The following is a 143,697-nucleotide window of genomic DNA, read 5'->3' as shown; positions in this document are numbered from 1 at the left end:
TAAACTCTGTGGTACAGTGAACTCTCACACCACCTCAGTCCACAAACTGGTGGCAGGTTACAAACCAGCTGACACAAAGGCCTACAGGGTTGCTATCAGAGGCAGGCAATGGCAAACCACCTCCGTTAGCCTCTTGCATTGAAAACCCCGCCAGGGGTCGGCCATGATAGAGCAACAAGATTTTGTCTGCATAAAAGCTCCTAAAAGCCTCATAATATCTTAATTCCTAATTTGGTGATCTCCCTGACATAGGGAGACCAATGACTGAACTACTTGAAATAATTTTGCTGGACACTATGGAGGCAGCATAGAACTCCTTCTTTGCTGCCTTCACAGCCACCTGATAGGCTTTCATAAACACTATAAGGTGATCTTGCCTCTTCGTCCTGACACTTTAATCTCAGTAACATCTCTTTCTGAGTCTCAGTGCTCCAAACATGTGGACCGATGAAACATAGTGTGAGCAGTCCACCTAGCTCTCTGCTGTTTTAATATCTGCTTATGATTGGGAAAAATCATAAAGCCTTAACTGATGAGCTTCATGCCACAACAGCAAGCTGCCCAGCTGGGCAAAATGTTGGAGACTGGAATGCACATGCCATGTGAATGGAATGCCAAGTGATTAGGTGCCATTGACTCCTGCCCACTCAGCCTTGCGATATGTAGTCTCTTTGACAAGAAAGGCGCTTGAGGACAACTCCTCTTAGACTTTCCAAACTCCTTTCTCCCATTGATTACAACCCTGGCTAAATTCTATCCATTGATTACGACTCTGGCTAAAATCCTATCAATCAATCAAGGGTCATCAATCAGCTCTGATAAGTTTAAGCTCTTCCTGGAAAATTTTAATCAAAACTCTAAATCCATCAGTTTCTTTGTCAGGCACAGGGAACAGGCAAGTCAACTCTTTTGTCACACCCTGGCATGCCAATCAAAGCTACTCAAGCCTTTTGTCCATCCCAGGAGACAACCATTAAGGTCTTTGTATTTCAGCACTTGGGTCACTCTCCAGCCTCAATTTTCATTTTGCCCTATAAATACCTGGGCTTTGCCCCAGCCAAATGGGCATGCTTACTTGGATCCAAGCACTGTGCCTTCACAATTCCTCTGAGCCTCCTGGCAAGGAACGGTGGTCATCCGAGCTTCCTTCCTCCACGGACTTCTCTACTCCTCCGATCAGCTAAATCCTACAAACTATTCCCCATTCTCATCCTGCTTTTCCTAGGACTCTTGTATGCTTGTGGAATACATTTATTTGCCCTGTGCTGTATGTAACAACAACAACAACAACATTCAATTTTTATACCACCCTTCAGGACAACTTAATGCCAACTCAGAGCAGTTTACAAAGTATGTTGTTATTAGAAACATAGCCCGTTGTGGGGGGGAAATACAACAGGCTCTAGAAAGGGGAGAGCGGGCAGGAAGGCATTCCATGCTCCTCCGGTCACTGATCCTGGCCAATGAAGGAAGGGGGTGGACATTGCCACCTGCTCCACTCCTGATCTCAGCAGACTAACTGCAAGTGGATGGTAAGAAAATCACAGTACCCAAGTACAAATTTCAATGCTCTGATGTTATATAATGAATGTCATTTCGTATGAACGTATAGCTACAAGTAAAGAAACAGTAATATACATAAATCAATAGCAGACAAGCTTCTCCTTAAAGTCTTATAAGTCAACAGGTGTGGTTCTCCACTTATGTAAATACTAGCAACAAAGCCTGTTGTGGGGAAAAATACAATGGGCTGTAGAAAGGGAAGGGCAGATAGGCAGGCATTGCTTCCTCCTCCATCATAGATCCTGGCCAGTGAAGGAGGGAGTGGGCATTCCCAACTGCTCCACGTGTGATCTTGGCCATGTGAAGTGGGGGGTGGGCTTTGCCACATGCTCTGCTCCTAATAACAGCTGTGTTAAGGCAGGGGTGGGCATTGCCACCTGTTCCACTCCTAATACCTGCAAATTTTTATCAGTTTCCAAATATATAAAGTGCAAAGTGCTCAGTGAACATTACATACAAGATACAATTATATAATATAATACAGTTCCAATACATTCAATCAATTAGTCAATGACCATAAATATTTCATGTTAATTCCAGACAGTCCAGCTGGTACAGACTTCAATTAATAAACTGTTTTTTTCATTTTCAGAGTGTAGATCATCCTCCAAATGGAAGGGAACTGCGAGTCGTCTTCCAAAAGCAGCCTACGGGTCTTATGCCAGCTGATTGTCAATTCCCGTTTCACAAAAAAAGCTTCCTCATGGGCATGATGTTATAGCTACAATAAAGACATATTTTTAATATTCTCTAGTCTACACTAATCTCTGGAACATTAGCCAAGTATAATTTCCATACTCACTGGTCTCACAATACTCAGTCACTCCAACGAGTTGATGCAGTCCGACGGAACAATGCCGTACCACCTGCTAATGATCACTAACTCATATACCCAGTCGTGTTAAAGGTACAGTATCCCAATGTGCAATATACAATATACAGTTGTAGGGACATACCCACATAACATACAGGATAACAAATTAATAGCGGACTAATACCACAAAAATTTACAAAAAACAGGAAAAATCCATCTCATAATTCAAACCATCGGGGGTTCTGCTCTTCAATTAAAAAAAACATTCTGTTTCAAGCTGTAACAACCTACATGTACAATCTAAATGGGGTTTGGGTTCCCTTCATGTCTCTTGCCCTATGTCGTTGTTCCAAGAACTGAGCCACCAGTGGGGCCTCTGTTACCCCATTCCTGATACGTGAAAGGTTGTTCCTGTATCCTGATCTTTAAGGATCGCGTAGTACTACCAATATAGACCAGAGGACATCTACATTGAATAATATATACAACATTGGCCATCTTACAGGTGGAAAATCTACAGGGATATTTCTTTTGTCCAATTGCAGGGTTAGATATCTCATTAATTTTAACCATTAATTCACATACATTACAATTGCCACGTGCATAATGCCCCTGTGGCGATTCACTTGAAGGGGTATAGCTTTTGAACTCGGACCTCACCAACATATCCTTAAGGTTCCTGGCTCTACGATATCCTATTGCTGGTGGTTCCCTACAGCCAGGAATCCCTTCAACAAGGTGAAACAGCACGTAGAGATCTTCTTACTAAGAAGACATGCAAGCCTGATACTAGGATCAAAGGGGCACTTGATTTTACAGGATTTGCCCTTGCGATTAGTCAAATTATATGCAAACATTGGTACCCCTCGAAGGTGGGGGTTGGGCATTACAACCTGCTCTGCTCTGAATAACAGCTAGGTAAAGGCATTGGATGGGCATTGCCACCTACTCTGCTCCTAATACCAGCTGGGTTAAGGCGGAGTGGGCGTTGCCTCCTGCTCCACTCCTAATAATAGCTGGGTTAAGGTGGGGTGGGCATTGCCCTATCCTCTGCTTTTTTGGCTCCCACTCACTATATTTACATAAGAGGAGAACCACAACTGTTGGACTTATAAGACTTTAAGGAGTGGCTTGCCTGCTATTAATTTTTGTATATTAAACGCAGTATATTACTGTGTTTGCAGATGAGGATCCTCAGCCTCCCAGAGCGACACACAGTACCTAAAGAGAAAACTCAATTAATTAAGTTATGGTGCCACCAGGGGACATACATATGGTCACTGTGCTGCAGATTGCCACTGGCCAACCCTCTGGATAACTGGCTCCAGGTATCCCATAGCTGCAGCTGTAGAGGCGGCCCCAATTCCAAAGAAATGGGTGCTGAATTTGACGCCTACCAGACCCAATGCACTTAGTGGCCTGTCTGGGGTGGGCCTCTCCCGCCCCGGACTGGACCCTACCCCCCACCCCGACGGACTCCCCGGAGGCCCATCGCCGGCCTCCTGGCCCCCGCCAAACACCCCCACTTACCCAGGGGCCCGTGGCAACGGGCCCGGAGACGTCCACAGCCCGAGGCTCCCCCGGCGCGCCGCCGGGCCCGCCGCCGCCGCTGGAGCGGCCGGGCCTACCGCCACCGGAGCAGCTGGAGCAGCTGGGCCAGCCGCCACCGCCGGAGTGGCGGGGCCTGCCGCCGCCGCCGGAACGGCCGGGCCTGCCGCCGCCGCCGCCGGAGCAGCGAGGCCCGCCGCCGCCGCCGCCGCCGGAACGGCCAGGCCTGCTGCCGCCACCACCGGAGCAGCGAGGCCAGCCGCCGCCGCCGCGGCTTGTGGCGATGGGGCGGCCGGGGCCAGGCCACCTGCCCGACGCGACGGCAGCAGCAGGGCGGAGAGGTGGGAGCAGCATGCGGGGAAGGGCAGTGCGGCCGCCGTGGCGGCCGCCCTGAGCAGCATCCCCGGGACGGGCGCGGCCGAACACCGGCAGGGGGAGGGCCCAGCTGGAGCAGGTGAGGGGAGGGACGCCCAGCAAGCTGTCCCAGCTCTGGGTTGGCTGGATGGCTCCTGGGAGGGCTCCCCGGTCTGAAGGGACACCGGGGATTGGTGAGGGGCAGGGGAGGGGAGAAGCAGGCACAGAGGAGACAGCATGGGCTGAGGGGGTGATGGAGGGGCGTTTGGCCCAAGCAGGTGGAAACAGCCAGGTGTCCGTTCCAGGGACGGTTGATCCTGGGGAGGGGATTGGTGGAGAGCCAGGGGGCAGAGCCAGGAGGAACTATAAGAGGGAAGCTCCCGATGACGCCAGGGAGGAGAAGGCTGGTTGGAAGGTTGGTCAGAGAGAGGGGGCAAGAGACTTCCAAAGCAGCAGATAGGAGGCAGACCCTGGTGCCTGAACCACTGCCCCTATCCAGTCTGAGGCAGAGGGAGCACCTTCAACCTCCCCCTGGTGGTAGCCCGGAGGACGGCAGGATGAGGGGAAGGCGTGGCCGGCGGGGCGGGGCCTCACATGGCCATTCAATTATGGGGTAATTATCCCCTCATCCCTCAAATCTATTCCACTTTCCCCACTGCTATTCCTAGGAATCTTGTTTGCTTACGCATTGCTTCTTGTGCATTTGTGAGTTTTTTCCTTTAAATAAAAATATTCTTTAATTCAAAAACATTATCCTCATCAGTTTCCTTGGTGAGGGGACCCCATAAATATTTATGGATTATCCCGCTTCTTACCCTCTCATATAGCTGTTAATTCCCCTCCTCTTACTTGCAAGGAGTCTCATTCTTGTAACAAAACTTCTAGGAATTTCCCAGTACGGTTGGCAACCCTAGGACCACTGGATTTTCCCTAATGGCTCTTCTCACTCTGCCATGAGGCTCCCTTCATGACTTCGGGCCAGTCACCCTCAACCTAGCCTGCCTCATAGTATTGTTGTGGTGATAAAACAGAGAATGGAGAGGCATGTATGTTTCCCTCTGCTACTTGGAAGGCGAACAGTCTAAAATTGTACTGGAGAGTCCAGAGAAAGGATAATATTCTAAGATCAAAAGCACTCATCTTATACAGATCTTTTTTAAAAAAAAAATATTTTATTACCACAAATGACAAGCAAAGGTTCACATTGAGAGAGAAAAACATATAAACAAAAATAAACAAACAAGAACATAGAGGGAGACATACCATTTAAACATTTTACAGAATTTTTTTCCTTATTACTTGATAACTCATCCATAATACCCATATCTTAACTAAACATAAAACTTTGACTTTACTGCGAAGATATCTGCCTTTTTTCCATTTGCTTCAGCCTATGATTTGTTGCCAACCGTATAACTCTAATTTTCAAATCCACAGATCATTAGTTCTGACTTCTCTTTTATATACGGAAAGTCCATGGACTTTCATCTTACATAGATCATAGAATTGGATCCTTTTTGAAAACTATTTCTATTGGGGTAGATGAGGCCCCATTTACTGTACATGTCCCACAAATCTCACTGTCTGTTTAAGTATTCTTTGGAATCAAATTAGAACATAAGAACATAAGAGAAGCCCTGTTGGATCAGGCCAATGGCCCATCCAGTCCAACACTCTGTGTCACACAGTGGCCAAAAATCCAGGTGTTCTCAGGAGGTCTGCCAGTGGGGAAGGGACACTAGAAGCCCTCCCACTGATTGCCCCCCCCCAAACACCAAGAATGCAGAACATCACTGCCCTAGAAAGAGAGTTCCATCTGTACCTTGTGGCTAATAGCCACTGATGAACCTCTGCCCCATATGTTTATCCAATCCCCTCTTGAAGCTGTCTGTGCTTGAAGCTGCCACCACCTCCTGTGGCAGTGAATTCCATATGTTAATCTCCCTTTGGGTGAAGAAGTATATCCTTTTATCCCTTCTAACCTGAATGCTCAGCAATTTCATTGAGTGCCCATGAGTTCTTGTATTGTGAGAAAGGGAGAAAAATACTTCTTTCTCTACCTTCTCGATCTCATGCATAATCTTTAAACCTCTATGATGACACCCCTCCGTCGTCGTTTCTCCAAGCTAAAGAGCCCCAAGTGCTTTAACCTTTTTTCATAGGGGAAGTGGGAAGTGTTCCATCCCTTGAATCATTCTAGTTGCCCTTTTCTGCACTTTTTCCAGTGCTATAATGTCTTTTTTGAGGTGTGGTGAACAGAATTGTACTCAGTATTCCAAATGAGGCCGTACCATTGATTTGTTTTCAATTCCCTTCCTAATATTCCCCAGCATAGTGTTGGCCTTTTTTATTGCTGTTGCACACTGTATTGACATTTTCAGAGTGTTATCTACCAGGACTCCAAGATCTCTCTCTTGGTCAGTCTCCACCAGTTTGGACCCCAACATTGTGTATTTACATTTGGGATTTTTGGCCCCAATGTGCATTACTTTGCACTTGGCCACGTTGAACCTCATTTGCCACATTGATGCCCACTCGCCCAGCCTCAACAGATCCCTTTGGAAGGCTTCACATTCCTCCCTGGTTCTCATCACCCTGAACAATTTGGCGTCATCTGCAAACTTAGCCACTTCACAGCTTACTCCCATCTCCAAATCATTAATGAACAAGTTAAAAAGCACTGGACCCCATACTGAGTCCTGCGGTACCCCACTGCTTACCACCCTCCACTGTTAATATTGTCCATTTATACTCACTCTCTTTTTCCTATTCATTAGCCAGTTTTTGATCCACAAGAGGACTTGTCTTTTTACCCCATGACTGTTGAACTTACTTAGCAGCCTTTGGTGAGGAACTTTATCAAATGCTTTCTGAAAGTCCAGGTAGACAACATTTCTTGGTTCCCCCTTGTCCACATGTTTGTTCATTCCCTCAAAGAACTTTAACAGGTTAATGAGACAAGATCTTCCCTTACAGAACCCATGCTAAGCCTTCCTCAATAGCTTTTGTTCATCAATGTGCCTACTAATTCTTTCTTTAATAATAGCTTTCACCAACATACCCGGTATTGACATTACACTGAGAGGCCTGTAATTTCCTGGATCTCCTCTGGAACCCTTTTTAAAGATGAGGGTGACATTAGCTAGCTTCCAGTTCTCAGGAATGGAGGCAGATGTTAATAAAATGTTACATATCTTTGTCAGGAGATCGACAAGTTCACATTTGAGTTCTTTCAGAACTCTTGGATGTATGCCATATGGGCCTGGTGATTTGTTAGTTTTAAATTGTCTATCAGTCATAGGACCTCCTCTGTCATCACCTCAATCTGACTAAGGTCTTTCAACACTCCTCGCAAAATCAGCGGTTCTGGAGTGGTTCTGGATGTTTTTGAGCCCTTTGCTTTTTGTTTCTATTTTTGGTGCTGCTGGGAAAGAGCAGCTGAGACTCCACATTCTTTGCTTTCTGCATTTTTGTGAAGAAGACATGATTCTCAATCAGGAACTTTTTATTAGTAATATACACAACAGTTATGTTGGTTGTGTTATTTATATTTGCTTCTCATTCTTTCATTCTCCTTTCTCAAAGCCTTGGGAATAAAGAATAAGATGGTTTCTGATATGCCTCCATTCTGAAAACTCCATTTTCTGCACACTTATACGCCTATGGTTGTTTTCACTGTATCTTTTACAATTTGAGCTTAATGAGATGGTAACATTGATTTTATGTTCCTGTTTTTCAACATTAATCTCAATGGGCCAGTAACTGGTTTTCTTTAAGCAGGAGGCCTCTGCTATTGCAAGACTTTGTCCCAGTGGTGGAAATGTGACTGCAAGCAGAAAGACTGACACTCAAATGGCAAAGAGGTAGATACAATAAATACCAAGAAGGTGTATATAGCAACAGAAAATAATATGGAATACATACACATTATGCATCTAGCTAAAGCAAATAATATGGAATACATGTGCTGTAAAATAAGCAAATAAGGCAGGAATTGGCAGTATGTTTCTCAACTGGTCCTCACTAGAGGGTACTCTGGGGAGTGGAGAGATAAATCACAGACCATTATGCAGTAAGAATATATTTAGACAAGTGCATGTTGGTCATTCTCAAGACTTCTAAATATTAAAATTTCATTTCCCTCCCTAAGAATGTCCTACTCATCTGCCACATGAGGAAGATTGGGAAGATCAGACCTGCATGGGATTCAGGGCCTCTCAGACTCATGTGGACTATGACAAGTAGAGGACAAGTCATAGAACAGCCCTTTGGAGGCCTCAAGAGACAGCAAGACAGCATCCATGAGGCAGGCAAACCCTAAAGAAAGAAGGATAATTTCCCATTCCTCCACCCTCCTGTTGATTATCCTCAGTGCCAATACCGTGGTGGCATCACAGTCATTAGAAGTTTGGGCAGAGATATGGACTTAATTCCCCTCATATACTGTGTAGTTTCCCATCCAGGTGAAAAATCCCCATATCTGTAAGTAGACATGGGCACGAACCAAAAAAAAATTAACAAACCAGCAGTCTGTGGTTCGGTGCCGCCACCGAACCCAAACTAATGAACCATAACAAACTTTTCCTACTGACGAACTAGTTCCAGGTTTGTGGTTCGTTGGCATCAGAATGGCCCCCCATTGCACTTAGGGAGCCCATATTTACAGGGCGTGTTTAGCAGGCTCTCCTCCAGCCAGCAGCCAAGTTTGGTTAAGATTGCAATAGGGATCTTGGAGTTATATCCTCTCCAATCCGAGGCCCCCAGGAAACTCCCATTTGATACAGTTAGAACCACCAGTTGACATTAGCCCAGTGTACAAGGGGTTGGCTGTCAGAACTGCGTATCAGGGTTTGCAGGGATGAGATTGCCCATGGCTACAGAACACCCTCTTTCCCCCTCCTTCTCCCTTGGTGTCTTCTCCAATGTAACCAATTGTAACCAATTTGCAGCTCTATGGTTGGAAGGAAGACCTGATGATCAAGGTAAGCTGGGCTTCAATTCAGGTTTCCAGGGTGACAGAAGGAGTGCAGACAGAGTTCAGGCATTCCCCCAGCTCCGTTTCCAAGGGAATTGATTGATGGTGCCTGACTGTCTGGCTTCATGAACCATGGGTGAATGCAATGAACCAGGCTTCCAACGAATGCTGGTTCATTGGTCATGGACCCTCACGAACCGCTGATTCATGAACAGAAAATCAGGCAGTTCATGGGTTTTTTTGGTTTGTAATGCGGTTCGTGGCCATGTTTACCTATAACATCTTTCCATATCCCCCTCAAAATATGTCAGCCAAAACACTGGTAAAACCTTGGTTTGAATAGCCCAGACAAGCCTGATCTCGGAAGCTAACTAGGTAAGCGTTGTTTAGTAACTGGATGGGAAATTTTGAAGGAAGGTCAGAGTTTCAGAGGAAAGCAAAGCCAAACCACATTTGTGAGTCTTTCCATGAAAACCCCAGCAGGGGTGGCCATTAGCGATAAGATGGCACTTTCCACCTCATGACCATAGAAGACACATTCATAATTGAAGACAAGTGAGATTTCTCTTCCTGCCAGTGTTTGATTCACAGAGTTAGGGCTTCATTCAATGCAATGATGCTGTATCAGTAAAGATTTTCCCCCTCATCATTAGTAAGGAGAGGCATGAAAGGAAAGGAGTTGAATGAAATATTTTGAAAAACATATCTGAAGAGTATTGGTTCACTTATTTATTTTTTCTTCCCAGCTGCTCTCTGGTGTTCAGTTGCGATCTGAATAAAATAATGAAGCATTTGGGGAAGAAGATACAAGCCAATAAGCCTCCACTAGAGGCCAAGATGGAGAAGACCTCCACGGCCACCATGTCTTTCCCTTTGGTGCTCAGATAGGTGGGGACAAAGGAGAGCCAAACACTGCAGAAGACCAGCATGCTGAAGGTGATCAGCTTGGCTTCATTGAAAGAATCCGGCAATGTCCGGGCTAGGAAGGCCACCATGAAACTGATGGTGGCCAGAAGACCCATGTAGCCCAGTACAATGTAGAACATGATGTCTGAGCCTTCATTACACTGTATAATGATATGACCCATTTGGGAATGCATGTCAGACTCTGGGAAGGGGGGTGAAGTTGCCAACCACAGTGCACAGATGCCAGTTTGAATTAAAGAACAGGGAATGATGACTGACATGGCCAGTCTCTTCCCCACCCATTTCCTCATCCTGTTCCCTGGCTTGGTGGCCATGAAGGCAACCACCACAGTGACAGTTTTGGCCAATATGCAAGACACGGCAATGGTGAAGATGATGCTGAACAGTGTCTGTCGGAGGAGGCAGGTCACTGTCCCAGGCTGGCCGATGAATAGGAAGGAGCACGGAAAGCCAAGCAGCAGAGAGGAGAGCAGGACACAGGTGATGCTTTGATTGTTGGCTTTGACAAGAGGTGTGTTCCAGTGTACACCAAAGATCACCATCACTATAACTGTGGCCACAAAACACAAAACAGCAACAGAAGCCAAGCCTGCTCCCATGAGGTCCTCATAGGATAAGTAGGTTATCGATTTCGGAACGCACTGATCCCTTTTCTGGTTTGGATATTCATCTTCTGGGCATTTCTCACATTGGTCTGCATCTGAAATTCATAATTGTTACAATCATTTCCAAATGTACTGTTTTCCGTTGTGCCAGTTGAACGATGCTGCTGAGAAGGGTTGTTAAGAGAAATTCTCTTCATTCCTCCTTACTCAGTTTCTCCCTGCAATCCTCCATTGTCACGAAGGAAGGGAATGGAGAAGTCGTTCAGAATGTGCAGAAGTCGAATTGCGACCGAGACTCGGGGGGAGGAAGAAGACCTAATCTTGATTGTAATCTGTATTTTATAAGGTCTACCAATCTAACAGAATTTTACAAAGTTTTAATTTTAAACAATGGCAGAATGAAGGGAATGCATTATTTGTAGATGTAGTGTTTATGTTGTTATGTGTTGTTTCTTTCCCTTTTCCCGGTTCCCACTTTTCCCCCATTGTAGTATTAGTAACTAAAAAATAAATTTAAAAAAACAAAAAAAACAAAAAACAGAATGTGCAGAAGTCCTTCAAGAGAATAGTGGAACTTGCAGTAAAAAAAATGAAGGGAATCATACTGACCTACAGCAGATTACCTCCCAAATAAAACTTTGCTAATTACAATGGAAGCAAACGTTGACTTAACAAAGGCCAATGCGAACAGATAGGAATAATATGATTTTGTGAGGGTGGTGGGTTAGCACTATGATCATTGGTGAGGAGGCCGGCTTGGGGTCGGGGATCCCAGTGATCCGGGGATGCGGGAGGTATGGTGGTGGGAGCAGATTATGGAAGGGAAGGGCATTGAGACATGGTAGGGCTCGGTGCCCTTCCAATCTGCATCCCATCCCAAGATATACCTGTTGTGGGGCTAGGATATTAAACCACTCTCCGACACTGGCGCTGTGCAATGCCAGGTCCATAAATAATAAGACCAAAACGCTGCAAGATTATCTTGCAGCATTGAATGTGGACCTGGCTTGCGTGACTGAGACATGGGTGAGGGAGGGCGAGACGGTCGCTTTGAAAGAACTAGCCCCCCCAGGTTATACGGTCCTCCACCAGTCCTGGACAAGTGGTCGGGGGGGAGGCGTGGCTTTGCTCATTCGGGAGTCTTTCTCCTTCAGACCACTCCCCACCCCAAAAATTACTGGCATTGATTGTGTGGGCCTAGCGTTGGACGCCGAGGAGAGGTTAGCAATATGCGTGGTGTACCGACCGTCTACTGCACCTGCATCTTCCCTGTCTGGTCTCTTGGAGGCGGTGGCCAGCTGGGCCTTGGAATTCCCGAAACTTTTGGTTCTTGGGGATTTCAACATCCATGCTGACGACAATGCCTCCATGCAGGCCATTGACCTGGTATCCTCCATGGCGGCCCTAGGACTCTCCCAGTTTGTTTCGGCTCCCACGCATCAAGCAGGTCACACGCTGGATTTGATTTTGGGGGCAGGGATGATGGTGGTCCTGGAAGCCTATGATGCAGTGCCATGGTCAGATCACTTTGTTCTGAAGGCTCGTCTGAGCATGCCACTCCTTTCCCGGGTGGGCGGTGAGCGGATTTACGCTCGCCCGTGGAGGCTTATGGATCCAATTGGTTTCCAGGCGGCTCTGCGGGATCCGATGCCCCCTGGCAGTACGTTAGATGAGCTGGTGGATGATTGGCATGGCCGTCTTTCTGAAGCCATCAACGCTATTGCCCCCTGCCGTCCTCTCCGAGCCCGCAAACGGGTAGCTCCTTGGTTTACCGAGGAGCTTTGCCAGATGAAGCAGTCTCTGAGACGACTAGAGCGAGTGTGGAGGCGGGGGTGCGACGAAGAGGCAAGAACATCTTATAGGACATTTATGAAAGCCTATGAGGTGGCAGTGAAAGCAGCAAAGAGGGATTTCTTTGCTGCTTCCATTGCGTCTGCTAGCTCACGCCCGGCTCAATTATTTCGAACAGTTCGGTCCTTGGTCTCCCTCTCTCAGGGAGACCACCAAATTCTTAATTCAACTATTGGCTGTGAGGCTTTTGCGAGCTATTTTGCGGGTAAAATCTTGTCCCTTCACCTTGGCCTGCCACCCACTGTTGATACAGAAAGGAAACTGGAGACCCCTTGGCCGTCTTCTGGGTCCCTATTAGACCATTTCAGGCTGCTCTCTCAGGATGATATTGACAGGATCCTGCAGGGGATGAGGCCAACCACCTGTCCTCTGGACACCTGCCCATCCTGGCTGGTGAAGGCCAGCTCAGAGGAGCTACGGGACCATTTGGAGGCCATTGTTAACATCTCCCTGAGCTCTGGTGTTTTTCCAGGAGTATTAAAGGAGGCGGTAGTGCGGCCCCTCCTGAAAAAAACATCTTTGGACCCCACCAACCCGTCCAGTTACCACCCAGTGTCGAACCTCCCATTCCTGGGCAAGGTGATTGAGCGGGCGGTGGCGGTACAACTGCAGGAATTCCTGAATGATGCTCTAGTCCTGGACCCATTCCAGTCTGGCTTTTGTCCTGGCCATGGGACAGAGACAGCCTTGGTTGCCCTCACAGACAACCTTCGCAGGCATCTGGATCGAGGCGGGTCAGCGCTGCTTGTGTTACTTGATCTCACAGCAGCATTTGACACGGTTGACTATGATTTGTTGGCCAGCTGCCTTGCCGACGTGGGGATTAGGGGGACAGCCTTACAGTGGCTGGTCTCCTTTCTCCAGGGTCGGGGACAGAGGGTGGCGCTCGGGGGAGATCTATCGCCCCATCACCCTTTGATGTGCGGGGTTCCCCAAGGGGCGATACTCTCCCCGATGTTATTTAACATCTATATGCGCCCCCTCGCCCAGTTGGTGCAGAGGTTTGGGCTGGGTTGTCATCAATACGCGGATGACACCCAACTTTTTCTGTTGATGGACGGCCGGCCAGACACGGCCCCAGACAATCTGGCCAGAGCTTTGGAGGCTGTGACGACATGGTTGAAACAGAGCAGGCTGAAATTGAACCCAGTGAAGATGGAGGTCCTGCAGCTGGGATGGGGGCTGCCAGATGTTGGGATCCAGCTCCCTGCCCTGGATGGGACACCACTGGCAACTTTGCCAGTGGTAAAGAGTCTGGGTGTGCTCCTGGATGCCTCCCTATCGATGGAGGCCCAGGTCACGGCGGTTGCCAAGTCTGCATTTTTCCATCTTCATCAGATCAGGCAACTTGCCCCCTACCTGATGCCCCAGGACCTGGCTACAGTGATCCATGCAACGGTCACCTCCAGGCTAGATTACTGTAACTCACTCTACGCTGGGCTACCCCTGGGCCTGATCCGGAAACTACAACTCGTCCAGAATGTGGCGGCATGGGTCCTGACTGGTATACCTTACCAGTCACACATCACACCTGTCCTGCGCCAGCTGCACTGGCTTCCGGTTGAATTCCGAATCAGGTTCAAAGTGTTGGTTCTTACCTTTAAAGCTCTGAGTGGGTTGGGACCGGCATATCTTTGGGACCCGCCTCTCCCTGTACGTTCCCCGGAGATCGCTTCGATCAGCGAATAAATATTTACTTGTGGTCCCCGACCCTAAGGAAGCCCGCCTCGCTTCAACCAGGGCCAGGGCCTTTTCAGTCCTGGCCCCAGCCTGGTGGAACGCTCTGTCAATGGAAACCTGGGCCCAGCAGGACATATTATCTTTCCGCCGGGCCTGTAAGACAGAGCTGTTCCGCCAGGCGTTTGGTGATTGAAGGGGGTAGTGCCATGTCGGCCTCCCACCTTTGGGGTGGGGAAGGTTCTCCCCACCACTGCACCTTGTTAATTTGTTTTATTATTTGTATATTGATTTTAGTTTTTGTTTTTATCGATTTTAACTGTTCATCGCCCAGAGCCCCTGGGGATGGGCGGTATATAAATTGAAATAAATAAATAAATAAATAAATAATAGAGAAATGGCTTTAGTATTCTTTTCAGATAGCAATAGTAGATAAATGGCTCTAGTAAAAGATGATAAGAAGAATCTATGACTATAATTAAGGAACTGAATTTTGCCAAATGAAATTCCCCTCCCAGTAACAACCCTGCTGCTTAGTTTATGTAAGGAAACCTTGTTTAATATCAGTGATGAATACTTTGTCAATAGTGGACCCTAAGTTGTAAAAGTGCATTAGTATAACAGAATTAGCAAAGCCCGTATTGGGAATTGCCATTGTGATGTTTCTTCAGACTCCTTTGGACCTAACAGCTTAGACTGCAGCCACTTTGGATGGAACTGGTATTCTTCCTAATGCTTTCGCACACATGTCACTATTTCTAGCCTTCACTCTAATGCATATGTTTAGTATTAATTTTGTCTTCCATGTGCATTGTGATTAGAGAGATCCCCTTGTTACATTTAGTTTGGTTTCTAGACTCTCTGAGGATTTTGATTACAGCAACGTGATTCATGTGAAAAAAAACCCCTGTAAGTATAATGGTGGGTGCTCATTTTCTTTGTTTCTCGGTGCATTTTCTCGCCAAAACAAACAGCCTTTCCTCGCTTTCCTCCACCACAGTTGGACACCTGGTGCTTCATAAGAGCCCATAAGAGCCCAGGAGACATCACCCGTGTGCCTTCTGGAAGCAACAGATCAGAAACAGCCACCTCCATCACAGGAGAACCCTCGGTTTGAAAACTCCAAACATTTTATGATTGGCAGCAGTTCCCATGGCAACCATTTTGGCCAGGGCAGTCATTTTATCATGGTACCCACAACCCATCCTCAAAATCCCAAGAGTTCCCATGGGCTGAACTAAGTTAAAGAACGCTGTCCTAATGGAGGATACTGTTTATATATCAGCAAATGGGTTGGGAAAGTTGAAAATTCACATAAGGGCCGTTTCCACATGTTGTTAAAGCAACGGGCTACTTACTCAATGCTGGCCGGGTTTTTTACAGATTCCAGATGCCTCTGATTTCAAAGCGGAAGCAGGCTGTTTTTCTTTTGTCTGATCAGCCTGCTTCTGCTTTGAAATTGGAGGCATCTGGATTCTGTAAAAAAACCCCACGCCAGCGTTGAGTAAATAGCCCGTTGCTTTAACAACATGTGGAAACGGCCCAGGTTGAAACAGTCCATGAGGCTCTCACTGAAAATCCATTTTTCAGAAGGCGGAGGTTGGCAAATCCATTAGTATGTTTATTGCACAGACAAATCCTAGTAACTGGAGTAGCACCAAATTGGAAACATCTGGAGCTTTTTTCTTGCATCTTGATATTCTCTTACTTACCCACCTGGACGGCAACTTTCCCTTCCGGGCACTGAGCACAATCGTAGCAACAAACTTGCTTCCCCTCTTGAACAATCCTGCTGTGTCCGGTGGGGCAGCTCTCGACACACATACTGTGTGGGACACTCTGAGAAAAAAGCAAAAGGAAGGTGTCGGTGATGGAAATATGATCCTTGTCCCTTACAGCTATGATTCTTGATTCCAACCTTTTTGCCAGAACAGAACAGAAATTATATTCTCCCCTCGTGTATATACACAAAATCAAACCATTGATAAGAGAAAGAAAAGCAGCTAGGTAAACAGAGGGACAAGGAAAATCTCTCCTTCCCTCAACAAATACCCTCATTGTGCATCTTAGACATCCTCTGAATTTCCACTCTCTGGCACTTACACATCTATTTACCGTGGCAGTCTGTGTTCTGATTATTAAAAGCCAAGGCAAATTTCCATTCTTCACATTATGAGTTAGAAATATTTTTATTCCTGCATCAGAATTCCTGTTCTGAAGAAATATCAGTTTGGAATCTTTTCCATATTGAGAGACAAACACTGCCTGTAAGCAAGAAAACTAACACATCAGGGAGAAAGTTGTTGTGTAACCTGCTTCTTACTGTCCTGGATTTTCATTTCTAGAGATTTTTTATGCACAGGAATATTTGAAACTGTGTCTTTCTGTCTGTAGTGGTACAGAGCAATTTCTCTCACCTCATTCTCATCTCTTCTTGGTAGCTTGTAGAACTCAGGACAAAAAAACCCCAGAAGAATAATATGGTCTCTGTATTCTTGTATCCAATGGATACGTTATGGGACATACTATAGAATTTTGCAAATGGAGATCTGCCAACAGAAACAGAACCATTCGCAGTGCCCATCCCACGTTACTTTTTTTAATGCGGTATTGAAAAGGCTGGATGCATTTGTAAGGAGTGAAATCAAAGATGGCATATACAGTTCTAACATGCCTTATTTCTTGTAATCTTAGAGTGATACTTGCATTCACTCTGCATTGTAGGGAGCAAGATGTTTTTTCCTCAAGGATACTAGATGTCACTACGTGTAAGCTCTTTCCAAGTGTTCCTGCTAATCATGTAACCATGTAATGGTTGATAAAGGTATAAAGTAAGAAATTCAATTAATGTAAACTCACAACGTATACCTTAGACCATTTTTGTTGTGGTTTTGGATCTGAGGTTCAGGATGGATCCCCCAACACTGCTTGCTAGTTTGGGGATAGGATGTTACTGCTTTATAATTCAATTCTGCGTGTAATTTTTCAGGCTTCAGACTTTGGGGGGGAGTTTCAATAGGGAGCCATGTATTCACACCTGGGGAAAGCTATTTTTAAAGATAACTCCACCAAACTCTTAGGAAACACTGTTATCCCGCTAATCAAATAATCACCTAAGTTGAAATCACTGTTAGAATGAAGGGATTCACTTTCCAAACTCCCCAAATAGCTGGGTTTCTGTGCAAAACACTTCTCTCCACTGACTCAGCTGGCAGGAAACTAGCAAGCAAAGCAATAGCCAAGCAGCACAGAAGTGCACCGAACTGCAAATTAACTTTCTGCTGGAAAGTTTGCTTCTGTCATCCTTCCTTGTTGAGGTCTGTTTGAGAGTTCTCTTTGATACCTCTGTGCCGATTTCTCTGAATGGAGGGACTAAATGTGTCCAGTCGCCTGTGAAATCATCACAGAAAAACAAGGTGCTTTGAACTTCCGGAATGGCATGGCGTCATTATGGCAGCTGAGTTTACGAGCTCAGTGCTGTGATCTTCCTGACTCCCTGGGACTCGAGGATTCGGGCCCCCAAGACCCCACCACAAAGAGGGGGGCAGGCTGGAGCAAGGTGGAGGAGCTCACGGGGACTGGCAACCCCCAGTGGAGCCCCCACACTAGCTCGAAGGCAAGGATCAAGAAAGAAGCCCATATGGCTCATTAGCTACGAACTCTCGTGATTCTGAAACAAGCGAAAACAAAGCAGAAATTCCTGACAAGATAGAAGTAAAGACAACTGAAAGACTGAAAAAAGAGTGACAGTACCTGACATCTCTCCAAGTAAGAGAATTGTTTATAGCTTTATGAGGGCTAACCAGCTTGATGAGGGGGGTTAATTATCTCCTGGAGAGGCAGTCGCTTTGAACTAGGAAACTGACACCTAAGAGTTATTGCAAGGAGAGGTTTCCAGGGACAGAGAGCTGGCTAGCTAAAAACCTCAGAATTACAAACAGCAAGTGCAAAGGAGCTTTTTACCAGTTTTAAGAGATCTTTGATTGAACAGTTGTAAGTGAGCAGACAAAATGGCATTTTCTGATGAGATATTTTTAACGCTGCAACAAATTTCTAAGCGGATGGATGATTTATTAAGAAAAGCAGATGAGACACTGGGATTGAAAACAGACAAGGGCATTGTGTTAGACCCAGAGACAGAAGAAAACTTTGATGGGACAGACTCATTTGAAAGAAAATCGGAGTGGAGTGGTGAAAAATACTATCAACAAAATGGAGGGGGAAACCAGCCCTTTTCTGTGAAAGTACGAAAAGCGGAGGAGAAGGGGGAGGAGTGTGGAAAGGAAGCTGTGAGGAAGAGTCTTATTGCACTGCCTCTATACGAAGTAAAGAGCATACAACACATCTCAATCAAGAAATACATTACAAAGATGAAGAAAGACAAACAGGGACATTACAAGGTATTCACTCACACCTTGCAGGAATGGCTAGAAGGCAAAAAGAGTCGTCTATGGCTGATCATTGGAAAGAAAGAGCTGCAATACTACTCTAGAGGGAGAAAGAAGATGAAATTTAAATTATGGCCCTGGGGCTTTGACAACAAAAGGATAGTATATGGGATATATTGTGATTTTTATATGTCCATGTTCTAAATCTTATGTAAACTCTGGAATCTGGAAAGAAACCAGGCTTCATATGCCCTTTTTTGCTTTATGAAGTTTAATATAGACCTAATACAATTCTCTATGCTTTTTCTAACATATTAGACACTGTTTATGCATTAGAAGATGAAATTTAAAGTATGACTCTGGGGCTTTGACAGATAAGGATGGTATATGGGATATATGGGGATTTTTATATGTCCATGCTCTAAATCCTATCTAAACTGCTTTAACATAAAACTTAGAGAACCTGGAAAGAAACCAGGTGCTACATGCCCCCTTTTACTTTAAGAAGTTTAATATAGATCTAATACAATTCTCTAGGCTTTTATAATATATCAGATACTGTATATGTGTTGTTATTGGACTAGAGGAACCTTGGTAAATGGGTCATTGGAGTCTTCTATTCTTATTCTCTATTTTCAGTATTAGATTCCTTTCTTTTCCTTTAAATAATAGTATTACCAGAAAGAAAGAGCTTTAATATTAATCTAGAGGGAGAGAGAAGAGGAAAGAAAATGAAATTAAAATTATGGCCCGTTCATTACTGGATTTCTCTTCACTCTTTTAAATAAAAGTATAAGAAAGATGCTGAGATAATTTATCATCTAGGATCAACAAGGGAAACATTAGGGAGGTAGAGGGAACTTTATAAATTTGTTAATCTTTAAAAATCTAAACTATTGATTAAGCTAAGCCTGCCTGTACACTTTCTTTTGCCTTTGTATCATGAACATACAAGTACCAATTTTAAGAAGGCCTGGGTTCTGATATATGAAAGAAGGAGGGTAGGGTGTTACAAAAATCTTTTTTGCATACTTCTCTCCTTTAAGAAAATAATTAGTTAATGATATACTCAAATAATAGGATTAACAATAGAATATAACTTGGCAATTTGCCTCTCTTTTCTCTTTTTCTCTTCTTTTTTCGTTTTGTCTCTGGAATGACTAAGGGTTTAGTGCCCCAGGCTTAAGAATTAAAGGACTGAAGTGTGTTTTAAGAAGATGCTCACTTAGAATATAAATAAGTGTAAGAAAGGAGAAAAGGAATTGAATAGGTGGGTAAAGGAGCAAGGAACTTAAAAAAGCACTTGGAGAGATCTAAATGGATTGTGTATTATACAAAGGGAAGGAAAAAAAAGGAGGGATACTCGGTTATTCAGTTTCTTCTTTTTTGTCCTTTTTTAAAAATGGATTGATGTCTGTATTGCAATATTTTTGGAATTTTGGTTGTATAATGACTATCTTGTATACGAATCTGACACTGAAAAGTTTTCTAATTTATTTTCTACAAAAAATAAAAAATTATGTACAAAAAAAAGAAAAGAAAAACAAGGTGCTTTGAGGAAATATCTATGGTTTGGATTTACAAGGATCCAGGAGGTAACAAAAAGCTTCTCCTCTTTTTTTAAAAAATGTATCATGCATTTTAAAAAATATTATCCATACCTGCTGAAATTTGTGATTCCATATCAGCAAACTTCTGTTAATACTGAACTCTTCTCCTGCAGTTGCCTGTGATTCCATTCGACCAACCTGGATTTTGAGGAAAGATTGATTGGGGAATGTGACCAAGTTCACAATAGCATAGCCAGCTGCCAGGTCTCCATTTTTGTCAAAAAAGATTTCATCCCCAGCAGAATTGTTAAAACGAATATTTCTCAATAATAAACAAAGCTAGATTGGAGAAGAAGCAGGTTACGTATTTTAAAAACAGAATGGGAAATAAAAGAATATACCTTTTTGTATTTGTTAATGTGAAATCACTTGTTCTGCAATACAGATTTACAATTTTATTAATATGAATCAGCCTGATTTTTTTATTGGATCAAAATGCTAAAAATGAAGTCCTTTTTGAGAAAAATCAAATACTACTACTTAAGGTTGTACTGAATTTCCAAAAGAAACTCTCTCATAGATCTGACATCATAATTATGAATCAGAATCCCTGATTTGACTCCCTGAACATGAGATTCCACCATGTGTGAGCAATAGGTATGAGTTCCTGCACACAAAACTGTTCATAATGGATGAACTGTGACAAAAAGAACAGTGACTGACCTGCCATGGCTGAGCATAGAGAAGACCTCCTTCCCTCATCACTCTCTGCTGAGTTCTCGATGAATACATGGCATGGAGAGCATGTGCCACAGCATAGACAGCATTGTAGATGCCATAGCTGTGACCGGACATTCCCGTTTCAAACACAGTTCCAGGAATGCTCTCGAGTTTCTCCTCTCCAGTACAGTTTTTGTTCTGGGGCCCATAAGCATTATACTGTGGTAGTGAACAGAGAAATACATGCATCCAGAACTGCTGGATGAAATAAATCTTAGATTGGTATGGATTTAGGGTCTCAATGAAGTCCTGAAATCCTGGTACTTCATTCGTGTGCAGTGCAAAGGACAAACTGCCATTGAGGGATTTTGGTGTGAATTTACTCCTAAAGAAAATAGATGTGACATCCCATTGAGCTGTTGTGATCCAAACCCTCTCTATTGGCAACCGCAGACAAATTTCATAATCTTGTATAATTATGCGTAAACCTTCCATAGACTGATCATTCCCATAGACAAGAATGACGTTGAGTTTGTTAAACCAGATTTTGAGAGCTATCCTCCCCAAGATTTTACCAAGATAGATGTTTTCTATGTAACTTCTTGATGTTGGAATAATTTCTTTCAAAGCAATGCAAATATTACTCTGGTACAACCTTGGTATCATGTTTTGAAGGAACGCTTCTCCACTGTCATCATCTGATGTGAGGAGGCCAATCCAGTTCCATCCAAAATGCTTCAGTAGATGAACAATCCCAACACATTGAGGCGTTTCACTTGGAACCATCCGGAATAAATAAGGGAACTGAGTTTTATCGTTCATTGTAGGGTCAAAGGAACCATAACTGACCTAAGATGACAGAACATGAATTCATGACAGCGGACAAAAATTTTCATTTATTTTTGAAAATAGTATGGGGAGAGGTCGCATCATGACATTTTCTTAGCAGACTTTTTACGGGGTGGTTTGCCATTGCCTTCCCCAGTCATCTACACTTTACCTCCAGAAAACTGGATACTCATTTTACTGACCTCGGAAGGATGGAAGGCTCAGTCAACCTTGAGCCAGCTACCTGAACCCGGCTTCCGCCAGGATCGAACTCAGGTCGTGAGCAGAGCTTGGACTGCAGTACTGTAGCTTACCACTCTGTGCCATGGGACGAACTAAGATCTTTTAATGATCTTTATTCTCTAAACACACTAATAATGCTATCAAGGCAGGGAAGTGGAGACACTGAATTGTTTATGGCTTGTTCAGGGTTGGAGCAAAGAATGAACCTGGATAATATGGACCTAGTGAAAGAATTCATGTGTTGACTGCAGGACGACTGAACGTAGAGATCAAGAGAGACAGGTTACTGGAGAGCATTTCTGTAGCTATGTCAATATTTCTTTAACTCTATAAACACACATACCTGTGGAATCTTGTATGTAGTTAAAATGTTGGCCATCTGTATGGAGTTTGGGGAGGTGAAGCCACCAATGATGGCCATTAGTTTTTTCTTCCTGTCACAGTCATAATTTACATGACTCTTTCGTCCTCTGAAGAGCAGACTCCTAATGCCTTGAGTGCTTCGCAGTAAGTTGAAAGAATTGTCATAGATGTCTGATCCCAAAGTTGTGTTGGGTAAGAGTTTGGAATTCTTGATTTCATTAAAGGCAAAAACAAAGGCTAGGATATGCTGATAGTGTTTAGTCATTAACCTGCAACAAGAGTTTAGTATAGTCTCTCAGGCCTGTATCATGAGAAATATTTGTGGCTTTTCCACTAAAATACTGGTTATGGAAAGAGCACTCACAGGTTCAGCTCCTGCTAGAGCTGCCCCAAGAAGGAGAATTTGAACTGGCTCTACTCTCTCCTAGTCAGGAATTCAACGATTGATGGGAAACTCCATCTACAGAATATTTGCCTTTTAGCAGTTGAGATACTACTTTAATCTCTGTAACATCTCTTTCTCGACGTCAGCGACTAAGTAATGATAGGGATGTGGCTGGATCAATATAAATAAGAAATATATTGATGGCCATTGGAGAAGAACAAAATGTGAGCTCAGGAGGAGAGAAAAGGAGCAGAGGATTCCTCATAGGTCAGGCACAGGAAGGACCCCACCTGATGTGAATTCCCTGGCCCAATCGAGGCATAAGCCTCACAGCAGCACCTCTCCCAAACGGAGGCTGACTGTCAGGTGATGGGTTAGAAAGACCCTCTAAGGGTTCTGCCGCTTTGTTTCTGCACACAGGATTCTGGCACCAGGATTTAGCAGAATCACTGCCCTACAGACACAATACCGGTACACTGAAAATTGGGGCAAGTTGCATTTTATACTCCTCTCAGATTTGTGATGTGCTGAGAAATTTCAGTTTCTCCAGTGGGTGATTGTTGTTTCTCAAACTGAATTTTGTGGCCAAAAAAATCCTTTGATGGGGAGGGGTTGAAAATACTTAATTTGAAATTCTTCCCATAAGCTTGAGCATTCTCCTTTAGTTTATCATGTTACAGTGCAGCAAATCAATCAATCAATCAGATTTATTTACAGTTAATAACCAGTACAGACTTGTAAAAAACATAAATGGGTATCATACACAAAATGCACCACTTTGTAAAAATAATTATATAAATATATAATTACGTAAAAACTTGGCAATATAAATACAAAAGTGTGGGCTTTCAGGGTTAGAAATAAAAGCAGATGTTACTCCTTTGCACATTTCCTGCGGATTCTACAAGCTGCGGCTAAAAATCTGGCACTAGCCAACGTGATCTGGGGACCAGCAACTAACAGGAGCTTATTAGTTAGTTCTGTGTCAGGGAGGCTCAAAAGCTTCTTCAATGCAGGTTGGATATGTTTTATAGGTATTTCGTGGTAGAACTTACAAGCAAGCATGATGTGCTCAATTGTTTCTACTTTCCCTGCCTTACATGGGCAAATTCGCTTTCTCCTTTAGTTTACCATGTTACAGTGCAGTAAATAATCTAGAATTCTGCTGAATTAGTGCTGGTTCACACTTATACCTAGTATCTATAATAATGAAGGCATCCATCCATTTGTCAGTGCGTCTATTTCTCTGTGGAGCACAAAAGTAATCAAAAAACAAAGTTCAGGTGTTCAAAACTGTCATCTGGCTTCAGGATGTCTCTGAGAGTTGCTGTGTCAAACACAAAAGGAAGCATAATATCATGGAGCAGAAATCCCCAAGCCCTTCCACCGGCATTTTCAATTGAAGCCCTGGTTTACTCTGGTAGGTATAACTCATCTGAAAATAAAGGAAGAACTTCAAAACTATTCCCTAACTTCACAATGATGATGGAAGTTGCAACACCAAAAACACAAGGAATAGAAACGTTGCAACCCTCTAACAGAAGCCCCACAATGGTATTTGCAAGGGAAGTAGAAGTTGACTTCAGCAAGCATAACATCTGCAAGTATAGCCAGGAGCCTCTAAATTGGCCATTGGCATCAGGATGGTTAGGGGAATTCTAGTGCCACATGGGGAAGGAATCAAATTTCACAGCCCAAATGATATCGTCAGAACTGGCCTCCCCCACACACCAATGGAAGCAAAAGTTCTCTAAGGCAGGCAAAACTCTCACCCATCATGTCCAGTAGGTCTACATTTATTTTCAGAAGAATTATGCCTACCAGAGACGGATGGATGGGCATATGAATGGGCAGCCATATTGATTCATGGGTGGATGGTTCCTTATTCATGGATTCTGTGTACAGACTCCACTGAAAAATAAGGAAAATCATCTGAGACAATATGGAAGTTCTAATTTTGATGTTAGACTTATGATTTTCGTTTCACACTTGGAAATCATCATTCGATGATGCAATTAGCAAGTGCTGGACATGAAGTAGCCCTTTGCAGTCAGAGTCTGTTGCGCTCTGCATTCTCATGTCTCAGTTGCATGAGAAAGGTTTTAAAACTTCATGCAGACTTTTAAAACAATATAGAACTACGTACCATCCTCTTAGGCCATACTTTGGTGATTCTGTAAAGCTGAGTAAAAACATTTCAAGGAGTGAAGTGGATACACATTCTCCAATGATAATTTCCTCTCCAAAGCTCTGCAAATGATGTGGAACTCCTGGCTGACCACTGCTCATGGATTCTGAACTGTTGCTGAAAGTATCAGGCAGCAATGGCAGGAAAAATAACAGCAGCAACATACATCTGAATGCCAGCCAAATATTGATCCACTTCCAGCTGTGGACTTTAATTTTCTCACATACATCTGCTAGCATGTTTGAGAAAAGAACCAGCCAATTATCTGCCTTGCATCTTCTACTCTTCCCTTGTCGATTTTACTTCTCCACTTTTACCCTTGTATTTATAGATACTTCTGTATTGTAAACACGAGATATACACTTTTGTATGCAATGTCTGCTGTTTTTATATATATGGTTTCAGCCCTAAAGATATAAAATCCTCACCTGTATCATGGGCAGGAAAAAACAATATGAAGTTAAGAATCAAAAGTTTTATTCACACAAAGGAAGAGAAAAAATGCAATTGTTTTTTAAAGCAGCAAAGAGGAGAAATTGAAAAGGACATTTCATAGATGGCCTATCGAACCCGTCTGCCCCAAACTGGCAAACAACTAGCAATGCATATATATGAAGTTTTTGCACCCGTGTCTTTTCCAATTGTGGTAGAAAGGATAAAGTAGGAAACCTACGTATGAGAGATCCACCCTGATGCAAATTTATCTCCCCGATCTCTGAGTTACAGGTTGCTTTTATAGAATGAATGCAGTATAGCCCAAGTTCTTGAGCTGAATTTGCCCATTGATATTCAAAGTAATCATTATACATTAGCTGTGGATTTTTTTAAAAAAATAGTTTAATTATAATGTTTTTGTTAATTACAGGGCAAATAACTTTTCCCCCCAAGGCCTCCAGGTTTCACCATGCCATTGTGTATCTTGTTTTTATTAAAAATTGTGAATGACGTTTGTGAGGCTGCAACATGGCCAGTGCTTTCTTTCAGGCCTCTGATGTGGCTCCATTGCTTTCACTATAACTATGGCCATAAAAAAATAAAACTGTGATAGAAGCCAAGCCTTCTCCCATGAGGTTCTCAAAGGACAAGTAGGTTATGAATTTGGGAGCGCACTGATCCTTTTTCTGGTATGGATATTCACTTTCTGGGCATTTCTCACATTGGTGTGCATCTGAAATTTGTAATCGTTAAAATCCTATATCATTGAGTAAATGTGCTACAGGCAACTCACTTTATACCCTGATGCACCACCAGAGGGCGCTGTCACGGAAGGAAGACCAGGCAAGGCACCGTGTCCCTCTAGAAAACGTGCCATAGCAGGAAGGCGAGGCCGGGATCAGGAGGGGAACAAGTGGAAATGCCAGCCCCTCGCTTTCACCCAGCTGGTATTAGGAGTGGAAAAGGTGGCAATACTCACCCCCACCTTAACCCAGCTAATATTAGGAGGCAATAAGTAAATGTCCTTGTGCCGTGGTCGTAACAGTAAAGTCCACTGAAAGTGTCCCATGTGAAGACTCCATGCAAAAACCATCCAGTCTTCGGAACTGTTAAAGATTCCCACTTTCTTTTGCAGGTGAAGATGTATCTCTTCAGAACGCCTGCAGGGCGTTTACACTCCACCTGACAAACAGGGCCAGCAAGTGCTACCTGTTGTTTTGTCAGTGGACCTCCCCCGGTGCGGTTACAAATTCACCAATGAACACTGTTAATAAACGTGAACACGTCAAGCACAGTCATACAGTAATCAAATAAAGATGTTCTGAAGAGATACATCTTCACCTGCAAAAGGAAGTGGGATTATTTAACATTTCCAAAGACCGGACGGTTTTTGCCTGGAGTCTTCACACGGGACACTTTCAGTGGACTTTACTGTTACGACCACGCCACAAGGACATTTACTTATTGCCTACTATAGCGGTTTAAGGTTGCACTGGTTATGGTTTATTATTATTCATTCATCATTGCTGATTCATTGAGATTTTTGACTAGTTTCGGGACTATTTCCACTGAGTAAATTTGATTACATTATTGTTGACTCTGATATTCTATTGTATTTGTTGTTTTCCTTCACATGTGATTATCCACTGATTGTACTACACTCACCCCTCGTAATACCAGCTGGGTTAAGGCAGGGGTGGGCATTGCCACCTGCTCTGCTTCTAATACCAGCTGGGTAAGGATGGGAGCTTGCATTGCCCCCTGCTCCAATCCTGGTATCAGATGGCTGAAAGGGAGTGGGCATTGCCACCTGCCCAGTTCCTAATATCACCTGGTTAAGGTGAGGGGTGGGCACTGCCACCTGCTCTGCTCCTAATACTAGCTGGGTGAAGGCATTGGACAGGCATTGATACCTGCTTTGCTCCTAATACCAGCTGGGTTAAGGCGGGGGTAGGCATTGCCACCTGCTCCACTTGTAATATTAGCTGTGTTAAGGTAGGGGGTGGTTATTGCCACCTGTTCTGCTCCTAATACCTGCTGAGTGAAGACGGGGCGGGCATTGCCACCTGTTCTGATCCTAATATTAGCTATGTTAATGTGTGGTGTGGGAATTGTGAGAGGGCAGGCATTGCCACCTGTTCTGCTCCTAATACCAGCTGGGTCAAGGTGAGTGGTGGACATTATGATCTGGTCTGCCCCTAATATCAGCTAAGTTAAGGTATTAGATGGCCATTGCCACTTACTCCACTCCTAATATCAGCTGGGTTAAGGCAGGAGTGGGCATTCTCCACTTCTAATATTAGCTGGGTTAAGGCAGGGGGTGGGAATTGCCATGGGTGGGCATCACCACCTGCTCTGTTTCTAAAACGAGCTGGGTAAGGCTGGGGGTGGGCATTGCCAGCTACGCTGGTCCTGATCCCAGATGGCTGAAGGGGGGGTGGCATTACCACCTGCTCTGCTCCTAATATCAGCTGGGTTAAGGCATTGGACAGGCATTGCCACCTGCTCCACTCCTAATACCAGCTGGGTTAAGGCAGGGGTGGGCATTGCCACCTGTTCCTCTCATAATATTAGCTTGGTTAAGGTGGGGAATGGGCATTGCCACCTGCCCTGCTCCTAATACCAGCTGGGTAAGGCAGGGGGCAGGCATTGTTACCTACTCCACTCCTGATCCCAACTGGCTGAAGGGGGTGGGCATTGCCACCTGGTCTGCTCCTAATACCAGCTCAGTGAAGATGGTAGGCGAGCATTGCCACTTGCTCCGCTCCTGATCCCAGATGCTTGAAAGGGGGTGGGTATTGCTACCTGCCCCGCTCCTAATACTTGCTGTATTAAGGTGGGGGTGGGCATTCCCACCTGCTCCACTTCTAATATCAAGTAGGTTAAGGCATTGGATGGGCATTGCTACCTGCTCCATTCCTAATACCAGCTTGGTTAAAGCATTGGACAGGCATTGCCACCTGCTCCGCTCCTAATACCAGCTGGGTTAAGGCAGGGGTGGGCATTGCCACCTGCTCCACTCCTAATATTAGCTGGTTTAAGGTATGTGTGGGGGTAAGTATTGCCACCTGTTCTGCTCCTAATACCATCTGGGTGAAAGCAGGGGGCTGGTATTGCCACCTGTTCCCCTCCTGATCCCGGCCTGGCCTTCCTGCCACAGCACATTTTCTGGAGGGACATGGTGCCTCGCTGGGGCTTCCCTCTGCGGCAGTGCCCTCTGGTGGTGCACCAGGGTATAAAGTGAGTTGGTTGTTGTGGATTTTCCGGGCTGTATAGCCGTGGTCTTGGCATTGTAGTTCCTGACATTTCGCCAGCAGCTGTGGCTGGCATCTTCAGAGGTGTAGCACCAAAAGACAAAGAAATCTCAGTGTCACACCCTGGCCTCCCCTTTCTAGAGCTTGTTGTATTTTTTCTCACAACGGGCTTTGTTGCTAGTATGACATAAAAAAACTGCCAGGGCTGAAGTTACAATAGGGCTCATTAATCTCTTTTCAAATACAAACAATACAGAAATGGAACCCCATAAAAGAGAATATGAGGAATCTATGACTATATTTAAGGAACTGAATTTTGTCAAAAGAAATTCCCCTCTCCATAACAAGCATCCTACTGAGTTTATAAAAAGAAACCTAGTTTAATATCAGTAAAGAATACTTTGTCAATTCTGCCTACAGAGCTGTTAAACTGAGTTAGTATAACAGAAGTGTTTTCCGTATGGTCACTTTATGGCATATTCTGCTTCCCATGTTCTCTCGAGTTCTGCACCTGCAAGGCAGTCATGGGAAGAAGAAACAGTTTTTGTCTGCCTTTTCCTTCTTATTCCCTCTGTGTACATACTGCGATTTTTTTTTAAGGGACTGCCCAGTCACTGCTGGTGCATGTTCTGTCCCCAAAGAATCAAAAACTCCCATTCTTCGTCTCTTCCCCCTTCTTCCTTCCACCAGGAGATGATTGGTTGATCTGCTGGTAGCCATTCTCTCCCTCCTCAGCTTTCTGAACTCCTCTTCTGCCATTCTTTATCAGTAAAGCAAATTAAGGGTGGTAAGGCAGCTTCTCTGTTCGCTTCCTTCCTCCCCAATAGGCATACACTCTCTTATTCCCCCCCCAAGCCTGGGAATAAGTCCCAAGATTGCTGCTTATTCCTTGCTGCCCTTAAAAGCCAGGAAAGGGTTAAATGGCTGTTTCCCCCTTCCTCCCTTGCACACACTTTGGTTTTTTCCAGTCAGGAATAGGTTGTAAAGTTGTACTGTTGTAACTTTACTGCACTAAAGCTTTCCCCTCCGTTCCAGCATGTTTGAGGTATCTCCTAAAGCCAAAGAGGAAAAAACTAAGCATTTTGCACAGCCCTTTAGAAACCAAGCAGGAGGGAAGCTGCCAGGAGGGAATGAAGCAGCAATGTTTTAACCCTTTCCTGGCTTGGCTTTAAAAAAAATAAATGAGAGCAGAACAAGCATGAAAACTACGAGTTTCCCTCCAGAACTCTACCACCAATTGCCTCCCCAGTGGGGATGGGACAGCCCAATTAGCATATACAGAGATGGGAGGGGATGGGTTCCAACATTACAATGTTACTATGCCTGCTCAAAGTTTTTTTTTATATTGTGATGTAAATTTCAAACCCCCCAAAGCCCGAAACTATACCGAGGCTTCAAAGCTCGTCTAAAATGAAAAACAAAACGCCAAATCAAAACTGCTTTGGACACTGTGGAATGTGGGGGTGCCATGCCAAAGCCATTGTGATCATGGTGAATGCTCATAAATGGCAGTTTAAACCGTAAGTGCGAAAAGGGCCCCATAACATCTTCCAGTATCCCTGCCAAAATGCTTGGGGAAGAGGCTATGACAGCATTATTGAAGGTGAGTGAGATTTTCTTGCAGTTAGTGTTTGGTTCACAGTAACAGGACTCCTTGCCATTATAGGATGCTGCATCAATACAGATTTGCCCTCATTATTAATATGGAGATAGAAGAAAAAGAATGAATTGACTAAAAAAAAATTAAACAGATCTGAAGAGATATGACTGCCAGAAGAAAGACACAATCTCAAAATTGTTGCTGAAATGAATTAAACGGTTTATTGGAAGGCAGTATGCATAAAATAGTACAACAGCAAAATGAGTCAAATCAAATCCATAATACATGAATAAATGGCAAAAGGGGTGGCTATAATACCAAGCACATGTATATGGCTCCAGTAAATAATATGGATTACATACACATTATGTACACACACACATACACACACACACACATTATGTATATGCAAATGACATGGAATACACAGGCAGTAAATAAGAAATTCAGGCAGGAATGTGCAGAATCTTTCTCAACTAGTCTTCAATAGTGGACAAACTGGGAGCATGATGCAGTACGAATATATCTGGAAAACTTTGCCAGAAGATGAGAGCAAGCGTAGTGCATATAGGCCATTCTCAAAACTTCTAAATATGAAAATTATATTTGCCTCTGTACTACCCTCTTACACTCCTAGTATATAGCTAAGTCCCATCACAAGCAAAAGCTATTTCATAACTATCTATTCAAGAAGCCAGAAATATTGGGACGCCTTGTGGAACTCTCAGAGGAGAGAAGGACATAGGACAGCCCTTTGGAAGCCTCAAGTGACAGCAAGAAATCATCTTCAAGGCAGGCAGACCCCAAAGAGAGAAGGCTGCTTCCCCAGCTGTCCTTCCTCCCGGTCTTTCCTTCATTGACCATCCGCAGGGACAATACAAGGGTAGCACTGCACTCATTTGAAGTGGGGGCAGAGACGTTGACTTGATTCCCCTCATATGTGGTTTACCTTCATTCCCAGGGGCAACAGTCCCATTCCCATAGCATCTTAAAGTATCCTCTAAAAATAGGCAGCCCAAATGCTTGGGGAAGAGGGTATGACAGGAGAATCTGGAGATAGAGGAAAGAGAAGGAATTGACTCAATTTTTTTAAAAAAGAACTCAAGTGTTAAGTACCATTTATTTTTTCCTTACTAGCTGCTCTCTGGTGTTCAAGTGAGACCTGAAAATAATAATGTAGCATTTGGGGAAGAAGATACAAGCCAATAAACCTCCACTAGAGGCCAAGATGGAGAAGATCTCCACGGCCACCATGTTTTTCCCCTTGGTGCTCAGATAGGTGGGGACAAAGGAGATCCAAACGCTACAGAAGACCAGCATGCTGAAGGTGATCAGCTTGGCTTCATTGAAGGAATCAGGCAATGTCCGGGCTAGGAAGGCCACCATGAAACTGATGGTGGCCAGAAGACCCATGTAGCCCAGTACAATGTAGAACATGATGTCTGAGCCTTCATTACACTGTATAATGATATGACCCACTTGGGAGTGCATGTCAGACTCTAGGAAAGGGGGCGAAGTTGCCAACCACAATGTACAGATGCCAGTTTGAATTAAACAACAGGGAATGATGACTGACATGGCCAGTCTCTTTCCCACCCACTTCCTCATCCTGTTCTCTGGCTTGGTGGCCATGAAGGCAACCACCACAGTCACAGTTTTGGCCAATATGCAAGACACAGCAATGGTGAAGATGATGCCAAACAACGTTTGCCGGAGGAGGCAAGTCACCGTCCCAGGCTGGCCGAAGAACAAGAAGGAGCACAGAAAGCCGGACAGCAGAGAGGAGAGCAGGACACAGGTGATGCTTCGATTGTTGGCTTTGACAATGGGTGTGTTCCAGTGTGTGCTGAAGATCCCCATCACTATAATTGTGGCCACAAAACATGAAACAGCGATAGAAGCCAAGCCTGCTCCCATGGGGTCCTCGTAAGATAAGTAGGTTTTGAGTTTGGGAAGGCACTGGTCCCTTTTCTCATTTGGATATTCCTCTTCTGGGCATATCTCACATTGGTCTGCATCTGAAATTCATAATTGTTACAATCATTTATAAATGTGCTGCTGTCCATTTTAATCATTCCTAATTGTGCCAGTTGAACGATGCTTCTGAGAAACGTTGTTAAGAGAAATTCTCTTCATTCCTCTTTGCTCATTTTCTCCCTGGAATCCCCCAATGCAATGAAGGAAGGGAAAGGAGAGATCCTGACTGAGTTTATGTGCAGGTGGCGCCCTCTACTATTGCAATGGACATTCGGATTGTCTGTTGCAGGTAGAACTCAACTGATCATAAAGCTAGAAGCCTCAAAATCGGCCAAGTGCTTCAGGTTGGTCATGGGAGTCACAAAGCGATGGTTTAAAGTGATAGGGAGCATCCTGGCCCACATGATGCATAGTAACCCCAGCCTCTTTTGCTTCGGAAGCTATAGTTATCTACAGCATGGATTATTCACCCCAAACTGAGGATAGGAGCCTCAAAATTGGCCACAGTTCCCCCTCCCTGTGTTTTTTCTTTGGACGCAATCGTTGTCTGTTGCAGGCATAACTTGCTGGAAAATAAAGCAAGATGGTTAAAAATATGAGTCCAGCTTCAAGAGGATAGTGGGACTTGCAGTGGCAAAAATGAAGGGAACTCTGGTAGTTGCAATGGAAGAAAAGGTTTACTTACAAGCGGCCAGCATGACCTGCCAGCAGGGGACATGGAAAATATTCCTTCTCTACAATAAATTGTAGAGTTTATTGAAAGAGATGGACAATACAATATATAATGACATTTGGGACCCATTTTATAGCTGGATACAGAGGAAATCTGAAGAAACCCAGCTTTTAGTTAGGATGAAGACTTTTATGGACATTATTTAAAATGAATGGAAAAATTTGCAAATAAGTGGCTGATCTGCAGAACACATTGAAGAAATATATTAGATTGCATGGTGCAATGTATTATCGATATATAATATGAATTTCTTTTCCCCATCCCCTTTATTCTGTACCCCTTAACTTTTAGTAAAAAAATAAAAAAATATTTTTTTAAAAAATTCCTTCTCTGACAAAACAAAGGGAGTTTAACAGATTCCTGGACCGATCAGAGCCTGCCTAATGTAGTGGTTAGAATGTCGGATTAGGATCAAAGAGATCCAGTTTCCAAGAAAGCCAAGGAACATTGTTGCCTGACTGTGGGTGGGTCACACCCTTCGGCCTGACCTACCTCACAGGGTTGTTGTGTTGAGGAGACCACGGAGAACAATGTCAGCTATTTTGGATCTCCAGTAGTGAGAAATGCAGTTTATGATGATTGTTATAAATCCGTTTTGAACTACAGCTCACCAACAAAAATGATGGCTCTTGCCGTTGCTTCCTCCAGCTCTTTGGGCAGGAGGAAGAATGGCTTCTTCAGTATTCAAACTACTGTTAAATATGGCAAGTAAGTGGAGCTTCCAGGTTGGCGTGTGGAGCTCCCAGTACAACAGAAATCAACTGCCAGAACTGAAATTACAACAGGACGCATTGGTTTCTTTTCAAATAGAAATAATAGAGAAAGGGCTCCATCTATGACTATTTTTAAGGAAACAAATTTCACCAAAACAAATTCCCCTCTCCATAACAAGCCTGCCACTGAGTTTATGCAAGAAAACCCAGTTTAATATCAGTAATGAATATTTTGTCAACACCGCGTACAAAGATCATAAACAGTGTTAGAGTAACAGAATTAGTGGAGCCCATATTGGGAGTTGCTATTGTGATGCTTCTTCACACTCCCTTGGAGCTAATTGCTTAGATTGCTTCCACTTTGGATGGACCTGGGATGAATTCCAGTCCTTTTGCACTCATGTAACTTTTACTTGCCGTCACCCTCTGACACATATATTTCAGTCTTAATTGTGTCTTCCACGTGCTGATTAGAGAATCCCTCGTTATGTATAGTTGGGTCTCTAGTCTCATACTCACAGAGGATTGGGCCTGATTACAAAAATATAAATGTGTGAACAATGTGAAAATAACATCCTGGGTGCTCAGTTCTTCCTCAGTGTATCTTCATGCCAAAGCAAAGAGCACTTCTGGGCTTTCTTCTACTACAGTTAAGCACCACCTGGTGCTTCAGAAGAGCCCAGGAGACATCACCCTTGGGCCTGGAGGAAGCAATCATTCAGAAACAGCCACCTCAATCACAGCAGGACACTCGGTTTGAAAACTCCAAACATTTTATGATTGGCAGGAGTCCCCACGGAAGCCATGCTGGCCACAGCAGTAATTTTATCACGGTACCCACAACCTGTCCTCAAAATCCCAAGAGTTCCCATGGGCTTCGACTGTGTTAAGGAACGCTGTCCTAAGTGGACACATAGTTCATACATTAGAAAATGGGAGGGAAAAGATGAAAATCTACATCACATGGAAACAGGCTATGAGACTCTCCCTGAGTATCCATTTTCTAGAAAGTAGAGGTCGGCAAATCCATTAGTATGTTTATTGCATAGGAAAGTTCTAGTAACTAGAACAGCATCAAATTGGAAATATATGGAACTTTTCTCTTGCAACTTGATATCCTTTTACTTACCCATCTGGATTGCAACTTTCCCTTCCGGGCATTGAGCACAATCATAGCAACAAACTTGCTTCCCCTCTTGAACAATCCTGCTGTGTCCGGTGGGGCAGCTCTCAACACATGTGCTGTGTGGGACACTCTAAAGAGAAGCACAAGGAAGGGGTTGTTGATGGAAATGTGTTGCTTGTCCCTTCCAGCTATGATTCTTGATTCCAAACCCTTTGCCCAAGAACACAACAGAAATCACATTCTCTCCATTTGTATGCATACATATGTAGATACAAAGATCAAACAATTGATAAGAGAAAGAAAAGGAGCTGGGTAAACAGAGGGGGCAGGGTTATGCCCTTCATACGCATCTCTCCTTTCCTCCCCAAATATCCCTCATTGTGCATCTTACTCATCCTCGGAATCGCCACTGTCTGCCACTTATACCACTCTTTCCAATGGCAGTATGTATCCTGATTAATAAAAGCCAAGCCAAATTTCCATTCTCATTGTGAACTAGAAATGCTGTTATTCCTGCATCAGAATTCCTGTTCTGAGAAAATACTGTTTTGGAATCATTCCCATATTTCAAAACAATAGTTGCCTGCAAGCAAGAAAACATCACATCAAGGAGACAGTGGTTGTGGAACTTGTTTTAGTTTTTCATTTCTAGGCAATTTTCACTTAGGGGAACAATTGAAACTTGTACCCTCTGTCTGTGTAGGTACAGTGCAATCTCTCCCAACTCATCCCCATCTCGTCTTGATGGCTTGTAGAGTCCAGGACAAAAACTAAGCAGAACAATATAGTCTCGGGACTCTTGTATACAATGGATACATTGTGGGCCTACTATGGAATTTTGCAAATAAAAATCTTCCGATGGAAACAGAAACAATCTGTGGCCATTCCTCATGACTTTTTAATGCATTATGGGGGAAAGGGTATGCCATTGGGAGAAGGGAAATCGAAGACGGCGTATCCAGCTTTGACGTGTCTTATTTCCTAAAATCCTAGGGTGATACTTGCTCTGCATACACTGTGGATTGTAGGGAGCAAGATGGCACTTTTTCCTCGAGGATCCTAGATCTCACTACCTGATAGGGTCCTTCCAAGTGTTCCTGCTATCCATGAGACCATCTAATATTTAATAAAGGTATACGGCAATAAATCCAATAAATTTAAACTTACAACACTTAGGATGTTATTAAAGGTGTGCATCTAGAAAATGTTTGTTGTGGTTTTGAATCTGGGTTGAATCCCCCCCCCCCATCCTGGTGATTGTTAGGGAACACAATCATCCCACTAATCCAACAACCATGTAAGTTTCAATCACTTATAATGAAGGGAATCAGTTTCCAAACCCCTGAAGTAGCTGGGTTTCTGTGCAAATGCATTTCTCTCCAGTGACCCCTAAGTCTGGAAACTGGGGAGCTTCTCTCTCTCTCTCTCTCCCTCTCTCTCTCTCTCTCTCTCTCTCGTTTATGAAAATGTCCTTGACACTGTGAGAAAGGCAGACTATAAATAACATAAATAAATACTCCAAAACAGTTATTTTCATGTTTCTTCGAGCTCAGGATTTTTGTAATGCACATCCCTACTTATTATTATTAAGAGGGATATTGTCCATGGCATTTTGATTAAGATATAGTGAGTGTTAGACATTTACACTGTCCTCAAATATTATATCTCTATATGAGTATGCAGAAATCCAGGAGGGAATACAGGCAAGGGCAACAGGTAACATAAGAAACTGATCTCTCTCTCCTTAAGCCATGTAAAGAAAAGTCCATGGACCAAATGGGCCAATGATCATGTCAGACAAGAGTGCTTGCTGGTTTTGGGCTCCAAAAGAGAAGAATTGTCTACAAATGCAAACTATGGTTTGCATTTATAAGGACATATGTGGCAACAAAAAGCTTCTCCTGTTTTCTATAAAAGCACCGCGCATTTTAAAAAATATTATCCATACCTGCTGAAATTTGTGATTCCATCTCAGCAGACTTCTGTTAATTGTGAACTCTTCACCGACGGTTGCCTTAGATTTCATCCAACCAACTTGGATTTTTTTGAAAGACTGATTTGGGAATGTGACCAAGTTCACGATATCATAGCCAGCTGCCAGGTCCCCATTTTCATCAAAAAAGATTTCATCCCCAGCAGAATTGTTAAAATGAACATTTCTCAAAAATGAAAAAAGCTAGGTTGGAGGAGAAGCAGTTGACATATTAATAAAATCTAATGGAAAGTAAGTGAATATGTCTTTCTGGAATTTGTTGAGAACCTCTTCTCCTGAATTATAAAATATGAATTAGCCTGATTTTCTGACGTGATCAAGATGCTGAATTTATATAACGAATACCATTTCATTTAAGTGAGTTTTCTCATAGATCTGACATCCTAATCAAGAATCAAGATCCATGATTTGACTCAATAAACATGAAATTCCACCAGAATCATTACTCAAGGATTCATCTTTTGAAAAGGAGCATTTGGGATGCTCTGTCAGGCATGACGGAGCCATCTTGGATATATTCCTTCTAAATAAATCCAAGATACCCACTGCGGGTGAGCAGCAGTCCCTTTTCTCTCACACAACATTGTGTCTACCTTCCTTTCTGTATTGCACATGGAACAATTTTCTTACTTTGTCTGAATCTATAAAACAGCACTTGCACACAATGCAGTTCATTATGTTCATAATGACTATGACAAAAATAACTGGGACTAACCTGCCATGGCTGAGCATAGAGAAGACCTCCTTCCCCCATCACTCTCTGCTGAGTTCTCGATGAATACATGGCATGGAGAGCATGTGCCACAGCATAGACAGCATTGTAGATGCCATAGCTCTGACCAGACATTCCCATTTCAAACACAGTTCCAGGAATGCTCTCGAGTTTCTCCTCTCCAGTACAGTTTTTGTTTGGAGGTACATAAAGTTTATATTGTGGTAGTGAACAGAGAAATACATGCATCCAGAACTTCTGGATGAAATAAATCTTAGACTGGTGTGGATTTAGGGTCTCAATGAAGTCCTGAAATCCTGGCACTTTATTCGTGTGCAGTGCAAAGGACAAACTGCCATTGAACGATTTTGCTGGGAGTTTATTTCCAGCGTAAAGAGAGGTGACATCCCATTGAGATGTTATAATCCAAACTCGCTCTATTGGCAGTCCATAATTCATTTCATAATCTTGTAGAATTATTTCTAAACCGTCCATAGACTGATTGTCCCCATAGACGAGAATGACATTAAGTTTGCTATACCAGATTTTGAGACCTAACCTCCCCAAGATTTTACCGAGATACGTTCTTTCTGCATAAGTTGTCGCTACTGGAATAATTTCTTTCAAAGCAATGCAAATATTATTCCAGGACAACCTTGGTATCAAGTTTTGAAGGAACGATTCTCCACCATCATCATCTGATATGAAGAGGCCAATCCAATTCCATCCAAAATGCTTCAGGAGATGAACAATTCCAACACATTGAGGAGTTTCATTTGGAACCATCCGGAAGAGAAAACGAAATTGAGGTTGATTATTCCTTTTAGGGTCAAAGGAACCATAACTGACCTAGGACAAAACATCATGATATTATGAAAGCTGATTACTTTCCCTCCAAATTCATACAAATATAAATATATCCATTTCTGTATGAAAAGTTGTGTATTTTGTAATGATCCTTATTATCTAAAGGTTCTAATTATGTTATCAAAGCAGAGCAAAGAATAATCTTGATTTTCCATGGCTCCTTCAGGGCTACAGCAAAGCATGGCACTGGATAATATGAACCTAGGGAAAGATATTGTCATTTTATTCCAAAGTTAGGAGTTAATGACAGGATTCTGAATGGCCTTCTAACTTTAGAGGTGTGAGAGAGACAAACGATACAGTGGAGCAGGGCTATTTTTCAGCTGGAACACAGTGGAACGGAGTTCTGGCACCTCTTGAAAATGGTCACATGGCCGGTGGCCCCACCCCCTGATCTCCAGACAGAGGGGAATTTATATTGCCATCTGAGCCACTCCAGTGCAGGTGCAGAGGGGCGCCTGCAGAGGGGTGCAGAGGGCAATTTAAATAGTCATGTGACTATGTTCACGTAGGGTAATTTAAACTTTAAAAAACTCCTCCCTTGTTCCAGTTGACCCAAAGTGACATCATTGTGCAGTCCTGAGTTCCACTACTGAGTTCCACCACCTCTTTTCCCAGATAAAAAGATCTGCAGGGCAAGATTTCTGTTTCTATGTCTGTATTCTTTCATCTCTATAAATATACATACCTGTGGAATCTTGTATGTAGTTAAAATGTTGGCCATCTGGATGGAGTTTTGGGAGGTGAAGCCACCAATGACAGCCATTACTTTCTTCTTCTTGTCACAGTCATAATTGACATGATTCTTCCGCCCTCTGAAAAGGAGATTCCTAATGCCTTGAGAGCTTCGCAGTGAGTTGAAAGCATTGTCGTGGATGTCTGATCCCAGTGTGGTGTTGGGTAAGAGTTTGGAATCCTTCTTGATTTCATTAAAGGCAAAAGTAAATGCTAGGATATGCTGATAATGTTTAGTCATTAACCTGCAAAGAGAATTTTTTGTAGTCGCACACTCCTGTCTCATAATAAACATTTGTCCCCCCCCCTTAAAATACTAGCTATGGCAACAGCACATACAGGATATTGTTCAAATCTGGATAGAGCTACCATGCTTCCCCCCGACTCACAAAGGAGAATTTGAACTGGCGCTACTCTCTCCAACTCAGGAAGTCAATCATTCATGGAAAACTCTGTGTACAGAATATTTGCTTTTTAGCAGTTGTGATATTAATTTAATCTCTGTAACACCTCTTTCTGGGTCTCAGTGCTCTGAATACGAGGAATGGTTAATGATGGAGATGTGGATGGGTCAATATAAATAAGAAATGTATTGATGGCCTTTGCAGAAGAACAAGTTAGGAGTCTTGTATGGTGACCTCAGGAGGAGAGAGAGGACCAGAGGATTGCTTATCGGTCAGGCATACAAACGACTCCACCTGATGTGAATTCCCTGGCCAAATCAAGGCATAAGCCTCACAGCAGCAACTCTTCCAAATGGTGGCTGATTTTCAGGTGATGAGTGAGAAAGACCCTCTAAGGGATGTGCCGCTTTGTTTCTGCACACAGCTATCTGGCACCATGAATTTAGCAGAAGCACTGCCCAACAGACACTGACAGGTACAAATCCTGGTACCCTGAAAATTAGGGAAGGTTGCATTTTATACTCTACTCAGATTTGTGATGTACTGAGAAACTTCCATTTCTCCACTGGGTGATTGCTGTTTCCAAAATTGAATTTTATGGTGAAAATCAATCTTTGACAGGGGGTTGAAAATACTTTTTTAGAAATGCTTCAAATAAGACTGGGCATTCTCCTGTTGTTTACCATGCTACAGTGCAGTTAATAATCTAGAATTCTGCTGAATTAGTGTTGATTCACACTTATAACTACTACCTATTGTCAGGGGTCTGGGACACATCCCCCGGACTTGCCAGGAGGAGGGGCCGGGAGCCAGCTGGGAGACAGCCGCCCAGTCACCCCAGCAGGCACTCTCACCTGCACAGGGGGAAGGGAAAATAACACCCAAGCCTAAAAGGATTAGGAAGGGCAGGTGGAGGCCAGCTAGTCCCACCCTCCAGTGGGAGTCCAGGGGTCCAGGCAGGGAGAGGGAGGGCAAAGGCAGTAGGGAGAGGCAACCAGCAGCTGGGCAAACTGAAGCCTTACCAGCCAGGGAGGAGAAGCAGACTCTGCAGCCCAGCTTGAAAGCAATAACCTAGCCCAGGGGAGGCCAGGGGCAAAGCAATACTAGGTGGAGCTGCCTGAGGCAATCTGGAGGAGAAGATGGGCAGCCAGCCAAGGTGGCTCAGCTGGGTCTGCCTTCAGCCATCAGCCCAGCCAGAGAGGCTGAATAGCCAGCCAACGAGGCACAGGTGGCCCAGCCCAGTGCTTCCAGCCAAACAAGCACATGGGCAGCTGCCTAGGCCAGCTAGGGCCATGGTTAGAAGGCAGCAGGAGGGCATAGTTGGCAGGTGGTGCGTGGAAAGGCTGAGGGGGATAAAAGGGAAGCCCTCCCACAGGGTGGCATGGGTTGAGTAGGAGGGGTGGAATGGAGTTGGAGCAGAGCAAGAGTGTGAGAAGAGGTGAGGAGGAAGGTGGATGAAGGAGATCAAGGGGGAGTACTGGATCAGGTTGACCAGGCCAGTGAGTGGACTGAGAGGGAGTCTGGGTGAGGTATACTGCCCCTCCTTCCACAGAGCAGGGTCCTGCTGTCAGCATTATATTGTTTTAGACAATATTGCTGTAAGACTGCAGGCACTTAGTGGCCATGATCACTGACAGCTTCCTAACAGCTGATTGTGCTGTTTGGTTTGAGCTGGTCAGGTCTGGTTTCTCCCCTGCCTGGATGATGCAACACAGGAGGGGATAGATGACCCAGCATGACTTAGGAGGAGCTGAATGACTCAGCATGATTGCTAATTGGACAATTGTCAGTGCTGAAATGTATATAAGTGTATATGTTCTGTATAGTCTCTCTCTGCCTTAAAACTGACTGGATGGAGAAGCACTTTGTCTGATTGAACAAAGTATCGGATGACTGTGGACTGTATGCTCTGTAAATAAATGTAAATAGTTTTGCACTAGAGGATTCAGTTTCGTTTTCCCGGCCATGTCGGACGCTCCTCTCCGCAGGTCCGGGAAAAAGTGGCCGAGCAGCCTGACCGGGCGGTTGACCTGCGAGGGTTAACCCCCAGGACTCCCAGTTAGGGGGTCAGGGCCTGGAGCGCTGCGGGAAGAGCCCCCTGAAGTCGAGCCAGGGGGGTAAATAGCCCGTCTGCTCCTATGGAGGCCAGTGTCAGGTCCAGTGTATATTTAAACTGTACTGACTCCATTTTCTAATGTTTCTAGTGTCTAAGTGCTTTCCCCACAGGTGCACCAGTTCCCAGGCAGCTTTCCCACCGGAGGAGACTGTTTTGTCTAACACCGTTCCACCAGGCATTGGCCTTGACGGAGAGCAGCTTCCCAAGACTGAAAGATGTTGTTTTGAGAACTGTGGGGGGAGGTTGATGCAGATGGGAACTGTTACTCTGTACCTCATGCTTTGCCCTTCATTGGTAACAATGACTGTGTACCATCCTGAGTCTCCTATTCAGGACAGTGGACTATAATGGACCTTTTCTGCAGTAAAGTTTCCTTATTCAATCAATGGACTCTTGTTTGCTTTTGAAAGGGAACCTGTAGGAAGAGCCTTATCTAGCCACAAGCTGACATTTTGTTACCAATCATGCCTGAGTCGGGCCCAGCGGAATCCAAGGTAGTCCCGGACAGGGATCCTTTGTTTGATCCGTATGCGTCCCCCGACAGTCAAACAGCGCAACCCCAAGAATCTCAGGTGCCAGCCGGGGCCGGAGCTTCGACGTCTACACCACCTCTCATCGACCTCGGCAGTGAGGGGACAAGGCCGACGGCTGTCGCTCTCCCCTTGATCTCGCTACCCACCCCATCGGAGTGGGGAGCCAGACCCCGAGAAACGCGAGAGCGCCGGGCCGGAGGGCTACATCCAAGAGTTTCGATGGACGGACGCCGAAGCCTAGAGACTGTCCCTGAGCTGGATAGCAGTCAACCGTGGCTGTTTTGGAACAGGACGGCCGAACAGACGGACGGGAACACATCTCGCCGCGGCGCCCTGAGTTGGGATTATTCGGAACTTGCCCCATGGAAAGAGCCAACGGAAGTTCCTGAACAAAGTTGGGTGCAAATGCAAAGTCGCACCCATGCTGTAGATTCCGGCATCTCGGCAGTGACGGGCCTAGCCAAAGGAATTCTAGCAGCGAGATCGCGAGTCGATCAAGGAGATCCTCCGCCCTGGGGGCCGTTTTCCCCGGTGAGTACAACCGAGGGAGGTTCCGTGATGGGGCAACCGGGTCCTAGCCGAATGCAACAGTTGGAAGCTAGACTGATCGATATGGAGGAAAGTTTGGCTCACGCCATTCACCTAATCTCAGCGATGGGGGCAGGAGAGAGAATCTCACCTGAAGAAATGGCGGTACAAATCGCCACCCTCCAAAGTGTTATGTCCTATCCAGTGGAGGACGCCTCGCAGCAGCCGCTGCCTTCGGGAGAGGAGGAATCCTACCCTGGAGAACCGGGAGAATCGCCCGCGGAACTCCCTAGAATAGACGAAACTCAGCCGAGCGGGGATACTCCAGCTGAGGTACCTGGAGAGACTCCGACGGAACCCCCTAAATCGGACGGGGATCCATCTCCCGAGGAGACTCCAGCGGAGGAGCCTAGAGAAGGGGGAGAAGAGCCAACCCGTCCAACCGAGACGACGGTGAAACCCCCTCCCGCTTCTCCAACAACAGTTCGGCCGGATCAGACGGAAGAGCCTCCGGCCCCTTCTGGGGAGGAATTACCGCAACGACCGCTAGAAGTGGTTCCCATTCAGCAAACCCCGAGGGACGGTCTACCGGCGCCACAAGACCAGCCTTTGCGTCCCAGAGACACGACGCCGGGAGGGGCAAGCCCGCGCGGCCCACCACCCATCAGGCCTTCGCCGCTGCGGCCCCTCCCGCTTCGACCGCAACTAACCCCTTTGCAGCAACAGATACGTTTGCCACTTGAGCAGCCCGTAATTCCACCTCCGAACCAACCGGTGGGGCCTACACCACTACGACCCCACCAACCCGCCCCTCAGCGGCCGGTCATTACTCAGCCGCACCGGCCACCTCCACCTCAACCGCTACTGCCAGCACCTCCGGTATTGCCACCACCAGCCCGACCAAGATTGCAGCCGCCTGCCCGACCACGGCTGCAGCCACCGGCCCAGCCGAGGGCACCACCGCCAGCCCAGCCGAGGGCACCACCGCCAGCCCAGCCGAGACCGCCACCCCCGGCCCAGCCGGTGATGCCGCCGCCAGCGCAACCAGCGCCGCTACCACAACCGGGTCCCCCCGTACCTCAAGTGCCATTGATGCTTCCGATGGACTTCTACCCAGCACCGGCTCCGAGGCAAGACCTCCCGATGGGCTGGGTGAAACTGGAAGCTACTTTTGATGGGGATCCCTCCAAACTGGGATTTTTCCTAGTGCAAGTCGTGCAATTCTTCAACCGGTGGGGACACCTCTTCGGCAGCGAGGCCAGTCAAATTGAACATCTCGGCTCCCGCTTACAAGGCAAAGCAGCAGACTGGTATGTAGGACTATACAATATCGGGGCCCCGGAACTCAATACTCTCCAGGGGTTGGTGGATGCTATTCGAGCGCAATATGAAGACCCCTTAGAGGAAACCAGGGCCCGAACAGAGTTGCAAGCCATTAAACAGGGCAGCATGTCGGCGAGAGACTATATCACGAAATTCCGACAATTGGCTGCCAAATGCCCTAGGTGTGAGGAGTCCACCAAAATCATTCTGTTCAAGCAAGGGCTAAACCCGAGACTTCTGGACAGAGCCCTTATGCAGGACAATCCCCCTACGTTGTTAGGTTGGATCCAACTTGCATGCGAAGTTGAGAATCGCATTTTGGAAGTCCGTTTGGTTGAACAACAACAACAAACGGGACAAAGAAGACCCTTGACTTTACAGAAGGGAGGACGGGGAGCTGGGTATGCCACCCGTGGAGCGAGAGATGCTAGATGGCAACAAGGGCTGTGTTTGCAATGCGGACAAGCCGGTCACTTTGCAGCACAATGCCCCTACCGGCCTGTGCAAAGACCTCCGCTTCAACTACGGCGTCCAACCCTTGCTCCATTTCCTACTCTCCAACGCCCGATTCCCGCGCCACGCGCGAACAGAGGCCGCGGCGCTTCCCAAAGGCCCGCCTCAGAGAGAGGACTGGAAGCGGAAGAAGTTATGGAATACGACCCCGCTTCCCCAAACGCAGAAGTCAATCCAGAAAGCCCCCAGTCGGGAAACGAGATGGATCTGTCGTAAAAGGGCCCAAACGACAGATCCGCCCCAAGCCCGTCCCTGCACGGAACCGGCCACCTGGGTCCATCTTATTCATGCCAGTGACTTTACTTAACCAGGAGAGGAAGATGCACATCCGAGTGCAAGCCCTCATCGACTCGGGTTGCTCGAGAGACATTATCGCCCCAGCCCTAGTCAACGGACTAGTTCTACCAACTCGTGAATTGCAAAGCCCAGTGATTTTTGAACAAATGGATGGCACCAATATGAACCCTGTTACCACTGAAACCATCCCAATAATCACCGGCATGGGCCAACACTGGGAGAAAAGGTCTTTTGTCATCAGCGCCACTACCAAATACCCGTTAATTTTAGGCAGCAAGTGGCTATGTGATCACAATCCCTACATAAATTGGGCAGAAGGGTGCATCACCTTCACTCACTCCAACTGTAAAAACCATCGCTGGAACCAAAACTGGGGTAGTGATCCAACGCACACCGAGAAGGCTCTTCTCACCCAAGAAGAAATAAACCAAATTCCCGAACCGTACTGGCCCTTTCTGAATGCCTTCTCCGAGGAAGAAGCTGATACTCTACCCCCGCACCGACGAACTGACTGCGCGGTGGAAATTGTACCTGGAGCCTCATTGCCCAAAGGACGACTCTATCCCATGAGTCTCCATGAACGAGAGGAGCTCCGAAAATTCATCGACACCAATCTTCAAAGAGGGTTCATCCGTCCAGCCAATAGCCCCCATGCCGCTCCGGTACTCTTCGTGAAGAAAAAAGATGGGGGACTTCGACTGTGCACGGACTTTAGAGGACTTAATGCTGTGTCTACCAACAACGCCTATCCCATCCCCCTCATCCGAGATCTTCTCAACGTCGTGGCCCAAGGTAAGATCTTTACAAAATTAGACTTAAAAGATGCTTACTTCCACGTCCGTATCAAGGCAGGGGATGAGTGGAAAACCGCATTTAATACACCCCTCGGACAATATGAATATTTAGTTATGCCCTTTGGATTGGCGGGAGCCCCGTCTGTATTCATGTCCATGATAAATGAAGTTCTACACGAATTCCTCTATAAAGGTGTAGTGGTGTACCTTGATGATGTATTAATTTATTCAGACTCGGAGGAGGAACACGTTCAAATGGTGCAAAAAGTCCTATCCACTTTGATGAACAATAAACTTCCCATTAAGCTGTCCAAATGTGAATTCCACAAAACTGAGCTCACTTACCTTGGGTACTGTATCTCCCAAGAGGAATTAAAAATGGATCCAGCCAAAGTACAAGCGATCCAAGAATGGCAAACTCCCACCACCCGCAAAGAAGTGCAGTCCTTCTTGGGCTTTGCCAACTTCTATAGAGACTTTATAGCAAACTTTGCTCAAATCATGCTTCCCTTAACCGAATTGTTAAGGACAAAAAATAAAGGGGACCAGGCTAAAAAACCCTCCTCCAAAATACAGTGGACATCCGATTGCCAAACTGCTTTCGAATGCCTAAAAGAACAATTTGTAACGGAACCCATCCTCTGCCACCCCAACGAAAATTACCCTTTCATAGTGCAAGTCGACGCCAGCGATACGGCGATAGGAGGGGTATTATTGCAGAAGGGGGAGGATGGGAAACTACGGCCTTGTGCATTCCTGTCAAGGAAATTTTCAGAAGCAGAAAGGAATTGGAATGTGTGGGAGAAGGAAGCTTTTGCAGTGAAAGCGGCCCTCACTAACTGGAGACATTGGCTGGAGGGGGCGCGATATCCCTTTGAGGTCTGGACAGATCATAAAAATTTGGAGGCCCTTCGCAGCCCTCGCAGACTGAACGCCAAACAATTGCGATGGGCAGAATTCTTTTCCAAATTCAACTTCACTTTAAATTACCTCCCGGGCAAAACTAACTTTCTTGCAGACGCCCTATCGCGCATGCCCCAACACAAGAGCAAACGGGAGGAGACTGTAGACACGGTCTTCTCCCCTACGCAATTGGGAGGCGTGGTAACTACACGCAGCCGCGCAAGACAGCCCCTCCCGCATAACCAGGAGTGGAAATCGAAACTTAAAGCTGAGGTGGAAAAGGAGGGGGGCAAAGCACCTAAAAGCAAACTGGCTCAATCCCCACAGGGGGACTGGCTAGCTGGAAGCAAATTTTATGTCCCAGACAGCCTCCGACGGGAGGTATTACAACGATGTCACGATGCCCCCACCGCTGGTCATTATGGGTATCTGAAAACGTTGCATCTAATACAACGGCAATTCTGGTGGCCGGGCATGCGCAAAGACATTTCCCAATACGTTAGCTCCTGCCCCATTTGCCTCAGCACCAAAACCCGGAAAGGGAAACCTCCAGGCCTCCTACAACCATTGGAGACGCCTGACAGACCGTGGGAAATAATATCTATGGACTTTATCACTGATTTACCCCTTTCAAAAGGACATAATTGCATTTTAGTCGTGGTAGATCTGTTCTCCAAACAAGCTCATTTTATTCCATGTACTGCTATACCCACTGCTCGAAAACTGGCAGATTTATTCTTAAAACACATCGTAAAATTACATTCTTTTCCGTCCAAGGTGATTTCGGATCGCGGCGGACAGTTCGTTGCCAACTTCTGGCGGGAGCTTTTGCGAATGTTGAATATTGAGCAGGGAATCAGTTCAAGCCACCACCCACAAACCGACGGACAATCCGAAAAAACTAATCAAATTTTAGAACAGTTCCTTCATTGCTACATTAATTTCCAACAAGATAATTGGGTGGACCTTCTTCCTTTAGCCGAGTTCTCATACAACAACAGTGTGCATGCTTCCACTGGGGAAGCCCCTTTCAAAATTGTATATGGAACTCACTTCAATCCCTTCCCGTTGGACACTCCCCCCCACCATTCCTCTAATTCGCCCGATGTATCTTCCTGGTGGGGGGAGGCCAAGCAGCAATGGACTCTCATTAAAAAACACCTCGAGAAAGCCAAACTGGATTACAAAAAGTACGCAGATCGCCATCGTGTGGCCGAATGGGATTTACAACCTGGAGATCATGTTTATATTTCCACCAAGAACCTGAAATTAGCTCAGACGAGCCGCAAACTAGCATTAAAGTTCCTTGGGCCCTTCCCTGTCCGCAAAGTAATTAATAAAGTGACTGTTGCTGTAAATCTACCCAAGAACTTGCGCCATGTTCATGATACATTTCATGTCAGTCTCCTTAAAAGAGCTCCCATCGACGACAAGTGGCACATCAAAGCTCCACCCATTCCTACTTTGATAGACGACCAAATACACTACGAAGTGCAACAAATTTTGGACTCTAAGATCAAACGGAACCAGCTTTTTTACCTCATTAGGTGGAAGGACTTTGATTCTGGATACGATGAGTGGGTGAACTCTGTACATGTTCATGCTCCTAGATTAACCAAAGCTTTTCATACTCGTTACCCATATAAGCCAGGGGGGGATCTATTTTAAGGGGGGCAGGATGTCAGGTCCAGTGTATATTTAAACTGTACTGACTCCATTTTCTAATGTTTCTAGTGTCTAAGTGCTTTCCCCACAGGTGCACCAGTTCCCAGGCAGCTTTCCCACCGGAGGAGACTGTTTTGTCTAACACCGTTCCACCAGGCATTGGCCTTGACGGAGAGCAGCTTCCCAAGACTGAAAGATGTTGTTTTGAGAACTGTGGGGGGAGGTTGATGCAGATGGGAACTGTTACTCTGTACCTCATGCTTTGCCCTTCATTGGTAACAATGACTGTGTACCATCCTGAGTCTCCTATTCAGGACAGTGGACTATAATGGACCTTTTCTGCAGTAAAGTTTCCTTATTCAATCAATGGACTCTTGTTTGCTTTTGAAAGGGAACCTGTAGGAAGAGCCTTATCTAGCCACAAGCTGACAGCCGGCAGACTTGCGCAGCACATCGCATGCTGCCGGGCCATGGAGAACGGCAACAAGCAGATTTAAGGTGAAAACCTGTAAGTAAGCGGATCCCTTCTGTTACTCTAAGCGTATGCGAAGGATTGGTGGGAGTTGAAGCTTAAGAAGGCTCGGATATCTTCCCCTTCATTGAGTTTTGGAACTTAATTGGCGGACTCCTCCCCCCCCTAAGATGGCGACGAAAAAGCAGAGCCCTGCTGTGGGCAAATCGGTTTCGGCTGTGTTGCAGGGGAAGGGAGAGACTCTTGAAGAGGTGGTTAAATGGTCAGTCGTTGAAGCTATGAAGCCCTTTGTTGATAAGCTAAATGAAATCGGACAAAGGGTTGGCTCAGTTGAAAATGAAGTGAAAACCATTAAAGATTTAGCGCTCGAGGCAGAGGAATCTGCTCGTGAAAATGCAACACTCATGAGAGCTACAAACAAAGAAGTAAAGCTTTTGGAGAATCAATTGATAGGACTACAAGTGGATCGTGCTCAGACGGTATTGCGTTTACTGAATGTGAAGGAGGAGGGAAGTGAAAATTTAAAGGACTTGGTGTCGGAACTTTTGGCGTCATTCACAAAGGCAACTAAAGAAGAGTTAAAAAGCGATATTCTGGAAGTCCGTCGGACATCTTCAAAATATGCAATGAAGCGTCAGCTGCCTCGCGAGATTATTATTGATTTTTCACCTAAGAAGACTCGGGACACCATTTTATACAATTCGACCAACGTGGACTTGGACTTTCTTGGCAACAAGGTTAAGATATTGAAGGACGTTCCATTTTTAGCTCGGAAAAGAAGATTCAAATACAAAAGGTTTGCAGCTCTTCTGAGAAAGCGTGATATAAAATACAAATGGTTATTTCCGGAAGTCATCTGGTTTAGATACCAAGCCTACAAGATAATATCGGAAGTACAGCTGAAGGATTTTGTGTTTAATCATCAACAGTTCGAGCAAGAAGAAGATCCAGAATCTGAAGGGGAGAATGGGGAGGAGGGAGTGAGCGCAGCTATTGTAGCTGTTCAAAGAGAACTGAGACCGAGACGCGGGGGTGGGGGGGAGAAGACCTGATCCTGACTGTAGTTTGTATTTTATAAGATCTACCAATCTAATAGCATATTAGAAAGTTTAACTTTAAATAATTGTATTATGAAGGGAATTCAATACTTGTAGTTGTAGTCTGTGTTCTTATGTTGTTTTTTCCCTCTCCCCTTGTTTCCTTTTTCCTTTTTCTGTTTGTAGTTTTTATGTTAGTAATTAGTAATTAGAAAATAAATTTTTTTTTAAAAAGTTTTGCACTAGCCTTTACTGGTGTGTGTGACTCTGCTTTGCTCACCTGCGGCCTCGGTGCTGGGATGCACGTACACTGACACCTGCAGTATCCCTGACACCCCTTTGATGTCAGGGCCACGCATGCCAGTGCCCTGCCCAGCGGTGGCCATAGCAAGCCCTGCCATCTATAATAATAAAGGTGTCCATTGTCCATCTGTCAGGGCGTCATTTCTCTGTGGAACACGAGAGTAATAAAAAAAACAGTCCAGGGGTTCAAAACTCATCTGGCTTCAGGGTATCTATGAGAGTTGCTGTGTCTAACACAAAGTGAATCATAGTATCATGGAGCAGAAATCCCCAACCCTTTCCCCCTGTATTTCAATTGAAGCCATGGTTTACTCTGGCAGGCAGAACTCATCCAAAAATAAGGGGGAAAGGCTCAAAGCTGGCCACGAATTTCAGAATGTAGATGGCAGTGGCAGTGTCCAAAAGCAGAAGGAATAGAAATGCTCATTCCCTCTGTCAGAAGCCACACAAAGGTATTTGTAATAGTAGAAGTTGACTTTGGCAAGCATAACATCTGCAACTATAGCCAGGAGCCTCTAAACTGGCCATTGGATTCAGGATGGTTAGGGGAATTCTAGTGCCGGATGAGGAGGGGATTGAATTTCATGGGCCAAATGATATTGCCAGAACCTTCTGTCCCCCTTACCAAGGGAAGCAAAAGTTGTCTGTGGCAGGCATAACTCTCAGCCTTCATTTCCAGGATGGTGACAGGAGTTGTATTTCCAAAAATAAAAGGAACTGGGGCATCCTAGCCTGATTATCAATGCCTCCCCGCCCCCCATTCTCTGTGCAATGCAAGTAACATTGTCTGCAGTGCACATATCTCAAATAAAGCTGGGGGTTACAAATTTGCCACCAGTCTCAGACTGATGGTTTCCATGACAAAAATGAAGGGAACTAGAAATTCTTTGCCCAGCTTATTGCCAAACACCCCTTCCTTGCAGTTTCCCATCAAAGCTAACGTACTCCAATTGTGTCAGGCAAAACATATCAGAATATAAAGACAGAGTGGACAAGATTGGCCACCGCTTGTAGGATTATCAAAGGACTTTTGGAAATGAATGGAATTGCATTAACACAACAGATCACAAAGCTCAGGGTTTTAAATGAAGGGAATTACACCATTTTTGTGTCCTCCATTTTTTCCCCATAACAACCTTGTGAAGTGGGACTGGCTGAGAGTACATGAATGGACCCAAATCAGGCAGCAACCTTGTGAGACAGAAGGGGTTTCAAACCTGGATCTCCTTGATCCTTGTCCTAGATTCTTACCACTATACAATACAGACTCTGATAGTTCATGGATAGTTTTTGAGGTGCCTCCTTAAGGTGCCATTTTGAGATGTGTAGATTTATTTTTGGAAAAATTATGCTTGCCACAGATGGATGGACATTTGAAGGGATTGACAGGGGGATGTCAACAGACAAATAAAGGACAATTATCTGAGACAATATGGAAGTTCTCATTTTGATGTTAGACATGATTTTCATTTCACGCCTCGAAATCATCATTTGATGGATGATGGAATTAGCAAGTGCTGAACATGAAGTAGCCCTTCACAACTGAAGTCTGTTACGCTGTGCATACTTATGTGTCAATTACATGAAAATGGTTTTAAAATATCATGCAGACCTTTGATACAATAGTTACTTACCACCCTGCTGAGCCATATTTTGGTGGTTCCGTAAAGGTAAGTAAAAACATTTGAAGGAGTACGGTGGATACAAATCTTCCAATGATAATTTCCTCTCCAAAGCTCTCCAAATGCTGTGGAATTCCTGACTGCCCACTGGGTACAGATTCTGAGCTGTTGCTGGAAGTATAAGACAGCAATGGCAGGAGGAATAACAGCAGCAACATACATCTGAGTGCCTGCAAAATATTCCAGCTGTGGATCTTCATTTCCTGACATACATCTGCTTGCATGTCTGAGAAACAGAACAGTGAATTGTCTGCCTTGTAACTTTTCTCTTTGTTCTTATGCTGATTTTGCTTCTCCACTTTTTACCTTGGAATTATAGATACTTTTATATTGTAAAAACAGGATATACACTTTTGTATGCAATGTCTGCTGTTTGCTCTTATAGAGTGAATGTAGTATTGCAGAAGTTCTTGAGCTGAATTTGCCTCTTGATTTTCAAAATAATCATTCACAAGCTGTAGGTCTTAAAAATTATTTTAATTCTAGTGTTTTTAATAATTACAGGGCAGATAACCATCTTTCCCAAAGCCTCCTGGTGCCACTGTGCCACCGTGCATCTTTTTTTTTTAATCAAAAATTGTTAATGATGTTTGTGATACTGCAACATGGCCAGTGCTTGCTTTCAGGCCTCAGAGGCAGCTCAATTAGTGCTGCTGCTTTCAGAAGCCATTCAATCCCACAACCTCCTTTTTGATGATTAGGCCTGCATTTTATTCCCCTATCCTTTGATGTTAAGTTAACTTGGTCAGGATGATATAAAGGTCTTTGGACAGCATAGAACACGTGGCAGTGATTGAAGGAGGCCCATAGCAATATGCATATATTTCCCCCATTGGGCATGCAACAGTTCCATGTGGTTGTTTTAGGTGGGGAAATGATGAGCGGTTAACTTTAAATCCTCCCTCTGCTTCTGTCAATGCCCTGATCTGAATTGGACTCCTGAGCCAATTCAGTACCTTCTTGACCCATTCTGGCATAGTATAGTATCTTACTATATAACTGAGTAAGCGTGTTTCAGACAACTCACTTTATACCCTGGTGCACCACCAGAGGGCACTGCTGCAGAGGAAAGCCCAGGCAACTCACCGTATCGATCCAGAAACCATGCCATGGTGGGAAGCCCGGGCTGGGAACAGGAGCAGAGCAGGTGGCTATGCCCTCCCCGTGCCTTAACCCAGCTGGTATTAGTAGCGGAGCAGGTGGCAATGCCCACCCCACTGATATTGACAATACTGGAGATGGAAGTTTGGATACTGTTTATTGAAAAGAATTAAAAATTGGCTGGAAGATTATCCTCGTCACGAGCAGAAAGAGATGGGGCCAGCGAAGCTTGTAGCCATTTGTTTGGAAATATCTCCTTGATTCTTTCCATCCCTGAGGGGAACAAGCGGCTTCCATTAAATACAGGTCCAAAGACTGTATGTGCTCTGTTGAGGGCAACCTTGAAAATTAAGGAAAAAGTCAAGACTAAATCTGATGATTTTCTGAATGAACTTTGTGAACGGAACTTTGTATATCATTGATATTGAAACTGACTTGTTGGTTCATTTCATGTAATATATAAAACGGTTGATTGCTTGTAGACAGAAGGTGTGTTACTTTCACTCCTTTTTGTATCTCCTTGAGCATGGCTCTCCATGTTCAGTATGTATTTTAGGAGGTTTCTTTCTTACCTGTTTGGTTTAATGCCCATTCCCCACCTTAACAGGAGCCAGTTTGGTGTAGTGGTTAAGAGCACAGGACTCTAATCTGGAGAGCCGGGTTTGATTCCCCACTCTTCCTCGAAGCCAGCTGGGTGACCTTGGGCGAGTCACAGTTCTCTGGAGCTTTCTCAGCCCCACCCACCTCACAGGGTGATTGTTGTGGGGTAATAATAACACTTTGTAAACTGCTTTGAGTGGGCATTAAGTTGTCCTGAAGGGCGGTATATAAATCGAATGTTGTTATTATTATTAACACAGCAGATATTAAGAGCGGAGCCAGTGGAAATGCCCTCCCCTATCTTAACCCAGCTGGTATTAGAAGTGGAGCAGGTGGAAATGCCCACACCCTCTTCAGCCAGCTGGTATTAGGTGCGGAACAGGTGGCAATACCCACCCCACCTTAACCCAGCTGGTATTAGGTGCGGAGACAGCGGCAATGCCCACCACCAACCTTAACTCAGCTGGCATTAGGAGTGAAGTAGGTGGCAATGCCCACTCCTCATATTAACCCAGCTGGTTTTAGGAGCAAAGCAGGAGCCAATGTCCACCCTCTGTCACCCAGCTGGAATCAGGAGCAGACCAGTTGGCTATACCTACTCTCTATCTTAACCCAGCTGGTATTAGGAACGGAGTAGGGGCCATGCCCACCTCCCTTCTTCCAGGTGGGATCAGGAGCTGAGCAGCTGGCAATGCCCACCCCCCTCACCCAGCTGGGATCAGGAGTGCAGCAGGTGCTATTGCCCATCCAGCACCTTCACCTGTGTGGGATCTCGCACAGAGCAGGAGAAAATTTCCTTTTTCCTTTCACCCAGCCGGGATAAGAAGTGGAACAGCTGGCAATGCCTGCCCCCTTCAGCCTACTGGAATAAGGCACTGAGCAGGCAGCAATGCCCACCCCATCTTCACCCTGTTGGAGTCAGGTGCCAAGGAGGCAGCAAACTCTGCCCCCCTTCAACCTGCCAGAATGAGGAGCAGAGAAGGTGGCAATGCTCATATCCACTTCACCCAGCTAGGATCATGGTTGCCCCCTTGCACATAGCAAACCCACTGCCCGCCTTCACCTGTCAGGATCAGGCGAGGAGCAGGAAGTAATGCCCGCTCCTCCCTTTAATGCCCACTCCCTTTTACCCAGCTAGGACCTTACTTGTGAATGCTAACAGTTTTGGCCCTTTAATTACTTTCTGAATGTGCCTTGAGCTTTCCCCCCCAGTCCCTTGGTATACTGCAATTAAGGTCTTGCTTTTCACACATGCCAAAATGGAAGGCAGATGCTAAAGGCTAAAAGAATACTGAATGACTAGTGGAGGTGTATATGTGAGTACCTTTGCAATTGATATTGTTAATTTTTGTTCCGTATGTATAAAACTGATTATATGATGGACTTCTTAGGCGTGGCCTGTGATATAACAACTGCCAGGATGAAGAGGTGAAACGGGCAGATTGCTGGCTTCCCGTCGCAGTTGTGTATCTATTCTTCATTGCCACCTATCACTGTCTTCATATGAAATCATATACACTGTTTCTCCAATAGAAACTTACTGCACTGCACTGAAGACCTTCTGGCATTGTTCCATCAAAACTTACTGGGACTTTGGTGATTACTGTTTAGACCTCTGGTCAATTCTAGGCACATAGCACTTTAATACTGTATAGGAAAGCCTGTTGAATTATATTTTAATTATTTATATATGATGTTTTGCCTTCTGTAATCACCTACACTGTGTGTATATATATTCTGTTTATTTTGCTTAATTTGACTATAATGTTGCTTTAATTTGATTGATTTACAATAGAGACACTCATTAGTTAGATTTCACGGCTTGGTATTTTTTGTTTATTTGTACATTACCTTGATACTCTCCCTTGGTTTACTATTTAGGTTCAGGCTTGGAGCAGGCAGCAATGCTTGCCCTCCTTTACCCAGCCGTAATCAGGCACAGAGCAGAAGGCAATGCCCATTTTCCTTTCGCCTGGCTGGAATCAGGAGCTGAGCAGGTGGCAATACCTGCCCCCCTTTACCCAACCTGTATCACGCATAAAGCAGGTAGCAAAGCCCACCACTCCTTCACATTGCTGAGATCAGGTGTGGAGCAGGTCGCAATGTCCACCTCCTTCCTTCACTGGCCAGGATCAGTGACGTAGGAAGAGGGAATTCCTGCCTGCCCGCTCTCCCCTTTCTAGAGCCCATTGTATTTTTTTCCACAACGGGCTTTGTTTCTAGTGCCACAATAAAGTTGGTTAGTCTTAAAGGTGCTACTGGACTCTCTACTATTTTGCTACTACAGACTATAACATGACTAACTCCTCTGGATATGTGAGTTGAGTGATCACTTCCTGACAGTTAGAGCGGTCCCTCAGTGGAACAGGCTTCCTCGGGAGGTGGTGGGCTCTCCTTCTTTGGAGGTTTTAAAGCAGAGGCTAGATGGCCATCTGACAGCAATGCTGATTCTGTGAACCTAGGCAGATCATGAGGGGGAAGGCAGGAAGAGTTACATCAGTGATTAGTTCTCATGGCCCCTTCTCATATGTCCAGGGTAATGCCAATCACCACTTTGGGGTCGGGAAGCAATTTTCCCCAGGCCAGTTTGGCTAGGGATCCTGAGGGTGTTTTGGCATCTTCTAAGCATGCAGTAAGTGTCACTGTGTGCATGGGTGGGCGGGGGGGGGAGATAACTGTGCATTTCCTGCATTGTGCAGGGGGTTGGACTGGATGACCCTAGAGGAACCTTCTAACCCTATGATTCTACGAATGTACGGCCTTTGCACATCTTTACATGAACATACGTAAATCACAGTTGAGCTTGTCACAGTGGTACCTCCTCCACTCCAGCACTTTCCGTCGCCACTCAGCATCTTGTGAAAATGACTCATGTGGCTGCATCATGTTTATTTTCCCTGGGAGCACTTCTTTCCAACAATGCAGTGTTGGGGGAGTGGGCAAACAGAACAGCAGACAGAACAAATTATTAAACTAGTTGACTATGGGCCCCTTTACATTGTTGGCCTAATTTGTTCAGGTCACAGTGTTAGCGGTCAGACTTGCCCTCACAATATTAAGAAGGATTTTGAATATTGCTATGCCAAAAGCTCCTTTCTTTGAATGTGTTTCAAACACAAAATACTGTCCAAGCGGCCAGAAATATGGAAACCAGATCTTGGCCAGGAGATGAAATGTCGCTAGCATGTGAGATGACAGGAGAGGGCAGCTTTCAGTGTCCCTGCCCGTTGTGCATAGATCGTAAGATGAAGGGTCCTCTTGGAGTTCCTGAATTAATCACCGATCTTCCCTTATCAACTCTCCCATTAGCAGACAACTCAGGACTCTGATAGCCTTACCCACCCGTATATAGCAGGTCATCATCATCATTGATAACTTTAGTTCCACTCGATAAGACTCTATCAGACTTTCCCAGTTCATTGTCTCACCCCAGAGACAGCTTCCCAATCCTTTGTCCCACCCCAAGAACAACCATTAAACCATTTGGGAGGGGCAGAAAATGCAATCTTGCACCTGGGTACGTTCCACAGTATAATTGGACTACCCCTCCACCATAGCTGTGTGCATGCTCTTGGATCCAGCATCCACCCTTGGACCTCTGTTCAAGCTTTTCCACATTGATGAGCTGGTTGCTCAATGCTCTCTCTCCTGGACGCCCTCTTCTGGTTGGTAACTATCACCCAATCCCTCAAACTCTATCAAATTTTCATCACTGCTTATTTATTTATTTGTTTGTTTGTTTATTTGCAACAAAGCCCATGGTGGGAAAAATATCATGGGCTCTAGAAAGGGGAGGGCAGGCAGGTGGGCATTGCCTCCTCCTCCGAGCCTCATCCCAGCCGAGTGAAGGGGGGTGGGCATTACCACCTGCTCTGTGCCTGATCCCGGCTGGGTAAAGGGGGAGGGCATTGCTGCCTGCTCTTCTCCTGACCCCAGCTGGGTAAATGAGACGTAATGCTGCCTGCTCCGCACCTGATCTCAGTCAGGTGAATGAGAGGTAGTACTGCCTGCTCTGCTCCTAATCCCCACCAAGTGAATGGGGGGCATTGCCACCTGCTCTGTGCTTGATTCTGGTTGAGTGAAGGCAAAGGGTGCATGTGGCATTGCCACCTGCTCTGTGCCTGATCCAGGCTGGTTGACAGGGGAGTGGGCATTGCCTCCTGCTCCACGTCTGATCCAGGCCGGGTGAAGGGGGGCAGGCATTGCCACCTGCTCCATGCCTAGTCACTGCTGGGTGAAGGTGGGGATGGAATGGAGGGATGCACCTCCTTATCTGGGCTTCTTGTTGCAGCAGCGCCCTCTGGAGGCACACCAGGAAAAGAGCTGAGTCGTCAGCAATACTGCTTGCCTTTTATATACTAGAATTACATTTATGCTCTCCTTGAAAACCAGGCTCAGAGCAGATCACAGAAGAAATATAAAACAGGCAGCAAAATAATTAAAACATTTCAGTAAAAATATTGTGGCATTTTATTGCACAATTCCTCTATATAGAAGAAATCAATGGGGGGGCGTGGCAAGCTGCTTGATGGTGGGAGGCCAATTGATGGAGGAGAATGTTTGCCTCAACCACCATATGCCTGCTGGAACAACTCCATCTTGCAGGCCTGGCAGTAAGATAATAAATTCTGCCGGGTCTGAGTCTCTACAGACAGAGAGTTCCACCAGGTAGTTGCCAGAGCCAAAGAAGCCCTGGCCCTGGCCCTGATCGAGGCGAGACAAACCTCCCTGGGGCCGAAGACCACCAGCAGATGTTGGTCTGCCAAACAAAGTGCTCTCCAGGCAACTTATGGTGAGAGGTGGTCCCTCAGATTAGCTCTGAGTGTTTGTTATGTGTGAGTTTTGCGTGTTATTAATCTTTATTATTTTCCGTAAACATCCCCTTTTTGACTGAAACATGTTTGGTCATTGAAAGAGTTGTCTAGCTGGGACAAGCCTCATATACAAAGCTGGAGATCCTGAAATAAGGAGACTTCCTCACTGGGCAACAACAGTGTTCAACTTTCCTTTGAACAGGACGCAGGTGTTTGTAGCACATTGTATACACTACACATATGCACAGCCGGGGCCTATTGAGACCTAGAGACAAGAAGGAAGTCAGAAGGCCTTGATGAAACTTTCTGATCCACATTGACTCATCAACACAAAACTCTGCTCCGGCATAATGTACGGCATTTGCTGTAACCAACGGTTACCTGGGTGCCTGGTGAGCTGCTCAGAAGTGGCAATTCCCTCAGGCACAAAATCAGGCAGTCCCCTGCAATTACATCTCATTGGGCCAGAAACAAGTACATTATCTGAGCAGGCAGCAGGTGTGTCTGGCAGCTAACTTTGAAATGAGCTTTGATAAGCATCTAATTACTATTAAGCAGAAGCGTGCTGCCGTCAGGGAAATCAACTTTTCTGTCTTTTGGATGCAGCTGCTGCTTCTGACACTCTCTACATTTATCATATCAATACACAAATGTCACAGCTGATGGGACCAGACACAGAGGCATCCTGCTTAGCTAAATAATGCAGGAGGGGGGAAAAACACACACATTCCCCTTGGTTTTCAGTAGTTTCTTCTACCATTTCCACTCCGAGTTGTTAAAAAAAAAAAAAGGACATTGTATACACATGAGGCTTCAAGCACTTTAGACATTTGGTTGCTAGGAATTAAAAGAAGTTAAAAGCATTTGTAACGTAAATGAGGCTTCTGGTAACATAGATTCTCAATTAACATTAGGAAAAAACTCATAATGTGGCTGACAATTATTATAATGATAGCTTATGAAGTTCACTTGTTCAGAGTACACCACATCTACAGCTTCACTAAGAGTAAAATCTATTGCAGAGTTGCTTAAGTTTAATAGATTGACAGTGCAATCCTAAGCAGAGTTACGCTGGTCTAAGCCCACTGAAATCAATAGGCTTTGATTGGAGTAACTTTGCTTAGGATTGCATTGTTGGACTACAGTAAGTTTGCATTGGATTGCATTGTCAATAGTTTTAGGCAAGCCGTTGATCTCTCAGCCCCCTCCCTCAGTCCAACGATCAATATATCTAATTCCCAACCTGGCCAAATCTGCGGATATTTAAAATCTGGAGACTGGAGCCATGAATGGACATGACAGATATTTCTAAAAACCTAAAAAAATACCCCAAGTTTACAGAAAAAAACCTAAAATCTTGTTTCTTAGAAAAAGCATGTGTGCTCGCACACACACAAAACCTGGGATTTAAAACAAAAATGATAAAGGGAGCAACTGTAGTTTCAAGAAGCAGATTTCCTCAGTGGCTATTGCTAGGCAACCATGACAGTTCATCCAGTAGTCCAGACTTGGTTTCTGTCAGTAAAAGGTAGGAAGCAGGGCCCTTTCCAGAGATGTTTTTACCTTTGAGGGAGGAGTTGCCGAGGCCAGGCCTGGCAGCAACCACTGTGTGACTTGATATATGAAACTTACATGATTCATCCATGTCTAGCTGCTTTCTACTGTTCCGCAGCAGCCGTTTTATGAAAACTTGTGTGGTGTAGTGGTTAGAGTTTCAGAATAGGACCTTGAATCTCCATTCTGCCGTGGGAACTCACTGGCTGACCTTGGGCCAGTTACACATTCTCAGCCTAATTTACCTCGCCAGCTAGGGTGGGTTGGCCAGGACACCTCCCAGTGAGCTGATAGCCTCCCCCTCAATCTGAGCTGGGCCAGCGCTGTGGCAGAAGGGCTGAGCTTGGCCAGTTTGAGCACTGTACAAAGCAAGGTGAGGAAGCCCCTGGCCTGCCAGAGCCCCATGTGAAACCAAGGAAGCAGCCAGGCCCAACCCACAGAGGCTCAGGAAGTGGCACTGGGAACACAGAGCTCCATTCAAGGCAAGGAAAGTGACCTATGGCCAACGAGTTAAGTCCCTTCTTTCTCCCTCCACCTTTAAGAGGAAGGAGCAGTGTCAGGCAACTCTCTCTCTTTCCCATCTTCCTTAGGGCTGGAGGTTTCCCGTGTTTTTCACTTCTAGTCTGCCCCTGATCACAGGGTTGTTACAAGGATACATTCTGGAGAAAGGTGGAGGACAAATGAAGTAAATGAATAATAAATATAACCTTTGTAGGTGGTCAATGGGAACCCCCCCTCCTTCCTTTTTCACTAGCAGAAAAGTTAGTTGGATGCAACTCATTATTTATATCCATGCCACAAAATGCTTTTCACATTCATTTCAGAAGTCCAAGTTGCTGTAAACTTGAGAGCTCAAGGCCAGTTTTTAATTGGTCACTGAAAGTCACAGGGAAGAGGAGGATGAGGCTGGGTAACATTGAACTGGTAAAAATTTATTTAGTTATTTACTTAATTTATCCGGTTTGTGGATGATACATTTATCATTTGGAGCCATGGGGAGGAAGAATTGATGGGGTTTTTGAATCATCTCAACAACATCCACCTGAACATACAATTCACCATGGAGAAAGAAATCGAGGGAAAACTCCCATTCCTGGATACCTGGGTCATCCGCAAAGCAAACTTTCAGTTAGGTCACAAGGTCTACAGGAAACCAACTCACACTGATCGGTACCTACACAAAAACTCCAATCACCATCCCCGACAGAAAAGAGGCATAATGAAAACATTAGTGGATCGTGCAAGACGGATATGTGAGCCGCACTTGCTAAATGAGGAAATTAATCATCTAAACCACGCACTTCAGGCAAATGGCTACTCCAGAAATGAAATCCGAAGAGCAATCAAACCCAGGATGAAGCAAACAACCAAAGAAAAACAGTCTCCCACAGGAAAAGTGTTTTTGACATATATCAAAGGAATTACTGATCAGATGGGAAAGCTTATGAAAAAGAATAACCTTCAAGCAGTATTCAGACCCACCCGAAAAATACAACAGATGCTACGATCAGCAAAAGACAGCAGAGACCCCCTAACCTCTGCAGAAGTATACCGTATACCCTGCAGCTGTGGACAAGTTTACATCGGGACCACAAAGCGTAGCATCCAGACAAGAATAAAAGAACATGAAAGACACTGCAGACTTGGACAACCTGAAAAATCAGCAGTGGCTGAACATAGCCTAACTCAAACAGGGCACAGTATCTTATTCCAGGACACCAAAATACTGGACAACACTTCCAACTACTTTGTCAGACTGCACAGGGAAGCCATTGAAATTCACAAGCACAAGCAAAACTTCAACAGGAAAGAAGAAACCTTAAGAATGAACCGAGCATGGTTGCCAGTTCTGAAAAACACCAGGCTAACAAAACATTCTATCCTTGACAATAGCCCTGCAGAGAAGATTAGCACATCAAGTACCAATCCATATGCAAAAGAACCTCCTCAGGATACAGTGAAGCCTCCCTCCATTAGCATTCCACACCCTGGGAAACTCTTACAGGATGACTCAGCTCAACCCCACCCCTCCTGAGTAGATACAAATGACCTACATCTTTTCCACACTGTGACACTGAGAGATCTCTGTCTTTTGGTGCTACACCTCTGAAGATGCCAGCCACAGCTGCTGGCGAAACGTCAGGAACTACAATGCCAAGACCACGGCAATACAGCCCGGAAAACTCACAACAACCATACTTAATTTATATCCTACCTTTCTCCCCAATGAGATCAGAAGTGGCTTGCTATGTTCTCTTCTTCTCCAATTTATTCTCATAACAATCTTGTGAGGTAGGTAACGCTGAGAGGGTGTGACTGGACCAAGGTCACCCCCATGGCAGAGTGGGGATTCGAACCTGGTTTTCCTAGATCCTGGACTAACACTCTAACTGCTACACCACACCAGCTCTCACACTGGCTCGCAATGCTCTAGCAATTTTATGTCTTGGGTGACATTTGAACCATTGACTTCTCAGAGTATAGCTCTTTGCCTGCGTGCTTCAATAGTGCTCTGGGAGCGCAATATTTATCCTGATTGAGTGAGAAAGGAAAAAAGAAAAGATGGCAGGTGAGAATATATTTCCTGCTGCTGCTTGGATAGGCAGTGGAAGAAACATAAAATAAAAAAAAGTAACATTGCTGATTCCACCACATCTCTTCTGGGTACAACCTGGAAGTGACAAATGGTAGCTCTAGGAATAACTGGAAACTCTACCTGCAGGTTTTACCATAGATTTTTTCAGTGATTCCCAGATCTACCGGTTATCACTTCTGGGTCCCCTTGTCCTTGTCTCCAGTCATTCTGCCCTACCCCTAAACTAAGGATAGATGATCGTCTGCCATAGGCTCTTCTAAATCTCTGGCTTCTTCTACTTTGTTTGAAAAAAAGGGGATGAGTGGGGGAGTTGTGCCAAGTACCTAGTAAGTCACACTGCCTGCCCACCTCCTTCCCAGGGTAAAACCAAAGCCAACAAATTCACTGATTCATTGGGAAGAGGTGAATCGAGGAGAAGAGCAAAACAGATTATTTATTTACTTAGTACATGTGCTAGGGGAAGGAAGGCAGCACGGTATAGCCCAATCTCATCAGATCTTGGAAGCTAAACTGGGTCTGTACTTGGATAGGAGACCAGCAAGGAGTACTCTGCAGAGGAAGGCAGTGTCAAGTCACCTCTGCTTCTCATGTGCCTTGCAAGCCCCTTGCTGGGGTCACTATGAGTCAGTTGTGACTTGATGGCACGTTACACACACATTTGCTAGACTAGGATTATAGCAACAGAGAAAGTTGGTAATTATTACTAGGATTTGTATGCAAGTTAAAGTTATGTATAGTAATAATATTTTGTATGTTTAATCTTGTTTTTAGGGGGATCGTCTTACATTCGGGGTCATCTTGCAGGGTTGCTAACTGGGTTGGGAAATTTTTGGAGATCTGGAGGGTGAAGCCTGAGGTAGGCAGAGTTTGGAGAGGAGAAGAGACCTTACTGGGGTATAATGTCATAGAATCCCCCCTCCAGAGCAGCCATTTTCTCTAGGGAACTGATCTCCGTTGTCTGGAAAGGATTTGTAATTCTAGGGGATCTCCAGGCCCTGCCTGGCAGTTGGCAACCCTACTTTATTCCTAGTGTATTGTAAAAGAAAGTTAAGTGTATGGGTGCCATATAAAGAGGGTGAAACCTCAAAATGCTTTTAAAATACCTCCCCCTCTCAATTTTTTACCTCTGCTGCTTCTCAAGCCACAAAAGGATGCAGTAGAATAGACTGTACCACTTCAGGCCACAGGTAGGGAAAAAAGAGTTTTATAACTCCCCATCTTTAACAAAAAAAAAATTGCAGGAAGGTTTAAAAAAATTAAAGAAGAAAAGTTCTAAAGTGACCTGCTACATTCTGTGATCGGGTTGTAGTTCCAGTAGGAAACATTCAAAATCTCAAGTGTTTTATGCTGAGTAAAGTGTGTGAGCCACTCCTCTCAGCCCATCTCCCCCCAGTTGTATTGTGGGGACAATAATAACATTGACCTAGCTGAAGAAGTGAGCTGTGACTCATGAAAGCTTATACCCTACCACAAATTAGTCTTTTTTCCCTTTTTTTATAGAGGGAAAGGGGAAGAGAAAGTCATATATTTGTAAATTTATCATATTACACTGTTCAGTCTAATATATTTCAAACTTATAGTTCTTATTACAGATGCATCTTTATGTTCTGTGACTCAGCTATTATTTTCTATTTTTCCATTTATTTTTAGTTATTGTCCATAAAGGTCTTCATCTTGATTGTAAGCTAGGTTTCTTCAATCTTCTTCTGTATCCAGGTGTACAATGGCTCCCAAATTTCATTATGTGTTATAATATCAACATCTTTCAATAAACTGGAAAGTTTGTCCATTTCAGCTATCCCAAGTATTTTTTCTTTTTTCTTTTTTAAAGAATTTTTATTAGGTGAGAATATTAATATACAATTTTCAAATAACATCTCATTATCCTTTCCCCCCACCCTTTCCCTCCCCCCCTTTTTCCAGGACTTCCAACAGCTTTCCAAACCCTATATCCTAATCTATTCCCAATCTGTCCCCTTTTTCTGTAACTCCTTATCTCATGTTTACTTACTCTTTTATTCAACTAGGCCCTATCTATTAACTTCAAAAATACTGTTATAAACTTAAAATCTATTATCTATTTCTTTATATTAGCTCCACATATATTTAAATTTAAACGAACAGTCAGATAAAATATCTACTTTGATAATTCTAACAATATCTATTAACTCTAAGTCCTCTTACATTTGGGCTAACAATTAGCTAATACTTCACTTCATGTGGTAAAGACTCTATCTCTTCTAATAACAAATCCATTCTAATAATTTTCAAATTGCCATAGTTCCCCCTTTACGTTCCACTTCTTTTCTAAATATGTTTTCAATCTTCCCCAGTCCGTAAAAAATTCCGCTGGATTCTAATCTCTCAGCTTCCTTGTCATTTTGCCCATTTCCGCCATGTACAGCAATTTATGCTTCCAATCTTCAATAGTTGGTATTTCTTCCACCTTCCATTTTTGCGCATATAAGAGTCTTGCTGCCGTCATCATATAAAATAGTAATGTTCGGTATTGAGGAGGAACATCTTCCATGCTTAAGTTCAATAGCAATAGTTCTGGGTTCTTCTTTATTTGAATCTGCAATATCTCATTTATTACTTCTATAATATCTCCCCAGAACTGTCTGGCTATTTCACATGTCCACCACATATGATACAATGATCCTTCATGCTTTTTACATTTCCAGCATTTATCTGACATATTAGCATTTCCAAGCGCAATCTTCTTTGGCGTTAAATACCATCTATAGATCATTTTATAAACATTCTCTTTAATACTGGTACAAGTTGAAATCTTCAGTGTAGTTTTCCATAAATATTCCCATGATTCCATTGTTATTTCTTTATGACAACTGATTGCCCACTTCACCATCTGTACTTTGACCGTCTCATCCTCTGAATACCACTTCAAAAGTATTTTGTAAATTTTAGATATCTTCTTTTTGCTTTCTTGTAGTATAGTCTCTTCCAACTCTGAGTTTTCCCATTTAATTCCTTCTTTTGAACAATCCGAGTTATAAAGATCTCTGATCTGTCTATATTGGAACCATCCATAACAAGAAGATAACTCTTCCTCCAATTTAATTCTTGTCATTTTCTGTTCCATAATCAATATCTCTTTATATGGTAAACATTGTTCTTTGTTGTAGATAGCTCTCGGATCAATCACTTCAAACGGTACCACCCAAGAGGGGATGCCTTCACCCAGATATTTTTTATATTTTTTCCAGATCGTGAAGAGGCTCCTTCTGATATAACGATGCAAAAACATAGAATCGGCTTTTGTTTTATCCTGCCACAAGTAGGCATGCCATCCGAACAGCTTCTTATAACCTTCCAATGTTAAGAGCTTACAATCTTTCAGTGACATCCACTCTTTTAACCAAACTAGACATATTGCTTCGTGGTATAGTCTCATATTTGGCAACTGCAGTCCTCCTCTTTCTTTAGCGTCACACAAAACTTTCATTTTTACTCGTGGTTTCTTGCCTGCCCACACAAAGTCAGAGATCTTCCTCTGCCATTTTTCAAATTGTTTAGTGTCTCTAATGATTGGAATTGTTTGTAATAAAAACATGATCCGTGGTAACACATTCATTTTAACTGCTGCTATTCTTCCCAGCCATTACAGATTTAGTTTATTCCATTTAATCATATCTCTATCAGTCTGTTGCCATAGCTTTTCATAATTATTCTTAAATAAATCAATATTCTTCACAGTTAGCTCAATTCCAAGATATTTAACTTTATGTGTTACTTCACAATCGGTAATTTCCATTAATTCTTGCTGCTTTTGTTTAGTCATATTCTTACATAGTATCTTTGATTTCTTCTTATTAACATAAAATCCAGCCAGATCTCCGAACTCTTTTATCTTATCAAGCAACTTTGGCATATTTTGTATTGGATCTTCCACTATGACCATCACATCATCTGCAAAAGCTCTAACCATGTAGGTAAATTCTTTAATCCTTATGCCTCTTATAGCCTCATCTTCTCATATTTGAATCAATAACAATTCCAAAATCAAAATGAACAATAATGGAGATAATGGGCACCCCTGTCTTGTACCTTTTCTTATTTCCAATTTTTTGTTAACTCATCATTTACTACAATTGCCGCACATTGGTCTCTATATATTGCTTTTACTGCTTGAATAAAATCTTTTCCCATTTGCAACCTTTCCATTGTGGCAAACATAAAATTCCAGTTCAAATTGTCAAATGCTTTTTCTGCATCCACAAAGAAGAAACCAACTTCCCTTTCACAATGTTTGTCATAGTATTCTATAGCATTTACTACAGTTCTCAAGTTGTCTCTGATTTGCCTGTTTGGAAGGAACCCTGCTTGCTCTTCTGCAATAATTTCAACTAACCAGTCCTTTAATCTCTCCGCCAAAATTTTTGCAAAAATTTTGTAATCATTATTTAACAACGAAATAGGTCGATAATTCTTGACGTTACTTAAATATTGATTTTCTTTTGGAATCAATGATATGTTGGCCTCATTCCAAGACTCTGGTATCTTTTGTCCTTTTAAAATTCCATTCATTACCTCTTTCAGAAAAGGTACCAGTTCGTTTTCCAATGATTTGTAGAATCTAGCCACAATTCCATCTGGGCCTGGTGCCTTCCCTAACTTAGTTGACCGAATAGCCTCTTTTATTTCCATTTCCATTATTTCTGCATTTAATTTTTCCTTCCATTTTTCTGATAATATTGGTAAGTTGATCTTATTCAGATATTGGTCAATAGTATCCAAATCCACTTCTTTCCTTTGATACAACTTTGCATAATACTTAAAGAAGGCTCTACTTATGGCCAGTTGGTCTATTAACGTCTCACCACCTTTTTGAATCTTAGTTATTACTTTTTTCTCCCTTTTCTTTTTCAATTGCCACGCTAAATATTTCCCAGGTATATTCGCACCTTCAAATAATTTTTGGTTCAATTTTTTCAATTCCCACTCTAACAGCCCAATCCTAATAAGGGCACGGAAAGTGAACAGGAACCGAACTAAGGCTTGCGAGGGCGCATCTAGCCCGTACGCCCGCGTAAGTGGCCTTCCGCCCGCGCTGGGACGTGGCGCTGGCCCGCCGGCGGGCCAGCACCGGTGCAAGCCACAGGCGCCCGGGGCGGCGGCGCAGAAGTGGCGTAGAGCCCTACGCCGACGCAGGGGGGGGGCGGGGAGCAAGGCGGGGTCAGAGTTAGTCTGCTCCCTAAGCTCCTCCAGAAGCGGGAACGCCCACAGCGGCGCAAAAAAGCTACGCCACGGAAAAAGAAGGCGTAGCCCATAGGCGTCCATGGAACGGCGAAAAATCAGCCCCCTCTCTGAGCGCCTCGCCCCGCCCCTATGGCCCGAAGGAGCATAGGATGAGAACTATCCCGGGGACCAATCAGCATGCGCGCCCGGCGTGGACGAGCCCCCCTCTCTGCACCCAATCACCTGCGACCGCGCCCTACAAAACATCCGGCCAGCGCCACCCAAACCCCCAGGTAAGTGAGCACTCGGCCGGAGGCTCTGCCCGTCTGCTGAGTGGCATTGCCCCTTTGAAAACCGAAACGGGCTGAGGACATTCACATTGGCAGGCGCAGAATGCACTCCGGGGACTTTGCGAAAAACTGGGGGAACTTCGCATAAAGGGGAAGAGGTGCAAATGTCTGCCTAACTCTCTTTCTACCGTGATAGAAAGAATGACTCCACAGCTAACTGATGCATGCTAGTTGCTTCTAACTAAGCACAAACAAACTAACCCTTCCGTGGCAGAAGGGAATGACACTTTGCAAATTAACCGCATGCTCTCCCGTTTCCTTGCAGGTGCCCTGACTCTGGCGCTCCCACCTGGTGATGACCGACGGAGCGCTGACAGGTAAGGAGGAGGTGGGGGGGCATTCCGCAGATTAGCGCAAACCGCCCATTCACCTGAACCCACCCGCTCACTTGCCGCTTTGGGTGAGGCCCAGCAGGGGTGGGGGGCAACCATGGCCGCCCCTGGCTGCCTCAGAGGCAGGCGCCTCGAAAACCACATGTGGCCAGGTGTTTGTTGTGACCAGCTCATTCTCTCCCTTAAAGGTAAAGGCTTGCCAAGGCCGAGTGCATCCTCACCAGACCGTCATGCATCAGCTGCTGCCCTCGACCATGTGCAACCCCCCCCCCCCGGATGGCGGAGTGTGGGGCTTGCCTTGCCAGTGGAATGAGGCAAAGCCCACACGTGTCTTTTTCCCCCACAGGCACATCCAGGGCATGGCTGCTCCCCCGCGCCCCGCCCTCCCCAAACATCTCTGACGGATGGTTGGCTGCAGCCCAGGAAGCACCGTCGCGCCGCGGCCTGCATCCCAGCCCCGCCCCTCCGAGCGGGAAGGAGGGCTGTGTGGAATGCTCCAGCTCCCTCGCCAGCCTAAACGCAAGCCCGCTCTTTCCAGTGCAATAAAACGAGATGTACAACAACTGTTTTCTGTGTCTGCGAGTCTGACTTCGTCCTCCGCCCCTCCCCCAACACTCCCGTCACATCTCCCCACCTGCACATTGCCACAAATGTATCCGACACACCCCGTCTTGCCTCCCCGCCCCCTCCCTCCCTCCTCCCCCCCTCCTCCTCTGTATTTGACCAGTGTCTGTACCACCCATCTGCCGAAGAGAACTTGATTCTCAGAAGCCTGTGCCACAATAAAATTGGATAGTTGTAAAGGTGCTACGGGACCCTTTTTGAATTCGCTACCACAGGCTAACACGGCTAACCCCCCTGTATCTATGGCCAGGTAGAGGGTTGGGGCGGGGCATGTGAGCGGGGATCCCCGGTGGGGAGAGTAGCTGGCACACGATAAGCCAGGGAGAGGGTGGTGCGAGCTGCAGCTTCAAGGGGGCGGGAGATGGCAGGGCAAACGGTCCGCTCGCTGGAACCCTAGCCCCCACCAATGGAGAATCCAGGGTGGTGGCAGGTGGATGCCATATCCCGGGCAGGAGGTCTCGCGCGCCTGGGGAGGGTCGCCCCCCATCGCAGCCGCAGCCCCAGCAACACAGTCCCATGAGCGGCCGCCTCCCAGAGTGGGTCCAGCCCCTCGGGCGTCTGCAGCAGCCCCATTGGTCATTCCAACACCTTCCACCCCAGGGCGTCCTGCCTCGCATCCAATCCCGTGGAGCAGTTGCCAGCCTCCCACGCCAACAGGCCATGGTTGTTGGGAGGGGTGGGGTGTGCCTCTCAAGTCCGTGCCGAAGCCCTGCTCGGGCGGCTCGTCGCCATCCTCGACCCTCCGGCCCCCACCCGCTGCAGCAGCTCCACCCGCCCCAGAGGCACCCCTCCCTCGGGCCCAGTTGCGTGCGAGAGGCCGGGCCCATGGACGGCCAAGGGGGTCCGGCCGCCGGCCTCGCCGGTGACCGCCGCTGCCGCCTTGGGGGTGGGGTGGGGTGTTTTGCTGCACAGACGGCTCTCCTACATGCCTCCCCTTCCTCACGTCTGCTGGGGGAGGTGGGATGATATAATAATAAAGGCTGATTTCTGTGCAATGGGTGTCTGTGTTCTTTGCCTTGGGATGGGGACGAGGGGGCAGGCCCGCTGTGTCTGCCTCTTGGTGGCGGCCTCAGGCCAGCCCTCCCCTTCGGCACCACTTGGGGGCTGTCCCCTGCTGCCAGAGACTGGCTGCTGCCCTGGATTCCTCATGGCAGGGCGCCTGCCAGTCCCATGCCAACCTCTCTGGACGCGGCCGCCAGGGACTTGGTGCTACATTGGGCAAACGGGGGAAAGGCTTCTCAGACTACGCCCACCCCTCTCCTTCCCGACTGCGAGCCCCGCCCGACACACGAGCCGAGGCAGTCTGCCAGCATGGGCGCGGTTTGCCTGCTGCTCTGGGGCCTGGCCGGGATCGCGTGCTGCCCATAGGCTGCGCCTTTCCTGGCTCCTCCCCCTGACGCTTGTCAGGAACAGCGCCCTTTGGCTGCGCCTGGCGGCGGCCGTGGATCAAACCCGCCCACAACACTTTCTGGTTCTCCAAATTTGCATCTCTGCGCCGCTGCGGGCGCCGCTGCGGCCACACTTTGCTGGCACAGGATCCGGCCCGGCGGCGCCACTACACCACCAGTGCAGCCGCGTCGGCGTTGGGGCCGGCCATAGGATTGCGCTGTAATTCTTTATTGTTCATTACTCTCAACTGTTCTTGCAGAATTTTTATTTCTTGATACAACTTCTTCTTCCCAGGTCTTTTCTTTAATTGTAACTCCTTGGCCTTTATTTTTTCCATAATTTCTTGCCTTTTTTCTTCTTTTCTCCTTTTGTCTCTTGCGTTTAAATCCATTAAAGTTCCTCTGATTACTGCTTTGTAGGTATCCTATACTATGTCAGTTGAAACACCTTTATTTAGATTATATTGTATAAAGAATTTGGTCTCTCTTTGTAGTAGCATTATATTGTCTTCTGATTGCAGCAGGTCTTCATTTATCCTCCATCCTTGTCTTTTGGTGCCTTTCCCAAACTTCCACATTACTGGATTGTGATCTGAGCCTACCTTAGGCATTACTTCCACATCTTTAGTCCATACCGCCAACTCTTCGGAGGCCCAGATCATATCAATTCTTGATAATGTCAAATGTCTCGCAGAGTAGAATGTGTATTGTTTTATTTTAGAATTACTTCTTCCCCGTACATCCTCCAAATTTTCCTGATCTTTAATTCCAAAAAAGGATTTTGGCAAAATTCCTCTTTTTTTATGAGCGCCTTTCGTTTTTTTTATCATCATCCACATTTGTTACTCCATTAAAATCACCTGCCAGAATTATTTGAGCATATGTCAGTCCATCCAGTTGGTTCTGTAAATCTTTAAAAAAAGTTCTCTTTAGCGCCATTCAGTGCATAAATCCCAATCAAAAGTATTTTCTTTGCATTCCAAATTATTTCCACTGCTATATATCTAGCTTCCGGATCATTTAAAATCACTTTCGGTTGCAGCTCATCTTTAATATATAAAACAACTCCTCTTTGACGCCGCTGCAAATTCTTTCCCCAATTTAGCAGATTTTAAATATTTCACATCCTGTTTCCTAATATGTCTCTCCTGCAAACAAATTATATTACAATGTTGTTTAGACAGCCAGTGGAAAGTAGTTTTATGTTTCGAAGGTGAATTTAGTCCATTTACATTCCAAGATATAATTTTGCACTCCATAATCAAATTTTAGATCTTTTGGGTAAGTCTTTTTCATAGTCCTTTATGAACATTTCCATCTCCTGTCCATATCTGAGTGTTTTTCTGGTCTCACGAAACTCAAAACTCAATCCTTCTGGTATTTCCCATCTATATCTGATGTTCAATTCTTTCAGCATTTGTACTAGTTCTCTGTATTTCTTCCTCTCCAACAACCCCCCCAGGAAGTTCCTTCATTATTCTCACTCTTTTCCCACCAATTTCCAGAGGGTTTTGAAATTGCTTACTCACAATCTCTTCTCTTGTTCTTTTCGTTGTAAATTGGACTATTATATCCCTTGGTAGGTTTTTTTGTGCTGCATATTTTGAGTTGATTCTGTATGTCACATCCAGAAAGGCTGCCACTTCCTCCGGTTCCTTATTCAAAAATTCTGCTAGTACTTCTGAAATCTGCTCTTGGGTTGATTTCCCTTCCACTTCCGGGACTCCGTGAAATCTAAGTTGTTTTTCCATATGTTTACATTCCGCCACGGCCATTCTCTCTTTCAAACCCTTGGTTTCTATCTTGTGTGATACAGCCAACTTGTCAGTTTCATCTTACACTGTTTTAACTTTCTGCTGTGTCGATTGTAATTCTTTCTTGACCTCATCAATATTTTTAACCAGCTCCACCATCTCTGATTTAAAAGTCTCTTTGAGCTCCTTAATGTCTTTCACAATCTCTTGCGTCATATCTTTGATCTCCTTATTCCCCTCTCTTATTCCCCTCTGCGACTTTTTTATTGAGAAAGTCCAGCGCCGTTTGCCATTCTTTCTTCGACATAGTGGGGCTTGCCTTACCTCGCTCCCACGAGTCTGCTCTTTTCCTTAACTCCGTGGCGTGGCTGATTTACTTTCCTCACCTTAAGCGCCAAATTTTAACAAAGTCTTTTAAAAATTTGTGATCTTAGCATCCAAAATGTCGGGCGTCTTTTCTCTATGGTTTTTACTTGAAGTTTATGCCCTTTCCCTTATCCAAAATGTCCTACTTCCACCCAATTTGAGGTGAAGCTCTTTCCCTTCTTCAAAATGGCGCACGTCCTCTTCCGGTTCCTCAGAGGTCGCTTCCAGCCAGTCTTTCGATTGTACTGACGCACTTCTGGTTTCTCTTCTTGACACAGCGTTTCTCGCGATGTTTCAACTTTCTCACACTTCGCTATCTCTTACAAGCCGCAGGTATGTAAAAAATAATCTATTTTCCATGTTAGCTCCTCTCTAAAAATTTCTTTTTTCTCAGTTACTTTGCCGGAATATTCACAGTAAGTTATTAAGTCTTTTGCAGTTTTTGTCTTCTAATTTGATTCAGTTTCTTTTACCATTTTTCTTCTCAAATAAAGAGATAGCAATCTTTACCTTATTAAATCTTCTTTATAGGTTGTAATTGCTGTTTCAGTAGTTACGATAGTCCAGTATTCCTACTTTAGTGCTGAAGCTTGAGTATGGAGGTCTTAAGCCAAAAACGTGACTCCAGAGCTACTGCAGAGATCTTTGCCACCCGTCTACAAGTGGGGTCTCAAGGCTGGGTGGGTTATCATTGTGTAGATCCCCTACCACAACCGAGACACTCACACTCTTGGGGTCTTGAGCGTACTTGCCTGTTCTCCGCCTGAGAACAGGGGTCTACGGGCAGTTGGCACCCCACTACCCCTCACAAACATCAGCACGGACAGCCAAGCTCTCTGAGCTGTGTCAGCCCTCCATGAATTCCAAGCCGGATTCTACTCACAGTAATCACAAGTGTCAATAATTACATAGGAGATAATCACACTTTACCCAAGTTGTCTGTAGAACAGCTGGGGGGAAAACACGTTTGTCAAATTTCAGCAAAACCTTTTTCCGCTGTTTAATATTCTTATTACAGATGCATCTATGTTCTGCAACTCAGCTATTATTTTCTATTTTTCCATTTATTTTTAGTTATTGTCCATAAAGGTCTTCATCTTGATTGTAAGCTAGGTTTCCTCAATCTTCTTCTGTATCCAGGTGTACAATGGCTCCCCAATGTCATTATGTGTTATAATATCAACATCTTTCAATAAATTGGAAAGTTTGTCCATTTCAGCTGTCCCAAGTATTTTTTCAATCAGGTTTTCTTGTGTTGGGGTAACTGCCATTTTCCAGAGTCCCGCATATAAAATCCGAGCTGTTGTTATTATGTTCAAAATCAGATGGTTTTGGTTTTTGTTAACTGGGACCAGTATGTGGTTTAGTAGACAGAGTTCTGGTTTCAAGGGCAAGCAAATCAAGTATCTGTTGGGTCATTCTGTGAACCATCTTCTTATAGGTGCTACTGGACTCTTGCTCTTTTCTAGTAACACTGACCTAGTTACCACTCAGAGTCGAGCACCTATCTATCTAGAAGAGCAGTAGATAAGTGTACTAATTATTATAAAAACAGAGAATGCAACTCCCTAGCCGTACATATACTTCATCAATGTTAAAGAATTTTAAGCATTTTTTCCAAGAAGCCACAGCAACAGAACTTAGCAAATGCCAATCAGTTAAAATACACAAAGAACCCTGTAGAACTGTTTCCCACATTCGACAAGATCCTTTGGTTCTTTTTGGTGTAGCAGATGAGCATGGCTACTCTTCTGGAATCGATTTCTAAAACTGCTTTCCAAGGGTAGTGCCCAGTTAAACAATAACATTTGGGAAATGAATCATGGTAAAAAAGCAAACAACAAAATTTAAAATGGCTATTTATTTCTTCTCATTAGCTGGTCCTTTCTGTTCCTTACAGGCATCAAGATAATTATATAGCATTCGGGGGGAGGGGACCTGTTAACTCAGCACTAGTTGCTAAGATGGCCACCATATATTTTCCCTTTTTACTCCGATAAGGATACGAGAAGCAAGAATGTAAGAAGCTGTCATGGAGGGCAAAAAAGAGAAATGCAAAGTGCAGGAGTGGCCGTTAAGGAAGGCTGGCCTGCTCCTCATTTTCATAGACTTCACAATCTACTTTTAAGTCCTAGCCCACAGATTGGGAAACATGGCTCTAGAACCTGGACTTTTCTGACCCAACTATCACCTAAGCACACAAACTTTCAAGATTTGATCTTGCCATTTTTCGTGAATTTTGACAGCAGTGAGAAGGTGCCATTACAAAATGGCTGCCGTAGAGTACTGGGGGGCAATCACAAAACGTTTAGACATTGAAAGCTGTTGAAGAAAACAACTGTTCCTGAAGAGGTGCCCCTTGCAGACACAAAGGCCACAGGAAGTCTTTTATAGCACCTTCACTTCCAAGGATGTAGACGAACCTGGGACTCCACATTACTGCCCTTTCCTTCTTATCAGCTGTTCCCTGTGGTTCAGCTCAGGCCTCAGAATAATAATGTAACTTTTGGGAGCAAAGATGCAACCTAGAAGTCCAGCACTGGAGGACAAGATGGAGAAGATCTCCACGGCCACCATGTTTTTCCCCTTGGTGCTCAAGTAGGTTGGAACAAAGGACAACCACACACTGCTGAAGACCAATAGACTGAAAGTGATAAATTTGGCTTCATTAAAACTATCAGGTAACTTCCTGGCCATGAAAGCCACCACGAAGCTAACAAAGGCCAGGAAGCCCATATAGCCAAGGGCACAGTAAAACATGGTAACAGACCCTACATTGCATTCCAGTACGACTATTGCGGCCTCTGAGCGCTCGTCAGCATCAGGGAATGGGGGAGAAGTTGCCAGCCACACCCAGCAAATTGCCGCTTGGAAAAAGGAGCAGGAAATCACAATAGAGTTGCCCACTTTTTTCCCCACCCACTTCCTCATGCTGCTTCCTGGCTGGATGCTTAGAAAAGCCAGGACCACTGTGACTGTTTTTGCCAGCACACAAGAAATGGCAACCGAGAAGACCAGGCTAAAAAGGCTTTGTTGGAGGAGACACGACACCCGAGCTGGCTGACCAATGAATAGCAAAGCAGAAAGGAAGCCGAGGAGGAGGCAGATAAGGAGAGCGTAGGTGAGGTTCCTGTTGTTGGCTCTGACAATGGGGGTGTCGCGGTGCTTGATAAAGATTCCGAGCACCCAAACTGTGATGAAAGAAAAGAGAAGGACAAAAGTCACTAAAGTGACCCCCAATGGTTCTTCGTAAGACAAGAAATCGACGCCTTTGGGAACGCACTGGGACTGTCCCATGTTTGGATAGCGATCTTCTGTGCAAGTGATGCAGTCATCCAAGTCTGTAAAACAAGGGAGGAGGGAGAAGGAAGGACAGCTTCAGTGTTTCCTGTATCCCACAGCCGTTCTCGTACCTCATACTTGCAGTGGATCCTCCGGTAGGGATCACAGCATCCGTATTTCACATTACAAGCCGTCTGTGCCTGCATGGCTCTGTAGGAGCTCAGCCGGTCAGTTCCATATGCAAACAGGAGATGGCTTTATTTTACTTTCCTATTGAACTATTTCACTACTGTTGCAGATTGGATCAGGAGATTTTTTTCTTAAAAAGTGTCTCCATCTCCGATCATCAGATACAGGGTCTAATGAGAGAAGTTAAATTGAGAGAGAACAATTGGTCCAAGGTCATCCAGTACAGCAAGATTGTACTTGGCTACCAGTGCCCTATTCCACCATAGAAATGGATCCTGAGGTCCGATCTTCCGGAGACGTTGAGGGTCTTTAGTGGACAGGAGGAAGTAGGACCCCTGCAAATGCTGTGGGTTTGCTTTAAAAAATGCCCCACAGCCCGTCCCCATAATTTCCCCCATAGGCCAAATGAATTAGGGATTCTTTAATTTTACTAAATCAGATTAGAGAATCTGACCCAGATATTAGGGATAACAAATGTGTATGGTATTCCTGATACCTGCATCCTGATTAAACCATTTTTTTTGCTACACATTCCTAGTTAAAATTATATTTTGATAATGATCTGCGACAGTACAAACCCAAGATATTTTTCATGCTACATCACCAGCCATTCAGAAGCCATCAGCATATTCTAAAAATTAGGATTCTTTTTGCCCTAAATTACTTCAAGATATTCATTTATAATCTCTCTCTCCAAATGGGGACCCAAAGCAGGCTACATTGTTCTATTCTCTTCCTTTTCATCCCCACAACAATCTAGTGAGGCACATTTCCGGCTGAGAACGTGTGACTGGCCCAAGGTCACCCGACAGACTTACAGGGCAGAATGGGGACTGGAACCTGGAGCTTCCAAATCCTGCTCCCACAGACTAACCACTGCACCACACCAGCTCTCTCTTAAGGTGCAACTCCGTTTACGAATCCACTGCAAATATTCTTACCCTGCTTCTCTGAAATCTTCCCTTCCGGACACGGAACGCAGTCGTAGCAACAGAATGGCTCCCCCTCCTTCATTTTCTTCCTGTGACCTGGATGGCAACTTTCACTGCAGACAGAAAGGGGTGGTGTCTATTGTACAAATAAATCAGGAAAACGACCCGTCAATAATAGATGTAAAATGAGATTTTGTTTGGTTTCTCCAAATTATTATACATTGATAGCTGAAGATTATTGCTTCTTGTGTGCAGTGAGTAGTGCCTTTGATTCATTCACCACAGAGTGCACTATGTTTAATTACTTCTCCAGAGCTCTTTCAGCTCATGAAAATTATTCATCTTTGGTCTAGTTCCAGCTTGAGTGGGCCAGGATCACCTATTCTGGCGTTCAAAATTCCTGGAGATTGGAAGGTGGTGCCTAGGGAGGGTAGAGTGAGGGGAAAGAACTCATGGGGTACATTAGGCCATACAGTCCGCCTTCGGAAGCTGGCCTTTCCTAAAAGGGAACTGATCTCTATAGTCTGCAGACCAGTTGTATATAAACAATTAAACAAGTCCTTTCTTTGTATTGCAGGTGGTGTAGCTGCAGAAAGCTTCTCGAAAGAAGTCCAGAAGTTCAACAGGTAAGTATTCCAATCATACAAATAACTGAATAATGCTTATTCCTTTTTTCTTTTTTAGGTGGAGCTATGAAAATGGGTTGAGGAGGACCCAAAAGGATCCCCTTGCCCAACAAGAGGCCGCTGACAGATTACTCTTGTTTCATGTACGCAACACTTCATCAGGGGCCAGAAAGGACTTGTTTAATTGTTCATATATGAGAGTATGCTTTTTGTATTCAGTCGACACCAATGTAAATTTGTACTTAATGTTTATAGAAATATTTTGTTATATGTTTATTAAGCAGTAGTCACTTTTCACCTTTAAATGTTTTACAAAATTATATATTTATAAAACTAAATAGTGTATGTTTATTGTGTTTTCCTCCAGTGTGGGATTTACCACCAAGTTGTTTGGCTTTAATTCTAGAGGTGCCTCTTGTTTTTTCATCAAGCACCCTCCTGGAGGTTGGCAACCGTATTTAAAGAGTTTACATATTTGAATGTTCTTCCCTTTTCCAACCCCCCCCCCCCCAAAATCCGCCTATAGAAAAGTATCATATCAGAGAGAGGTCTCGATGACTTTTCTGTTCAGATCACAATTTGTTCATATAATGTGAGCAGCGCTGTTTTTTTTTTTTTTAAAGGACTTTTAATGGGCTCTGCTAGCTTTTCCTCTATCACACCCAATTCTTACAACAGCACCCAGCCACAAGATCTCCAGCATAAGACTTGGGAAAGAGGCCATGCAAAAAGCAAGATTTGGGCCCAGTAACACCTAGGTTTCCAGGCAATGAGCTTTTGAGAGTTAGAACTCCCTTCGTCAGATAAGAGAGAAGATGTGGAAAAAGAGGATGGAGAGTTTAATCCTTTTCCTCCTTGCTATAAATTAAGCCACAGGGGCGATTCTTTCTGTCCTGTGGTTTCAAAGGAGCATTGCTAATTTGAAAGAGCAGTGGAGGCGTACAGTGCATTTTAGCATAACATGTTTGTTACCTGCTTAAACCCACTGTTCCATGTAATGCCTTCTTCATTAATGGTAAACTCTTGGACTGCAGGAGCTTCTGGGTGAAACTCTCCAATTTTCACTTTAAAAAAAGACTGATTTGGGAAAGTGAGCCAGTTTATAAGATCATACCCAGTTACCAATTCTCCATTGGTATCAAATGCAATTTTGTCCCCAGCACTGTTATTAAATGAGACGCTTCTCAGAAAGTGGTGAAGCTAGATTGAAAAGGGAAACACAAATGGAGATTCTTTGGAAAATCAAGGCCATGCTGGTAATTACTTCTTAACAGAATGATTTTTAAAGGAGTGCTAGTAAGCAGCATGTGCCTGATACATTTTTTTTCCATTTTATTCTTTACTATATGATTTTGTTCTTGCTCTTTTTGTGTGTGTCGATTTCAAGAAGAAACAGGGGCTTCCAGACTTACCTGGGTGCTCAGGTTGTGGGCGATGCGGGGAAGGCAAGCAGGGAGAAGGCATGGTGTCCGCCATGTTGTGAAGGGGCTGGGAATGACCAGGGGCCAGGGGATCACATCCCGTGCAGGCTCCTGGATTGGGAAACTGGCCCCCACACCTTGGCACTTGGCCCATGGCGGCATCCTGCCCAGCCCTCCTTTTCATCACAACTTTGGGGTGAATAGGCTGTGGATTGGGCAGTGGACACCGATCCTTTGGGAGGGAATCAGGGCCCTCAGGCTCAGTTTACCTATTATGGGGATTCCCATAAGGGGTCTGGGAGTGAGGAATGCCCAGCACATGCCCCGTCGGGGGCTGTCAGTCAACCTCACTCCCAGGTGGCAGGGGATGATACACACGGGGTGTATGCCCACATGGCATCCCACTGACTGTCATCCCATGGTTCCACTCCTCAGCAGGGGTCAGAGGTTGGGTGTGGGTGATCGGCTTGGCAGGCAGGTCAGCCGATGCTCAGATAGGTACCCTACGCACACCTTTGCTCCCTGAGGTATAGCCTCAAAAAAGTTGTGGCCTCTTTACCTCCAGCACTGTGTCCATGTGTTTTTTGTCACTGTGCCCCCTCTCCGCTCTCCTCCCCCACTCAGCACTCCTCTGCAAATGCATTTCGCAGCTGTAACTTTTTATTTCCCTCCAAAGTGGGAGGAAAAGTGCGAAGGAACCACTGAAGAACTGTGGTGTTTTTTTCTGGAAAGAAGAGCAAAGAAATGAAGACGATGAATTCCTGAATGGCCCTTTGGAGAGGAAGTTTGTCATACCGATTTGATCCTCCTTCACTCTCCATAGACATGGGGTTTTTTCGACATACGATATTTACCTGCCATGATGGCTGACTCAAGAGGACATGTTTTCTTCTCTCTGTCTTTCCTCTATGTCCATAAAGGGATGAATATATGGCATCCAGAGCATGTGCCACAGCATAGACAGCATTGTAGATACTGTAGCTGTGGCCAGTCATACGCATTTCAAACACATCTCCGGGCAGGCTGTCCAGCTTCTCTTCTCCAGTGCAATTTTTATCAAACTCCTGCCCCAACTGTGAACCTGAGAAATGACAGAGGAATGCCTGTTCCCAGAAGTCCCTGATGAAGCCATCTCCATGTGTCCAAAGAGGCTGTCTGCTCTGAAGAAATTGCTGGAACCCCGGTGGTTCATTTGTGTGAACGGTGAAGGAGATAGCACCGTGAAGGAACTCTATGCCCCAATTTCTTTGACTATAATAGGATGCATAATCCATATCAATTGTCATAACGTACACTTTATCTTTAGGCATTGCAGTTGTGCCTCCTATCTTTGATAATATTATTGACCATCTCATATAAGAGAGAAACTCGGTATCTCCGAAAAGGACAACTGCATGGGCTTTGCTCTCTGTTAGAACATCAAACAGTCTCCATCTCTGGTCCATCATGTTAAAATAATGTTCTGTTGTAGTGGGTGGGAGGAGTTTTTCTATGAAGGCCAAACAGACACCATTTTGAGAAAAGAGAGTAAGGATGGCTTGTTGAACTCTTGCTCCATGTTCATCGTCCGCAGCAATGATCCCAATCCATGTCCAACTGAAATGCAGAATTAAGTGGAGGATTCCCTTATATTGCTGGGCTTCATTTGGGACCATCTGATAGACAGAAAGGCCTGATGATTGTTCATTTGTGTCTGAAGTGGAGCCATAGGTGAGCTAAAGGAAGTCAGCATTAGGAGGGAAATGTAGCGACTGAGATTAAAAAGTTTTCAAAACATGTCTTTATATGTGAATGAATCCGTTATCTGCAGAGAAGTGCATGTTATACAGTTGGAGCACTTGAAAAAATTAAAGTCAATTCTGACCTTCGCTTTCTGGTCATGGATGTATCTGAGTTTGGTTCTAGAGAAGGCCATAAAGGCTTCTGGGTAGAAGGACTCATGTTACTCGACCCAAAGGTTTGCTTAGGTCAGTTTTTCCTCAAGTGGCCCTAAATGAAGCTAAATAAAGATCAAACATAGTAAAGGTCAAGTGAAATTCTAAATACAGATCAAATGAGCCTTCGTAGCATAAAACATAGCAATCTGGTTCCGAATATTAGATGAAGGGGATCTTGATTTTCTTCAAAGCAAGGAAGTAGGAGTTTGCAGTTGATGTGTTAACTAGGTGAAGTAAGGCTTTGTAGACTATGCCACGTTTTCATAGAATGTGTTATAGTATAATCATTACCTCTTTCTAATTCTCTGACATAGCCTTAAACAATATATAATCTGGGTCTGCAAGCTAGCTATTTTGGGCGAGACTTGGAGGGCTTCTCCCCGCTCTTAAAGCATTAAAAGCTTCCGTCCAGACTCAGTCCCTTCTTGCGTATTTTTGTCTCATACATACGGAGGTCCTTTGGGGCTCACATCATTTACAGAGAAGAAACGAAAATGATTTCTGTTGCTGGGAGTGTGCAAGGTGTGAAGGGGAACTAGATGGATACCTCTGATGAAAGAAACTTCATTGTTCATGAAAATGTATGCTGTAATATGGGGGTCCCCAACATGGGGTCCTGGTGCTCTCTGACACTTCCTTAGTTCCCACTAAGAGTTTTCAGAAAGTGAGTAAGGCCTGTTGGGGCTCATGCCCAGCAAGGCTTCTGATTGGCTCTTGAAGATGTGAGTGGCTATGTAAATTAAAATAACATTGTTTCAGTAGCAGCTGCCACCACTATTCTCTGTAGTGGTTAAAAGCGGCAGGCATCTAATCTGGAGAACTGGGCCTCTAATCTGGAGAACTGGGTTTGATTCCCCACTCCTCCGCTTGAAGCCAGCTGGGTGACCTTGGGTCAGTCACAGTTCTCTCAAAGCATTCTCATCCCACCCATCTCACAGGGTGATGGTCACGAGGATAATAATAACACACTTTGTAAACTGCTCTGAGTGAGCATTCAGTTGTCCTGAAGGGTGGTATATAAATCGAATTTTAGTGTTATTATTATCATTACCCAGTGTATTTTTAAAATCACCCTTCTTCTCCCCTGCATCCAGTGTGTGTGGGGCTCCACTGCCTGCGGCAGCCATTTTTTGTCAGAATTCCCAAAGTGCTCAAAGGCTCAAAAAGTTTGGGGATCCCTTCTGTAATAAATGTGGTTCGCTGCTGCAGCAAAATAAAACAGGAGCTCAGTGACACCTTTAAAAAAACTATACGACTTGAGTCCAGTGTCACCTTAGAGACCAACAAGATTTGTAGGTATAAGCTGACTCCCCTAAGCTTATAAAATCTTGTTCGTCTCTAAAGTGGCACTGGACTCAAATATTTTGGAAATGTTTAGGAAATTTTATGTTTAGGAAATTATATTGTAAGGAAGAGAGTTCAATCAGGTAAGCATATAAAATGTAAAGTGGAAGTTTCTTGTGTGCTCTGGAATAGCCCATTCACACACATAATAGCGTATTAACATATTTTTGAACAGGTCCTAGAAAATGAATCTAAAGTAATTCAGTTGTAAACTAATATATTTTTTTAAAAAAGAACATGGGGCAAAAAAGGCTCTTTACTAATGGTTTGTCAGATGTGACCATTCCTGGGAAAGGTACACCAGATCAGAGTCACAGGTGGCTTGGCAACATCCCTATAGGGCTGCTGCAACGTGATGTGTGTGGGTCAAAAGCTGCTTTATATCATCCAGACTGGTTCCTAGATTACCAAAGAATCTTGTTTCAGTCTCTGAAAACCCTGGACTGTCCGTATCCAAAGTTCCCCTGCAGAGGCACTGCTACAGGAACAGGACACCTTCTGAGGTCCATCTGGTTGGCTCTCACTGTCGGCCCTAGATGCATTTCTATGTTGTTATGAAATGCCTTGGCCAGTGTTCTTAAGGAAAGGCATCAGATGCATATTCTAAAGCCAATAAAAATATAAAGCATGGAAAGAGATATTGCATAATGTTTTGCATTTTAACATCATTGGATTCTCATTTGGATACATTTACCGAAAAGAGTCATGCCATTAAGGTATGGATACTTTAGAAAATGTGTTTCTCTTAGCTTGGAACTGCCATGAACTGATGACATCTGCTGTTCTATAGCAACGAAAACCCTTTGGTTACATTCCCTTCGTATTCTGCACACCCAGCTTACCTGTGGGAGGTTATAGATGGCTAACAGAGTTGTTATAGAGAGGGACGTTTCAGCTTCCAGTCCTCCAATGACTGCTAAGAGATTGTTTTGGAAGTCACACTTGTAGTTGGGGAGAACTCCATTCTTTGTAGAGAGAAGTTCTATTGTGGCACGATAGGTCATTCTTGCATTGAAGTAGCTGTTACAGACGTGGAAGCCCAAGGTGACATTTGGTAAGATCTGGAGGTTTTCATTGATTTCATTCACAGCGAAAGCCACAGCCACGGCATGTTGATAGTGCTTAGTCCGTACACTAGGACAAGAGTCACGGAACAACTGAGCAAAATGGTTGTCACATTGTTGTACCTCATGCTTAATTGTTCATATCTTACTAGAAATATAGCTCCATCCCTTTTAAAATTCCATCCTCTTGAACCCCAGCGATATTTTTATATATTTTAAGTGATTCTCTTATCTTTTAATATCCCACCAGTGAGTCAATACAGTAGGACTCTATAATGTAATTAAAACCTAATGCTCCACAGAAACTGGAGGGGGGGGGATAAGCGTGGCCTCACAACCACCTCTCTGGAACTGCCAGTTGGTAATACCAAGGATTTCTATTCAGCCCAATGAACAATCTAAGAAGAACCTTGGCTCAAGCACGATATCCAGTTTACCAAGATTCTGTGATCACCTGGCTGCACACAACAGCTCTATTCTGCTAAGTAATAAGTTTGCTATTTTAAAATAATTGAAGAAGCTTCAATTAGTGCTTTCCATATGAGGTCAAAGTAGACAATAGTCAGAATCCTTTTTTTCCCAAAGAAACACAGAACAGAAATGGGCTGACCAGGTAAAAGAGAAGGTAAAATTTAATCTATACAGTCCTAGAATTCCATGCGATTTGAACAACCTGTAACCCATTCATATGCACAGATAGTAGGAATAACCAGGAAAAAAACCCTCCTTACAAGGGATGATCATATGCCATATAATTGGATCGACAAGTGAAAGATATCATTTCTGAAGGGGCATAGATATGAGAACTGATTCCCCCAATGATGAGATCTCCTTCTTGATAATATTTGTGAAGACTTGTGAGGGACTCGCTGATGATGCATTGGGCATCGTGAGCCTGGCACATCAGAGGATTCGGCAGCAGCAGCAGAACCAACAGCGCCAGTGATACCATCTTGCCGCTGGACAATCACAACAAATGTTTCTCTCTTCTCACATTCATGTTAGAGGAATTCTAATTTTAAAAAATATGACTTGCACCATCTCCTTAATGTGATTTCACACATCACAGATGAGCTGGAGAGAAGCTTGCCTGTCCCTTTTTTCCCCTAATGATCACTGAAATGTTTTAAGGATTCTACTCACAGTAATCACAAGTGTCAATAATTACAGAGGAGATAATCACACTTTTCCCAAGTTGTCTGTAGAACAGCTGGGGAAAAAACAAGTTTGTCAAATTTCAGCAAAACCTTCTTCTGCTGTTTAATATTCTTATTACAGATGCATCTTTGTTCTGCGACTCAGCTATTATTTTCTATTTTTCCATTTATTTTTAGTTATTGTCCATAAAGGTCTTCATCCTGATTGTAAGCGAGGTTTCTTCAATCTTCTTCTGTATCCAGGTGTACAATGGCTCCCCAATGTTATTATGTGTTATAATATCAACACCTTTCAATAAACGGAAAGTTTGTCCATTTCAGCTGTCCCAAGTATTTTTTCAATCAGGTTTTCTTGTGTTGGGGTAACTGCCATTTTCCAGAGTCCCGCATATAAAATCCGAGCTGTTGTTATTATGTTCAAAATCAGATGGTTTTGGTTTTTGTTAACTGGGACCAGTATGTGGTTTAGTAGACAGAGTTCTGGTTTCAAGGGCAAGCAAATCTTAAATATCTGTTGGGTCATTCTGTGAACCATCTTCTTATAGGTGCTACTGGACGCTTGCTCTTTTTTAGTAACACTGACCTAGTTCACCACTCTGAGTGGGGCACCTGTCTATCTAAAGAGCACTAGATAAGTGTAGTAATTATAAAAACAGAGAATACAACTTCCTAGCCGTACATACACTTAATCAATTTTAAAGAATTGTAAGCATTTTTTTCCAAGAAGCCACAGCAACAGAACTTAGCAAATGCCAATCAGTTAAAATACACAAAGAACCCTGTGGAACTGTTCCCCACATTCGACAAGATCCTTTGGTTCTTTTTGGTGTAGCAGATGAGCATGGCTACTCTTCTGGAATCGATTTCTAAAACTGCTTTCCAAGGGTAGCGCCCAGTTAAACAATAACATTTGGGAAATGAATCATGGTAAAAAAGCAAACAACAAAATTTAAAATGGCTATTTATTTCTTCTCATTAGCTGGTCCTTTCTGTTCTTTACAGGCTTCAAGACAATTATATAGCATTCAGGAGGGGAGAATCCTGTTAACTCAGCACTAGTCGCTCAGATGGCCACCATATATTTTCCCTTTTTACTCCAATAATGGTAGGAGAAGCAAGAATGTAAGAAGCTGTCATGGAGGGAGAAAAAGAGAAACGCAAAGGGCAGGAGTGGCCGTTTGGGAAGGCTGGCCTGCTTCTCATTTTCATAGACTTCACAACCTACTCCTGTGTCCTAGCCCACAGATTGGGAAACATGGCTCTAGACCCTGGACTTTTCTGACCCAACTATCACCTAAGCACACAAATCTTCAAGATTTGATCTTTCTGTTTTTCATGAATTTTGACAACAGTGAGTGGGTGCCATTACAAAATAGCTGCCGTAGAGTGATGGGGGGCAATCACAAAATGTTTAGACATTGAAAGCTGTTGAGGAAAACAACTGTTCCTGAAGAGGTGCCCCCTGCAGAAACAAAGGCCACAGAAAGTCTTTTATAGCACCTTCACTTCCAAGGATGTAGACAAACCTGGGACTCCACATTACTGCTCTTTCCTTCTTATCAGCTGTTCCCTGTGGTTCAGCTCAGGCCTCAGAATAATAATGTAAATTTTGGGGGCAAAGATGCAACCTAGAAGTCCAGCACTGGAGGCCAAGATGGAGAAGATCTCCACGGCCACCATGTATTTCCCCTTGGTGCTCAAGTAGGTTGGAACAAAGGACAACCACACACTGCTGAAGACCAATAGACTGAAAGTGATAAATTTGGCTTCATTAAAACTATCAGGTAACTTCCTGGCCACGAAAGCCACCACGAAGCTAACAAAGGCCAGAAAGCCCATATAGCCAAGGGCACAGTAAAACATGGTGACAGACCCTACATTGCATTCCAGTACGACTATTGCGGCCTCTGAGCGCTCATCAGCATCAGGGAATGGGGGAGAACTTGCCAGCCACACACAGCAAATTGCCGCTTGGAAAAAGGAGCAGGAAATCACAATAGAGTTGCCCACTTTTTTCCCCACCCACTTCCTCATGCTGCTCCCTGGCTGGATGCTCAGAAAAGCCAGAACCACTGTGACCGTTTTTGCCAGCACACAAGAAATGGCAACCGAGAAGACCAGGCTAAAAAGGCTTTGTTGGAGGAGACACGACACCCGAACTGGCTGACCAATAAAAAGCAAAGCAGAAAGGAAGTCGAGGAGGAGGCAGATAAGGAGAGCGTAGGTGAGGTTCCTGTTGTTGGCTCTGACAATGGGGGTGTCGCGGTGCTTGATAAAGATTCCGAGCACCCAAACTGTGATGAAAGAAAAGAGAAGGACAAAAGTCACTAAAGTGACCCCCAATGGCTCTTCGTAAGACAAGAAATCGACGCCTTTGGGAACGCACTGGGACTGTCCCATGTTTGGATAGCGATCTTCTGTGCAAGTGATGCAGTCATCCAAGTCTGTAAAACAAGGGAGGAGGGAGAAGGAAGGACAGCTTCAGTGTTTCCTGTATCCCACAGCCGTTCTCGTACCTCATACTTGCAGTGGATCCTCCGGTAGGGATCACAGCGTCCGTATTTGACATTACAAGCCGTCTGTGCCTGCATGGCTCTGTAGGAGCTCAGCCGGGCAGTTCCATATGCAAGCAGGAGATGGCTTTATTTTACTTTCCTATTGAACTATTTCACTACTGTTGCAGATTGGATCAGGAGATTTTTTTCTTAAAAAGTGTCTCCATCTCCAATCATCAGATACAGGGTCTAATGAGAGAGGTTAAATTGAGAGAGAACAATTGGTCCAAGGTCATCCAGTACAGCAAGATTGTACTTGGCTACCAGTGCCCTATTCCACCATAGAAATGGATCCTGAGGCCCAATCTTCCGGAGACATTGACCGTCTTTAGTGGACGGGAAGAAGAAGGACCCCTGCAAATGCTGTGGGGTTTGCTTTAAAAAATGCCCCACAGCCCGTCCCCATAATTTCCCCCATAGGCCAAATGAATTAGGGATTCTTTAATTTTACTAAATCAGAGTAAAGAATCAGACCCAGATATTAGGGATAACAAATGTGTATGGTATTCCTGATACCTGCATCCTGATTATTCGGCCAACCCTCCTGCAGCCTAGCTGCTTAGGGAGGTGGCCGTCGGTTGCCCTCCTGGATGGAGGAAGGGCAGACCAGCCTTTCCCGGGCATCCGGGTCTTAGCTGGGTGGGCGGAGCTAGAAGCCTCTTTCTGGAGGCTCCGCTCACCCAGCCGCAGTCTTGCTGAACGCTCGGAAGGAGAGGACGTGTTTTTTCTCCTCCCGAGCGTTGAGTGAGGCAGAGGCTGCTTTGGCGGCGGCGGCGGCGGCTCCTGCGGCGGCGGGCCTTGCTGAGACGGCAAGGGCAGCGGCGGGCTGTTCGGCGGCGGCGGCGGCGGCAGCAGCGACTCTTGCCGCGGCGGGCCTCGAGAAGGCTGCGAGGACAGCGGCAGGCCGTTCGGCGGCGGCGGCGGCGGGGGCTTCGGCGGCGGCAGCTTGCCTCTCGGCAGTGGCTGCAGCCCGGGCCTTTTGCGCCTTTCTATTCGGGCGAGGTTTCGCCGCTGATTAGGGCGGCCCGGCTCGGTGGGCCTCGGGCCGCGGACGCGGCGTCCTTTTGGGCGCCAGGGCGGTGGCCTCCACCCCGTCAGGGCAGCTGCATTGGGGCCGCGGTATTGGGGGCCATTTTGCATTGGGCCCAGTGGTCCGAACCCCCCCCCCCGCGCTAAAGGAACTGGGTGCCTGGTGGGCGGCTGAGATCCAAGGGGCCTGGCCATATAGTGGTCGGGACTTTAGGCCCTGAGCCTCGCTGTTTTGCCCCCCCCCTTTTTCCCACCCATTCAACGTTCCTAGGTTTTGGCTGGGGGCTGGGAGCCCTGGTCTTTTTTGTCTTTCAGGCGGGGGGAATTTTTGCCTCCCCCCCCCCTTGGTCGAGTGGCGGCCATTTTGTGTTGTGATCGGCGGCCATTTTGCGGATCCCTGGCTGGGGTGGTGGCCTATCTGTTCTGGGAACTGTTTTGGTGCGCTTACTGGGGTTTGGCATTTGTGCTGGTATTATGCCCCCTAAAAAGGGTGGTGGCCCTCCTAAGGGCAAGCAACCTGCCAAACGGGCACCTGCTAAGCGAGCTGCTCCGGCAGCTAGCTCTTCTGAGGATGAGGGGGAGCTGGTTAATCAGCAGAACATTTTAGAGCGTTTGGCAGCTCTGGAACGGAGTAAAGGTGTACCTTCGGCGGCTGCGCCTGGTAAGGGTAGGGCTCGGCCCATCAGAGGGGCGTCTAGAGATGCCACGAATAGGGAGATTCTCAGGCGTCTTTCTGTTTTGGAAGGTGTTGCAGGTCCTGCAGCAGGTAGTTCCAGTGGTGCTCAGCCAGCAGCGGAGGTGGAACCGGAGTTGGACGTCGAGCAAGAGGTGGTCTTGGACCCTGAGCCAGTGGCAGTGGCAGTGGATCCTGTGGAGCCTGTGGGTAAGCAACCTACACCTCAATATGGACTGTCATGGCCATGGGGGCCCTTTGGGCAGCCTCCTACACAGGGTTCTTCAGGTGCGCCCTTTGGGGCGGTGCAGCAGCTTCAGTCTGCTTGGCCTGTTCCTGGCCAGCATCCATGGCAACCTCAGGCCGTGGGGTCGGCTGGGGCTCACCAGGCAGCACCAGCTCAGCCCTCGTGGGTAGGATTTGATGCCCCATGGGGACAGGGGCAGGCTGGGATGTGGCCTGGCGGTGCTGGTGGGCTTTGGGGTTATTACCCCTACTCAACTCTGGCCTACGGACAGGTGCCTTTCAGTGCCCTCCCCTTTGGAGACACGGCACTTCCCCTTGGCGATCATTTAACTCAGGCCACCCGCGATAAGATTCTAAAAGGGGAATATGTTGATCTCTTTACCCTTCTTTTTCGTGAATTGGAAAAAAAGGATAAAGATGAGTTGGATGACAGGGATAAAGAGCGTCTTAAGCGACGCCGTGTTGATCGGACCTGGGCTAACTGGCTGCCAGGTTTTTTGATATATGCAGGGGTGTTGGTTAGGGCTCAGCCTCATAGGGCTGCATCATTGCTGCAGTACCTTGACATCATTTATAAGGGCTATACTGGCTTCTCTGGTGCTGCTTGGATGCAGTACGATGAGGAGTTCAGGATGAGGGCTGCCCTTACTCCTAATCTTCCTTGGGATCGGATTCACCAACAGCTTTGGCTGCAGGTGATGTCGCCAGCGAAGCCCAGTGTGGGGGACCGCTCTGATAGCGGCCATCTGGTGCAGCGTTCCACTACGGCCTCTGCAACCGCCACTACCCGCGCTACGGCGGGGCAGCAGGTTCAACCCCGGCTGCTTTGCTGGGAGTTTGCGTTTAAGGGACAGTGCGGCCGTAAACCTTGTAGGTTCCGGCACGAGTGCCCTTCCTGTGCTGGGTATCACTCGTACAATTCCTGCCCCAAACTTAGACAGGGAGGTGGGGGTAGGAAGCCCGGAGGCGGGGGTGCTCCCAGTCAGCAGCCTTCTGGTAAAGGGTCCCAGCCCGGTAAGGCTGAAGGTCCTTGAGCGGCTGCTACACAATTACCCCAGGAGGCAGGATGCCCTCTTTCTGTTTAGAGGTTTCAGTTTGGGTTTTAGGATCCCAGTTCGGGGTCCACGTTCCTCGTTTATGTCGAATAATTTGCGTTCTGTCCAGGGTATGGAGGAGGTAGTTAGATGTAAGATAGCCAAGGAGTGTTCTGAGGGCCGGGTTTTGGGTCCTTTTGACTCACCCCCGGTTCCCAATCTCCGGGTGTCCCCATTGGGTGTAGTGCCCAAAAAGGCTGCAGGTGAGTTCCGCCTGATACATCACCTTTCGTTTCCCAAAGGTGAGTCGGTAAACGATGCCATCCCGGAGCATTTGTGCTCGGTAAGGTATACATCGTTTGACCAGGCTGTTAGGGTGGTGCGTCGCTGTGGGAGGGGAGCAGAATTGGCGAAATGCGATATTAAGTCGGCATTTCGTTTGCTCCCTGTCCATCCCGATGACTTTGAACTCTTGGGGTTTTCTTTTGAAGGGAAGTTTTACATGGACCGGGCTCTTCCCATGGGCTGCTCTGTTTCTTGTGCGGCATTCGAACGTTTCAGCTCATTTTTAGAATGGGAATTGCAGCGTAGGGCGCGTACCCGTGACTCCGTTCATTATTTGGATGATTTTTTGTTCGTTGGGATGGCGGGGTCAGGACAGTGTGCTCACCTGTTGAATACCTTTACCCATTTGGCTGATGAGCTGGGCGTTCCTTTGGCGCATGAGAAAACAGAGGGGCCTTCTCAAGTGTTGATGTTTCTGGGTATAGAGCTGGATACAGTCGAGCAGTGCTTTCGACTTCCCTTTGAGAAGGTCGCTGACCTTAGGGGCAGGCTCCTGGATTTCAAATCCAAACGGAAGGTGTCACTCTTGGAGTTGCAGCAGCTGGTAGGTCACCTGAATTTTGCCTGTAAGGCTATTGCCCCTGGTAGGGCCTTTCTGAGGAGGTTTTGTGATGCCATGTCATCACTTCGGGCTCCCCATCATCACCTTAAGGTTACTAGGGGGATGCGTGAGGATTTGGACGTTTGGTCTGACTTCCTCAGGGATTTCAATGGGGTTACCTTTTGGAGGGATGACCTGCTGCTCGAGGCCGAGCTGCAGGTAACATCTGATGCATCTGGCTCTTTGGGCTTCGGTGTTTATTTCCGAAGGCATTGGTGCGCAGATCAATGGCCACCTGACTGGCATGCCTGTGGCTTGGACAAGGACCTGACCTTTTTGGAGTTTTTTCCCATTCTGGTGGCTGTCCACCTGTGGGGACAGGAATTGGCTAACCATGTTGTCCACTTCTGGTGTGACAACCTGGCGGTGGTTCACGTAGTCAACTCCTTGACTTCGAAATCTTGCCGGGTCATGAGGCTGGTTAGAGCCTTTACGTTGTTGTGTCTCCGGTGGAACATTTTGTTTAAGGCCAAGCACGTTCCTGGGGTGAGTAATGGTGTGGCAGACGCTTTGTCTCGCCAACAGATGGAGCGGTTTTGGCAGCTTGCCCCGGAGGCCGACAAGGTGCCTGCTCAGATGCCCCCGGAGTTATGGCAGCTTGGGAGACCGAGGTATCCAGGGCCGTAAGGCTGGCATTGGCTCCCAGTACTCAGCGTGCCTACGACAGAGCGGTAGGCCAATTTGGTGGGTTTAGGAAGGATGTGGGTTTGCATCAGCTGTGGCCTATTCCTGTGGAGCATTTGCTGCAATTTTGCGTGCACCAGAAGAGCCGAGGGTTAGCGGTTAAGTCTATTCGCGGCCAGTTGGCGGCTTTGGCGTTTATAAGCAAGGCACGGGGGTTTTCTGAGGCCACGGGAGACTTCCGTGTGCGCAAAATGCTGGAGGGCTGGTCACGTGAAGCTGTGGTGCGGGCTGACCCTAGGGAGCCTATCTCTCCTGCACTCCTGAAGGGGCTTATCAAGGCCTGGGGGGACATTTGCACCTCCGGCTTTGAGGCTAAGCTCTTTCATGCAGCTGCTTTGGTAGCATTTTTTGGTGCAATGAGAGTTAGTGAGCTGGTGGTGCAGTCGAAGACGGATACATCTGGCCGGGCCTTGATGGCCCAGGATGTACAGTTTAGGGGGGATGGTGTTGCCCTCACTATTCGTAGGTCTAAGACTGATCAGAAACAAAAAGGGGCTGTGGTTAGCCTTGGAAGCTGTGCGGACCCGGGTTTGTGTCCAGTAAGGGCTCTGCGAAGGTTCTTGAGGGTGCGGGGGTACCAGCTGCGGGGTTTTGTTTCAACATGAGGATGGTTTACCACTGACGCGCTACCAGTTTTGGGCAGTGACTCAAAAGGCACTGGCCAAATTGGGGTTAGCTGGTGTCAAATTCGGCACCCATTCTTTCAGGATTGGGGCTGCCTCTACGGCAGCAGCCATGGGGTATTCTGCACAGGCCATTCAGGGTGTTGGCAGGTGGAGGTCATCTGCCTACCAATCGTATGTTCGCCCTCTTAACCGGTTTTAAGGGTTTTACTAATGATGTTTTCTTAGGTGCTGTGTCCTGCTTGGAGAAACGTCGGATTTTGATCTGCGGGCACAGTATGGTGTTTTGGGCCGCTCATCAAGCTAGGAGGACACGAGTCGGGTCCCAGCTTGGTTTGTCTGAATGGGCTACGGTGGAGTGGCTGGGTCGTCGCGGCCTTCGGTGGCCCGGTTTGTTGCCACTCTTATTTAGGGAACGGCGGGGCCCTGCACCCCATATATTAGTCATTCATTTAGGTGGGAATGACCTGGGGTTTATTCATGGCAGGGCTCTCTCCCTGCAAGCGAAGTGGGATTTGCAGGAGATACTCCGACATTGGCCGGGAGTGCTGGTCATGTGGTCCGCCATGTTGCCTCGAAGGGTTTGGCGTGAGGCGTTAAATCGCCCAGCCATTGAGCGGGCTCGCATGAAGGCCAATAGGGCCATCCAGAAAGCTCTGGCTGAGGGTTTGGGGGTGTATTTGCCACACCCCAGGATCAGGGCCGAATTTGCCGACCTCTATCGGGGTGACGGGGTACACCTGTCGGAAGCAGGCAATGAGATATTCCTCAGCGACTTGCAGCTAGGGCTTAGGTTGGCGCTAGGCCATTAGTGGGGCGCTCGGGCCTAAGCAGAGGCTTGGCTCTTGCGTTGGCGGGATGGAGTTTGGTTAGAAATAGCGGGCCGGTGAGCACCCTTGGCGTTTCCCTATTGGTAGGGAGGAAGGGTCTGCTAGGAGCGGCTGGTACTGCTTGTGACGGCTGCCAGCGCGCGTGGGCAGACTGCTTGGGGGAACCCCACGTGCAAGTCCTTACCTCACTGCTGTACGGCTGAGGATTAGGAGCTTGAAAGGGGGGAACCCATTTGCCTGGCTGGCCGGGTCTCCCAGCCATCCGCATGGAGGGCTCGCACCCGGGGCTTCGGGGCTCGCCCAGACAGGTCAAGGCGGAGGTCTAGGTAGGACCCCGTGGCTTGACCTGTACCGCTTTACCCTAGCTGCAGTTATGGTTATTGTTGTCGTTGAGGTTATTTAATAAAAGTGGCCCTTAGATCCAACACCTGTGTCTGTCTTCATTCCGACTGGGGGGGCAAAACCATTTTTTGCTGCACATTCCTAGTTAAAAATATATTTTGATAATGATCTGTGACAGTACAAACCCAAGATATTTTTCGTGCCCCATCACCAGCCATTCAGAAGCCATCAGCGTATTCTAAAAATTAGGATTCTTTTTGCCCTAAATTACTTCATGATATTCATTTATAATCTTTCCTTTCTCTCCAAATGGGGACCCAAAGCAGGCTACGTTGTTCTATTCTCTTCTTTTCATCCCCACAACAATCTAGAGAGGCACATATCTGGCTGAGAACGTGTGACTGGCCCAAGGTCACCCAACAAACTTCCATGGCAGAGTTGGGACTGGAACCTGGGTCTTCCAAATTCTGCTCCAGCAGACTAACCACTGCACCACACCAGCTCTCTCTTAAGGCGCAACTCCGTTTACGAATCCACTGCAAATATTCTTACCCTGCTTCTCTGAAATCTTCCCTTCCGGACACGGAACGCAGTCGTAGCAACAGAATGGCTCCCCCTCCTTCATTTTCTTCCTCTGACCTGGATGGCAACTTTCACTGCAGACAGAAAGGGGTGGTGTCTAATGTACAAATAAGTCAGGAAAACGACCCGTCAGTAATAGATGTAAAATGACATTTTGTTTGTTTCTTCACATTATTATGCATCGATAGCTCAAGATTATCGCTTCTCGTGTGCAGTGAGTAGTGCCTTTGATACATTCACCACAGAGTGCACTATGTTTAATTACTTCTCCAGAGCTCTTTCAGCTCATGAAAATTATTCATCTTTGGTATAGTTCCATCTTGAGTGGGCCAGGATCACCTATTCTGGCGTTCAAAAGTCCTGGAGATTGGAAGGTGGTGCCTAGGGAGGGTAGAGTGAGGGGAAAGAACTCATGGGGTACATTAGGCCATACAGTCCGCCTTCTGAAGCTGGCCTTTCCTAAAAGGGAACTGATCTCTATAGTCTGCAGACCAGTTGTATATAAGCAATTAAACAAGTCCTTTCTTTGTACTGCAGGTGGTGTAGCTGCAGAAAGCTTCTCGAAAGAAGTCCAGAAGTTCAACAGGGAAGTATTCCAATCATACAAATAACTGAATAATGCTTATTCCTTTTTTCTTTTTTAGGTGGAGCTATGAAGATGGGGTACGGAGGACCTAAAAGGATCCCCTTGCCCAACAAGAGGCCGCTAACAGATTACTCCTGTTTCATGTATGCAACACTTCATCAGGGGCCAGAAAGGAATTGTTTGTTTGTATATGAGAGTATGCTTTTTGTATTCAGTCGACACCAATGTAAATTTGTACTTAATTATTGTTTATAGAGATATATATTTTACATATTTATTAAGCACTAGTCACTTTTTACCTTTAAATATTTTACAAAATTATATATTTATAAAACTAAATAGTGTATGTTTATTGTGTTTCAGTGTGGTATTTATTTAAGTTGTTTGGCTTTGATTCTGGAGGTGCCTCTTGTTTTGTCATCAAGTACCCTCCTGGAGGTTGGCAACCCTATTTAAAGAGGTGACATATTTGAATATTCTTCCCTTTCCCAAAAAACCCCCCAAATCCACATATAGAAAAGTATCATATCAGAGAGAGGTCATGATCACTTTTCTGTTCAGATCACAATTTGTTCATATAATGTGAGCAGCACTGTACTTTTTTTTTTTAAAAGGACTTTTAATGGGCTCCGCTAGCTTTTCCTCTGTCTCACCCAATTCTTACTACAGCACCCAGCCACGAGTCCCAAGATCTCCAGCATAAGATTTGGGAAAGAGGCCATGCAGAAAGCAAGATTCAGGTCCAGTAGCGCCTAGGTTTCCAGGCAATGAGCTTTCGAGAGGCAGAGCTCCCTTCGTCAGATAAGAGAGCAGATGTGGAAAAAGAGGATGGAGAGTTTAATCCTTTTCCTCCTTGCTATAAATTAAGCCACAGGGGCGATTCTTTCTGTCCTGTGGTTTCAAAGGAGCATTTGCACTCAACATTGCTAATTTGAAAAAGCAGTGGAGGCGTACAGTGCATTTTAGCATAACATGTTTGTTACCTGCTTAAACCCACTGTTCCATGTGATGCCTTCTTCATTAATGGACAACTCTTGGACTGCAGGAGCTTCTGGGTGAAACTCTCCAATGTTCACTTTAAGAAAAGACTGATTTGGGAAAGCGAGCCAGTTTATAAGATCATACCCAGTTACCAATTTGCCATTGGTATCAAATGCAATTTTGTCCCCAGCACTGTTATTAAATGAGATCCTTCTCAGAAAGTGGTGAAGCTAGATTGAAAAGGGAAACACAAATGCAGATGAAGTATTCTTTGGGAAGTCAGGGCCATGCTGGTAATTACTTCTTAATAGAAAAATTTTTAAAGGAGCGCTATTAAGCGGCATGTGCCTGATACATTTATGTTTGTTCCATTTTATTCTTTATTATATGATTTTGTTTTTGCTCTTTTTGTGTGTGTGTGTCGATTTCAAGAAGAAACAGGGGCTTCCAGACTTACCTTGGTGCTCAGGTTGTGGGCGATGTGGGGAAGGCAAGCAGGGAGAAGGCATGGCAGTCGCCATGTTGTGGAGGGGCTGGGAATGACCAGGGGCCAGGGGAGCACATCCCATGCAGGCTTCTGGTCTGGGAAACTGGCCCCCACACCTTGGCACTTGGCCCATGGCGGCATCCTGCCCAGCCCTCCTTTTCATCACAACTTTGGAGTGAATAGGCTGTGGATTGGGCAGTGGACAACAGGACCCTCAGGCTCAGTTGACCTATTATGGGGATCCCCATAAGGGGTCTGGGGAGTGAGGAATGACCAGCACATGCCCCGTCGGGGGCTGTCAGTCAACCTCACTCCCAGGTGGCAGGGGATGATTCACACGGGGTTTATGCCCACATGGCATCCCACTGACTGTCATCCCATAGTTCCCTTACTCAGCAGGGGTCTGAGGGGTGTGTGTGTGGGTCATCAGCTTGGCAGGCAGGTCAGCCGATGTTCAGATAGGTGCCCTATGCACACCTTTACTCCCTGAGCTATAAACTCAATTAAGTTGTGGCCTCTTTACCTCCAGCAATGTGTCCATGTGTTTTTTGTCACTGTGCCCCCTCCCTGCTCTCCTCCCCAACTCAGCACTCGCCTGCAAATACATTTCCCAGCTGTAACTTTTTATTGCCCTCCAAAGTGGGAGGAAAAGTGCAGAGCATGCAGTGAGGAACTGTGGCGGGTTTTGCTGGAAAGAAATGAAGTCGATGAATTCCTGAATGGGTCTTTGGAGAGGAAGTTTGTTGTACCGTTTTCATTCTCCTTCATGCCCCAGATATATGCTTTTCTTTTGACATACGATATTTACCTGCCATGATGGCTGACTCAAGAGGTCACGTTTCTTTCTCTCCATCATTCTTCTGTGTCCGTAAAGGGAGGAATACATTGCTTCCAGAGCATGTGCCACAGCATAGACTGCATTGTAGATACTGTAGCTGTGGCCAGTCATACACATTTCAAAAACATCTCCGGGCAGGCTGTCCAGCTTCTCTTCCCCAGTGCAATTTTTATCAAATTCCTGCCCCAAGTGTGAACTGGAGAAATGACAGAGGAATGCCTGTTCCCAGAAGTCTCTGATGAAGCCATCTCCATGTGTCCAAAGAGGCTGTCTGCTCTGAAGAAATTGCTGGAACCCCGGTGGTTCATTTGTGTGAACGGTGAAGGAGATAGCACCGTGAAGGAACTCTATGCCCCAATTTCTTTGACTATAATAGGATGCATAATCCATATCAATTGTTATAATGTAAACTTTATCTTTAGGCATTGCGGTTGTGCCTCCTATCTCTGATAATATTATTGACCATCTCATATAAGAGAGAAACTCGGTATCGCCGAAAAGGACAACTGCATGGGCTTTGCTCTCTGTTAGAACATCAAACAGTCTCCATCTCTGGTCCATCATGTTAAAATAATATTCTGTTGTAGTGGGTGGGAGGAGTTTTTCTATGAAGGCCAAACAGACACCATTTTGAGAAAAGAGAGTAACGATGGCTTGCTGAACTCTTGCTCCATGTTCATCGTCCGCAGCAATGATCCCAATCCATGTCCACTTGAAATGCAGAATTAAGTGGAGGATTCCCTTATATTGCTGGGCTTCATGTGGGACCATCTGATAGACAGAAAGGCCTGATGATTTTCCATTTGTATCTGGAGTGGAGCCATAGGTGAGCTAAAGGAAGTCAGCATTAGGAGGGAAATGTAGCGACTGAGTTTAAAACGTTTTCAAAATATGTCTCTATATGTGAATGAATCCATCATCTGCAGAGAAGTGCATGCTATCCAGTTGGAGCACTTGAAAAAAATTAAAGTCAATTGTGACCTTTGCTTTCTGGTCATGGATGGATCTGAGTTTGGTTCTACAGAAGGCCGTAAAGGCTTCTGGGTAGAAGGAATCATGTTACTCGACCCAAAGGTTTGCTTAGGTCAGTTTTTCCTCACGTGGCCCTAAATGAAGCTAAATAAAGATAGAACATAGTAAAGGACAAGTGAAATTCTAAATACAGATCAAATGAGCCTTCGTAGCTTAAAACATAGCAATCTGGTTCCGAATATTAGATGAAGGGGGACTTGTTTTTCTTCAAAGGAAGGAAGTAGGATTTTGCAGTTGATGTATTAACTAGGTGAAGTAAGGCTTTGTAGACTATGATACATTTGCATAGAATGTGTAGGAGCAGGTAACTTGTTATAGTATAATCTTTCTGATTCTCTGACATAGCCCTAAACAGTATATAATCTGGGTCTGCAACCTAGCTATTTTGGGCGAGACTTGGAGGGCTTCTCCCGCTCTTAAAGCATTAAAAGCTTCCTTCCAGACTCAGTCTCTCTGTGCGTATTTGTGTCTCATACATATGGAGGTCCTTTGGGGCTCACATCATTTACAGAGAAGAAATAAAAATGATTTCTTTTGCTGGGAGTGTGCAAGGTGTGAAGGGGAACTAGATGGATACCTCTGATGAATGAAACTTCATGAAAATATTTGCAGTAATATGGGGTTCCCCAACATGATGACCTGGTGCTCTCTGACACTTCCTTACTTCCCACTAAGAGTTTTCAGAAAGTGAGTAAGGCCTGTTGGGGCTCATGCCCAGTAAGGTATCTGATTGGCTCTTGAAGATGTGAGTGGCTATGTAAATTAAAATAACATTGTTTCAGTAGCAGCTGCCACCACTATTCTCTGTAGTGGTTAAAAGCGGCAGGCATCTAATCTGGAGAACTGGGCCTCTAATCTGGAGAACTGGGTTTGATTCCCCACTCCTCCGCTTGAAGCCAGCTGGGTGACCTTGGGTCAGTCACAGTTCTCTCAAAGCATTCTCATCCCACCCATCTCACAGGGTGATGGTCACGAGGATAATAATAACACACTTTGTAAACTGCTCTGAGTGAGCATTCAGTTGTCCTGAAGGGTGGTATATAAATCAAATTTTAGTGTTATTATTATCATTACCCAGTGTATTTTTAAAATCACCCTTCTTCTCCCCTGCATCCAGTGTGTGTGGGGCTCCACTGCCTGCGGCAGCCATTTTTTGTCAGAATTCCCAAAGTGCTCAAAGGCTCAAAAAGTTTGGGGATCCCTTCTGTAATAAATGTGGTTCGCTGCTGCAGCAAAATAAAACAGGAGCTCAGTGACACCTTTAAAAAAACTATACGACTTGAGTCCAGTGTCACCTTAGAGACCAACAAGATTTGTAGGTATAAGCTGACTCCCCTAAGCTTATAAAATCTTGTTCGTCTCTAAAGTGGCACTGGACTCAAATATTTTGGAAACGTTTAGGGAATTTTATGTTTAGGAAATTGTGTTGTAAGGAAGAGCGTTCAATCAAGTAAGCATATGAAATGTAAAGCAGAAGTTCCTTCTGTGCTCTGGCATAGCCTATTCACACATATAATAGCTTATTCACATATTTTTGAACAGGTCCTAGAAACTAAATCTAAAGTAATTCAGTTGTAAACTAATATTTTTTTTTAAAAAAAGAACATGGGGCAAAAAAGGCTCTTTACTAATGGTTTGTCAGATGTGACCATTCCTGGGAAAGGTACACCAGATCAGAGTCACAGGTGGCTTGGCAACATCCCTATAGGGCTGCTGCAACGTGATGTATGTGGGTCAAAAGCTGCTTTATATCATCCAGACTGGTTCCTAGATTACCAAAGAATCTTGTTTCAGTCTCTGAAAACCCTGGACTGTCCGTGTCCAAAGTTCCCCTGCAGAGGCACTGCTACAGAAACAGGACACCTTCTGAGGTCCATCTGGTTGGCTCTCACTGTCGGCCCTAGATGCCTTTCTATGTTGTTATGAAATGCCTTGGCCAGTGTTCTTAAGGAAAGGCATCAGATGCATATTCTAAAGCCAATAAAAATATAAAGCATGGAAAGAGATATTGCATAATGTTTTGCATTTTAACATCATTGGATTCTCATTTGGATACATTTACCGAAAAGAGTCATGCCATTAAGGTATGGATACTTTAGAAAATGTGTTTCTCTTAGCTTGGAACTGCCATGAACTGATGACATCTGCTGTTCTATAGCAACGAAAACCCTTTGGTTACATTCCCTTCGTATTCTGCACACCCAGCTTACCTGTGGGAGGTTATAGATGGCTAACAGAGTTGTTATAGAGAGGGACGTTTCAGCTTCCAGTCCTCCAATGACTGCTAAGAGATTGTTTTGGAAGTCACACTTGTAGTTGGGGAGAACTCCATTCTTTGTAGAGAGAAGTTCTATTGTGGCACGATAGGTCATTCTTGCATTGAAGTAGCTGTTACAGACGTGGAAGCCCAAGGTGACATTTGGTAAGATCTGGAGGTTTTCATTGATTTCATTCACAGCGAAAGCCACAGCCAGGGCATGTTGATAGTGCTTAGTCCGTACACTAGGACAAGAGTCACGGAACAACTGAGCAAAATGGTTGTCACATTGTTGTACCTCATGCTTAATTGTTCATATCTTACTAGAAATATAGCTCCATCCCTTTTAAAATTCCATCCTCTTGAACCCCAGCGATATTTTTATGTATTTTAAGTTACTCTCTTATCTTTTAATATCCCACCAGTGAGTGAATACAGTGAGACTCTATAATGTAATTAAAATCTAATGCTCCACAGAAACTGGGGGGGGGGGGAGAGAATAAGCGTGGCCTCACAACCACCTCTCTGGAACTGCCAGTTGGTAATACCAAGGATTTCTATTCAGCCCAATGAACAATCTAAGAAGAACCTTGGCTCAAGCATGACATCCGATTCACCAAGATTCTGTGATCACCTGGCTGCACACAACGGCTCTCTTCTGCTAAATAATAAGCTGGCTATTTTAAAATAATGGAAGACTCTTCAATTAGTGCTTTCCATATGGGGTCACAGTGGACAATAGTCAGAATCCTCTTTTCCCCAAAGAAACACAGAACAGAAATGGGCTGACCAGTTAAGAGAGAAGGTAAAATTTAATCTATACAGTCCTAGAATTCCATGTGATTTGAACAACCTGTAACCCATTCATATGCACAGATGGTAGGAATAACCAGGAAAAAACCCTCCTTACAAGGGATGATCATATGCCATATAATTGGATCGACAAGTGAAAGATATCATTTCTGAAGGGGCATAGATATGAGAACTGATTCCCCCAATGATGAGATCTCCTTCTTGATAATATTTGTGAAGACTTGAGAGGGACTCGCTGATGATGCATTGGGCATCGTGAGCCTGGCACATCAGTGGATTCGGCAGCAGCAGCAGAACCCACAGAGCCAGTGATACCATCTTGCCGCTGGACAATCACAACAAATGTTTTTCTCTTCTCACTTTCATGTTAGAGGAATTCTAATTTTAAAAAATCTAACTTGCACCGTCTCCTTAATGTGATTTCACACATCATAGATGAGCTGAAGAGAGCCTTGCCTGTCCCTTCCCTGCCATCAACTCGGAATCTTTAGGACTGCATTTCTAGTATAATCCACAGATGCTATTATTTTTCCTAAGGACCACTGAAATGCTTTAAGGATTCTAATCACAGTAATCACAAGCGTGTCAATAATTACAGAGGAGATAATCACACTTTACCCAAGTTGTCTGTAGAACAGCTGGGGGGAAAACACGGTTGTCAAATTTCAGCAAAACCTTTTTCTGCTGTTTAATATTCTTATTACAGATGCATCTTTGTTCTGCGACTCAGCTATTATTTTCTATTTTTCCATTTATTTTTAGTTATTGTCCATAAAGGTCCATCTTGTTTGTAAGTTGGGTTTCCTCAATCTTCTTCTGTATCCAGGTGTCCAATGGCCCCCAAATGTCATTATGTGTTATAATTTCAACATCTTTCAATAAACTGGAAAGTCTGTCCATTTCAGCTGTCCCAAGTATTTTTTCAATCAGGTTTTCTTGTGTTGGGGTAACTGCCATTTTCCAGAGTCCCGCATATAAAATCCGAGCTGTTGTTATTATGTTCAAAATCAGATGGTTTTGGTTTTTGTTAACTGGGACCAGTATGTGGTTTATTAGACAGAGTTCTGGTTTCAAGGGCAAGCAAATCTTAAATATCTGTTGGGTCATTCTGTGAACCATCTTCTTATAGGTGCTACTGGACGCTTGCTCTTTTCTAGTAACACTGACCTAGTTCACCATTCTGTTTTTTTTTTTGAAAAAATTTTTATTGGGTTAGAATCCATTATTTTTACATTACATTCAATTTTCCCCAAATTTTTCATTCCTAACCCCCTCCCTTTCCCCCCCTTTTATTGACTTCCAACAGCTTTCCCACCCTTTGTCCCTTTTCCCTTACTTCTGTTAAATTCCTCTATCTAAAACAGATATACATTCTCTATTATATTAAGCAGTACATCCTTAACTACTTTTCTTGTTATATACCCAAACTGTAAGTCTTTGTTTCCATCTTAGATAAACAATTTATCCCATTTTCCAGTTTTAAATATTTCTATATACCATAAAAATCTTACATTTAAATCAAACAATTTGACTTATTCTCTATATATTCCTCATTCTATCTTTTTATGGTAATTCTATATAGCACATCACATAATCAATCAATTTAACTCTTCTATACATTCAGTTTGGTGCATATAAATCTTATCAAAGAAAGAAAATATTGTTAGTTATTCAATCCTTATATTTAAACCTTATCATTAATTATTTTCTATCAATATTCTATCTATTAACCTATATATATCTATTTATATATCAATCTGTTAACTGCTTATTAATTCACATTTATCTCTTCCTCGCTCGGTAAAGTCACCCCCCTCTATTATACTTTTATTATACTTCAGTAGTTCTCAAACTGCCACAGTTTTCCTCCCACCTCCCATTTCTTCTCCAGATATTGTTTCAGCTTCTCCCAGTCTGTGTTAAACTGCCCTGAGTCCAGATTTCTCAGTTTTCTTGTCATCTTATCCATTTCTGCCATGTACAGCAATTTGTAGATCCAATCTTCAATAGTTGGCACTTCTTGTACTTTCCATTTTTGCGCATACAAAAGTCTGGCTGCTGCTGTCATATAGAATATCAACGTCCTATGATGGGCTGGAATTCCCTCCATTCCCAAGTTTAGTAGCAGGAGTTCTGGGTTCTTATTTATTTGAAATTGTAAAATTTCACTCATTTCTCTTATTACTTCCCCCCAGTACTGCCTAGCTACCTCACACGACCACCACATGTGATAGAGGGAGCCCTCATGCTTCTTACATTTCCAACATTTATTAGAAGTATTCAGATTCCCTAGCGCAATCTTCTTTGGTGTCATGTACCAACGATAAATCATTTTGTAAATGTTCTCTTTAATATTAGTACATGTCGTTATCCTAGTTCACCATTCTGAGTGGGGCACCTATCTATCTAAAGAGCAGTAGATAAGTGTAGTAGTTATTATAAAAACAGAGAATACAACTCCCTAGCTGTACGTATACTTCATCAGTTTTAAAGAATTTTAAGCATTTTTTTCCAAGAAGCCACAGCAACAGAACTTAGCAAATGCCAATCAGTTAAAATACACAAAGAACCCTGTGGAACTGTTCCCCACATTCGACAAGATCCTTTGGTTCTTTTTGGTGTAGCAGATGAGCATGGCTACTCTTCTGGAATCGATTTCTAAAACTTCTTTCCAAGGGTAGCTCCCAGTTAAACAATAACATTTGGGAAATGAATCATGGTAAAAAAGCAAACAATAAAATTTAAATGGCTATTTATTTCTTCTCATTAGCTGGTCCTTTCTGTTCTTTACAGGCTTCAAGACAATTATATAGCATTGGGGGGACCTGTTAACTCAGCACTAGTCGCTAAGACGGCCACCATATATTTTCCCTTTTTACTCCGATAACGGTAAGAGAAGCAAGAATGTAAGAAGCTGTCATAGAGGGAGAAAAAGAGAAATGCAAAGGGCAGGAGTGGCTGTTAGGGAAGGCTGGCCTGCTCCTCATTTTCATAGGCTTCACAACCTACTTCCACATATTGGGAAACATGGCTCTAGATCCAGGAATTTTCTGACCCAACTATCACCTAAGCACACAAACCTTCAAGGTTTGATCTTTCTGTTTTTCATGAATTTTGACAACAGTGAGTGGGTGCCATTGCAAAATGGCTGCCATAGAGTGCTGGGGGGCAATCACAAAATGTTTAGACATTGAAAGCTGTTGAGGAAAACAACTGTTCCTGAAGAGGTGCCCCCTGCAGACACAAAGGCCACAGGAAGTCTTTTATAGCACCTTCACTTCCAAGGATGTAGACAAACCTGGGACTCCACATTACTGCCCTTTCCTTCTTATCAGCTGTTCCCTGTGGTTCAGGTCAGGCCTCAGAATAATAATGTAACTTTTGGGGGCAAAGATGCAACCTAGAAGTCCGGCACTGGAGGCCAAGATGGAGAAGATCTCCACGGCCACCAGGTATTTCCCCTTGGTGCTCAAGTAGGTTGGAACAAAGGACAACCACACACTGCAGAAGACCAATAGACTGAAAGTGATAAATTTGGCTTCATTAAAACTATCAGGTAACTTCCTGGCCACGAAAGCCACCACGAAGCTAACAAAGGCCAGGAAGCCCATATAACCAAGGGCAGAGTAAAACATGGTGACAGACCCTACATTGCATTCCAGTACGACTGTTGCGGCCTCTGAGCGCTCGTCAGCATCAGGGAATGGGGGAGAAGTTGCCAGCCACACACAGCAAATTGCCGCTTGGAAAAAGGAGCAGGAAATCACAATAGAGTTGCCCACTTTTTTCCCCACCCACTTCCTCATGCTGCTCCCTGGCTGGATGCTCAGAAAAGCCAGAACCACTGTGACCGTTCTTGCCAGCACACAAGAAATGGCAACCGAGAAGACCAGGCTAAAAAGGCTTTGTTGGAGGAGACATGACACCCGAGCTGGCTGACCAATGAATAGCAAAGCAGAAAGGAAGCCGAAGAGGAGGCAGATAAGGAGAGCGTAGGTGAGGTTCCTGTTGTTGGCTCTGACAATGGGGGTGCCACGGTGCTTGATAAAGATTCCGAGCACCCAAACTGTGATGAAAGAAAAGAGAAGGACAAAAGTCACTAAAGTGACCCCCAATGGCTCTTCGTAAGACAAGAAATCGACGCCTTTGAGAACACACTGGGACTGTCCCATGTTTGGATAGCGATCTTCTGTGCAAGTGATGCAGTCATCCAAGTCTGTAAAACAAGGAAGGACAGCATCAATGTTTCCTGTATCCCACAGCCATTCTCGTACTTCATACTTGCAGTGGATCCTCCGGTAGGGATCACAGCATCTGTACTTCACATTACAAGCCGTCTGTGCCTGCACGGCTCTGTAGGAGCTCAGCTGGGCTCCTCCATATGCAAGCAGGAGATGGCTTTATTTTACTTTCCTATTGAAATACTTCACTACTGTTGCAGAAAACGTATTTGGATCAGGAGATTTTTTCTTAAAAAGTGTCTCCATCTCCGATCATCAGATACAGGGTCTAATGAGAGAGGGTATATTGAGAGAGAACAATTGGTCCAAGGTCATCCAGTACAGCAAGATTGTACTTGGCTGCCAGTGCCCTATTCCACCATAGAAATGGATCCTGAGGTCCGATCTTCCGGAGACATTGACCGTCTTTAGTGGACGGGAAGAAGAAGGACCCCTGCAAATGCTGTGGGGTTTGCTTTAAAAAATGCCCCACAGCCCGTCCCCATAATTTCCCCCATAGGCCAAATGAATTAGGGATTCTTTAATTTTACTAAATCAGATTAGAGAATCTGACCCAGATATTAGGGATAACAAATGTGTATGGTATTCCTGATACCTGGATCCTGATTAAACCATTTTTTTGCTGCACATTCCTAGTTAAAAATATATTTTGATAATGATCTGTGACAGTACAAACCCAAGATATTTTTCGTGCCCCATCACCAGCCATTCAGAAGCCATCAGCGTATTCTAAAAATTAGGATTCTTTTTGCCCTAAATTACTTCATGATATTCATTTATAATCTTTCCTTTCTCTCCAAATGGGGACCCAAAGCAGGCTACGTTGTTCTATTCTCTTCTTTTCATCCCCACAACAATCTAGAGAGGCACATATCTGGCTGAGAACGTGTGACTGGCCCAAGGTCACCCAACAAACTTCCATGGCAGAGTTGGGACTGGAACCTGGGTCTTCCAAATTCTGCTCCAGCAGACTAACCACTGCACCACACCAGCTCTCTCTTAAGGCGCAACTCCGTTTACGAATCCACTGCAAATATTCTTACCCTGCTTCTCTGAAATCTTCCCTTCCGGACACGGAACGCAGTCGTAGCAACAGAATGGCTCCCCCTCCTTCATTTTCTTCCTCTGACCTGGATGGCAACTTTCACTGCAGACAGAAAGGGGTGGTGTCTAATGTACAAATAAGTCAGGAAAACGACCCGTCAGTAATAGATGTAAAATGACATTTTGTTTGTTTCTTCACATTATTATGCATCGATAGCTCAAGATTATCACTTCTCGTGTGCAGTGAGTAGTGCCTTTGATACATTCACCACAGAGTGCACTATGTTTAATTACTTCTCCAGAGCTCTTTTAGCTCATGAAAATTATTCATCTTTGGTATAGTTCCATCTTGAGTGGGCCAGGATCACCTATTCTGGCTTTCAAAATTTCTAGAGATTGGAAGGTGGTGCCTAGGGAGGGTAGAGTGAGGGGAAAGAACTCATGGGGTACATTAGGCCATACAGTCCGCCTTCGGAAGCTGGCCTTTCCTAAAAGGGAACTGATCTCTATAGTCTGCAGACCAGTTGTATATAAACAATTAAACAAGTCCTAAATTTGTATTGCAGGTGGTGTAGCTGAAGAAGGCTGCTCGAAAGAAGTCCACAAGTTCAACAGGTAAGTATTCCAATCATACATATTCGTATAACTGAATAATGCTTATTCCTTTTTTCTTTTTTAGGTGGACCTATGAAAATGGGGTAAGGAGGACCCAAAAGGATCCCCTTGCCCAACAAGAGGCCGCTGACAGATTACTCTTGTTTCATGTACGCAACACTTCATCAGGGGCCAGAAAGGACTTGTTTAATTGTTTATATATGAGAGTATGCTTTTTGTGTTCAGCCGACACCAATGTAAATTTGTACTTAATGCTTATAGAAATATTTTGTTACATGTTTATTAAGTACTAGTCACTTTTCACCTTTAAATGTTTTACAAAATTATATATTTATAAAACTAAATAGTGTATGTTTATTGTGTTTTCCTCCAGTGTGGTATTTATCACCGAGCTGTTTGGCTTTGATTCTAGAGGTGCCTCTTGTTTTGTCATCAAGTACCCTCCTGGAGGCTGGCAACCCTATTTAAAGAGTTGACATATTTGAATATTCTTCCCTTTTCCAACCCCCCCCCCAAATCCGCCTATAGAAAAGTATCATATCAGAGAGAGGTCTCGATGACTTTTCTGTTCAGATCACAATTTGTTCATATAATGTGAGCAGCACTGTCTTTTGTTTAAAAAAAGGACTTTTAATGGGCTCCGCTAGCTTTTCCTCTATCGCACCCAATTCTTACTACAGCACCCATCCACGAGTCCCAAGATCTCCAGCATAAGATTTGGGAAAGAGGACACGCAGAAAGCAAGATTCAGGTCCAGTAGCACCTAGGTTTCCAGGCAATGAGCTTTAGAGAGTCAGAGCTCCCTTCATCAGATAAGAGAGAAGATGTGGGAAAAGAGGATGGAAAATTTAATCCTTTTCCTCCTTCCTATAAATTAAGCCACAGGGGCGATTCTTTCTGTCCTGTGGTTTCAAAGGAGCATTTGCACTCAACATTGCTGATTTGAAAAAGCAGTATAGAGATGGGCACGGACTGGCATTTGCCTATGGACCGCTGGTTCGGGGTTCGTGGGCTTCCACGGTCCACGAACTTTTAACGGACCAGGCCCGGTTCGAGTACTGGTTCGAGAACCGATTCGAGTCGGAAAAGGCCTTGGTTTTCCCACAGATTTTCATTTCAGTCAACTTTCCCCACCAAAGGTACTCATGTAACGCTCCTCAATTATCACTTTTCCAAAGAGACAAACAACAACTTCCCCTCCCCTATTCTGACTGACCCTTACCCACCCTTGGGGGAAGGAGAGAGACTTGTGCTCCTGTTCAGGAGAGGTGGCTGCCCACAAAACCCACCTACATGGGGCTGCATCAACAAGAGATGCCCTCCCTGGGGACGGGGAGACCAACTCTCCATGATGGGAAATGAATGGATGTACTTGAGTGAAAGCCAACTCTGCAACAGGATCATGTACCAATTCAAAGGCCCCTTGCTGGAATGGAAGGCACGGGAGGGATGGAAAGGATGTCTTCCACACCTTGAGGGAAGGAAACTTATGCTAGCCTGTTCAGAGGGAGCCTCTTTGGGCAGTGGACAATGAGTCCCACCTTAGTGATGTGGTGTGTCAGCTTACTTGGTATCAAGCAAGCTGACCTGGGCCACTGTCCTACTTCTAACTGGACTTTGGGGATTGACCCTCAGAGGGGCCCTTGCGCTTGCAAGAGCAGGACGGTCGCCAACAAAACCCACTTCACCAAACGTGAAGCAGTCCATCAAGGAAGCTCATCATGTGCCTTAGACTGTTTTGTCAGCATACAAATCATATCAAGAAAAAGATAAAGTACTTAGAAGGTGCAGGGACAGGGTTTGTCGTCGGGAGGAGGATAATATATGTTTGTAAAGCTCAGTCTTCATGTGCCTTACAGTGTTTCGTCAATATACAAATACAAACCCACTATTCAGGGAGTGAAAAAGGCTTAGAAAGAAGTGAAGCAGACAGAGCCACCCCAAACCTGCTGCCAGTGGTCCTAGGGTGGGTGTTTCACAGAGGCCAGTAGCAGTCTTCCCCCTGCACCTCAAAAGCCAGGCTGGAAATATCCCCCCAAGTCACCCACTATTTAGGGAGTGAAAAAGGCTTAGAAAGAAGTGAAGCAGACAGAGCCCCCCAAAACCTGCTGCCGGTCATCAGAGAGTGGGTGTTTCACAGAGCCTAATAGCACTCTCCCTCCATTTGCATCTCATCAGCAGCCAAGAAAGAACGTGGGGGAAAGAAGGCAAGAACTCAGGCAGACAACGCCCAAAGCTGCCTTGCACCCACTGTGGGTCTGTCCGTGGGGTGGCGTCAGATAGAACCCACCGGCAACCCAGAAAAAAGGAAGAGATTTGGGGGGGAGGGGGGATTAAGCTCGAGAGGAACCCAAGGACTCAAAACACAGAAAGAAAACAGAGTAACCCGATAATGCGGTAAAAGGATTTTTAAAAAAGTGCTCCCAAGAAAACTAGAATAGAAAGGAGAAAAAAATTAAACAGGAATGGAGAAAAGAGTAAGCTCTCTTGCAACTGAAGCCCCAAAGCCCTAAGGCACAAGCCACACTCTCACAAAAAAAAACCCCTTCCCCACAGCAAGTAGTTGCTAAGCTAACTCGCATCCCCATGCCAGCAAAATGGAGTGGAGCTTCACACGCTTTGTCTTTTATGCAGAAAGGCTGGTGATCTCTGTTTGGCTGACAGAGCTGCCAATCAAGGTTCCCTGGGCTAAGATTGGTGTGTTCCAAATGGGGAAGGTGGCTCCACACCGCTGCCGAGGAAATTATTTGAGCAGGAATCCTGGCATGACGGGCCAATGGACACACGGACAGAAAGCCCCAATGTTCGGCGGTTTCGTGAGAAAAACATGTGCCCACAGGCCGCGTGTTCGCGAAGGACGAACTGGGTAAGTTCGTGACGAAATTAGGTCCGTTATGTGGACCGTGCCCATCTCTAGTGAAGATGTACAGTGCATTTTAGCATAACATGTTTATTACCTGGTTAAACCCACTGTTCCATGTGATGCCTTCTTCATTAATGGTAAACTCTTGGACTGCAGGAGCTTCTGGGTGAAACTCTCCAATTTTCACTTTAAAAAACGACTGATTTGGGAAAGCGAGCCAGTTTATAAGATCATACCCAGTTACCAATTCTCCATTGGTATCAAATGCAATTTTGTCCCCAGCACTGTTATTAAATGAGACGCTTCTCAGAAAGTGGTGAAGCTAGGTTGAAAAGGGAAACACAAATGGAGATGAGCTATTCTTTGGGAAGTCAAGGCCATGCTGGTAATTACTTCTTAACAGAATGATTTTTAAAGGAGTGCTAGTAAGCGGCATGTGCCTGATACATTTTTTTTCCATTTTATTCTTTATTGTATGATTTTGTTCTTGCTCTTTGTGTGTGTGTGTCGATTTCAAGAAGAAACAGTGGCTTCCAGACTTACCTGGGTGATCAAGTTGTGGGCGATGCAGGGAAGGCAAGCAGGGAGAAGGCATGGTGGCCGCCATGTTGTGGAGGGGCTGGGAATGGCCAGGGGCCAGGGGAGCACATCCCGTGCAGGCTCCTGGTCTGGGAAACTGGCCCCCACACCTTGGCACTTGGCCCATGGCGGCATCCTGCCCAGCCCTCCTTTTCATCACAACTTTGGAGTGAATAGGCTGTGGATTGGGCAGTGGACACCGATCCGCTAGGAGGGAAACAGGGTCCTCAGGCTCAGTTTACCTATTATGGGGATCCCCATAAAGGGTCTGGGGAGTGAGGAATGACCAGCACATGCCCCGTCAGGGGCTGTCAGTCAACCTCAGTCCCAGGTGGCAGGGGATGATTCACACGGGGTGTATGCCCACATGGCATCCCACTGACTCTCATCCCATGGTTCCCCTCCTCAGAAGTGATCTGAGGGGTGGTGTGGGTCATCGGCTTGGCAGGCAGGTCAGCTGATGCTCAGATAGGTGCCCTATGCACACCTTTGTTCCCTGACCTATAGCCTCAATAAAGTTGTGGCCTCTTTACCTCCAGCACTGTGTCCATGTGTTTTTGTCACTGTGCTCCCTCTCCGCTCTCGTCCCCCACTCAGCACTCGCCTGCAAATGTATTTCGCATCTGTAACTTTTTATTGCCCTCCAAAGTGGGAGGAAAAGTGCAGAGCAAACAGTGAAGAACTGTGGCGGTTTTTGCTGGAAAGAAATGAAGTCGATGAATTCCTGAATGGGTTTTTAGAGAGGATGTTTGTTGAACCGATTTCATCCTCCTTCATACCCCAGATATATGCTTTTCTTTTGACATATGACATTTACCTGCCATGACGGTTGACTCAAGAGGTCACGTTTCTTTCTCTCCATCATTCTTCTGTGTCCATAAAGGGAGGAATACATGGCTTCCAGAGCATGTGCCACAGCATAGACAGCATTGTAGATACTGTAGCTGTGGCCAGTCATACGCATTTCAAATACATCTCCAGGCAGGCTGTCCAGCTTCTCTTCCCCAGTGCAATTTTTATCAAAGTCCTGCCCCATGTGTGAACCAGAAAAATGGCAGAGGAATGCCTGTTCCCAGAAGTCCCTGATGAAGCCATCTCCATTTGTCCAAAGAGGCTGTCTGCTCTGAAGAAATTGCTGGAACCCCAGTGGTTCATTTGTGTGAACGGTGAAGGAGATAGCACCGTGAAGGAACTCTATGCCCCAATTTCTTTGACAATAATAGGATGCATAATCCATATCAATCGTCACAATGTACACTTTATCTTTAGGTATTGCTGTTGCGTCTCTTATCTCTGATAATATTATTGACCATCTCAAGTAAGAGAGAAACTCGGTATCTCCAAAAAGGATAACTGCATTGGCTTTACTCCCTGTTAGAAGAACATCAAACAGTCTCCATCTCTGTTCCATCATGTTAGAATAATATTCTATTGTAGTGAGTGGGAGAAGTTTTTCTATGAAAGCCAAACAGACACCATTTTGAGAAAAGAGAGTAAGGATGGCTTGTTGAACTCTTGCTCCATGTTCATCGTCCGCAGCAATGATCCCAGTCCATGTCCACCTGAAATGCAGAATTAAGTGGAGGATTCCCTTGTATTGCTGGGCTTCATGTGGGACCATCTGATAGACAGAAAGGCCTGATGATTTTCCATTTGTATCAGGAGTGGAGCCATAGGTGAGCTAAAGGAAGTCAGCATTAGGAGGGAAATGTAGTGACTGAGATTAAAAAGTTTTCAAAACACATCTCTGGGGGGTGTGGCTTTGCAGCAAAAGCAAATGGCCACCTAAAGCTGTGCTCTGTCTTACCCTGAGCCCTTTAAACAACCTAACAACTGTAAAATGAATGCTATGAACAAACAAACAACAGAAAAGAAGAAAGCAAACAGTAAGGCTGCTAAAAAGCTTCAAGATTTTTTCCTGGTCTCCCAAACACCAGCAGCAGAAATCAGAGCTGAAAAAGACACACTCAAAATGGCTGCCGAGGAAAGCAGAGTAAGTAACTCTTCATCAGACTTAAGCTTACCAGCCTTACTTCAAGCTATGGAGTCTAATATCCTTCAAAACTATTCCAATTTAACAGAGCAAATTGCAGAAATTAAAATAGACATTAACAAAGCAGTGCTAAAAGCTGAAAATGCAATGGATCTTAGCATTGCCTTGCAAAGAGGTGTGCAAGACTTACAAAAAGAGAATGACCATATGCAAAGTAGAATTCAAACCCGTGAGCTTGCAAACTGTCAGCAGAACTTAAAATTTAGAGGGATTGAAGAATCTGGAATAATAAATGCAGATTTAATCTCTTTCCTCTCTAACTGGTTAGCCACATGCCTTCAATTAGAAGAGGGCATCAGCCCTCTAATTTCTAAAGCATATCGCCTTGGCTACCCTAATCATCTCAAAAGGAGAAGTCCCAGGGATGTTGTAGCAACATTTGTCGACTGGAGAACAAGAAAAAAAATCTTGGAGGTGGCAAGATCACACACCTTTACATACAAAGGAGCTTCTATCCTGGTGTTAACTGATCTGCCAAAGGATATTTTAAATAAAAGAAAGGAACAAACCAGTAACGGCGGCCTTAAGGAAAGCTAAAATCAACTATAGGTGGATAAACTTTACTAAACTCCAAGTAAAACAACAAGGAGAGACCTACACAGCAGACGACCAAGAGATTGGATTATACCTGTTACAGAGCATTAACCTGGAACTGCCTATGGAGTTAGATAACATATCTAACAAAAGAAAGAGATCATATCCTTCAACCCCACAAAAAGGAAGCAAGATACCGATTAGGCACAATTGAATTCTCAAACTCTGCATTAGAAATAGTAGAAGCTCTAATTCCAATGACTGAAACAAATGCCATTCATAGCATCAAAATATCAACAAAGGGTTCAGGGCAGGGGCAGATTATAAAATACAGTAATTTAATTAACTTCCAAATTAAAATTACCCAGATATTCTGGAACTTTCCAGTAATTCAGGAGAGAAGTTTATCTCTTGGATTATAGAGGGTTATATAGGATAAGTTTCAGTTTCTTCCATTTTTTCCCCCTTTTGGCTTATTAATCAAATTCAATTAAACAGAAATTTATTGATAATAGGGATTGTTATTGTTCCTATATTATAGAGTGTTACTATTTTATATCAAATAATTAGTTATAAACAAAGTTTAGAGTTATAGAAGAGTTTTACTGTTATTAGAAAGTTATATTACTACTTCAAGTTTATATTGTTACATTACAGATATTAGAAGTATTACTGTTTATAATACACAGTTAAGTATAATCAAAATTTAAAGTTATAACAAGTGCTGTATTGTCATCAGAAAATTGTCTTATCGTTCAGATTTTATATACTAAATAGCATTACTGTTACCAAATAAGTTGTTTAAAAGCTATTTCTTTAACACAAAAAATAATTTATTTCTAAGAGGAAATTGGAGGGAGAAGTTACAATATGTGTTCTGAACTAAAAGTAATTTCTTATAATGTTCGAGGCTTGGGGAATCCAATTAAGAGAAAATGCATACTTACACATATAGCTAAACTTAAACCAGATATCACTCTACTTCAAGAAACACACATTCGTGCTGGTAATCCTTTAACACTGAAAGACAGATGGATTCAGACACAATACCATGCTTACGGCACTTCTAAAGCACGTGGGGTTGCAATTATAGTATCCAAAAATACTCCCTTTTTTCATAAAGCTACAAAAAGTTGATCCTCTGGGTAGATATATATTTGTAAAAGGAACTGTAGGCAATCAACTTCTTACGGTGGCATCCATCTATGCACCTAACCAAAGGCAAATAACCTTTATAGAAGAACTATTAATTAATCTAGAAAAATTTCAGGAAGGCGAACTGATTGTGGGTGGAGACTTTAATTTCATAATGAATCACAAATTAGATAGGTCAGACTATAAAAAATCCAATAAGAAATGTCACAATACTAAATTGGCAACATTGATAAAAAATCACAATCTGATCGATGTATGGAGACAAACTCATGCTACAGAAAAAGACTTTACTTACTACTCACCTAGACATCACATTTACACCAGAACTGACCTTATTTTAACTTCAGAAAAAATAATTAATCAGGTAAACTCAACTGAAATTGGTAACATAATCCATTCAGATCATGCTTGGACTACTTGCACCATTCCATTTAAGTCAGAAACAAAAACTGAAAAACACTGGACATTTAGTAAATCACTACTGTACCATTCTAATCATGTTAAGGAAATTGAGAATATCATCAAACAATACATGAAAGAAAATACAACACCAGAAACAAAACCACATATTTTTTGGGACGCTTTAAAAGCCGTCTCTAGAGGACATCTAATAGCATTAACATCACGAATTCACAAGGATAAGAAAGCTCAAAAACAAGAAATTACAGGGAAAATTAAACACTTGGAATTCCTACATAAACAGAGTGGTAGTAAAAAAGTATACCAGAAACTAATAAATGAACGCAAACTTTTAGAAACCGTAGAATCAGATAAAATTTTTAAAAATCTCATATATTTAAAACAGAAACATTGGTTCAATACACCAAAGACTTTATGTATTCTCTCTTGGAGAATAAAAGAAAAGAGCGTAGCAAAATTAATCAGGGTAATCCAAGACAAAAAAAGGACAAATATACACTAAATCAAAAGACATAATTAATATCTTCAGAGATTACTATAATCAACTATATACATCAAAAAAACCAAAACCAGAAAACATATCCCATTTTTTGCAATCACTTAAAAATCTTAAAAAATTAGAAAAAGCACATCAGTCAAATCTGGAGAATCCAATCACCACACAAGAAATTGCAGCAGTCATACAAAAATTAAAAAACAACAAAACATCAGGACCAGACGGATTTCCTGCAGAATTTTATAAAAAATTTGCCCCACTTCTGTTACAACCCCTTACTGAAACTTGTAACATGTTACTAACATCAGGAATACAGCCTCCTTCATGGTCGACTGCTTCTATTATAGTAATTCCAAAGCAAGGCAAAGATCATAAAACCCCAGCCTCATTTCGCCCAATTTCTCTCTTAAATCAAGATTACAAGATATTTACTTCAGTTATAGCCGAACGTCTTAATTCATTTATCACTCACTATATACACAAGGACCAAACTGGCTTCATGCCCGGCAGGCATGAAGGATTAACACACAATATTTATAAAACTTTAAATTTAATGTCTATATGCAAAAAACAACATACTGAAGCTCTATTCTTATCATTAGATATCGAAAAAGCCTTCAATTCCTTAGAAATATCTTATTTAGATGAAACACTATACCATATGGGCTTTGGAGAAAATTTCCGACGTATAATAAAGATAATCTATTCACAACCCACAGCGCATGTCAAAATAAATGGCAACACTTCAGACAAAATCAAGACAAGGCTGCCCTTTGTCACCTGCTTTATTTGCAGTTGCATTAGAACCACTGACAATAGTAATCAGGGAGAACACCCAAATTCAAGGAATCACAGTTAACTCTAAAACATATAAACTCAGTGCTTTTGCAGATGATATGCTGCTATACCTCACAAACCCAATCCTATCACTTCAACACTTATCAAATCTTTTAAGTTTATTTGGTCAAATTTCAGGATTAGAAATAAACTACACCAAGTCGAACATGCATCCTTTAAACACAACAACTACAACTCAGTTGAATATTAAACACATATATAAATTCTAGTGGGAACCAAAAAAAACTACCATATCTGGGTATAATCCTACCATCTCTGACCTCAACCAGTTACTAAAGTTAAATCACATAGATAAAATGGCTAAAATAAGAGCAGAATTAAGTGACTGGAATAAAAAACAATTATCATGGTATGATAGATACCATCTAATTAAATCATTTGCACTTCCCAAGTTAATTTTTTTCTTTCGAACAATTCCAATATTAATTCCACCAAAACTTTTAAAACAATGGCAAACCTTCTTCAATACATTTTTGTGGCAAGATAAACATCCAAGAATTGCATTTACAACACTAAGATTAAAAAACACACAAGGAGGCTTTAATTTCCCAGATATTGATCTCTATCAAAAAGCTGCACGATTAAAAAATGTAATTTCTATAATACAGAAGGAAGATCATATGGATTGGATCAACCTTTTACAAAACACACAAGAAAATGAATCCATTCAGGATCTTCTATGGAATAAACAACACGTCTGCCCCACAAACACTAAACAAAACATCTTTTTTACAGCTATCCTAAAAGTATGGGATGCTTATAGAAATAAAATCACCCCCAAATATTCCAGGTTCTCTTCTTTTCTTTTTCAGGATTGGTTTCCACCAGGTCTCTCACCCGCATTCACTAAAAAATGGAACCAAAACAACATAACAAGGCTAACTGATATTGCCTCCCGAGAAGGCTTACTAGATAAACCAGAATCGGAGCAAAAAATTAATAGTAATATATCATGGTTTATTTATTTTCAATTAAAGAATCTAGCCTCTTCTATAAACTTAAAGAACATTATGAAACAACCAAAGACTGCATTTGAACAAATTATAGATAGGAAAGGTCTTTCAAATAAAGGAGTAATCTCCAAAATTTATAATATTTTGCTACAAAACATTAAACTTAAAACCTTAACATATCAGTCAAAATGGCACCAAGACTGTGACAAAATATTATCAAAAGAACAATGGGAAATATTATGGTCCTCTAAAATATTTAATTCATCAACAGTTAATATTAAACTACAGCCCTATAAGATATTAACAAGATGGGATCTTACACCCAAAAAATTAGCAGCTATTTACTCTCACAGTTAATCTTTATGTTGGAAGGGATGTGGGGATACAGGATCATATATACATTGTTGGTGGAAATGTCATTACATAGAAGAATTCTGGAATAAAATCTTGCACCAAATCTTTTTGTTAACTGGCTACAAAATACCAAAGAAACCTGAGCTGATATTTCTGAATCAATGGAATGATATAGAGATCCCACCAATTCGACGAGACCTCATCAATATCTTCTTAACGTCAGCAAAAAAACTTAATTGCTTTAAAATGGAAATCACATACTGTACCGACAATTACCAGTTGGTATTCTAAAATATGGGAAATTTTTTTTTTTGAAAAACTCAATTATGGAATCTATCAAGCTGAAAATTTCCCCCAAACAACAAATTTTATAGAAAAATGGTTCCCCTTTTTTGAATACATTTCTAAAGAAAATCTATATCCTCCCAATAAAATATACCAAACAATCCTGAATCTATAATCCAAAATATATCAGATCATTTAACGTGAATTTGTCTTTCCATGTTTTACCTTTCTCTGTTATGTAGTTTTTAACAATTTACCCACGTTGTATTTCATATTGTAAACAGTTTTGTTAATAATTGAAATAAAAATATTTTTTTAAAAAAACACATCGCTATGTGGGAATGAAAAAAAAACCAAAGACAGTTCTGACCTTTGCTTTCTGGTCATGGATGGATCTGAATTTGGTTCTACAGAAGGCCATAAAGGGTAGAAGGAATCATGTTAATCGACCCAAATGTTTGCTTAGGTCGGTTTTTCCTTACGTGGCCCTAAATGAAGCTAAACAACGATTACAACGATTAAACATAGTAAAGGTCAAGTGAAATTCTAAATACAGATCAAACGAGCCTTCGTACCTTAAAACATAGCAATCTGCTATCAAATATTAGATGAAGGGAAACTTGTTTTTCTTCAAAGCAAGGAAGCAGGAGATTGCAGTTGATGTATTAACTAGGTGAAGTAAGGCTTTGTAGACTATGCTACATTTGCATAGAATGTGTAGGAGCAGGTAACTTGTTATAGTATAATCATTACCTCTTTCTGATTCCCTGAGATAGCGTTAAACAGTATATAATCTGGGTCTGCAACCTAGCTATTTTGGGCGAGACTTGGAGGGCTTCTCCCCGCTCTTAAAGCATTAAAAGCTTCCTTCCAGACTCAGTCTCTTCGTGCGTATTTTTGACTCGTACATACGGAGGTCCTTTTGGGCTCACATCATTTATAGAGAAGAAATGAAAATGATTTCTGTTGCTGGGAGTGTGCAAGGTGTGAAGGGGAACTAGCTGGATACCTCTGATGAAAGAAACTTCATTGTTCATGAAAATGTATGCTGTAATATGGGGGCTCCCAACATGGTGACCTGGTGCTCTCTGATACTTCCTTAGTTCCCACCAAGAGTTTTCAGAAACTGAGTAAGGCCTGTTGGGACTCATGCCCAGCAAGGTTTCTGATTGGCTCTTGAAGATGTGAGTGGCTATGTAAATTAAAATAACATTGTTTCAACAGCAGCTGCCACCACAGTGATCTTTTTTTTTTCTGTAGTGGTTAAAAGTGGCAGGCCTCTAATCTGGAGACCAGGGTTTGATTCCTCACTCTTCCGCTTGAAGCCTGCTGGGTGACCTTGGGTCAGTCACAGCTCTCTCAGAGCTCTCTCATCCCACTGTAAAGTGGAAGTTCCTTCTGTGCTCTGGCATAGCCCATTCATACATATAATAGCTTATTCACATATTTTTGAACAGGTCCTAGAAACTAAATCTAAAGCAATTCAGTTGTAAACTAATATTTTTTTAAAAAGAACATGGGGCAAAAAATGCTCTTTAATGGTTTGTCAGATGTGACCATTCCTGGGAAAGGTACACCCGGATCAGAGTCACATGTGACTTGGCAACATCCCTATAGGGCTGCTGCAACATGATGTATGTGGGTCAAAAGCTGCTTTATATAATCCAGACTGGTTCCTAGATTACCAAAGAGTCTTGTTTCAGTCTCTGAGAACCCTGGACTGTCCGGGTCCAAAGTTCCCCTCCAGAGGCACTGCTACAGGAACACGACACCTTCTGAGGTCCATCTGGTTGGCTCTCACTGTCTGCCCTAGATGCCTTTCTATGTTGTTATGAAATGCCTTGGCCAGTGTTCTTAAGGAAAGGCATCATATGCATATTCTAAAGCCAATAAAAATATAAAGCACGGACAGAGACATTGCATAATGTTTTGCATTTTAACATCATTGGATTCTCATTTGGATACATTTACCAAAAAGAGGCATGCCACTTTAGAAAATGGATTTCTCTTAGCTTGGAACTGCCATGAATTGATGACATCTGCTGTTCTATAGCAAGGAAAACCTTTTGGTTAAATTCCCTTCGTACTCTGAGTAGAGTACTGAGTACTTTACTTGTACTCTACTCTGCTTACCTGTGGGATGTCATAGATGGCTAACAGAGTTGTTATAGAGAGGGACGTTTCAGCTTCCAGTCCTCCAATGACTGCTATGAGATTGTTTTGGAAGTCACACTTGTAGTTGGGGAGAACTCCATTCTTTGTAGAGAGAAGTTCTATTGTGGCACGATAGGTCATTCTTGCATTGAAGTAGCTGTTACAGACGTGGAAACCCAAGGTGACATTTGGTAAGATCTGGAGGTTTTCATTGATTTCATTCACAGCGAAAGCCACAGCCAGGGCATGTTGATAGTGCTTAGTCCGTACACTAGGACAAGAATCACGGAACAACTAAGCAAAATGGTTGTCACATTATTGTGCCTCATGCTTAATTGTTCATGTCTTACTAGAAATATAGCTCCATCCCTTTTAAAATTCCATCCTCTTGAACCCCAGCGATATTTTTATGTATTTTAAGTTACTCTCTTATCTTTTAATATCCCACCAGTGAGTCAATACAGTGAGACCCTAAAATGTAATTAGACTCTAATGCTCCGCAGAAATTGAGGGGGGGGGGATAAGTGTGGCCTCACAACCATCTCCTTTAAACTGCCAATTGGTAATACCAAGGATTTCTATTCAGCCCAATGAACAATCCAAGAAGAACCTTGGCTCAAGCATGACATCCAATTTACCAAGATTCCTTGATCACCTGGCTGCACACAACGGCTCTCTTCTGCTAAGTAATAAGCTGGCTGTTTTAAAATAATGGAAGACTCTTCAATTAGTGCTTTCCATATGGGGTCACAGTGGACAATAGTCAGAATCCTCTTTTTCCCAAAGAAACACAGAACAGAAATGGGCTGACCAGTTAAAAGAGAAGGTAAAATTTAATCTATGCATTCCTAGAATTCCATGTGATTTGAACAACCTGTAACCCATTCATATGCACTGATAGTAGGAATAACCAGAAAAAAGAAACCTCCTTACACAGGATGATCATACGCCATATAATTGGATTGACGAGTGAAAGACATCACTTCTGAAGGGGCATAGATATGAGAACTGATTCCCCCAATGATGAGATCTCCTTCTTGATAATATTTGTGAAGACTTGCGAGCGACTCGCTGATGGTGCATTGGGCATTGTGAGCCTGGCACATCAGTGGATTCGGCAGCAGCAGCAGAACCCACAGCGCCAGTGATACCATCTTGCCGCTGGACAATCACAACAAATGTTTTTCTCTTCTCACTTTCATGTTAGAGGAATTCTAATTTTTAAAAATCTGACTTGCACCATCTCCTTAATGTGGTTTCACAAATTACAGATGAGCTGAAGAGAACCTTGCCTGTCCCTTCCCTGCCATCAACTCGGAATCTTTAGGACTGCATTTCTAGTATAATCCACAAGTGCTATTATTTTTCCTAATGACCACTGAAATGATTTAACGATTCTCTCCACAGTAATCATAAGTGTTAATAATTACAGAGGAGATAATCACACTTTGCCCAAGTTGTCTGTAGAACAGCTGGGGGAAAAACACGTTTGTCAAATTTCAGCAAAACCTTTTTCTGCTGTTTAATGAGGCAACTAGGCACAGGTGGTTTTGGTGACCATGATCAGGAAAAAAAACACTGCGCCGGGGGGGGGGGGGGAACAGAGCAATAGTGCAGTCAGGACATACTTGGAATAGTATGTTCCAGGATGGGGGTTCAGCTGACTTCCGGGGAAGTCAGCATGGTTTTGTTCCTAACAGATCCTGCCAGACCAACCTGGTTTCCTTCTTTGATCGAGTGACCAGCTTGCTGGATCGGGGGAACTCTGTTGACGTGATTTATCTGGATTTCAGTAAAGCTTTTGTTAAGGTCCCCCATGACATTCTGATGGGCAAACTGGAAGACTGTGGAGTAGACTATAGGACAGTTTGGTGGATAGGGAACTGGTTGGAGGACCGCACTCAAAGAGTGGTGGTCAACGACGTTTCATCAGATTGGAGGGAGGTGTCCAGTGGGGTGCTGCAGGGCTCGGTTTTGGGCCCGGTACTTTTCAATATTTTTATCAATGATCTGGATGAAGGAGTGGAAGGGCTGCTCATTAAATTTGCTGATGATACCAAATTGGGAGCGGTAGCAAACACCCAAGAAGATAGAATTAAAATTCAACAAGACCTGAATACTCTGGAGAAGTGGGCAGCTGTGAATAGGATGCAATTCAACAAAGACAAGTGCACAGTATTATACCTGGGCCACAAAAATGAGAAGCACAAATACTGGATGGGGGATACACTTCTGGGCAGTAGTATATGTGAAAGGGATCTTGGGGTAAGAGTGGACTGTAAACTGAATATGAGCAGTCAGTGTGATGCGGTGGCAAAAAAGGCTAATTCAATCCTGGGTTGTATCAAAGGGGCCATAGCATCGAAATCACAGGAGGTCATAGCCCCTCTCTATACTGCCTTGGTCAGGCCACACCTGGAGTACTGTGTGCAGTTCTGGAGGCCTCACTTCAAAAAGGATGTGGACAAAATCGAGAGGGTGCAGAGGAGAGCGACGAGGATGATCAGGGGTCTGGAGACTGATCCCTACGAGGAAAGGCTGAGGGCCTTGGGAATGTTTAGTTTGGAGAAGAGGAGGTTGAGGGGGGACATGATTGCTCTCTTTAAATATTTGAAAGGCTGTCATTTGGAGGAGGGCAGGGAGCTGTTCCAGTTGGCAGCAGAGGGTAGGACGCGAAGCAATGGCCTAAAACTACATGCACAAAGGTACCGACTGGATATTAGGAAAAACTTTTTCACCGTCAGAGTAGTTCAAAAGTGGAATCAGCTGCCTAGGGAGGTGGTGAGCTCCCCCTCACTGGCAGTTTTCAAGAAGAGGCTGGATGAATACTTGTCAGAGATGCTTTAGGCTGATCCTGCACTGGGCAGGGGGTTGGACTAGATGGTCTGTATGGCCCCTTCCAACTCTATGATTCTATGATTCTACGACTCTGGCCAATTGCACTCTGTAGATACAGAACCTTATCTGGGGTTTCTTATCATTCATCTCATTAATTAATATTTTCCCAGATCCTTTAATAGTCTTTAATATCATTCTTTATTATTATAACGGCATATGATCAAATTAGTTTTACAAGGAAACCTATTTCCACCTGTCAATCCCCTCCTCAGAACCAGGCTGGAATGAAATTCCTGGGATTTGTAGTATTTATTCATGCTCAGCATGTACCCTGAACAAGGTTCATTTATGTCAGTTTTTTCTTCCAGCCAGTGTCTCTCTCTGCTGATTTCCTACTATGCATCAAAAACCTGGTCAGTTTGGTTGAAGAAAAAATCATTCTTCACATCTCTGAGCAGATAACTTTGAATATCCCTGTTGTGTCAACTTTATACTCTGATCTGTGCAAGTTAATGACCTGATCTGACCTTGACCCGAGAGGGAAATTGGTTTTCTTGTGGTGCAGGTGTGAAAGCTTTTCTTCCAAAGCTTTTGAGATTGTATTCAAGCTGGGCTGCATACAGTAAGAATGGGAAGATCTGGTGTAAGGCTCTATAGTGCAGTGAAGTGTTGACAATAGAAAATGTGTATTAACCAGGGAAATCATATTCATCATTAAGTTCTCAGCACACCTAATAAAATTCATATTTCTTTGTACCACTGTGATTGGAGACTTGGATTATATTTGGGTAAGTGGTAGTAGGGAAATTTATAATTGGCAGCAGAGTACTATTAAAAAATTCCCCTATCAGATATGGGAGTAGAAAATTTGAAAAGCAAGCACAATGCCATGCATAAAGATTAAATCTTTCCAAAACAAAGTGTAACTGATTTACATGTCTTGTTTAGCAATATGGAAGACTCACTAGGAGACACGTGTCTACATCTGCAGACAGTACCCAACAGAATAGCATATAATCTCTGTCCCTACCAATGAATCTCTTTGAACCACTTCTTACAACACAGCCCTATAATCTGAGTAGACAGTCCTCCTGAATAATTCAGGTTTGCATAGTGTGTGAAAGCCAGGAGAGTGGGAGCTTTCCTGACCTCCTCAGGCAAACCATTCCATTAAGTAGAGGGCTACCACAGAAAAAGGACATGTGCAGGCAGTGGCTGGTTTTTCCCAACTGCAGGGGAAAAACCTGCAGATCTGGTCCTGGTGAGCGAAGCTGCCATAGAGGGAGAGGTGTTCACATATGTATGAGGGGGCAAGGCCAGGAAGGGCTTTGAATGTGATAGTCATCATGACCTTGAATTGAGCCTGGTAGCTGATGAGCAGCCAATGAAGTGACTGCAGAATGGGGGTGATAACCATGCTCTGTCTAGCTCCTGAGAGTAAACGAGCTGCAGCATCTCCTAGTCAACTTTGAGGGGAGGCCAATACAGAGTGCCTTACAGTGGTTTAGTCTGGATGTCACTGTACAGTCCAGGTGGCCAAATCAGTCGTGTCTACGTAGGGGACCCTCTTCCAAGCTAGTCTGAGGTGTGAGAAGGCCTTTTTTTTTTTTTTTGCAGAGGCATTTATAATTTCGTGAGTACCTCCTTTTTTTACGAGGTCCGGGACACTGATGGGCAATAGGTGGCACTATAGTTGGTACCTCCCATCAGGTGACTAAGAGCACCAGAGGATTGTGCAGCTATATTGTTACCCAAATCTGTCCCTTTTCAGGACTGTCACATACAGAATCATAGAATCATAGGGCTGGACAGGACCACCAGGGTCATCTAGTCCAACCCCTGCACAATGCAGGAAATTCACAACTACCTCCCCACACACATACACCCAGTGACCCTTGTTCCATGCCCAGAAGATAGCAGAGCATCCTCTACATGTGTATACCCAAGGGATGCCTTTTGGTGGGGACTGGAGTCCTCCTGGCATTGCAACTGATCTTCCGGCTATAGATTCAGTTTCCCTGAAGAAAACACCTGCTTTGGAGGGTGGATCCTATGGCATTATAGTGCACTGAGGTCCCTCTCACCCTCCCGAGACTCCACTCCCAAATCTCCAGGCATTTCCTAATCCAGTGCTGTCCACACTTGTAGACTCATTCTCTTCTTCCAGAATAATTATTTGGGGCTGTTCCTGGATGTTATATGAATGATCACTTTCTAGCCCAATACCATTAGAAAGACAAGACAGAAGGTTCCATCACAAACACCTTTATTGTATTATCAAGTTACAGCGCTAGAATCTGAATTGCATGGAAAAGCAAACACATACAATAACATTGGCATGCAGTAACGCATTTCCAACTCTGCTACTCTTTCTTGCTGACTAATCGGGATGTTCATGGAAATCTAGGAGGGTTGAAAGGGATAGGGGGAAAGCATATGTTCCATATTCCAAAGAGAAGAGTAGAATGTAACGTCATCTGGAGCAGTAGAAAGAAATGTTGATCTGGGTTTCCTGGGCAGACGGGAGTCTTAAACAAAACCAACTATGAAGTTCAAGATCCAATGAGGAAAAAAGTTCAGGAGCAGTGACGGGAGAGTTCAGTAAGAAGTAAAAGTCCAAATATGGCCATATTAGGTGGGTCGACAGCGGGAAAACTTACAACACTGCGTGTGACATTCACACATTTAGCCTATTTAACCTTGTCTGCTCATTAGCTGCTCCCTTTTGTTCAGCTTGGGCCTCCAAATAATAATGTAGCATTTAGGGAGAAAGATGCAACCCAGCAGCCCAGCGCTGGAGGCTAAGATGCAGAAGATCTCCACGGCCACCATGTGCTTTCCCTTGGTGCTCAGATAGGCAGGCACGAAAGATAACCAAACACTGCAAAACATCAACATACTAAAAGTGATGAATTTCGATTCATTGAAACCGTCAGGCAGTTGTCTTGTAAGGAAAGCCACAGCGAAACTGACAGTGGCCAGAAAACCCAGGAAGCCCAAGACACAGTAAAACATCATTACGGACCCCTCATTACATTCCAGTACAATGGAGTCGGGCTCTGAATGCATATCAGTATCTTCGAATGGAGGAGAGGTTACCAGCCACACAGTACAAATGGCTGTTTGTAGGAAGGAGCAGGAAAGAATAAGGATGTGAGCCAATCTCTTCCCCACCCATTTTCTCATTCTGCTTCCTGGTTTGGTGGCCATAAAAGCCAGAAGCACAGTGACAGCTTTGGCCAACACAGAAGAAACGGACACTGAGAAGACGATTCCAAAGGCCATTTGCCGTAGGAGACACGTTATTTTCTCTGGTCTGCCAATGAATAAGAAAGAAGAAAGGAAGCTGAACAGGAGAGAAATGAGGAGAGTGTAGGTGATGCTCTGATTGTTGGCTCTGACAATGGGTGTGTTCCGATGCTTCATAAAGATGCCTAGCATTAGAACTGTGATTAAAGAAAAGATAAGGGCAAAAATGGCTAAAGTGGCCCCCAGTGGCTCATCATAAAATAAGTAAGTTAAGTCTTTGGGTATGCACTGATCTTGCTCCATGCTTGGATAGAGATCTTCTCTGCAAGTGATACAGTCATCCATATCTGTAAAACAGAAAGAGCTCAAGTGATTCCCACTTCTCATAAATATTTCCATTGCTAATCATTTAAGAGGGCCCTTCCCAGAGGATCACAGTATCTGGAAAATCAAAAAGAGTCCAGTAGCACCTTTAAGACTAACCAATTTTATCTACAATAAAATAAAATTGGTTAGTCTTAAAGGTGCTACTGGACTCTTTTTGATTTTGCTACTACAGACTAACACGGCTAACTCCTCAGTATCTGGAAAGATACACCCTGCAAAGAATGCCAACCTTCATTTGAGGATGCCAGCTTTGCGGAGGGGGTGAGATGTGACCTGGGCTCTAACAGGTTTCTGACATTCTCACATTCCAGTCTAGAGGAGAAGAAAACCTTCCCTGCCCAGCTGCCAAAGGTATAGCAAACCCATCCTTTTAAAATATTTATTCACTAGCAACAAAGCCCATTGTGGGAAAAAATACAATGTGTTCTAGAAAGGGAGGAGAGGAAGGCGAGCATTCCTTCCTCCTCCATCATTGATTCTGGATGAAGGAGTGGAAGGGCTGCTCATTAAATCTGATGATGATACCAAATTGGGAGGGGTAGCAAACACCCAAGAAGATAGAATTAAAATTCAACAAGACCTGAATACTCCGGAGAAGTGGATAGCTGTGAATAGGATGCAATTCAACAAAGACAAGTGCACAGTATTATACCTGGGCCACAAAAATGAGAAGCACAAATACTGGATGGGGGATACACTTCTGGGCAGTAGTATATGTGAAAGGGATCTTGGGGTAAGAGTGGAATGTAAACTGAATATGAGCAGTCAGTGTGATGCGGTGGCAAAAAAGGCTAATTCAATCCTGGGTTGTATCAAAGGGGCCATAGCATCGAAATCGCAGGAGGTCATAGCCCCTCTCTATACTGCCTTGGTCAGGCCACACCTGGAGTACTGTGTGCAGTTCTGGAGGCCTCACTTCAAAAAGGATGTGGACAAAATCGAGAGGCTGCAGAGGAGAGCGACGAGGATGATCAGGGGTCTGGAGACTGAGCCCTACAAGGAAAGGCTGAATACAATATTCAGGATGGTACATGTGAATTGTTACCAATGACAGGCAAAGCATGAGGTACAAAGTAACAGATCCCAGCAGGCCCAACCTCCCCCCATAGTTCTCAAAACAATCCCTTTGAAGCCAGGAAAGCGAAAGTCCTTCAAGGCTGGTTCTTGGTGGAACGGCGGTAGCCAAAACAATCCTTCTCCATGAGAACATCTTGGCACCTGTGAAGAAAGCACTTATAACACTGAAAGGATTAAAAATGGAGTTGGTTAAGTAAGAGCATACATGAAAGCATTCTGGACCTGACAGGGAATGTTTAGTTTGGAGACGAGGAGGTTGAGGGGGGACATGATTGCTCTCTTTAAATATTTGAAAGGCTGTCATTTGGAGGAGAGCAGGGAGCTGTTCCAGTTGGCAGCAGAGGGTAGGACGCGAAGCAATGGCCTAAAACTACATGCACAAAGGTACCGACTGGATATTAGGAAAAACCTTTTCACTGTCAGAGTAGTTCAAAAGTGGAATCAGCTGCCTAGGGAAGTGGTGAGCTCCCCCTCACTGGCAGTCTTCAAGAAGAGGCTGGATGAATACTTGTCAGAGATGCTTTAGGCTGATCCTGCACTGGGCAGGGGGTTGGACTAGATGGTCTGTATGGCCCCTTCCAACTCTATGATGATTCTATGATCCCGGCTGGATGAAGGCAAGGGCCACCTCCTCTAAGCCTGATCCTGGCAGGGTGAAGGTGGGGCAGGGATTGCCACCTGCTCCACTCCTGATACCAGCCAGGTTCAGTGGGGGTTAGAATTGCAACCTGCTCCACTCCTGATCCCGGCTGGAAGAAGAAGGAGTGGGCATTGTCTCCTGCTCTGTGCCTGATTCCTGCCGGGTGAAGTGGGGGGGAGCATTGCTGCCTGTTCCGTGCCTGGTCTGAGACAGATGAAGATGTGGGATGGGCATTGCCACATGCTCCATGCCTGATCCGGGCTGAGTGAAGTTGTGGGATCGGCATTGCCTCCTACTCCCCACCTGATCCGGATGGGTGAAGTGGAGGCGGGCGTTACCCTTGCTCTGGGCCTGATCCAGACTGAGTAAAGGGTGGTGGGCATTGCCTCATCCTTCGCTCCTGATCATGGCTGATCCCAGCTGGGTGAAGGGTGGATGTGAATTGCCGCCTGCTCCAAATCTGTACCCAGTTACATGAAGGGTGGACAGACATTTCCTCCTGCTCTGCTCCTGATCCCAGCTGGGTGAAGGAGGGCAGGCATTGCCCCCTGCTCCTGATCCCAGCTAAGTTAAGGTGGAGAGCGAGTATTGCCACCTGCTCCACTCCTGATCCCAGTGGGGTGAAGATAAGGAGCGGACATTGCCACCTACTTCACCCCTTATCCCAACTGAGTTAAGGCAGAGGGTAGGCATTGCCACCTGCTTCACTTCTGATCCCATCTGGGTGAAGGAAGAAGATGGGCATTGCCACTTGCTCTGCTCAAGATCCCACCTGGGTGAAGGCAGAGGGTGGGCATTGTCACATGCTCCTCTTCTGATCCCAGGTGTGTGAAGGTGAGTGTGGGCATTGCCCCCTCTCTGCTCCCAATCTCAGCTGGGTGAAAACAGAGAGCGGATATTGTCACTTGCTTTGCTTCTGATCCCAGCTGGGTGAAGGTAGGGGGTGGGGATTGCCCGCTCTCTTCTCCTGATCCCAGCTGGGTGAAGGTGGAGGGTGGGCATTGCCACCTGTTCTGCTCCTGATCCCAGCTGGGTGAAGGTGGAGGGTGGGCATTGCCACCTGCTTTGCTCCTGATCCCAGCTGGGTGAAGGCAGAGGGTGGGCATTGCCACTTGCTCTGCTCCTGATTCCAGCTGGGTGAAGGCAGTGGTGGGCATTGCCACCTGCTCTGATCCTGATTCCAGCTGTGTAAAGGCAGACAGCTGGCATTGGCCCTCTCTGCTCCAGATCCCAGCTGGGTGAAGACGGTTGTTAGGTACTTTTTATATTACAACTGCCAAAGAAGTATTCGCCCCAATCTGGGTGAAGATGGGGAGCAGGCAGTGCCACCTGCTTCACACCTATTCCCAGCTGGTTGAAGGTGGAGGACAGGCATTGCCCCCTCCTCTGGTCCTGAACCCAGCTGGGTGAAGGCAGGGGATGGGCATTGCCACCTGCTCCACCCCTGATCCCAGCTGTGTAAAGGTGGTGGTGGGCGTTGCCATGTGCTCTGCTCCTGGTCCCAGCCCCAGCTGGGTGAAGTCAGTGGGCAGGAATTGCCACCTGCTTCATTCTTGGTCCCTGCTGGGTGAAGGCAGAGGGTGGCCATTGCCATCTGCTCAGCTCGTGATCCCAGCTGAGTGAAGACAGGGGATGGGCATTGCCACTTGCTTCGCTCCTGATCCCAGCTGGGGACAGGCATTGCTGCCTGCTCTGCACCTGATCCTGGCCTGGAATTTCCACCATGGAGCGCTCTCTGGAGGTCTGGCTGCCTCATCTGGGCTTCCCTCCACAGCAGCACCTTCTGGTACCTCACGAGGGTAGGAAGTAAGTCATCTTGAAAATGCTTAGCCTTTTATATAGTAGGATTAGATTTTGATACTGCCTTTTCTCCAAGCATCTCAGAGCAATAGATGCCTCCATTTGACCCTTCTTAAGTAGTTAGGCTGAGAGTCCAAGAGGGAGTAACTGGAGTACACTCATCCATTGATCTTCATAGCAGAAGGAGATGATGCTTGTTTGCCCAAGCCACAGCTCACTTAGTCTGCAGTATCTGGATGTGGGGCTCAAGCCACCACCAATACATTGTTCCCTATCTGCATTCCTGGGTGTCTCACTTTGTTGTCATCTTCCACCTCTTCTTTCTTGTGGTTTTTACCAACATCTGAGCAGGTGGACAGGAGTTCTCCTGAGGCTTGACCTACTGGTCCTAATTGCTGGCCCATTAGACCTTTTGAATCCATCTTTCCACAAGGTACCCTGGCCAATTGTGGGCATCTGTGCTGCCAAGATAACATGTTGCCTGATCATTTGACTTATCAGGTGGCCCTGGAAATGGGTGTTGCATCTGCTGTACTCCATAAGGATGCACATTTTCTATATGTCATGATTTCCTGCTATAGTTAGATGCGAAATGTGACTGACAATGTCTTGCTGCTATCTGGCCAGTGAGAGCTATACATTCTTGTAGCTTCTGCTTCCTCCAGAATGAAATATGGGAATTGGATAATGACAGAGTGCTGCCCAGGATAACAAATTAATCAACTGCCAAGATGACCATGAAAAATCAAGAAGCACACACTCCTCCGGTCTCTCCAAATGAATGCCATTAATCTGCAGATAATTTCAATCCCATGATGAGATTAAAAGTGATGAACAAATGGGTCTGGAGATCACTTATCAATTAATTTCTTTTTTCAAACAAAAAACCCAAACAGGATACCCCTTGCTGACCTCCTGGTGGGGTTCACAGTTCTCCTGGAATTATGACTGATCTCCATGAGGATAGTTAGGTGGGTCATCCAGTTGGTCTGCAGTAGAACAGCAGGATTTGAGTCCAGTGGCACCTTGGAGACCAACATGATTTTTAGAGACTACAAAGATTAAGTCCCCTGGATAAAATGACATGTTTGATGAGTAGACTGGTTAGAGTCATGTCCCTGCTGAACTCCATTCCACAAACTCCAACCTTCTCAGGCCCCTCCCCCAAATCTCCAGGAATTTCCCTTCCCAAAGATGGCAACTCTATCCTCTGCAGAAGCACCTCAATGCACTTTAATGGGCTGCTAAGTTAAAACCACACCAACAATAACAATAACGATCTCTCTGATATGGATACAGTCAAGATTTTTGCTCTGTCTTGCCCAGTTCACCTCTTGCCCACATCACACATGACTTTTCTCAAGACAGGCCTCAGGATACCCACAGAGCCTTTTGCTGGTCCAATGGCCCTCTCCTTCTGTTTTCAACAGTAGAAAAATTAGCAGGATCCAACCCTCTGTATATTACCTTTCTGATTGGAAATCTTCCCTTCTGGACATGGGATGCAGTCATAGCAGCAAAATGGCTCCCCTGCCTTCATTTTCTTGCTTTGGCCATGACAGCAACTCTCACTACATATGGAAAGAGGTTGTGTCTAGTGCATAAATGGAAGAAAAGAATAACAATGTTGAAAATAATGTGGAGCAATGCAGGAGCCAGGATAGTGATGCATAAACCTAAACATTTTGGTTCTTATGATTCACCTGTGATCAGAGTGTCCATCCTCTTAGTATCTGAACTGTTTAAAATAAGACTTCAGTTTCACAGAAATAATATGCCTATTTATGCCTGTTTTGCACCTTTCACTTTTAGTACTTGGCATTTTCCCCAATTAATTGCAAGGTCTCCTGATATGTAAATTATATCAAGAAAAGTCTGCAGGTCACAATTAAGTACATAACAATTCCAAGCAGGCTTCAGGGTAAACCATTATTTCCAAACTGTTGAATCCCATATGTTACTACAACCTCAGGTTCTTATCCTCTTATTTGCAAGCCAGAATGTTAGCATCTGCTGTCTTTGTCTGCTGGTCACAAGCATGGATCTAATTCCTAAACGGGATGTTTGGCGGTTTGTGAAGGTGTAGACAATATGCACTAGTCCATTCCTCAGATGCATCATGATACAGAAAAGTATGATGTTTTTACTCTGGTTCTTTTGATAGGTTACAATTAGAGATGGGCATGAACCAAAATACAAACCAAAATTCATGACGAGCCAGGCCGGTTCATGGTTCGCAAACCAGCGATTTGTCAGATCCCATTTCTGATGAACCACCACGAACTTTAGGCTGGTTCACTTGGTTCATTTTTTGATTCATCAGTGTAGAGCGCCTAGTGCTGATCAATCACTTTCCTAGGCAACAGAGGATGGACTTCCTGTAGACCTTCTGCTGACCTGGAAGTGACCTTCTGCTGGCCCAGAAATGATGGTTTTCTGACCTGGATGTGATGTTTTCGTGAACCAAACGAACCGGTTCGCGAACTGGGGGCAGGTTCATGAAAGTTCGTGAAAGTTGATGAACCATGAACCACATGGTTTGGTTTTTTCCGGCTCATGCCCATCTCTAGTTACAATGATGATTTGTTGTCATTTTCTTAGTTGAAGTACAAGATATGATTTGTCAACTGTTGCTAAATGGCAATATGTTGGGATCTAAATATGGCTCTGCAATACTGAGTGTTTCAGGGTCTCTCTCACCCTTGGAAACTTTCATTGAATTTATGAAAAAAACAAAAGCTACAACATTGGTTTATAAATATTCGATGTTGGTACATAAATAAGAGGTGTAGAGTTTGGGGAATGATTAATCAAGAGTTAGATTGCCCTACTTTGCCAAAGCAATGGAATAAGGCCATAAATGCTATACCTGCTACTTTTTGGGCTCTTAAGCTCTGACACTGATAGATCCAGCACTGAAATTATTTAAGAGCAAGGTAGTGTCTCACCTCCTATATGGAGCTGAAGTATGGGGTTAGAAGGAAGACATTCTAACCAATTCTTGAGACGGATTTTGACTTTATCCAAAGGTGCTCCTGACGTCCTGATGAGGGCCGAAACAGGACTCCCCTTCCTTAGGGCACGGCTACACCTTGCAGTTTTAAAATACTGGAAAAGGATCACATTTTCCAGTTCTGACTCCTTAAGTTGCCAATCAGTAAATTACTTACTATCCAAAGACCCCACACGCCCTTGCTTTCTATCCACCATTTGCCAAAGGTATACCATCCCAGATGACCTGTTAGGAGTCTCAGCCAACAACCTCCCACTTAAGGAGTGGATCTACAAGTCAGATGCAGTGATCGGCTATCAATATTAAAACCTAAGTCAGCTCCAGGGTATAAACTAATCAAATTTGACCATTTAAGATCTCCCTACCTAGCTAGTATTTCTCATTACAACCTCAGAGTGTCTTTCACTGCTCTGCGCTTTCAGATGATGCAAACAGCTCTTTTGGCAGGGCGTTATTCTCACACCCCTATGGAACATCGCACCTGCATTTGTGGATTACCTACAGTGGAGAACCTTTCCCACTATCTACTTTATTGTCCATTATATAGTGTACCCGGAGCTAATTTTTTAGCCAGAATCCTATCAGTGACAAATACATACTCTGAAATCGAGAAGATTGTGTTTTTGTTATCTGACACTAATAACCATGTGTCCTTTAGAGTCTCTCAGTTTGTACTTGCAGCCAAAATTATGAGATCTAAGGTGGTACTGAATGAGGCTGTTTCATGACTCCTGGGATAGTTTGGCATACTGTATTATTTTAATTAATTTTAGTAATCTATACAAACTGTGATAATGGATTTAATTATTTATTAGTCAATTGTGAATTGTGATGGCCTATGGCTATAGACAATAAACTCTTTTGATTTGATTTTGATATTCAGCAAAAAAACCCACCATGTTTGGGGAATATTGGACATCACAGCACCTTTTTATTAAAGGACTAATTACCAAGTCTAATTGCTGGTGCTGTAGCTTATAGTATGCTTTGAGCATGTCCAGTCATTTCATGTTTTGGGGAGGAAGTTATTACTCACTAGCAACAAAGCCCATTGTGGGAAAAAATACGATGGGCTCTAGAAAGGGGAGGGTGGATAGGCAGGCATTCCCTCCTCTTCCATCACTGATCCTGGCTGGTGAAGGAGGGAGTGGGCATTGCCACCTGTTCCACATGTGATCTTGGCCACGTGAAGGGGTGGTGGGCTTTTCTACTTGCTCCAAGCCTGATACAGGCTGGGTAAAGAGTGGTGTCATTGCCACCTGCTTCTGATCACAGATGGGTGAAGGGGAAATGGGTATTGCCTCCTGCTCCATGCCAGATTACAGATGGGTGAAGGGGGTGGGTATGGCTGCCTGTTCAGTGCCTTATTCCAATAGGTTGAAGGGAATGAGTATTGCCACCTGCTCCACTCCTTATCCTGGCTGGGTGAAGGGAAGAAGGGCATTACCTCCTGGTCTGCACCTGATCCCAGCCAGGTGAAGGTGTGAGGCAGGCATTGCCACCTGCTCCACTCCTAACCCCAACTGAGTTAAGGCAGGGGGCGGGCATTGCCACCTGCCTCGCTCCTGATCCCAGCTGGCGGAAGTGGGCATGGGCATTGCAATCTGCTCCACTCCTAATACCAGCTGCGTTAAGGCAGGCGGTGGGCATTGCCACCTGCTCCACTCCTAATACCAGCTGGCTTAAGGGGGCGACAGATATGACCACCTGCTCAGTGACTTATTCCAGTAAATTGAAGGGGGTGGACATTGCCACCAGCTCTTATCCTTATCCTGGCTGGGAAGGGAAGAAGGGTATTGCCTCCTGCTCTGCACCTGATCCTAGCCAGGTGAAAGCATGGGGTGGGCATTGCCACCTGCTCCACTCCTGATCCCAACTGCATGATGGCTGGGGTGCGCACTGCCACCTTTCTCCGCTCCTGATCCCAGCAAGTTGTAGGGGGATGGACATCACCATCTACTCTGCTCCTGATCCCATCTGGGTGAAGGGGGGTGAGCATTTCCACTTGGCTCCTAATACCACCTGGGTGAAGGCAGAGGGTGGGCATTGCCACCTCCTCTGCTCCTGATTCCAGATGGCTGAAGGAAATGTGTATTGCTACCTGCCCCACTCCTAATACCAGCTGGGTTGTGGGTGTCAGAACTGTGGAACATCGGTGGAACATCAGTAGCCAAAACAATCCTTCTCTGTAAGATAGCTGCCTGAGAACCTTGACACCTGTGAAGAAAGCGCTTAAACACTGGAAGGTTAAAAATGGAGTCTGTTAAGCAAGAGCATACATGAAGGTATTCTGGACCTGACATTCTGCCCCCTCTAAAACAAATCCCCCCCTGGCTTATGTGGGTAGCGAGTATGGAACGCTTTGATTAATCTAGTAGCATGAACATGCACAGAATTCACCCACTCATCAAACCCAGAGTCAAAGTCCTTCCATCTGATAAGGTAAAAAAGCTGATTTCTTTTCAGTTTAGAGTCCAAAATTTGTTGCACTTCGTAATGGGTTTGATCATCGATTAAAGTTGGAATTGGAGTGTGCCATTGGTTTGCAGGAGGGGCTTTTTTCAACAGGCTGACATGGAAAGTATCATGTACGTGACGTAAATTCTTTGGTAAATCCAAGGCAACAGTCACTTTGTTGATCACTTTACGAACAGGAAAAGGTCCAAAAAATTTTAAGGCAAGTTTACGGCTGGTTTGAGTTACTTTCAAATTCTTTGTAGAAAGATAAACAAGATCTCCTGGTTGTAAATTCCATTCGGCCACACAGTGGCGGACGGCGTATTTTTTGTAATCCTGTTTGGCTTTTTTGAGATGTTTTTTTAATTTGAGTCCATTGTTGAGCAGCCTCCCCCCACCATTCGGTGACGTCTTTTGAAACTGCAGAAAGGGGGGGGGAAGCGATTCCAACGGGAAGGGATTAAAGTGAAAACCATACACGACTTTGAAGGGAGTTTCTCCTGTCGAGGCGTGTATGCTGTTATTGTAAGAGAACTCTGCTGGGGGAGCAGATCAACCCAATTGTCTTGTTGGAAGTTAATATAACAACGCAGAAATTGTTCTAATATTTGATTAGTTTTTTCCGACTGCCCGTCGGTTTGTGGGTGGTGGCTTGAACTTAAACCTTGTTCAATGTTTAACAGTTGTAAAAGCTCCCGCCAGAAGTTGGCAACGAACTGTCCGCCACAATCCGAAATCACCTTAGACGGAAAAGAATGTAATTTTACAATGTGTTTCAGAAAGATATCTGCTAGTTTTCGAGCTGAAGGTATAGTGGTGCAAGGTATAAAATGTGCTTGCTTAGAAAATAAGTCCACCATGACCAAAATACAGTTGTGACCCTTGGAGAGGGGTAAATCAGTGATAAAGTCCATGGATATTATGTTCCATGGTCTGCTTGGTGTTTCTAGAGGTTGCAGTAGTCCGGGTGGCTTGCCCTTGTGAGACTTGGCACTGAGGCAAACAGGGCAGGACGCTACATACTGGGAAATGTCTTTGTGCATGCCTGGCCACCAAAATTGACGTTGCACTAAATGAAGCATTTTTAAGTATCCGTAGTGTCCTGCCGTAGGGGAATCATGACAATGCTGCAAGACCTCTTTCCTTAAACTGTCAGGTACATAAAAGTGATCCCTCCAAAGCCAATCCCCTTGTTGCAATTGTTGCAGTTTGTCTTTGGGCACTTCCCCCCCCTCCTTATCCACTTCAGCTTTCAGCTTCATTCTCCACCCCTGATCAGGTTGGAGGGGCTGGGTCTTGCGGCTGCGTGTAGTTACCACACCCCCTAACTGCGTAGGCGAAAAGACGGTGTCCACTGTCTCCTCCCTCTTGCTCTTGTGCTGGGGCATGCTTGATAGGGCATCGGCAAGAAAATTAGTTTTGCCCGGTAAGAAGTTTAACGTGAAGTTAAATTTGGAAAAGTACTCCGCCCAGCGCAGTTGTTTGGCGTTTAATCTGCGAGGGCTGCACAGGGCCTCTAAATTCTTGTGGTCTGTCCAGACTTCAAATGGGTGGCAGGCTCCCTCTAACCAATGTCTCCAGTTAGCTAGAGCTGCCTTTACAGCAAATGCTTCCTTTTCCCACACATTCCATTTTCTCTCAGCTTCCGAGAATTTTCGGGATAGGAAGGCACAAGGCTGGAGTTTTCCGTCCTCCCCCTTTTGCAAAAGAACGCCTCCAATTGCGGTATCGCTGGTGTCGACCTGTACCACAAAGGGGAGATTTTCATCAGGGTGTTGGAGAGCGGGTTCAGAAAAACTGTGTTTTGAGGTGATCGAATGCTGCTTGGCAATCTGATGTCCAAAGCAATTTAGCACAGGGCTTTTGGGCACTGTCCCCCTTGTCTTTAGTTTTTAGCAGTTCGGTTAGGGGGAGCGTAATTTGAGCAAAGTTTGCAATGAACTCCCTATAGAAGTTGGCAAATCCCAGGAACGATTGTAGTTCTTTACGGGTGGTGGGAGTTTGCCACTTCTGGATCGCTTGTACTTTGCTCGGGTCCATTTTCAAACCGTCTTTGGAGATGCAGTAGCCCAAATAAGTGAGTTCTGTTTTGTGGAACTCACATTTAGATAATTTGATGGGCAGTTTATTACACATTAGAGTGGTTAGGACCTTTCTGACAAGGTCCACATATTCTTGTTCAGAGTCTGAGTAAATTAAGACATCATCTAAATACACCACTACACCTTTGTACAAAAATTCATGCAGTACCTCATTGATCATGGACATGAACACCGAAGGGGCTCCGGCCAGACCAAATGGCATAACCAGATATTCATATTTAACACGCCGAGGGGCGTGTTAAATGCTGTTTTCCATTCATCCCCTGCTCTGATACGAACGTGGAAGTAGGCATCTTTCAGATCTAATTTTGTAAAGATCTTACCTTGAGCCACGACGTTGAGAAGGTCTCTGATGAGCGGGATGGGATATGCGTTGCTGGCAGACACAGCATTAAGTCCCCGAAAGTCTGTGCACAGTCTTAAGCCCCCATCCTTCTTTTTAACAAAAAGCACTGGTGCAGCGTGGGGGCTGTTAGCAGACCTGATAAATCCTCTTTGAAGATTAGTGTCAATGAATTTGCAAAGTTCTTCCCTTTCGTTGGGGCTCATGGGATATAAACGACCCTTAGGCAGCAAAGCGCCCGGTATAATTTCCACAGCACAGTCCGTCCTCCTATGGGGAGGTAAGGTATTGGCCTCTTTTTCTGTGAAGGCTTGGGTATTTGGTTAATCTCTTCCTGGGTGAGAAGAGCTGATTCCTTGGTGGTAGGATTATGGCCCCAATCCTGATCCCAACGATGATTTCTGCAGGCATTGTGATTGAACGTGATGCTTCCCTCTGCCCAGTTTATATAGGGATTGTGATCACACAACCATCGGCTGCCCAGAATCAATGGATATTTGGCGGTGGCACTAATGACGAACGATCTTACTTCCCAATGGTGTCCCATGCCGGTTATGACCGGAGTGGTTTCAGTAGTGACTGGATTCATGTTAGTGCCGTCCATTTGCTCGAAAATAACGGGCATTTCCAATTCTTGTACAGGAAGCACTAATCCATTCACCAAGGCTGGTGCAATAATGTCTCTAGAGCAGCCCGAATCTATCAGAGCTTGCACGCGAATGTGCATTTTTCTATCTGGATTCACTAGTATTACAGGTATGAAGAGTATGGTCCCTGGAGGTCTGTTCAAAGCAGGAACGGACTGAGGCTTGATCTGCCGTTTGGGTCCTTTTATGACAGATCCATTTCGTTTCCCGAAGGGGGACTCTCTGGATTTTCCTCCCCGGTTAGCGCTGTGGAATCATATTCCATAACTTCTTCCAACTCTAACCCTCTCTCCGGGAGGTTCTTTCGAGGAGCTCCTCTACCTCTTGCTGATCTGGGAGCTGGTGTTGGGCGCGGTGGCGCCGAGTAAGTAGCGGGGGCTGGGCGTCTTAGTTGGAACGGAGGTCTCTGCACAGGCCGGTACGGACATTGCGCCGCAAAGTGACCACTTTGGCCACACTGCAAGCACAAACCTTATTGCCATCTAGCATCTCTCGCTCCGCGAGTAGCATATCCAGCCCCTCGGCCTCCTCTAACGAGAACTGAGGAGCGTCTTTGGCCCGCATGTTGTTGTTGTTGTTCCACTAAACGAACTTCTAGCATGCGGTTTTCTACTTCACACGTTAACTGGATCCATCCTAGCAGCGTAGGAGGATTATCTTGCATGAGGGCTCTATCCAACAACTTCGGATTTGGACCCTGTTTGAATAGAATGATTTTGGTGGACTCTTCACACCTTGGGCATTTGGCAGCTAGCTGTCGGAATTTTGTAACATAGTCTCTAGCCGACATATTGCCCTGTCTAATGGATTGCAATTCGGTTCGAGCTCTCGTCTCCTCCAATGGGTCTTCGTATTGAGCTCGTAGCGCATCCACTAGACCTTGGAGAGTATTCAATTCGGAGGCCCCAATATCATAAAGTCCTACATACCAGTCTGCTGCTTTGCCTTGAAGTCTCGATCCAAGGTGTTCGATTTGACTGTCCTCACTTCCAAATAGATGTCCCCATCGATTGAAGAACTGTACCATTTGTACAAGGAAGAATCCCAGTTTGGAAGGATCTCCATCAAAAGTAGCTTCTAGCTTCACCCAGCCCATGGGAAGTTCTTGTCTGGGAACTGGTGTGGGCATTGGGTAATATTCGATTGGGGCGATTTCTAACGGAGGTTGCTGCAGTAACGGAGTTTGCTGGGGCAACGGAGGTTGCTGGGGCTGTGGTTGAGGGAGAGGTGGTGGTTGATGAGGTAGGCCCCCCAGAATCGGTTGCGGAGGGGGCCCTCTTGGCGCTGGTAGCCTAGGCACCGGCTGTACTGGTGGTGGTAGAAGCGGCGCAGGTTGGACGGGCAGTGTACATCAAGGCCCCGGCCCTCTGGGTGCTGGTAACCGAGTGAGCGGAGTCAGTCCCTGGGGCACCGGCTGCAACAGGGGTGGATGCAGAGATGCTGGTTGAAGAGGTACAGGGGTGCCTCCCGGAATTGGTTGAATCGGAGTTGGAGTCCCTCTTGGTCCCAGTGTCTGAAGTGGTCGAGGAGTGGTGCCCCTTCCAATCGTGCTTGTCACCGGAATGAGCCGTGGAGTATCCCCCCTCGGTAATGCTGGTGCCTCTTCTTGGGAAGTCGGTGGAGGTGCCACTGGGGAAGTGGTCCCTGTAGGGCGCTCTGGTTCTCCTCCCCCTTCTGCTCCCGCACTTCCACCATCGCCCAGCTCGTCTGGTCGAGGATCTTCGGGACAGGGGTCCTCTGGGCAGGGATCTTCCAAACCTGACTCAGCTCCTGTTTCCGATTCGGAGTCTCCTGAGTCATTTGGTTGCTGCGGCCATGGTTTAGTTGGTCCCTCAGACCTCGGGATGATGCTTTGTAGCGTGGACAAGCTCTGAGTGATATCAGCCGATGGCTGTTGTCCACCATCTCCCGCCACGAATACTGATAGCAGGTGGACAGCATGAGCCAGACTTTCTTCCATGCTTGCTAGTCTGGACTCTAAAACTTGAACTTTGTTTGGGTTCTCTACCTCTTGCTCCGTTTGTTCCATAGCCTGCGAGGTCAGTACATACTCCTCCTGAGGTTTTGTGGCTGTAGTCGGTTGCCAAGGCAAGGGGTCTCCCAAGCCCTGCTCTTCTTGGGATCTCGCAGCTAGAATCCCTTTCGCTAAGCCAGTGACTGCCAAAATCCCAGAGTCAATTGCAATAGTCCTGCTTTGCATTTGCACCCAATGGTGCTCGCTTACATCCGCTTGCCCCGACCACGGGGTAACCTCAGAGTCATTCCAACTTAGGACTCCGTGGTGGGACGCCTCCCACTCCGTTTGCTTGGCCGTCTTGTTCCAGTAGAGCCACGGTTGGCTGCTGGCATGTTCAGGGATTGCTTCTAGGCTTCGTCGGCCATCCAACGATGATTGCGAGAACATTGCGCTGGCCCTTCATTCTCTCGTCTCCCGAGGTCTTGCGCCCCACTGCGAGGGGGTGGGCATAGAAAACCGTGGTTCGGCTGTAGCTCTAGGCCGGGTATCTGCACTGCTGGGAGCGATAGTGTAGATTGTAGTAACAGAGGAGCCATTCCCTCTTGGTACGGGTCCTTGAGGTTCCAATCCTTGAGAGCCGGGAGAGGCATACGGGTCAAACAAAGGGTCCCTGACTGGGACTGCTTTGGAGTCCGTTTGATCCAGCTTAGGCATTGGAAAAAATGTGATTGGTAACAAAATGTCAGAACTGTGGCTAGATAATGTCCTTACTCCAGACTGCCTTCTGCAATCAGACAAAAGCCCGTTGTTTTCAAAAGTTTACTGAAGAAAGAATTCATTATAGTCCACGAGCCTGAATACAATATTCAGGATGGTACATGTGAATTGTTACCAATGACAGGCAAAGCATGAGGCACAAAGTAACAGATCCCAGCAGGCCCAACCTCCCCCCATAGTTCTCAAAACAATCCCTTTGAAGCTAGGAAAGCGAAAGTCCTTCAAGGCCGGTTCTTGGTGGAACATCGGTAACCAAAACAATCCTTCTCTGTAAGATAGCTGCCTGAGAACCTTGACACCTGTGAAGAAAGTGCTTAAACACTGGAAGGTTAAAAATGGAGTCTGTTAAGCATACATGAAAGTATTCTGGACCTGACAGTGGGGGGTGGCCACCTGCTCCGTTAATAATACCTAGAAGAAACAATACCAGGAATATACAGTCAAAGAAATTTTTGATTTTTATAACAGTATATTGGTGCAAAGTGTCAACAATAAATACAATTTCATTCAAGTAATAAATATATAATAAATACAAGGTAACAATTATACAAGGTAACAGTTGTTTGTCCGTGTTTTTGTAATGTTCATAGAGAAACGTCTGGGTGAGAGCTGCAGTAGAGCCTTCTTAGGAATGTAGGCAGAGAGTCCCACAGGGAAGGGTGACCACAATCCAGATCAAATGAAAATATTGATGTGCTGACGGGATTTTGCTTGCATATTATACCATTCCTGTTTCGTATAAACAACTTCTTCCTGGGCACAGTTATTAGATGTACACCTTCCTAATGGTCTTCAATTAGAACAGCTCACCACATGATATTTTCATTACTGGCATGAACCACCATTTCAGTGCAAAGGACTCCTGGAATCTAACCAATAGACAATTAAAATGGACCCTCTTAGGCCCTCACTGTAGCTAAAAGACTTATATTACAATACTGAGGAGACAAATATCCACCTCCCATAATTCAATGGATGGAGGGTCTTACAACTTATATTTGAATGTATGACATTTAGGTGACAATTGCAGGTGGACATATTTTTAGATATTTGGAACCCAATGTGTCAATTTCTCCCTATTGTCAGATGTTTATTTCTGTTGTGCATAAGTCTTACTTTTTTGCTTTTTATTTTCAAATAATTGTTTTAATTTTTTTTGTAAAATACATCATGGTACAGAGCAATATAACATACAGAGTTGCCAGGCACTGGTGTCCTGGGGGCAGGGGATATGTGGGGTTGATGCTGGCTGAGATGTCCTGTCACTTCTGGTAAAAAAAAACCCTGGAAGTGAAATAGATTGGACGTGAATAATGTGTTGGTTGGTGGTTTATCTTTTCCACATTTTTTGTATGCATCACTATAAATATTAGCATGGGGGTCAAGTTTGCCCTTGGAGGAAGATTTCCCAAATTAAATACAGTCGGAACATACCTTGTTAAACCAACTATGCCACATGATGGCATTATCATTGACAGCAAACACGTGGTTATGAGGATCCATTCTTCCAACTTTCACTTTAACAAAGGACTGGTTTGGAAAAGTGACCCAGTTTATAATATCATATCCTGTTTTTATTTCTCCACTGGTATCAAAGGAAACCTCCTCTCCAGCGCTATTGTTAAATGTGACGCTTCTCAGGTAGTGGTGGAACTAAATAGAAAACAAAAGCACAAAGACGAAGAGATTTCCAATTCTTGCCTCTGCAAACAGGGGTCTTCAAATAAGAAAGTGGAAGATTATGGGCTTTCGGTAAGGTGATAAAAATGTAAAATTCAGCTTATCAATCCGGGTAAAAGATCTGAGTTCAGCAGGAATTTACCAGTTTTCTTGAGTGATTTTCACCAATTCTTCTTTCCCACTGCACACCCCCTATCACCTTTAAAGCTGTTTATGAAGGAGGACATTAGGAAGCAGTGGAAGAGAGGAAGCAGAAAACCCAATCTGGTTGGTAGAAATGCCATCTATTAGTAGATAATTGCCCCTGGATCCAAACCACTGTTTCTAAAGCTTCTTAAAGCACTCAGTATTGATGGAAAGTGTCCCAAAGAATAAGGTTGTAGACAGATTCCCCTTCCTCACAAGATACCCAAAAAAGATTAAAGTGGCTTATGTCATGAGATATCAGATGTGGGATGCACAAACCTAATTAAGGACAATCCATAGATTAAAAGATTACATCCATTTGACGCATAATGTCCATACAAGTTTTTCTATCGGTTGCACTCAAGCCAACATTTAATTGAATGTAAGAGAAGAAACAGTTATTGAGCTGGCATCCTCTTGGATTAGCATTCAAATTAGCGATACTACCACACCTACACATCTACTTCAAATTGGCCAGGAACGTTCAGCTGGTTTCGAGAACAAGGACAAGAAGAATTAATTTGTGGACTTTTTCTAGAGAAGTAGTTTGCTGAACAGATCGTGTCCTCTTTTGACCCCCAGAGGTTTGCTTCACATATACCTGAAATTGCTTAAGACATTACCTGCCATGATGGCTGACTCAAGAGGTCACGTTTCTTTCTCTCCATCATTCTTCTGTATCCGTAAAGGGATGAATACATGGCTTCCAGAGCATGCGCCACAGCATAGACAGCATTGTAGATACTGTAGCTGTGGCCAGTCATACGCATTTCAAAAACATCTCCGGGCAGGCTTTCCAGCTTCTCTTCCCCAGTACAATTTTTATCAAACTCCTGCCCCAAGCGCGAATCTGAGAAATGACAGAGGAATGCCTGTTCCCAGAAGTCCCTGATGAAGCCATCTCCTTTAGTCCAGAGAGGATTTCTGCTCTGAAGAAATTGCTGGAACCCCGGTGGTTCATTTGTGTGAATGGTGAAGGAAATAGCACCGTGAAGGACTCGTATGTCCCAGCTCCTTTGATAAAAGTACGATAAGAAGTCCATTTGAACTGTCATAACATACACCTTACCTTTAAGCG

General features: G+C 44.7%; 6 protein-coding genes and 1 long non-coding RNA gene across 7 annotated transcripts; 1 reads left to right on the top strand and 6 right to left on the bottom strand.

The window, feature by feature from the left end:
* Positions 1-9,979: 9,979 nt before the first annotated feature.
* LOC129327961 (vomeronasal type-2 receptor 26-like) lies at positions 9,980-10,870 on the bottom strand (the record flags this gene model as incomplete). Its single annotated transcript, XM_054976708.1, has 1 exon — positions 9,980-10,870. A coding segment is annotated over one exon (891 nt), but the record flags the coding sequence as incomplete, so codon positions are not given.
* Positions 10,871-31,387: 20,517 nt separating this feature from the next.
* On the bottom strand, positions 31,388-50,095 carry LOC129327960 (vomeronasal type-2 receptor 26-like). The gene is made up of 5 exons (XM_054976707.1): positions 49,990-50,095; positions 40,319-40,382; positions 39,159-39,369; positions 34,821-34,947; positions 31,388-32,286 (listed from the first exon to the last, which is right to left on the bottom strand). Exons 1-5 carry the CDS (start codon positions 50,093-50,095, stop codon positions 31,388-31,390), a joined length of 1,407 nt encoding a protein of 468 aa, XP_054832682.1.
* A 17,516-nt stretch (positions 50,096-67,611) lies between these two features.
* On the top strand, positions 67,612-68,640 carry LOC129326903 (uncharacterized). Its single transcript, XR_008596764.1, has 3 exons — positions 67,612-67,851; positions 68,174-68,225; positions 68,587-68,640. It is a non-coding gene; the product is annotated as an uncharacterized LOC129326903 (long non-coding RNA).
* Positions 68,641-74,808: 6,168 nt separating this feature from the next.
* Positions 74,809-78,984, bottom strand: LOC129327959 (vomeronasal type-2 receptor 26-like). The gene is made up of 3 exons (XM_054976706.1): positions 78,814-78,984; positions 76,785-76,911; positions 74,809-75,713 (listed from the first exon to the last, which is right to left on the bottom strand). Exons 1-3 carry the CDS (start codon positions 78,982-78,984, stop codon positions 74,809-74,811), a joined length of 1,203 nt encoding a protein of 400 aa, XP_054832681.1.
* A 6,879-nt stretch (positions 78,985-85,863) lies between these two features.
* On the bottom strand, positions 85,864-96,063 carry LOC129327957 (vomeronasal type-2 receptor 26-like). The gene is made up of 3 exons (XM_054976705.1): positions 95,893-96,063; positions 93,839-93,965; positions 85,864-86,768 (listed from the first exon to the last, which is right to left on the bottom strand). The coding sequence occupies exons 1-3, from the start codon at positions 96,061-96,063 to the stop codon at positions 85,864-85,866; spliced, it is 1,203 nt and encodes a 400-aa protein (XP_054832680.1).
* Positions 96,064-104,173: 8,110 nt separating this feature from the next.
* Positions 104,174-120,620, bottom strand: LOC129327956 (vomeronasal type-2 receptor 26-like). The gene is made up of 4 exons (XM_054976704.1): positions 120,400-120,620; positions 119,446-119,737; positions 106,147-106,273; positions 104,174-105,078 (listed from the first exon to the last, which is right to left on the bottom strand). Exons 1-4 carry the CDS (start codon positions 120,618-120,620, stop codon positions 104,174-104,176), a joined length of 1,545 nt encoding a protein of 514 aa, XP_054832679.1.
* Positions 120,621-124,998: 4,378 nt separating this feature from the next.
* Positions 124,999-137,231, bottom strand: LOC129327955 (vomeronasal type-2 receptor 26-like). Its single transcript, XM_054976703.1, has 3 exons — positions 137,178-137,231; positions 130,925-131,051; positions 124,999-125,900 (listed from the first exon to the last, which is right to left on the bottom strand). The coding sequence occupies exons 1-3, from the start codon at positions 137,229-137,231 to the stop codon at positions 124,999-125,001; spliced, it is 1,083 nt and encodes a 360-aa protein (XP_054832678.1).
* Between the last annotated feature and the right edge of the window lie 6,466 nt (positions 137,232-143,697).

This window comes from Eublepharis macularius, chromosome 4 (assembly GCF_028583425.1).
Source record: "Eublepharis macularius isolate TG4126 chromosome 4, MPM_Emac_v1.0, whole genome shotgun sequence".
Taxonomy (NCBI): domain Eukaryota; kingdom Metazoa; phylum Chordata; class Lepidosauria; order Squamata; family Eublepharidae; genus Eublepharis; species Eublepharis macularius.
This window is presented reverse-complemented; position numbering and strand designations above follow the sequence as displayed.

Coding starts and splice junctions, on each gene's coding strand:
- LOC129327960 (XM_054976707.1), bottom strand. CDS start 50,095: ATGGCCACCGCTGGGCAGGGCACTGGCATGCGTGGCCCTGACATCAAA. Junction 40,383..49,989: donor TCCCAGCACCGAGGCCGCAG/GTGAGCAAAGCA, acceptor CCCCCTGTGCAG/GTGAGAGTGCCTGCTGGGGT. Junction 32,287..34,820: donor GAAAGTTGCAATCCAGATGG/GTAAGTAAAAGG, acceptor TATGAATTTCAG/ATGCAGACCAATGTGAGATA.
- LOC129327959 (XM_054976706.1), bottom strand. CDS start 78,984: ATGCCGCCATGGGCCAAGTGCCAAGGTGTGGGGGCCAGTTTCCCAATC. Junction 76,912..78,813: donor CCCACAACCTGAGCACCCAG/GTAAGTCTGGAA, acceptor TTTGTACAATAG/ACACCACCCCTTTCTGTCTG. Junction 75,714..76,784: donor GAAGATTTCAGAGAAGCAGG/GTAAGAATATTT, acceptor CTTGTTTTACAG/ACTTGGATGACTGCATCACT.
- LOC129327955 (XM_054976703.1), bottom strand. CDS start 137,231: ATGCCATTTGGTCTGGCCGGAGCCCCTTCGGTGTTCATGTCCATGATC. Junction 131,052..137,177: donor TCATGTCCATGATCAATGAG/GTACTGCATGAA, acceptor TTTATGCACTAG/ACACAACCTCTTTCCATATG. Junction 125,901..130,924: donor GAAGATTTCCAATCAGAAAG/GTAATATACAGA, acceptor TCTGTTTTACAG/ATATGGATGACTGTATCACT.
- LOC129327957 (XM_054976705.1), bottom strand. CDS start 96,063: ATGCCGCCATGGGCCAAGTGCCAAGGTGTGGGGGCCAGTTTCCCAGAC. Junction 93,966..95,892: donor CCCACAACCTGAGCACCAAG/GTAAGTCTGGAA, acceptor TTTGTACATTAG/ACACCACCCCTTTCTGTCTG. Junction 86,769..93,838: donor GAAGATTTCAGAGAAGCAGG/GTAAGAATATTT, acceptor CTTGTTTTACAG/ACTTGGATGACTGCATCACT.
- LOC129327956 (XM_054976704.1), bottom strand. CDS start 120,620: ATGGTATCACTGGCGCTGTGGGTTCTGCTGCTGCTGCCGAATCCACTG. Junction 119,738..120,399: donor ATGGCGTATGATCATCCTGT/GTAAGGAGGTTT, acceptor TTCTTGTCCTAG/TGTACGGACTAAGCACTATC. Junction 106,274..119,445: donor CCATCTATGACATCCCACAG/GTAAGCAGAGTA, acceptor TTTGTACATTAG/ACACCACCCCTTTCTGTCTG.